The following is a 142370-nucleotide window of genomic DNA, read 5'->3' as shown; positions in this document are numbered from 1 at the left end:
GAAGGTAAATTTGTTCTCTGAACAAAAAAAACATTTGAATAAGAACAAGTCGCTGCCTTCAAGTGCACCATATGCATGCAATACCTTAGGACGCCAGAAGAGGGCGTTGTGTCCTTTAAAACTGGAGTCACAGGCTGTTGAGGGTTCTGGGAAGGAAACCCATGTCCCCAGTAAGGACAATCAGTAGTCTTTACCCCTGAGCCAACTCTGCAGCCCCAACCAAGGTATTTTTAAGAAAAGTGTAAGAACCTGGGAAATCAATAGAAAATAAAAAAGCTGCTCATTATAAAAGAGACGCTTTGCTGAAATACAATGTAATCTTTTCTGGTCTCACAGCTCACATGCCTAATGAAGTCAGGAGCCTACCGCTTCCAGAAATAGTGCCTATTGCTGTCTTAGAATCCAAAGCCTGGTGCTTTGCAGCCCACTGAAGAGTTCACTCGCCTCAGCCGCGTCTTAGCTGTGCTCGCGCAGGTGGTCCGGCTGCGGCTGAGCGCATCAGCCTATCGCCAGAAGGTTTCTATGAGGAGAGTTTGTCAGCCATGACAGGGATGCAACTTTTCAAGGAGATAGTGAGTTTCCAGGGGAATAATTAAGTTTAAGGTCTTCTTTTATTTTTATCTATTTAAACATCTGGAGACTCTGAGGCTTAGCTCTGGCTCGAGATAGTCATTGGTTTGCTCTTTTACAGGAGAAATGTTTCAAGTGTTTAGCTGGACTTGGTGCTGAGGCAGGAATACTGCTGTGAGCTTGAGGTTAGCCTAGGCTACATGCTGAGCCTCAAACCAGCCTGGTTTACCAAGTGAGACCCCATCTTGAAAAACAAATTAAATAGGGGTTGGAGAGATGGCTCTGCAGGTAAGAGGAGCACTGACTGCTCTCCCAGACGCCTGAATTTGATTTCCAGCACCCACACAAGGCAGCTCACAAGCCCCTGTAAACTCCAGTTCCAGGGACTCTGATGCCCTCTTCTGGCCTCCACGGGAGCCTGCACGTAGATGATATGCATACAGTCAAGCAGGTGCACACACACATACACATAAAAACAATTTCAATTCAAATGAATTAAGCTTAAAGTTCTAAATACTTTGGTTATTCTATCTTAAATCTCTTGGCACTTTTCCTATTCTTATTCACATATTTTATTCTTTTCTATCTGCTCTTTATTTAATTCTTAAATAAACATTATAGTCTGACAAATTCACCCATGCACGGTGCTCCTTAACTCTGACTTGGAAATAACGACATAAAGAGGTTGTTCACTGTATTTCTCCAGCCAATTAATTAAGAAATACAGGGACTTGGGAGATGACCCCATAGTAAAGAGCACTCCAGAGGACTGGAGTTCAGTCCCTGGCACTCACATTGGGCCGCTCACAGCTGCCTGTAACTCCCGCTCCAGGACTTACTAGCGCCCTCCTCTGGCCTCTGTGGGCACCGGACTACACATGGTGCACATAAACCCACATAGGCAAATATAAACGTACACGTAATAAATATTTGAAGATGACAGTGATTAAGAACAACGAACAGAATTTACAACTAGAATAAAGCCTGGGCCACTTGTTTAAACGAATTCTACTTGAGAGAGACCACATAGACTCATCTGACTATCCGTCCAGCACACAAAACAGAACTTCTTTTGACTCAGTATAGGCTACTAGATATGACCTTTCAAAACAAAACCACGAAGAGGATTATTTAACCAGTGGGGGTCCAGTTACTCACAGCTTGGTTTTTCTCTTTCCCATGTCAGTTGGTCTCCACAACTTTCCTGAAAGCTCTCCATGTCCAAACTGAGCAACAGAGGCTACGGATATGGCTGAGGCTTAGGAGGAGCCTGGGTCAATAGCATGTGTGCTGTGTAAGGGTTAGGACCAGAGTCTGACCCACCAGAACACATGTAAGCAAGACACACACAGTGGCTCAGTCCTATAGTCCCAGCACCGAAGGGGAGACAGGTCAATCCCTGGGCTCACTGGACAGCCAGGCTTGTCTAATCAGTGAACTCCAGGGCAGTGAGAGACCTTGTCTCTCAGAACATAAGGTGGAGAGCAGCTAAGGAAGATGCAGGATATCAACTTCTGGCTTCATCATATGTACACACACACACACACACACACAGAGAGAGAGAGAGAGAGAGAGAGAGAGAGAGAGCAGCAATCTCCTCACAGCTACTTAATACATTTCAGTTGCCAACTTCACCTTCGGTATGGTTGATTTTTCTCTGTCTGTTTGATTAAATACTCCTCTTCTGAGGACATAGATTCTAAGACACCTCCTACGGTAATTCTACCATCTCTGCCCTGGCACCATCCCCCTAGCCACTCCCTAAAGATCAGAATTCTCCAGGTTTCAGAGCCTGTCCCATTCCAATCTGATGCTCCGTGTATTGGTTGGTACATTATCCTTACTCTCCGGTGGGTCCTACCCAACCTGTTGGGAGCCATGGTTAGAATTACAGTTGGTTGGACATAGACTAGATAGAAAGTTCCTTCAAAAATAGAAGAGGGACAAGAAAGCTACAGGCTAACCAGCTTCCTCCTGCTGCTCTTTGCTGGGGCACAGCACCTCGTCTGTGATGTGCCCCCTCCAGGAAAAAAAATCACCCTAAGGGTTTGGTTCACTGCTCTACACTCGCTCTCTTCTAAAATCCTGTGCTTATTCTTCTCCATCTGTGCTGATTACTTTTCTTTTTTTTCTGGAGCTGGGGACAGAACCCAGGGCCTTGCACTTCCTAGGCAAGCTCTCTACCACTGAGCTAATTCCCCAACCCCTGTGCTGATTACTTTTAACTGTTGAGCTCACACAGCCTGGAGTGAGCTGGGAAGAAAGTCTTGATTAGCAATTATCTACACATAGTGCTGGGTCATGTTCGTAGGAGAATGTCTTGACTGGTAATTGATATAGGGAGACACAGCCCACTGTGGGTGGCACCATTCCCTAGGCAAGAGGGCCTGACCAGTGTAAAGGAGGAGAAGGCCAGCTGAGAGCAAACAAACATTTCTTCTCTCTCTGCTTTGACTATGGAGGTGGTGTGAAGGGCAGAGGAGGGGTGTGAACAGCTGACTCACATGCCTGTGACTTCCCCAACAGACGAACTCTCACCTGGAACTCTAAGCCAATGAACCCTTCCCCTCTCAATTTGTCAGGGTATTTATCACAGATCAGAAACAAAATTAGAACACCTTCTTATTCATCTGCCAATGTCCCCAGGTTCTTGTACACGATTTTTCTGATTTCGATTTTTTTTTTTTAATAAAACTAAAATCTCCCAGAGTTTTTACAAAAAATCTAAAATTCTACAGAGAGGGCCCATGGCTCTAGATACAGATGACCTTGGCTCCTGGTTTTCCAGATTTACCTCTCTCCCCCTCCTCCCTCTCCCCTCCCCACTGCCTGCCTGCGCGCCTCTCTCTCTCTCTCTCTCTCTCTCTCTCTCTCTCTCTGCTGTATTAAAAGCCACCCTGCCCCCTGCCCAGAGTGGAAGCCGGGCTAACTGTCCTCATTCTCCAAAGACAGGAAGCCAGAGCTCAGCCTTGATGTTTCAGAGGGAAATGTGGACCGCACAGGGCTTGGTTTTCTATTGATGCAAATGCTTTGTAGAAGGAAAACTGTGAAACTCGCTGTAACTGGGAAGGGGACTTAAAGAGCAGAAACTAGGTCCAATTAGGGCTTCACTTGCAGAATGTTGAAGACCTTTGACCCCACTTTCCTCAGAAAGAGAACCAGGAGGATCTCCCTTGTTTCTACTGTGTAACAAATGTTTCTTTTAAAGGAAAGGGAGAGCATGGTCTCCCAAGTAAAAACCAGTACCTGGGGTCTAGGGAAAGTTTATGTTTGTGCTAATGGAGTTTGTGCTTTCTCAATTCTTCAGCCCTATGGACCCTTTCCATCCTAGATGTTGGGCGAGGCAAAGGGCATGCTGGGAGTGGAGAACGCAGGTGGTTCCTGTGGAGCATGATGGGAGTGGAGAACACACGTGGCTCCCACATGGTCCTCTCTAAATGACATCATGTATTATATGCATCTCCCAGCATTATTTCCAGTGCCCACTTGTGAAACTTTCTGTGTTAGTCATTGTTGTTGGGCCAAAGAAAGTTAAGGAAAATGACTCAAAAGAAGGAACTGTTTGCTGACACACATTTCAGTGGTGTTGTCCCTTCCTGGCTGGCTCCCTCCTTTCTGGACAGTGAAGAGGCAGACTGTGGCGAAGTAGAGCTGCTCACCTCGTGGCATCCAGGAAGTAGAGAGTGACAGGAAGAGGCTGGACATGAGATGTGACCTACTTCCTCCTTAATGTCCCAGTCAACCATAAAGTCATCAGCAGATTAGTTGATTTTATCTAATGAACATTGAGGTTGTGTGTGTGTGTGTGTGTGTGTGTGTGTGTGTGTGTGTGTGTGTGTCTTCATGCATGCGAGTGCAGTACCCACAGAGGCCAGAGGGGGGTGTCATCCCCTGGAGCTGGAGTTACAGGCATTTGTGAGCCACTAACACAAGCGATAAGAACTGAACTTGGATCCTCTGAAAGAGCAGCAAGCACTGAGCCGTCTCTGAAGCCATTACTGCTTTCTCTAAGCCAAATCTTCCCCCATATCTTTAATTTCAGCCCAGGTTCCTTCCAGCACGCCATGCCAAGCAAGTGTTTCTCCATATACAGAGCTTTTAGAGGTGCTAATAAGGAAATATGTTCAAGACATGGTCTTAAGTAATAAAAATATGTTACATAATAGTGTATAAATACACATACATATATATCCTGCATCTGTTAAATTTTAATTTATGTGTTCACGTAAGTATAGAATGTCTAAAGTCACACTGTAGATCGGTTACTTCTGTGGAGTGGGTTCTGGGCATCCAGTGTAGAGAGAAAGGAGCCTTGTTTCCTGGCTCTCGTTCAGTTATATTTTTGCCGCCGGCATATATAACTTTCCGAACGCTTTCATTGCCGAGCATTTAATGAGAACTGGGGGCCATAAGCTCCAGGAAGGAGAAAGAGCAACCAGCACAGGCAGCCAGAGATTCTCTTCCTGCTCTCCCAAGGGTTTTGGAGATGCTGGTCACTTCTCCGTCTCCTGACAGGAGCGCCTAAAGAATTAAATTATCTGGCTGGAGAATACTTGCCTCCCAACTCTGTCACCCCTAAATCTGTCTGAGGCCCGGAAAGACAGGGGAACAAACTATTACCAAGTAGTCCCCAGTAGGGTCTGGAAACCACATTTCTTTTGATAGGGTCATTGCTTTTGTAGTAATTATTTCAGACTCTGTCAGTGGAGTCAGGGGCTCCGTTCGAGCAGAGAATACAGGGTGTCTCTCCCTAGAAGACAGCGTGCCATCTAGTGTCCCCAACCTATTCCCATGGCCCTGTGGGAGATCTTGCTGCATTACCAAGTTCTCACTGAAGTCTCTACCCATGGTGTCTTCACCAGCCTGGAGTCAGACGAAGAACACGGAGAACTCATTTGCCCTCTGGCCATATCTTTCCGTTTGTACTCTAGAAAGGATGTGCGCTGTGCCAAGTGTGACCTCTACCTGCAGGATTCAGGAGGCTGTTTGATTTTTCTGTTCAAGGATAGCATCGTAACCCTGGCAACCAGACACTGTGGTACAGATGGGAAATCTAATATCCAAAGGCTGTTTGAAGGAGACACATCCTAACACTGCAGGCTCTGGCTACTCTCTCGTATACTCTGAAACAACCGCAAAATAGTCACCTTTTCCTGGAGGCAGAACAGGGCCAGCCATGGTATACCCCTTCAGCAGGTCCACTGCCACTCTGAAACCTACAGCAGTTGAATATTTAAATCCTGCCTGGCCACAAAATACAGAGGATAACATCAATGGGCCATAGACCGGGCCAGTGAGCTGGGGGCCAGTTTGTCAAACGTTCCAGCCTTTGGGATGAGTGGGCTTCCCTCCCTTGTCTGACCTGCAGGCAACCTGGAAATTCAATCCAGTAATGTTGAGGCATAGACCGGAGCATCTGTATCCTGCTAGCTGTGCAGATGTAAGTCACCGGGACTCCGTGTTACCCTATTTCATCAAGTCTGAACCGGAGTGTTAGATGTGGAAATATATGTATTTAATATGGACTAAATGGTAGCAAGGATAGGTAGAGGTTATTCAGATAAACCTCTGAATCACAGTGGTATATCTCAGGGCACTGGTGGTTCTAGTGCTTAGTACATAGTGGTATATCTCAAGGCACTGGTGGTTCTAGTGCCTGGTACATGGCTGTCCTTTTGGTGTAACCTGGTCTGAGTGCCTTTTACAATACAGTCCCATTTGTGCATGCTGCTGGGATTAGAAACTCACGCCATCACACCTAGACCTGGAGATGACAGTAGGGGCCATTTAGAGGTGGAGCTGGGACATTATGGGAACATCTGCCCAGAAAATGAAAACGAGGTTGTCTTAGGGTTTTACTGCTGTGAACAGACACTGTGACCAAGGCAACTCTTATAAGGACCACATTTAATTGGGGCTGCTAGCAAAATACTGGTTTCTAGGGAACTAGGTTAAGGGTCTTAAAGCCCATGCTCACAGTGACACATTTACAACAAGGCCACACCCACTCCAAGACCACGCCCACTCCAACAAGACCACGCCTGTCCCAACAGGCCAGGAAGTGCCATCAGATACCATCTAACAGTGCCACTCCCTGGGCCGGGCATATACAAACCATCACAGAGGTTCCCCAAGATGATCCTCCTCCACCCCTCCACCAGCGTCCATCTGCTAGCAGCCTACAGTCGCACGCGGGACCCAAACGGGACTCTACCCCAGCTTTAGCTCCTTTGTCCTAATTGTCTGTCGTTATGGTCCAAGCAACCATATTTCTAGAAATCTCTTCCAGAATACGTGAAAGAGGGAGAGAGGCAGGGAGGGAGGGAGTGGGGGCAGAGACAGAGAGAGAACCAAGTATCTACACGGTTGATAGCAGAATTCTTAGGAAGAATTAGCATTGCCACAGACTGTGGCAAAGCTCCAAGCCGATTCGCAGCACTCAGAAAGAGCAGCCATGGCTACTGCTGGGTGAGTTCAGGAAGCAGAGACAGTTTGGAAGGAGTCTCTAAGGAAGTGAAGCACCAAAGCTTAAAATCCCCACTGAATCCCCATCTTCCTCCTGTCTCCCCAGAGCTCCTTGGAGCACTCTGATCCTGCTCAGTAGCTAGCACTGTACTTCTAAGCAGCCATATTGATTTTGTGTTTCCATCCCTAGATGAGCAGAGTCCTCCAGGGTCTGTGGCCAGAGCAGAAGGCTTGCATGGCTTTTTCCAAGCTCTCTCCTCATGCAGTGAGGGTTCGTGTTCTGGTTAGAATTGAACCATGAAGGCTGCAGGATGTCTGCAGAGGACTGGTCCCTTCCTAGCTGGATTGGATAGTTGGATCTGACTCTAAGACTGGAGATGTTTGTGGGCTCCTTATGGTGCTGGAGAAAAGCAGACAGATGGCCCCCGGGGCTCTGGTTCATTTGTCTTTGTCCTTCAGACCTGCCTTGTTGGCCACCTGTACTCTGCCTGAAGAGAGCAGGTGGCCTTTGTCATCTCCTGCTGAGACAAAGCCCAGGAACTCAGAGGCTGAGCCTCACCTCAGCGCTTGTGACTCAGCCAGAGTCCAGACATGCTGTGGGGAGTAACACTAGACATCTGACGTGATACCACCCCCCTCATCATGGTTTCTAAAAACGTCTGGCTGTCACTCGATGACCTGCCGGAGTGATGCAACGGGGCCACCCCCAGGTGCCCTTGAAGTGCCATCAGACACTCTCAGAGCCTCTGGTCACAGCCCCTCTGCAAACCAACCCCGCAGTTCCTCAGAGACAGAGGAGCATGCAGAACACCATTTTATCATGGAAAGATATGTGGTAGCCATCTTACTCATCAAAATGTTACAAACCTGCCAGCAACCTCCTTAGTCTCTCCTGGTCCTTGCCTCTCCCTACTCTTCAAAGGTTCTGTGGTAAAGGGTTGTCTGGGTCAGGCTGGTCTGTAGTCACATCTGTGGGGCTTGTCTTGATTGCTAACCACTGTAGGGGTCCCTGAATTTGGGTGCTGGATCACAGAGCTGTTGGTTACAGTGTCAGTGTCGGTCATTCCTCTTATCACCACAGCCAAATACGTGACAGAAGAACGTTTTTATTTTAGTTCATAATTCCCCAGCCTAGAAGGTATGGTGGGGCCCATGGTCGTGGGAAGCTTCTGGCATGGTTTGCTCACATCTCAACAGAGGAGGAAACTGAGACTGTGAACAAAAAAACTGAGGCTGCACTATAACCATGAAAGCTCACTCCCAAAGACCCACCTGAGTCGCTCTTCTCAAAGGTTCCACTGCCTTCATAACCATCCCCACCAGCAGGAGACCAAGTGGGTAAGAACTAAGCCTAGAGTGGGGGCAATTCACATATGAACCACACAGTTCATGTAAACATACAGTTCCTAGTTAACTAACACCGAGTTCATCAAAAGGTTAATCCTTATCTAGGGAACCATTAAAAAGATGGACTGGGGTCCTGCTCTGAGTTCAGAATCTCCTATTTGCTGGGGTGGGATGGGGAAAGGGGGGGATCTGGGACCAGGAGTGGCTCAGATGAAAACATGCCTACCTCATGTGTATAAGGACCTGAGTTCAATTCCCAGGACTCGTGTAGAAAGGGTAGTGTGGCAGCATGTGCTCATACTCTCAGCAGTGGTGAGATGGGAGAGAGAGAGACAGGGAAGGCCCTGAAGCGCACTGGGCAGGTCTCTCATTGATTGGTGATTACAGCACAATGAGAGACCTTGTGTCCTCTCTTGCTTTGTCAACTTGACACAGCCTACAGTCGTCTGACAGGAGAGTCAACCAAAGAACTGCCTAGATCGGACTTGTCTGTCTGTCAGAGATTGCCTGACTAATAGATACAGGAGGGTTCAGCCCACTGTGGGCAGCACCATTCCTAGGCAGGTGGCCCTGGTCTGTATAAGGAAGCTAGCCGAGCATGGGTCTGTGAGGAACCCGGCTAGCAGGGTTCCTCCACGGTTTCTGCTTTAAGCCCCTGTGTGAGTTCCTGCCTTGACTTCTCTCATATCCAACCCATGACCTGGAAGTGTAAGCCAGATAAAGTCCTTCTTGGTCCCAAATCAATTTTAGTCAGATGTCATCATAGCCACAGGGAAGGAACCAGAGTACTTTATTTCAACCAAAAAGTGAGAGGAGAATAAAGAGCACCTATGCTGTCCTCTGACTTCCACATGCAAACACACATGCATGTGCACACATACTTATACACACGCACACTCACACACACTTGTACACACATGTACACACTTGCATGCACACACACATTCACATACATACTCTCCTATATGCACATACTCATACACATACACATGCACACTCACATTCACAAACACACTAACACACACATGCATACACTCACTCTCACACACTCACACACCCACACTCATATTTACAGCCATACTAACACACATGCACATGCATACACATACAAATACACACACACACACACACACACACACACACACACACACAAATGGCACAGTTATATCCACTGCAAATAGCGAGAGTCAGGAGGCCATTACAGCTGCTTGACACAGTTCCAGCAAAGCTGAGTAGATTGCCAAACTCACTGTCCTTCTCTGTCTAACTGCTGGGTTTGGGTCTCTGTGTGCTGCAGTCTTGGGGACTTTCTGCATGATGAATCATTTTCTGTCTGTTCCTAAGAAAATTTTGTCTGAGTCTTTTTAGAAAACCCTAAACCTCACCTTATTTGGGCACTATTTGGAAGTCTTCCTTATGCCCTGGAAATCACTAGGCACAGAGCTAGATGCGGCCGGTCATTACCCCAGGAATCCGCTTGGGGTGTCTGCCCCTGAGCAAACTCAGAGAGTATATATTGGTGCAGGGCAAACTGAGACAACTAACAAACTCTGACTGGCCAGGAGGAAAGGTTACAGACTGGCGGTCTCTTTTTATCACAGGCTTAGAGCTCCCCGACAGTGTAGTTTAAAGATGGGGGCTGTACAGGGTACACCACTGGAGAAATAGAACGCAGTAAAATGCGATGGATTGACTTATAAAAAGACCGGTTTGGATAGTTTCTGTTTGTCTGGAGTGCTTTCAAACAGCGAACACTGCCAGCCTAGAAGCAGGCAGGCTGCCGTATAATAAATGTGCTGGCTTTGGAGGAAACATCCTTTAGATTCTCTAAATTGGAGTTATGGGGCTGATAATAAAAATAAAATCTGTGTGTATTCTAATTGTAACTGAACTTGTAACCCTGAACATACAATGAAAACCAAACACATTCCTCACCACTCGGATAATCATTAGTCTGTCTTGGTTCTGTGAAATTTGCATAAACGAAGAAGTACCTGGTTACCAGAGCTACAGAAGCTGCCTGATTGCTAACAGGACAGATGCAAGATTCCCCTGACCATCGCCTGACTCCTTACCTCCCTGTCAGCAACAACCCTCCTGACCCTCTGCCAATTCTTCTCTCTGTGCTGGGGAAGGTCCCCCAAGCCCCCTGGCACACACATACTCATACACACACACAAACACACACACACACACACACAGAATACACATGCATGTGCAGATGCATGCACATGTATGCACATGGTCTCACACACACTTGTACACACTCACACACTCACACATATAGATTCACATACATGCATGCACACATGTACACATACATACAAACAGACACACATGTGCTCATATACTCACACACTCTTACACATACACACACAAATACACTCACATGCATACACACTCATACACACTCACTCACTTATACACACGTGTATACAGACACACACACAAAAACATTCCACACAAGTATTCCACACACATACACAGACATTGCACACACACAAACACACATGTGTGCATGCACACACAGATATTACATACACAGAGACATTACACACACATACACACAGACATTACATACACACACATGCATATACATGCACACACACACACACACACACACACACACCTGTAAACTGCTGTTTCTTTCTACAGCTATAAGGAAATTAATTTTGCACCTAAACTTGGCAGATGACCTTGATCGATGCCACAGATTACCTCATGGCTTTGCCTGGAATCCTGACCCAGTGAAACTGTGCTTTACTAAATGCATATTGTTTTACTATGCTTGGTTGGTGGTCATTTGTTAAGAGGAAGAAGAAATGAGCGTATGTTCTGGACTCTCAAAGCTTTATTAATCTGCTATAAATTACATTACTTGTGAATAGTATTAGTTTTGCTTAACCATATCTCATCTCCATAACCTTTCTGTGACCTACATCTCTGATTAAGACCTCCAGAACAAGCTGATTGATAAAAGCAGTGGTAATGGGTGTCTGTGCTTTGCCGTGCTCTGTGAGAGAGCTCCTTCCACTGCCCTCAAGTGCTTTGTTTGCCGAAAGCATTGGAGATGCCTTTTACCCCAGCAGGGCACCTATATTCTGTTCCTGGTTCCCACAGGAAAGGCAGAGCGGCTGTGGGGATGGCTCCAGGGCTCAAGTGCCCTGCACGTGAGGGCCTGAGCTTGTCCCCAGCCATGGCTGTGTGTCCCTGTGACCCCAGGGCTCCACATGGGGGAGGAGGAGCAAGACAGAAGGCTGGCTATGGCTGCCGGCTATGGCTGCTGGCTGCCGGTCTATTCAAATGAATGTCATGCCCCATGTTCAGGGATAGAGCCTGCCTATAGCAGATAAGGCAGAGAGTAGGAGAGAAAACCCTGGTCGGTGTCTTCCTTCAGTCTCCATGTGCACCTGCGCGCGCGCACGCGCACACACACACACACACACACACACATACACACACAAACACACACACGTATACACTCACATACACCACACACATATACCACATCCACCACACACACACATCCACCACATTCATATACACTATATATATACATTCACATACCATATACCTCACATACACCACATACATACCCTACACACACATGTATATACCCACATAACCATACATACAACTTATACATGCTCATATACCACATACACCACACACACTCACATATACTACACACAATACATCACACATACACCTCACGCATACATATACCACATACACACACACAAAGCACACATATACCACACATACACTCACATATACTACACATACACCACACACACACATACACCACATACACACACAATATATACATTCACATACACCACATACCTCGCTTTGGGGGCCAGCAAATGGTTCTGGGGGTACAGGTGCTTGCATGCACCTGACAACCTTTGAAACTCAGAGGAGACAGGAGAAAACCAGTTTGAGAGCTGTCCTCTGATATCCACATGCACACCACGAGGGGGGTGAGGGGGATAAATAATTTATTGAGATAGTCATGTGACTTGCTCAGCTACATTTCATTAATGTTGAAGGTTTCATTGTTGGAAATTAAATTAGATTAAATTTTAATTAAATTAGCCATGCTTCTTTAGAGTCACGTGTGGTCATGGATATTACTGTGGGATTTGTTTTGCTGATATTTAGATATTTATGTCTTTATGGAAGAGTGAGTTCTGACCTTTTTTTTCTTTTTTTTAAAAGATTTATTCATTTTATGTATGTAAGTACACTGTCTCTGTCTTCAGACACACCAGAAGAGGGCATCAGATCCTATTACAGATGGTTGTGAGCCACCATGTGGTTGCTGGGAATTGAACTCAGGACCTCTGGAAGAGCAGTCAGTGCTCTTAACTGCTGAGCCATCTCTCCAGCCCCCTGACCTTTCTTATAACATAAGCATTGATCTGCACATCAAAGCTATATTGACCTCATGAAAGGTGTCCAGTGTATCAACCTCTATTCCCCAAGATCCTCTCAGTGCCTTGCTAGCTCCTCTGTCCCTCCGTTATTCAGGTTTCTACTTCTCAACCAAGGGCTGAATTACCAGTCCTCCGTGGTCAAAGGTGTCAGTGACATGGGAACTTGAGAGTCAGCTCGGTGGCCCTAAGACACCTGAGTTTGGTCCTATACCCATATCTGGTGGCTCACAACCTCCTGTAACTCCAGTTCCAGGGAATTGAACCCCCTAATTCCAGCCTCCAAGGGACCTGAACATACCTGCACAGACACATAATTGAAAATAAATCTTTTTTAAAGTGTTAACAATTTACTCTTTGCATCTGTTTCTTAAACATATAGATATGTGGCCTATTCTGTGTGCTTGTCCCTAACGAATTAGCAGTTTTATGGTAAAGGGAGAGAGGGACCCACTGATGGCCGCTGATGGCAGTTGCCCTGTAATGGAGCCCTGGAGAACACTAGTAATTAGCGAGGCAGACGGTGCCTTTGCTACTTTTCTGTTGCTTGATGGAGTATCATGGCAGGAAAGGCAAGGTAGTGGGAACATGGTCATCGGAAAGCAGATTAATCACATTGCATTCATACAAGGGAAACAAAGAGAGGGAAGGGGGAAGGGAGAGACAGAAAGGGAGAGAGGGAGAGAGGGAGGGAAAGAGGAGAGGGGGAAGGGAGGAATGGAAAGAGAAAGGAGAGGGAGAGAGGGGGCAGAGGGAGAGGGAGAGAGGGGTAGGAGGGAGAGGAGGAGGGGGGAGGGGGAGGGGGAAAGAGAGCGCAAGAGCAGAAAGAAGGCCAGGCTATTTCCTCTGATGGACTTCGTCTAGCAAGGTTGTACCCCCTAACCGTTCCATACCACCCTGCATCCCACAAACAGTTTCACCAACCAGGGACCAAGCGGTCAAACGCATGCGTGTAGAGGGGACATCAAGCCACCACAGAGAGAGAACAAGAAAGAGCATCTCAAACAAAGAGGAAGGAATAGACAGATTTCCAGAGGGAACAAGGGGACTGTGTCTGCCCTGACTCCTGCCGGCTGCAGGAGAAGGGTCTGACTGGGAAGTGTTTGACCGCCGTACATTTTCATTTGGACTTTATTCTTAAGGAAGCAGAGCCTGTGGTGGGAGCCGAACCAGAGTGACAGGGATAGCCACACTGCTTCCACCTTCTAGAGTGTCAGCTTGCAGTGTGGAGGAGGGACTGGGTGAGGATACAACACGTGACAATGCTGGAAGGTTGCATTAGAGACTGGGTAAGGGATGGAATGGTCCTTCCCGGTGGAAGTCATCAGGAAGCCATTTCTGAGACTCAGCCTAGGGGACATCCTCACGTTCCCCTGGGGCGGGGAAAGGGTCATTTTGGAAGATAGAATCTCACTAGAGAAAATGCTTTCAGCAGCTTGGCCTGCGGGCAAACTTGTGGGCATTTTCTTGATTCATGATTGATGGCGGAGAGCCCATCCCATTGTGGGTGGAACCAGCTCTGAGCTGATGGTCATGCGTTCTGTAAGAGAGCAAGCTGAGCAAGCCATGGAGAGCAAGCCAGCAAGCAGCATCCCTCCATGGCCTCTGCATCAGCTTCTGCTTCCAGGGTCCTGCCTTGACTTCTCTTAGTGAAGTGAGCTTTAAGGAAAATAAACACCTAATTCCTCGGGTTGCTTTAGATCACGAGCCCCCTCCCCCCTTAGTTCTGCTTCCCCTTCACTTCCGATTCCCTTTCACATCTACTTCCCCTTCACTTCCGCTTTCCTCCTTCACCCCATGACCAGGAAGTGAGACCAGTTTCTCTGTCCTTGTTCCCTCTGCGGCCTGAACCCTATACCATGTGAGCACAGCTCGGCCTCCTGTCATGAGCTGATGGCCGCCTCCTGTGTCTTCTGGTAATGAAACGCAGACCGCAGGGCGTGTCATATGGTTTTTAATAAATGTAGAGTGATATGATGATGCGGTGAGAAAGAGAAGCCTGATGTTCTAGAGGTATTCAGGAGAGAGAGAGTGGAGGGAGGGAGCAGATAAGCCAGCCCCATTCTGTCTGTTACAAGAGGTCCATTTTGCCAGTCTAGTCCAAACTAAAAATAAAATTCACTACTGGCTTTTTTATGAAAATAGAGTTGGATATCTGCCCTATCCACCTCCCTGCTCTCTGGACACAGAATCCCAAGGTCAAGAAAAGGGTTTGTTTTAAATTTCAAACATACTGAGCGCTCACATGGTTCGGGGCGTGCCTGTCAATCATCCACCGCCCGGTAGAGCATCATCACCTGCAGTGAAATGGCTGGCCGCCAGCCCAGCCTGGGTCAATTATCTGGGAGCTCATTTTTCGTAAGTAAATGACTTCCTTTTAATTACCTCTCTCAATTATCTGCTAATCAATCAATGGCGTTTTAACTAAATAATAATTCACTGTAAAAACTTGAGCAAATAAAATGGAGCAAAACTACCTTACTGCAGGAACTCCCACGTGGTGGCAAGCCTCGAGTTGTAAGCATGGAGGGTCCCAAAACAGTATTGCAAATCTGTGTGGGTTTTATTTCAGTTCCTGGGTAAGAGGCCAAGAACCTGGAAATACCCGATACCAACCAAGACCACCAGGGAGGGACATGTGAGGAACATCTGCAGGAACAGCCAGGGCTGGTTCTCTAGCCTGAATGATAAATTAGCTCATAGAACCATTTCTCTCCTGGATATGTCTCTTCCCACAATGCACCTGATTTTAATCATATGCATGACCAATTATCTTACATGCATAGGCATAAAATGATCAATAGGGGATACGCCTAGAAATTCACTTAAGGACAGTTTTGCTTTGCTGCATATCGTCATTGTTTTCTTTTTAATTTTTTAAAGTATTTCTTTTGTGAGAGTGCTTTGCCTGCATGTGTGTATGCGGGCACCACACCGTGTCTGGTACCGACAGAGGTGAAAGAACAGCAGGGACCCCTGGAAGTGGAGCTGTGAACTACTGTGTGGGCACTGGGGATCAAACCCCGGTCCTCTGGAAGAGCAGCTGTTCTCTTAGCCTGCCAGCCCTTGCTCCAGACCCCTGGTTTGCATCTGTTGCTGTGACAAACACCATGGCCAAAAACAACTTGGGAAGTGTGGTCCAGGCTGTTCAATAGAGATACCTTTTCTCCCCAATGCATCTCGTTGACAATAAAAATTAACCAGCACACACAAACACCCTGCATCAATTCAGAACCAATTCAGGCCAGGACGTAGTCATCAGGCATACATTTAATTAAATAGAGACAGTGGGAGCTGGAGAAATGGTGCATTTGTAAATGGGCACAGTACACATTCATAAATGCAGAAAAGACACTCAGATACATACATACATACATACATACATACGTATGTACGTACGTACGTACATACATACATACTCATCTAAAAATGAAATAGAAACTGTCCAAGATTTGGCAGCCATTAGGGGAAAGAGAAACTTCTCACACTGTTCAAAGAGGGTGGGGACTGGAGGTTGCCAGAGGCTGCTAGGTGCACTGTTGGGGCACAGGGGGTAGCACACACATAGGCTACCAATGGAGCGAGGCTGCCAATTCCAGTATTAAAAGAGGACTGTGTGCATAGCCCAAAGAAAGTGGACTCCTAGGTTCAAAACAACTCCTTAGGCTTGCAAAGCTTCTCACCTCCCACACATGTGAACATGTAGCTTCACACCTCCCACTCGTGTGATGATGGTTGTGGTGATAACAATGAAGGAGATGATGATGATGATGGTGGTGGTGGTGGTGGTGGTGGTGGTGATGGTGGTGGTGACCATGGTTGTGGTGATATGCTGTTGCTGTACCCCTTTCACATTTCCAATCTGCAGATGGCCTGAACAGATTTGCATAAGACTGCTGAATTATGGCGGAGCCCATTTGCACTCCCCAAGCTGTGTCTGTGAAGGACAAGAGGAATCTCTTCCTGCTTGGAAGTGGGTCCCCCATTTGTACAGTTCGATGGCACTCTACAGAGCACTAAAGCAGGCAGGATCATCTCCTCAGCTCTTGCTGCCAGCCATTCCCAGGAGTGCTCAAGCGTAAATAGACTGATGTGTGCAGTGCCTACACAGCAAGGGCTTGCTGAACCCTCCCTGGCCTGACTCACTTCTGCCAACTCAGAGTCTTGCGCTATTCTCCTAGGAAATAGTATCTCTGTCTTTCCAAACGTTACATTGTTACTGCTCTCTTATGCCAGTGGCTTTGGTTTCCCCATCCCACATCAGGCCGGTGTGTCTGATGTTGCAGCATTGCTGAGGATCAGTGGTGGAGCGCTGGCCTAACATGAACGAGGTCCTGGGTTCAAGGGTTCAATCCCCAGCTCCTCAAACAACAATAGCAACAACAACAAAAATGTCCAAAAAAAGTGTCTCTAAAGACCTTTCTCACATTCTCTCGTTAAAAGACAACTCCAGGGCGGGATGTGGCTCAGTTGGTAGAGTGCTTGCCTAGCGTGCACGAAAGCCTGCATTTGCTCGACAGCTCCACATAAGCAGGTCCTGGATGCACACACCTGTAATCCCAGCACTCAGAGTCATCCTCAGCTACATGCTGAGTTTGAGACTAGCCTGGGCTGCATGAAATCCTGTATTTGATCAACCAATTAATTAATTAAGTTAATTATTAAACCAAGTGTGGTGGCTTATGGCTGTAGTCCTACCATTTGGGATGTGGAGGCAGAAGGATCAGTTCTAAGCCATTCTTAATTACATGGTACTGGAAGCTACCCCAAGATACAGAAGATCCCGTCTCAGGAAAGAAGAGAGGGAGCGGGGGAGGAAGGAAGGAAGTGATCCCCAAGCCATCCTAATTTTAATTACAAGAACTGGAGGGTGGGGGTGAGCAGGTAGAACCAGGGAATTTAACGATTGTGAACATAACCAACAAACAAGCCTTTTCACGTGACCATGAAGCCACTGTGCCAATTTACAAGTTTTCTGGACTTAGTTCCAAGCAACCCAGAAGCAATGACCTCTAGCAAGACAGTGATCCTCCTGCCTCCACCTCCAGAGTGCTGGGATTGCAGGTGTGAGCCACTGCACCTAGTTCACGTGGTGTCCTGTATCAATCACACAGGGCCTTGTGCTTGCAGACAAGTTCTCTACCAAGCAGGCTCAGCCCCAACAGGTACTTCTGAGAGAGGTGTGAGGTCATCCAGAATCTCTTCCACACCTGCATGTCTCAATGGCTCCCTTGGTGTGCTGGCAGTGTGCAAGTGTGCAAGTGTGTGTGTGTGTGTGTGTGTGTGTGTGTGTGTGTCCAACTTGACACAAGTCAGGGTCATCTAGGAAGAGGGACTCTCAACTGAGAAAACACCTTCATCAGATTGTAGGCAAGTCCAAGGACATTTTCTTGATCGGTGGAAGGGTCCAGCCCACTGTGGGTGCGAGCTCCCAGGGCAGGTAGTCCTGGGTTGTCTAAGAAAGCAGGATGGACCGGCCTGGGGAGCAGGCCAGTAATTCCCTTATGTCTTTAGTTCCCCTCTGCCTGAGTTTCTGCCCTGACCTCCCCTTATGATGGACTACAAGCAGTCAGGTGTAACAAACCCTTCCCTCTTCAAGTTTTGGGTCATGGCGTTATTCAGTAGTAGGGGGGCAAGCTAGGACCCATTTTTACAGCAATGTCTTGGTATCAAGTTTAACCCCCTCAGCTTCACAGTGCACACACATTTCACATAGCACGCACGCACACACACACACACACACACACACACACCCCCCACACACAGATACTGCACACACATACTGCACATACGCACCACACATACACACTACACAATTCACTGCACACATATACTGCATACAGTGCACACAAACATACTCACAAACATGGAAAATATTAAACTATATGCCCTCTCTGTGAGTCATCCCCCAGCACCTCCATGGGCATCAGCAACCCAGAGTCTCGTTAAGCCTTGTTGTGCAAGAGTCTACAAGCTGGGTGTGGGTGCACATACGTAACACTAGCCCTTGAGGTAATGAAAACTCCAATGAAAAATCGTTTACTTCCCTAAGTGACTGTGAGTTGTCCCAGCCATAGTTATAACTCAGCAGAGACTTCCTTCTGGAATGTTCACTGTCATGACTCTCCCCCTATTCTATAATCAGCGTCTCCCAGAGCAGAGGCATGTCTCCCCCCTTGTCACAGTTATGATCACTGTCCAGGGTCCAGCTGACTCACAGGCCACTTGTGACTCAGCCATCTTTCCTCTGTGGGACTAACAAGGAGTCTCTTCAGAGAGGCACACAATTATCTCCAGAGGGAAACCACTCGGGGTCAGTGCCTGAATACACTTTTATTCATTATGGGGAAAGGTCTTATCAAGCCAAAAAGAAAGAAAAGATCACAGTCATTTTGATTGCTGATCTTAGAGGGTGACACAAGCCAACGTGTCCTTTCTGAGTGGAATCAAATTAGTCTCCTCCCCAGTGAGGTCTGACAACTGCCATCATGGCTGAGTTATTGGTCTGGGAATGTGGATGGGTGATGTGGAAGTAATAGAAAGATATTAAAGGTGATTTGAATCTCTGTCACAGTAACAATAATGACTCAAAGGGAAAAAAAAAGCCTAACAGTCTCCTGCTTTAGAAAGTGCTCTGGGGCTGGAGAGATGGCTCAGTGGTTAAGAGCACCGTCTGCTCTTCCAGAGGTCCTGAGTTCAATTCCCAGCAACCACATGGTGACTCACAACCATCTGTAAAAGAGATCTGATGCCCCTGTCTGTACCTCGTATGTATCTGAAGACAGTTACAGTGGACTTATATATAATAAATGAATAAATCTTTAAAAAAAAAAAAGTGCTCCGGTTCCCCATGTGAACGCCTGTGGACCAGCTCTTTTCCTCTTGAATTTCAGGTTCCAGGATATACCAGGGAACATGGTGACACACTGAGGCATAATATGTCACACCAGCTCCTTTGTCCCTGGTTCCTAGTACAGTCCGTAAGACCTACTGGACTTCCAGAGGGATACTCACACCTTTGGGTATTCATAAAGAACCCTCTTTTGTAGAGATGTGTTTTATTTGTAATTATGTGTGTTAGGCGTCTGTGTGAATTTGTACACTAGATCCCTGGCCAAAACTGCAGTTCCAGCGATTGGACAACAGCGCCCCCTTATGTCCACTATAGGTACTGCATGCATATGGTGCGCATGCGTACCGAGAAGCTAAACACTCATACACGCAAAATAAATGGAACATGGGCAGTGAGCAAGCAGAGCAAATGGCTGTGTTTATTTCTCTCTGCTCCTGACTACAGCCATATGACTGACCAGCTGCTTCAGCTCCTGCTGGGACCCAGATGAGCCCTTTTTAAAATGAGGACCATATTCAAGATTGACCTTGGTATTATGATCCCCCTCCAGTGCCTTACCTCAAGGGCTAGTGTTACGTATGTGCACCCACACCCAGCTTGTAGACTCTTGCACAGCAAGGCTTAACGAGACTCTGGGTTGCTGATGCCCATGGAGGTGCTGGGGGATGACTCACAGAGAGGGCATATAGTTTAATATTTTCCATGTTTGTGAGTGTGTGTGTGTGTGTGTGTCTGTATGTGCACTGTGTGCTCTGTGTATGTGCACTGTGTGTATGCAGTGTGAGTGTGCACTGTGTGTGCACTGTGTGTAGTGTATGTGTGCAGTGTGTATATGCAGTGTGTGTGCACTGTGTGCAGTGTATGTGTGCAGTGTGTATATGCAGTGTGTGTGTGCACTGTGTGCGCACTGTGTGCAGTGTATGTGTGCAGTGAATCCTGCAGTGTGTATGTGTTGTGTGTGTGTGCAGTGTGTGTGTTCGGTGTATTGTGGTATGTGAAGTGTGTGTGCACGGTGTATGTGTGATGTGTGTGTACAGTATGTGTGTGTGGTATGTAAAGTGTGTTGTGCACTGTGTGTGTGTGCAGTGTATGTGTACAGTATGCATGTGTAGTATGTGTGCACTACATGTATGCAGTATATGTGTGTGGTATGTGAAGTGTGTGTATGCAGTGTGTGTGTGGTACATGTGGTGTATGTGTGCAGTGTATATGTGTGGTGTGTGTGTGCAGTGTATGTATGTAGTATATGTGTGCAGTATGAATGTGTGGTACATGTGTACAGTGTGTGTGTGCAGTGTGTGTGTGGCATGTGTGGTGTATGTATGCAGTGTGTATGTGTAGTACGTGTGTGCACTGTGTGTGCTATGTGAAGTGCGTGTATGCAGTATATGTATATGCAGTGTATGTATGTAGTATGTGTGCGGTATGCATTGTGATGTGTGTGTGCAGTGTGTGTGTGCAGTGTGTATGTGTGGTATATGTGTGCAGTGTGTGTTTGGTATGTGTGGTATATATGTGCAGTGTGTATGTGTGGGGTGTATGTGCAGTATGTATGTGATAGGTGTGGTGTATATGTGCAGTGTGTATGTGTGGTATATGTGTGCAGTGTGTAGTATGTGTGGTGTATATGTGCAGTGTGTATGTGGGGGGTGCAGTGTGCATGCATGTATACTGGTTTGCATGTATGCAAGCACATGTGAGTATGTAGTTTATTCATTGAGGTCTCACATTCAAACCAGAGCCGATGCATCTTGATAGCTCAGTCCAATGCTGGAGTCACAGACAGGCCCACACCCACCCAACATCACCTGGTTTCTGGGGATCCAAACCCCAGTCTTCAAGTCTGCATGGCAAGCACATGTAGCCCTGAGCCATCTGGACAGCCCAAGGTTAACATTCCTGAAAGCAAGGAGTAAAGTGCGTTGTCTCCAGTGTAGATGAGGCCTGTCAGGGTTGGGTTTAAGTGACTCACAAAAGCCATTTGCTTGGCCCACTGCCAGTGGCACCACCATAAGGCAGTGGGACGTCAGCCAAGCTCAGTGGCAGACACTCGGTCCACTCCATCCCTTTTCTCTGTCTCTGCCTTCAGGGGAGGGTGCACTCCACCCTGGACTGCTCCCATGGTGCAGGGCCTGAACACAGGCCCAAAGCAGTGCAGTCTGGACTCATGGGGCAAAAACTCTGAAACTGAGAGTGGAAAGATGCTCAGAGGTTAAGAACACACACTATTCCCACAGAGGACCTGAATTCAGGTCCCTGAACCCCTGTCAGGCAGCTCACAGGTGCCTGTAACTCTAACTCCAAGAGACCAGCATGCATTGTAGCATCCCCGGGCACACTCGTGCACCTACATGCACACAGACCCACGTAGACACATAAATAAAAAGTAAAAGAAATCCTTTTTTAAAATAGCCGTTCTTAAACCATGAGTCAAAATAGATATTTTTTTCCCTCTTTTCAGGTTGACAGTGTTGGGTGCTTTGTCACGGTAACATAAAGCTAACACCGAGACTCATCCAGCAGTTAAAGTCTGACACAAAAAGAAGCCTTACCCGAGAACTGCATATTGACCTTAGGACTAGAACCCTGGCCTCTTCCTGCCTCTCTGTGGAGACTCCTGCTCTTCCTGAGCCTTCAGCTTCCTCCAGGAACCGCTCCATGTCGTCCTCATCCTCCAAACTCCAGCCACAGCCACATCACCTCTCTTGATGGAGAGCTTGCTGACTTGCCTTCAGTCTGACACTCGTCACAGCCCAGGGTCATGTGAGTCATTTGCTTGTGATAAGTATGTATACAGGAATTACAACACATTATGACAAAATCAGTACTAAAGCGGAGTGGAATCTACCATTGCAGAGAGCTGCGCTGTTCAGCAGACTTCCTGGGATTGTAGAAGTGTATTCCACCTGCATTGACCGGTGGGGTTGAAATGGCCGGTGAAGTTGATCGTCTAAGGTTTTTTAATCATCTCAATTTAAATGTATATTAATTTTTTATTATTTGATTTTACAGGCTTGTGTGTGTGCACGAGTGTAGGTGTGCGCACCATGTGAGTGGAGTGCAGGAGCCAGCAGACGTCAGAAGGGGCCCAGTGTGTGTACGGGAGGAATGAAACCAGGTCCTCTTCCACTGAGTCACGAATGAATATATATATATACCAGCTGCTCTGTGACTAGAGAGTATCGCGGTGAAGAGCCCACAATTAGGATTTCTCTGCTTTATGTAAATCTTCCCTGTCCACTATGTGTGTATGAAATACATATCAGCATCCACAGTTCCATAGTTACAAAGGAAGTGGCAGTCAAACCCGGCAGCTGTTCTCTGTTTCCTGCCTTGCCCACCAAACTGTAAGGTCTTTTGGGGGACAGGGTCTGCCCGTGTCATTCCTCACTCTGTCCCCAGCACCTACAGCAGGACCTGGAAGGAAATCGGAACTTTACTGATTGCATGGTTTTTATCTGCCGACGTTTAATAATGAGCTTGAAGCAAACGCTTTGAGGGATCCAGAGATGTCCACCGGACTCACTGACATAGATTAGTGTCTACGCCGTACATGCGCTTGACACTGATGCCCAACACAGAGAGACTGCGGCTCGCAAAGCTCAGACTTTCCAGGCCCAGAGCGGTTTCTCATATTTGATGATCTCAGGATTTTGCCAAAACGTTACAAGTTCGTGGCCTAGAAGGTCTGAGCTGAGGAAGCGTGCTGAATGGTTCTACGTGCAGACGAATGGATGAATGGATGCGTGCGCCCAAAATAAATGGGTCAGGAAGGAGAGATGGATGTGGGGGAGGGGTGGTAGGGGAAAGGGCAGCGGGCGGGGCGGGGGGAGGGGTGGCAGGGGGCGGGGGGTGGGACTGCCCACCAGGTGAGGGATGAGCCTGCTGGCTCTGGCTCCACCCCCCCAAACCCCCCACCCTGGTTCTCTCCACAGTCCTTTCAGGAAAAGATCACAACCCTTATTTGTCCTTCTCCGGAGCTCCTTCTATTCACAGGACCTCTCTCCTGTCCCCTGATCCTCTGTAAAAGTCAGCCATTACAGAGCCAGAGCGATACCCTGACAGGGTGATCCGAGAAGACCTGACGTCACCAGCACACCGCCCTTCATAAACTCTAAGCAGACAGACATCACCGAAGAGGTGGTTAAACTGTGGTTCACGAGGCTGGTGGGATGGCTCAGTGGGCAGAGGCGCCTGTCCCAGAACCTGATGATCTGAGGTTGATCCTTGGGGTCCTCGTGGTGGAATGAGAGAGCCAAGTCCCACGAGCTGTCCTCTTATTTCCACGGGGCACTGTAGCATACACCCGCACACAGAAAGACGATAAAATCTAATAAAAAAAAAAAAACCTGTGGTTCCCAACCTGTCTCAGTTTGGTTTCTACTGCCGTGATAAACCACCATGGCCAAAAGGAACTTGGTTACACTTACAACTCTCAGGTCATACTCCATCACTGGGGGAAGTCAGGGCAGGATCTCACACCTCAGGGCAGGATCTCACACCTCAGGGCAGGATCTCACACCTCAGGGCAGGATCTCACACCTCAGGGCAGGATCTCACACCTCAGGGCAGGATCTCACACCTCAGGGCAGGATCTCACACCTCAGGGCAGGATCTCACACCTCAGGGCAGGATCTCACACCTCAGGGCAGGATCTCACACCTCAGGGCAGGAACTGAAGCAGAACCCACGGAGGGACGCTGCTTCCCACTTGCTTCCTTTGGCTCTCTCAGCTCAGCCTACTTTCTTATATGACCCAGGACCATCCCCCCAGGAGCCACACCGCCCACAGTGACCTGGGCACTCTGACATCAATCGTTAATTAAGAAAACGCCCACAGACTTGCCCTCCATTCTGATGGAGGCAGTTTCCCAACTGAGGTTCCCTCATCTCAGACGATCCTTGCTTGAGCCACGTTGGCACAAACACACAATATCCAGCACACAGTCCATGACGGGGAGCTCACACAACTGAATATACTGGGGTCGTAAGATTTTGGCAATGCAGTTGGGCCTGGTGGCGCCCGCCTTTAGTCCCAGCCCTAGGGGGGGCAGAGGTAGGCCAATCTCTGAGTCAAGGTCAGCCTGGTCTACAGAGTGAGTTCCAGACCAACCAGGGCTACACAGAGAAACCATGTGTCAAAAAAATAAATAAATAAAATAAACAGACAAGAGACAGACAGACAATGGTAACTTTTCTGAATATTTAACAATCAAACATGAATTCAAAGTCAAAGGCAGGCTGAGCCTGAGGTTTCCTTAGGAGCATCCACCTGTGCTGTGTCACATGACACCACAGCAGCCTTGGTTGGAATACACGACACGTGCACTTTATGCCTGTGTGTGCCATCATGCCGGGCAATGCCAGCAAGTGGTGGCTGAAGTGAGGTGGGTGGCGGGCGTGGCAGTGCACACTGTAACACCCCCATGCCCTGTGCTCCCTCCCATCCCCCTCCCTGCTTGAGCTCACACTCAGGAGACAGAAACAAAATGGTTGAAGACACTGTACTGTTCCCAAGGCAAAGCCCATTGAGTGGTTCTTTAATGAAACTCAAGTCAGCGACTGAAACGACAATTCTTTTTTTTTTTTTTTTTTTTTTTCGGAGCTGGGGACCAAACCCAGGGCCTTGCGCTTCCTAGGTAAGCGCTCTACCACTGAGCTAAATCCCCAGCCCCTGAAACGACAATTCTTGAAAACAAACACTTGGACACGATGCAGTCGGAAGATGCGCTGATCTCATTGGTACTCCCATGCTGAGGAGAGGCAGTAAGGACACCACAGTTTATAATGTATGACACCCTCACACCTGAGTTGAGGCTGGCCAGACGGCTCAGCGGCAAATCAATAGCCTTGCAACCATTAAGACCTCAGTTTGATCTCCAGAGCTTACGTGAAGATGCTGGGTGTGTGGATTTCATGTTCGTAACCCCAGCTCTGAGAGTTAGATACAAGAGAACACCTCGGACTCCCTGGCCAGGCAGCATAGCCTGATTCCTGATCTCTAGGCTGTAGCAGTTTAACTGCAAATGTCCCCCACAGGCTGGGATGCTTGACTGCTTGGTCGCCAGTTGGCGATGCTGTTTGAGGAGGTTTGCAGGGTGCACCCTTCGTGGAGGAAGTAAAGCCTCCAGATGTGGGCTTTGAGGGTTTAAAGATGTCATGCCACCCGCAGATCCCGGCCCGCAGCAGCTCTCTGCTCCCAAACCCCATGGGAGAGAGACCTCACCGCCTGATCAGGTGGGCACTCCTGAGGCTGCAGAGCGGAGGAGACCACCAACACTGCCCACCCCTGCCCACATCCCTGGCCCAAGAGGCAACTGTATAAGGCCTCTGGGTTCCCGTAGGGGAGGGCCCAGGAGCGGCAGGACCCCTGCGCCTGAGACACCGCCGGAACCTGAAGGAAACAGACCGGATAAACAGTTCTCTGCACCCAAATCCCGTGGGAGGGAGAGCTGAACCTTCAGAGAGGCAGACACGCCTGGGAAACCAGAAGAGACTGCACTCTGTGCACATCCAGACGCCAGAGGAAAACACCAAACGTCATCTGGAACCCTGGTGCACGGAGGCTCCCGGAAAGAGCGGCGCAGATCTTCCCAGTTGCTGCCGCCGCGGAGAGGACTTAGGCAGTACCCCATGAGCAAACTTGAGCCTTGGAACCACAGGTGGGACCAACTTTTCCCCTGCAAGAAACCTGCCTGGTGAACTCAAGATACAGGCCCACAGGAACAGCTGAAGACCTGTAGAGAGGAAAAACTACACGCCCGAAAGCAGAACACTCTGTCCCCATAACTGGCTGAAAGAAAACAGGAAAACAGGTCTACAGCACTCCTGACACACAGGCTTATAGGACAGTCTAGCCACGGTCAGAAATAGCAGAACAAAGTAACACTAGAGATAATCTGATGGCGAGAGGCAAGCGCAGGAACCCAAGCAACAGAAACCAAGACTACATGGCATCATCGGAGCCCAATTCTCCCACCAAAGCAAACACGGAATATCCAAACACACCAGAAAAACAAGATCTAGTTTCAAAATCATATTTGATCATGATGCTGGAGGACTTCAAGAAAGACATAAAGAACTCCCTTAGAGAACAAGTAGAAGCCTACAGAGAGGAATCGCAAAAATCCCTGAAAGAATTCCAGGAAAACACAATCAAACAGTTGAAGGAATTAAAAATGGAAATAGAAGCAATCAAGAAAGAACACATGGAAACAACCCTGGACATAGAAAATCAAAAGAAAAGACAAGGAGCTGTAGATACAAGCTTCACCAACAGAATACAAGAGATGGAAGAGAGAATCTCAGGAGCAGAAGATTCCATAGAAATCATTGACTCAACTGTCAAAGATAATGTAAAGCAGAAAAAGCTACTGGTCCAAAACATACAGGAAATCCAGGACTCAATAAGAAGATCAAACCTAAGGATAATAGGTATAGAAGAGAGTGAAGACTCCCAGCTCAAAGGACCAGTAAATATCTTCAACAAAATCATAGAAGAAAACTTCCCTAACCTAAAAAAAGAGATACCCATAGGCATACAAGAAGCCTACAGAACTCCAAATAGATTGGACCAGAAAAGAAACACCTCCCGTCACATAATTGTCAAAACACCAAACGCACAAAATAAAGAAAGAATATTAAAAGCAGTAAGGGAAAAAGGTCAAGTAACATATAAAGGCAGACCTATCAGAATCACACCAGACTTTTCGCCAGAAACTATGAAGGCCAGAAGATCCTGGACAGATGTCATACAGACCCTAAGAGAACACAAATGCCAGCCCAGGTTACTGTATCCTGCAAAACTCTCAATTAACATAGATGGAGAAACAAAGATATTCCATGACAAAACCAAATTTACACAATATCTTTCTACAAATCCAGCACTACAAAGGATAATAAAGGGTAAAGCCCAACATAAGGAGGCAAGCTATACCCTAGAAGAAGCAAGAAACTAATCATCTTGGCAACAAAACAAAGAGAAGAAAAGCACACAAACATAACCTCACATCCAAATATGAATATAACAGGAAGCAATAATCACTATTCCTTAATATCTCTCAACATCAATGGCCTCAACTCCCCAATAAAAAGACATAGATTAACAAACTGGATAGGCAATGAGGACCCTGCATTCTGCTGCCTACAGGAAACACACCTCAGAGACAAAGACAGACACTACCTCAGAGTGAAAGGCTGGAAAACAACTTTCCAAGCAAATGGTCAGAAGAAGCAAGCTGGAGTAGCCATTCTAATATCAAATAAAATCAATTTTCAATTAAAAGCCATCAAAAAAGATAAGGAAGGACACTTCATATTCATCAAAGGAAAAAATCCACCAAGATGAACTCTCAATCCTCATCTTCGGTTGGTTTATATACAAGTGTGCAATTTCTAGGCTTGAAAGCAAAATGATGCTATCTGGTGCTGGATAGAGGAGCCTTATTTTTTATTATGGCAGCTTGCTATTTTTGTAACATGGTGATTTGGTTGAACACAATAAAGTACAGTAGTAACTGATCTCCCCTTCTTCCTGGATGAGTGAGGAGATGATTAAATGTTGATGTCAGCATCCTTGAGCATATTCAGATGAGCTTCTGCTTCTGTTGAAAAGGATGCTGTGTTTGATTGTGGTCCGAAGCTTTGAAGCACTACTTGGCATCTCCTTCCTTGGAGGTCTCACTGTTTAAACATAACAGATTTGATAGCTTGTTGGTAAGGTGAGGTCCAGCTTGTCTCCACTAGGTCATCTTCATGTGAATCCGGTGGTTATACGGTTTTGTTCTAGGGCTATTTCATTTTTTTAATAACGGTTTTAGCTGACATTCATGGAGAGAATGAATCCTTAGAAGTGTGCCACTAGTGAAAGGAAATCCTGTCTAGAGTATGTTTCTTTACAAAGCTGTGTCACACCATCCTTTGGGCCCTCTGCTGGAAAAGTAGAATCAAGTCTCAAATAATGCCTTTTAAATTGTATCCTCTAGTATTATAGATGTAGGACAGTACTGTATCATATCTCTGTGGATGTAAAATAGCTTGTAACTGCTTTATGATACGTAGTAGTGACCATGCTTTATCAGAGCTGTTTTTAATGATGTTGCTCAGAATGTTTTCTTTCCAGATGATGATTGAGAAGCTAATTTTAAAAAAAAAATGGTGCCAGGTACCACAAAAAAAAAAAAAAAAAAAAAAAAGATGTCATGCTAGCTGCAGATTGCTCTCCCTGCTTCGTGCCTGGGTTAAAATGTGAGCTGCTTCAGCCACCAAACCTGTCACTTGTGGCCACACCTCTACCAACAAGGACTCTTGTCTCTCTAGGGCCATGAGCCAAAATAAACTCTTCCTCCCTTAGGTTTTCTTGGACCATGGTGTTTTTATCAGAACAACAAAAAAGTAACTCATGCAAGGCCAAGGAGAGCCCTGCCTCAGGGGACATGGGTGACATTCCTGAGGACGATACTCACGATTGTCCTTGGACCTCCACGTGCACACACTCACATGTGCACACACACATGTGCACATGCCCATGAATGCACACAAGCATTAAAGGAAGGAGAAAGCACATGTGCCGGGCCAGTTAGAACTCTTCCAACCGTGGCCACAACAAATATTCTTTTATCCTCTGACTGGAGATGACTACGTTTGTACTCTTAAAAGACAGAGATGCCCGGGGAGTGGAGAAAGGGTTGGGGTTGGGGGCGGGGGAAGGAAAGAGAACAGTGTGGGGGACAGGGTATCTCTTGGGGGTGAGACTGCAGGAACTCCAGTGTACACAGATACAGTCAGGGGCCATGCTGCCATCTACCTGGATGGGTTCTGGCTGAGTCACAAGCACTGAGGTGAGGCTCAGCACTTTGGATTCCTGGGTTTGTCTCGGCAGGAGATGGCAGAGGCCACCTGCTCTCTCCAAGCAGAACAAGTGCGGCCAACAAGGCAGGTTGCTCTGCGGGCGGGGACATGTGCTCTGCGGGTGTCCTCCAGGCCTTGATTTGTTTCTCCCATCCAAGGTGTGCCAAGCACATGTGGGTGTGTGCACCTGTGAGTGTGTGCATGTGTGAGTGTGTGCACGTGTGAGTTTGTTTCTCCCACCCAATTGTGCCCAGCTGGCTGCGTGCACTGCACGTAAAGAACTCGGAGAAAGGGCAGTGTGAGCTCTCTGCTGTGTCAACAGAGCCGTGAGGACTCCACTGGCTGAGAGACGGAAAGATCAATAGACTATTTAAATGTAATGTTGGCTGCCGAGTGCTGGCAGAAGGGCATTCCAAGGAGGATTGTGGGGGTCTTAAAGGATGTCATGCCCGGCTCCCAGAAGAGCACTCAAGGGAGGAAACATCTAAAACACTCAGGTGTTTCCACATGGTCTTTCCTCTAGGTCTCAGCCACCCTCTCCTCAAACACCATCTAATCCTTGCCCAACCCAACACCAGCAGTAGCTCACAGGTCGTTCCTAGTGACCCTTTGCCAGCTTTTTTCTGTACTGATGACCCCCCACACACATAAGGCACATTAAACACTGTCCACAAAAGTTAGCTGCAACGTCACTGCACCCCATGTGTGTGTGTCTGTTGTGTGCGTATTTATGCATGGTCTTGCATGTGTGCGGCTGCACTCATGTGAGAGCACGGGAGCATGCAGAGACCAAGGTTCAGTCAGGAATCCCCCTCCTTTGCTTTCCACCTTATTCGTCCAGGAGCTCTCAATCAAGCCCAGAGCTCACCAATCAGCTCACAGTCAGCTCTGGATCCGTCTCAGCCACCTGACTCTAGCATTACATGCAGGCCGCCTCTGCAACTCCACAACATGGGCTCTGGGATACAAAGCCCCATCCTTAGCCTTGCTGATCAAGGCAAGGATTTAACCATTGAGCTCCCTCCCAGTCCCACTCTACATTTGAGGAAACTTGTGCTTGACAAAGGGACACGTGACTAGGGAGTAGCCAGTCTAAGGGTCTATTTTTTTTCTTCTTTAAGTTTTTTCTTCCCTTGTATTTAAATAGAAACCCGGTTTATATCTTTATGGATTTTATGTGAATTATATACACTGAATTCTTGTTAGTCTTTCTTGCTTTCTGCTGGGTCGCTGAAACTCTTTTCTACTTTTATCCTTGTTTGTTGCAGATATTTGTCCGTTTTCATTGATATGGGAGATGGTAACGTCCATCCTGAACATCATCCTCAAACAACTAGTTCTACAGCACCTCTGGCATCTCTAGCCAATTACAATCGTTTAATGACATATGGGAGTGGCGCAGTGCCCATGGAGACCAGAAGAGGGCGCTGGCTTCCCCGGGAGCTGGAAACACAGCCACTCAGTGCGGAGGCTGGAACCTAGCTCAGGCATCATCCCTCTGATGGTTATCAGTACCAGTTACCCACTGGCATCACGAAGCTTGAAAATGGGAGAGTGGTGAAGCAGACACAGCAGAGAACTGTGCTCTGCCAATCCCTGGGGTCCATGAGAGGAGCTGTGACCCACAGCAGAGTTAAACGCCCGAGACCACGGACAGCGCCCTCAAAGCCCCCGGGGAACAGGAGTTCCATGGGTCCCAGGGCCTCCCAGGCTTTCACGTCTCTATTAGCATCCTGCATTCTTCTCTTTCCCTTTTTCTTCAAGGAGTTTTCTTTTCCTTCTTCCGTGTAGTCTGAGTATATGTCTTTAACTGAGGTCAAATCTTTCTACAGAGTAAGCTAGTTTCACAAGGTGGCTGATCCTACACTCAGCGTCTTCTAAGCTCACCCTTTCCTATCTTCACAAAGAGACAGCTTGGAGAGTAGGGAGGGACCTGGTTCTAGAACGTTCTGGCACAGGAAGAGTCAGTGAGTGAATCCAGCTCTTTGTACCCTTTGAGGAACTCAGGGGCTTGTCTCCAACCGCTGACCAGGAGGGATCTGCTTTCAAAGGAACATTCAGGATTCTCCTTGGAGTTCCAATGTCAGACTTGTTTCCTTTTTTAACACTTATTTCAGAGGCCCCCGGGGGTTGGCACACGTGGAGTTCTTGGGACAACTTTCCCCTTCTACTGTGTGTCCCAGTAATCAAACCCAGACCATCAAGCTTGGCAGTAGACGTCTTTACCCACTGACCAATCTCATCAGCCCTTGACTGTCCAATTGTCACTGTGTAATCCCAGCAGGAGAACGTCAGAAGGCTGACCATGACTCGAGTGCCTCTGTGGCCACACTGCCACACTTACACGAAGGCAGAAAACACATGGCTGTCTTGTCTGTGTGGACAAAGACAGCTGGCCAGGTCCCCTCTGCCTCTGCCAAAATGTGCTGTCAGAATGGTCTTTGGGCAGAAGAGCGCCTTACGTAGCTGGTGTAGAAATGTAAGATGGCCTAGGCTCTCGGCCAGGATACACTGGAGGTGTTGATAATGGTGCGGGATCTCCTGTGCTGCTCTCTGTAAGCAGGGATCCTGCCAGTTTAGGAACAGGCCACATGCCACATGCCACACCACAATTCACACTGCATTTGGGGCTCTAACCATTGGTCTACAACAGACCATAAGGCTAGTGTCTTATTTACTAACGGCTGCCTTTGGCCATTACTGCTGCCACATTGAGATCGGTTTGCAAAGACATGGTTGACTTAGCTTGTGATACGGTTCACTACAAAAAAAAAAAAAAAAAACCCTGACTTAAAGAGACTCTTAGAGATGGATAGATGGCTCAAGAATTAAGAGCACTATTCTTCCAAAGGTCCTGAGTTGGGCTGAGTTCAGTGGGCAATGCCTGTATCAGGGGACTCACAGACACCTCTGATACCCCTGGACTCATAAATTCACATATACTACACACACACACACACACACAGAGAGAGAGAGAGAGAGAGAGACAGACAGACAGACAGACAGACAGACAGACAGAGACAGACAGACAGAGACAGAGTCAAAGAGACAGAGAGAGAAACAGAGAATTTTAAAAACAAAATAAAAATTTAAAAAAAGAAATCTTTTAATTAAATCTCCACTGATTTTGTTTCTTTGGAGACATGGTCTAGTGTAGTCCAGGCTGACTTTGAATTCCAATCCTCCTGCCTCCACTTCCCCGCTGGAATTTACACTGGTTTTACACTGTGCCTGCTTCATCCTTCTGATCAAGTCCCCACTCCTGCTCACACAGCCATTCACAGCAGCCTCCCACAGTACCTCTCAGTCTATCACACTCTGAATTGGATACTGTGTATCCCTTCAAAGAGCTCTCAAGGATGGGCTAGCCGGCTGGGGTGGCCAAGAGTGGCCTTCGGCGCCTTCCTGCTTCACGGAGAATTTGTCCTAGGAATGTCAGGCCTGTGTGGGACTACACCAAAGAAACGACAGTGTGAGAAGTAGAAATGAAATTAGAGCTATATCCTTCCTTCCGTCTTTATCTTCATGACTGGTCAAGACATGGTGCTGGCCCCCTGCTTAGCTAGATTCCCAAGAAGTCAAATCCCACCCCTTGAGATCACTCGGCAGAGTACTGAACCAAGACCATACAGCATCTTTCAGCCATTCTAATGAGGCACACTATTCCTCTTGACACACTATTCCTGGCCTGGGTAGACCAGTTATCCTTCTCATTGTGGGTGGGGAGCATGACTCCATCCCCAGATCTCTGGACAGCTTGTTCTTGACCGAGCTGACTGAAGATGGACATTAGAACCCAGCATGGAGTTGGGCAGGGTGGAAAGACAATCTGCGTTTGTGATCCTGGAAGGCTTCTCCACTCCAGAAGGTTCCAGAAGCCAGTCATGGTGGTGCTCATATATGAGCCCCAGGGCTCAGAGTTAAAGGTTGTTACAGCCGTGAATTCATGATCAATGTGGGCTACATAGACAGAACCTGGCTCAGAATAAGAGCCTATGCTTACATCCTGGGATATGTAGTCACCTGCAAAAGGACCTCTTTGTCGTCCTGGGGTTATTGAAGGCCTCTTCTGAGGGGAACATGGAGAATCAGAAACAATGCATAAGAGTTAGAGATCTCAGGTCCACCAGATGCCCAGCCAGACTTTCCTTCCTGTGTGATTGCCTGCCAGGCATGACCCTTTTCTTAAGTCTGCACATAACTCATGCTACCTCTTGCTGCACACGGTACCCTGAGGCAGATGCTCCTTGTCCTCAGTGTGAACATGCAAATGTGTCAAGATGGAGAACAGAACAGTTGTAACTCTCCTGAGAACATAAGGCTGCCTGAACAAACACTGTCCAAGGACTTATGCTGCATCTCCGGGACACAGAGACACAGGGGGATGCAGGCACACACAGGGATGCAGGCACACACAGGGATGCGGGCACACACAGGGATGGAGGCACACACAGGGACACAGGGACACACAGGGATGCAGGCACACACAGGGATGGAGGCACACACAGGGACGTGGGCACATACAGGGATGCAGGCGCACACAGGGATGCGGGCACACACAGGGATGCGGGCACACACAGGGATGCGGGCACACACAGGGCTGGGGGCACATACAGGATGCGGGCACACACAGGATGCAGGCACACACAGAGATGCAGGCACACACAGGGATGCGGGCACACACAGGGATGGAGGCACACACAGGGACGCGAGCACACACAGGATGCAGGCACACACAGGATTCAGGCACACACAGGATGCAGGCACACACAGGATTCAGGCACACACAGGATGCGGGCACACACAGGATTCAGGCACACAGGGAGAGGCTGGAGACAAGGCTGTTGTGGTAGGCAGTGCTGCCACAGAATGTGGTCATAAAAGGAAGCAACAGTGGTAAAAAAATGAATCAGTTTATTTCCTTGATTTGAACTCTTTCACAGCTCGACAGTTGTGAAAGTCACAATGTGTGACAGTCACTGTTAGACAAACAAAATTACTAAAGTTTCATTAGGAAACTCAGCCATGGCTGTACATAATGTCATCACTTTGACTAGGCTGTGTGCATCATCACACCTACAGGATATTGAGAATAACTTCAGGGAAGTCTCCATGACTTAGCAATGGGGCAAAAATTCATTGTGTGGAGGCTCAAGAGATGGGTCGGTCCATAAAGCACCTGACATACAGAGTTTGGGTCCCAGGAATCCATGTAAAGGTTGGGAAAGGCAGTATGTATCTGTGCTGTGGGCTGCAGGCATTTAATATGTTCTCTTCCTGTTGTTGCTTGACAGAAATGTAGAGGGAAATCCAAAGGGGCTCAATTATATTCTTCAGGTACTAGGAAAACGCTTCAAGCTTGTTTGAACATAATGGGTTTGCTTCTTATTCCTAGAGTGTTTTCTCCTTTGGGATATGCTGTGCTGTCCCAAAACCATTTACACTCAACATCAGTAAGAAAACCTTAAGTCAATTCTCCTTTTTTTTCTAGAATATATTCTTTTTTATTTTATGTGTGTGTTTCCTCTATGTATGGCGTATGACACATGCATGCAGTACCCACAGAGGCCAGAAAATGGCGGCAGATCCCTAGGACTGAAGTTACAGACTGGGCCACCAGGTCACTGCTGGGAATCAAACCCAGGTCCAGTGCTCTTAACCACTGAGCGACCTTTCCAGACCCAGGCCTCTTCTTTAAGTTGGTCTGTAGTTTATGAATTTGTGTCAGGTAAATTGACTAGATGCCGTTGGTTTTGAGTCTGGATTAATGAAATATTTATATTTGCCATGAGTACATAGTAACACTCAAAGGATGTATAAGCTCTGAGGTGTACATTCGCAACGGAGAGTTGTTAGCCTGTGACAGTCGCCATCTTTAATCAGTCCTGTTTAATTCACAATGTGCTACAAAAGTCTGAGGTCTCTCAAAGGGCTGAGCATAAAGGATTCCTAGAGATTTTGGTAAGTATGGGTAGAAATAATTCTAACAAGGTCTCTAGTCCATTTGTGGTGAAATGGTTAAATTGTGAATTGATTTTAAAAAATACGAAAGAAAATTAACACGTGTGGGTGGACAGACTGTGCTGTACCACCGTGCTGTGCAGAGAGTCACACAGAACTGTGTGTCAGCATTTATTAAAAGTAGCAGAGCCTTTCACTGCTATCCACTCCTCTGAAGAGGAGAAAGTCCTGTTCAGTTCTAGAAAGCCTAACATTCTGCAGGTAAGACACTGTCCTGTGCCATGTGCCCTGTGCCATGCGCCTCCGTTTCCTCAAGGAGGAGCTGTCAGGTGGCTCAGGGGTGAAGGCGCTTGCCCTCAAACCTCACCACTGACTTCAATCCTGAGACTCACAAAGGAGAAAGCCAACTATGAAAGCCTCCACTTGCAAGCCATGGCATGTACACCCAGACAGACAGACAGATATTAATTTAAAATATAATTTAAGAGATCAAATCATAGCCAGAATGGTGTTGAGGGTCAAGTGAAATTAAACGACAGGGTAATAGGTGTGTACATGGAGATTAAAGAGTCACAGTCCATGCGGCTATGGAGATGGATCAATGCATAAGGCACTTGCTGCACAAGCATGGGGGGTGTCCCCAGCACCTACAAAAAATCTGGACAGGACCTAGCACCCCTGGAACCCCAGCACTGGGGATTGGAGACAACAGACCCCAGAACTCAATGGCCAGTTAATATGGCCAATGTATCTCCAGGTACACTGAGGCACCCATCCAGAAATCTAAGATGGGTCCAACAAGATGGCTCTGTGAATAAAGCCACCAAGATGGATGCCTTCAGTTCCACCCCTGGGACCCACAGAGAGGAAGGAAAAAACCAAGCAACACTCACAATTGTCCTTTACAGGACAGGTAAATGCTTCAACCTGTACAAGACACTTAATGCCTGCTGTCTCTTTACCAAACCGGAAAATGTTTGAAAGACACCAACACTGGATATCAATGGTCAACTGTCCTCTCACAAAGACACTTCTTATGCTGGGGATCTCGAGTCAACTACAAATGCATTCCGGAGAGAGATACGAAGTCAAAGACTGAAGCATTTCACGTAGAATGTGAGGCAGGATGAAAGCAGACGGAGATTTTGAAAGAGAATAAACATTTGCTGACAGTTTTCTTATGTTAAGCCCTCAGTCCCGCATCACCACAAATGTCTTCACAGTAAACAACTTGAAGTCAAAGAGAAGGAAAATCAGTTTGCCAGCCTCCCAGGACTGGATCCCAGCAGGTCTAAACCATTCCTTCCCAAGCCATTCCTTCCCTGGCGTCTCTCAAACTGAAGCACCGAGAGAGCCCGGAGGACAAAACCCACCCAAGCTGTCCATAGGGGCTGTCAGCAAACATTCGCCTTTAATATTTTGTTCTTTGCTTCCTGTGGGAAAGCTTGACTTAGAATTACTAATATCAAACAACTACTTCTGGGATTACAAGAGTTAACTCGACAGTCAGCAAATATTCGAAAGTCACCAGTACAACTGCCATCTCAAGTGTCCTTTTTGTGACATGGTCTCAAACAACCGGGGCTGTGTGTCTGGACTTCGCTTGCCTGAGTCATGTGAAGAGAAGCCAGAACACGGTGTGTTCTGTGGTCCTTGGGTTGTCTGTGGCAGCTGCAGCTGAGAACGCGTTATTGGCCTGGTATTTCCATTTGTGAAGAAATCTAGTTATAAGCACTCAGGAGTTTCCCAACTTGTCAATAGTCCCCAATCTCAGAAACACAACTGCAGAGAGACCAGAATTTGACAAGCAATCAATTCAGATAAACAGGTTTACTCGGTAATGAGGCAAATCTATGAGAAGAAATGTCAGTAAGAAGTGACACTTCAGATCATGAGGGGCTCTGCCTCAAACATTTCTCTCAAAAAGCAAGTTTTTCTCCTCTTCCACTGTGTATGTATAAGTGTGTATATGTGAGTGTATGAAGTATGTATACATGTGTGGCCATGTGTTTACATGTGTGTATGTGTGCATTGTGAGTGTGTGCATGTGTGTGCAATGTATATGTGTGTGCATGTATGAGAGGTGTGTGTGTATGCATGTGTGTGATGTATGTGTGTGCATATGTTTGTATGTTTGTAAGGTGTATGTGTGTGTGAATGTGTGTGAGGTATGTTTATGTACATGTGTATGCATGTGTGTGAGGTGTGCTATGCATGTGTGTGAGGTGTGCTGTGCATGTGTGTGATGTATGTGTGCATGTGTTTGCATGTTTGTAAGGTGTATTATGTATGCATGTGTGTGAGATGTATAAGTGTGTACATGTGCGTGAGGTGTGTGTACATGTTTGTGAGGTATGTGTATATACATGTGAGTGTGTGCATGTGTGTGAGGTGTAAATGTGTGTGCACTGTGTGAGGTGTATGTGTGTACATGTGTTTGTACGTGTGTGTGAAGTGTGCATGTATGTGCATGTGTGTGAAGTATGTGTATGTACATGTGTGTGTGTGTGTGTGTGTGTAAGGTGTGTGTGTGTAGAGGCCTGAACTCTGGTATTGCTCCTCAGTGTACAATCACCTTGTTTGTTTGTTTGTTGGTTTTTAAGTGAGCTCTCTCTCTGGCCTAGAACTCATCAAGGCTGGTCTGTGAGCATCAGGGACATGCCTGCCTCTGCCTCCCAGAGCCGGGATTACAAGCATACAGCACTACTCTTAGATTTTGTACATGAGTTCTATGCTCTCTCTGGCCCCTCTGAGTGACTTTTTCCTGTCTGTTTACTCCAAACAGCCATGTGGAGGTTTGAATGAGGACAGTTTCCATGGGCTCATTCATATATTTGAATATTTAGTCCCCCAGTTGGTGAAACAAGCAGGAATTTATTTTGCACAGTCCCAAAAGGCAAGGAGTCTAAAACGCTTGCCACCGGCCTCCTGCAAAGGCCGTTCTGCTTTGCCACACAGAGTGGAGAGTATCATTCAGCAGACTTATTACTGTGCCCCCACGCACACCCTGAAGGGCTAGGTGTGGCCTTGTTGGAGGAGGTGTGTCTTAAGGGGTGGCCTTTTGAGGTTTTAAAAGAATAGCATCCTTCCCAGTTAGTTCTCTCTGCCTCATGCCTGTGTCTCAGCTCCTGCTCCGGCGCCATGCCAGCCTGCCTACTGCCATGCTTCTGCTATGACGGTGATGGACTCACCCTCTAGAATCGTACGCCTCAAATAAACTCTCCATTGTATAAGTTGCCTTGGTCATGGCGCGTTATCCCAGCAATAGAACAGGAGTGACAATATGAGGGGTCGCTTACAGGAGCATGCGCTACTCACAGAGAGCTACATCGCTGAACACCCACCCCAGCATGGGTGATGACTCCGGAAAGCTGAACCCCGGAGCTCACTGCCTGACTTGAAGGCAGCTAAGTAGACTGGGAGACCCGAGCTGGACCGCTGTTCTCTCCAGCAGGTGTTTGCTGCTGCCCTAATTCTGTGGGCAGGGCGCTAGAGAATTTTACTTCACCTTCCTTCAACTCAGGTAGCTTCTCAGTTCTCAAAGGACCCCGTCGTTCCCCTGGGAGCAACTTTCCAGTTTCAAGGAAATGGCTACACAGCCATCCCCTTGTTCTTTATAAAATATCCAATCTCAGGTATTCTCTTACAGACAGAGAAGGCTATAGGCGAGGAGAGCCTCCCTGTCCTTCCTCAGAGCTGGTACTCAAGGTTAACGGAAGGAGGGTGAGTCTAGAGCTGGTGCTCAGGTCACGTGGTCCCATCCACTCATCCCGCTGTGCGTGCGCATTCTCAGCCCCATTTCCCAGCATCAGTGCTGGCCGCAGCAATTCTTCCTCTGCTTCCGGTAATTGCTCATAATTCTAAATTTTCTGCCGTGGCCAAGTGGTTCTTGGCAACTGTGTTTCTGCATCCCTAGCAGTTCGCACTCGCAAAAAACTAGGAACCCAGCACCGATGACTTCTCATTCCCCACAGCACTCTGGAAGAAGCAGCCATGACTACAGAGAGCCAAGAGGCCAGGAGGAGTCCCGGGCTCCTCCGCCTCTGAGGATGGATCTTAGAGGCTGGCATTCAGCTCGGAAGGCCTGCAGTGCCCTTAGCCAAAGTTCCTTTCAGAAGGGTGAGCTTCCCACTGGGCAACTGAACAAGCCACTCCATTGGCTGTGGAGCCAAAGTTAGCCAACTCAGCTGGGTTTAAGACAAGCTGTGCCTCCCTCCCTTAGCACCTCGTAACCCTGGGAAAACCACAGACCCTGCTCTATTATTTCTCCCTTTGTGATGACTAACTACCCGGCTACAGGGACTCAAGGAAGGGATCACAGCTTGAGGGTGCAGGGAGGGAGGGACAGGTGACACAGCATCAGGAGCAGGAGCCAGCTGCTCACATCCCTTCAGGCAGGGAGCAGAGACGACGCTGGAGCCCAGCTTGCTTCCTCCTTCACATTCAGGCCAAGACCCTCATCCATGGGACAGGGCCACATACATGCAGGTTTGCCCAAAAGAAAGTCATTAAAACTGCCTGTTTTGGGCTGGAGAGATGTCTCAGCGGTTAAGAGCACTGACTGCTCTTCCAGAGGCCCCGAGTTCAAATCCCAGCAACCACATGGTAGCTCACAACCATCTGTAATGGGATCTGATGCCCTCTTCTGGTGCGTCTGAAGACAGCTACAGTGTATCTATATATAATAAGTAAATAAATCTTTTAAAAAAGAGAGAAAGAAACACGGGAGATGATGCCTAAGGAACAACACCTGAGGCTGGCCTGTAACCTCCAGCCAAGCACACATGTCCACCTGCACTTGAGTTTGCACACATAGACACACAAGAACTGACAGATATTTCCCACCCTTATAGATTTCCAGTACAAATTCTTCAGCTGAGGGCAATGAACCCAACCCCAGCAACACAAGTAGACACTGTAGAGATGGAAGGCCTAACTCCATGGATAAAATACTCACGTGGCATGTATGAATCCTACAACACTTAAAAATTTGATTCTTTTTTTCTTCTAGTCAATGTGTAAAGTTAGGTAAATTAAACCAGAGTTATAGATATTGATCAGTGAATTCATGCATAAGTAGTCATCATCCCTAGGAAATTAAAAATAGATATTACACACACATACACACACACATACGCATATACGTTTGAGTAGCGAGAACTCTAATAGAAAAGGGAGGCTTTTGTTTTACTCTGTTTTGTTTCGTTTGTGGTTTTGTGGTGCTGGGGATTGAACCTCTGCCCCCTTGTGTGCTAGGACAACTGTTCTGCCACTGAGCCGTCTTCCTAGCCCCTTTGTTTGTGTTTGTTTTGAGACACGGTTCATGTAACCCAGGCTTACTTTGAACTCTCAGTGTGGCCAAGGATAACCACGAACTCTGAATCTTCCTGCCTTCACCTCCTGAGCCCTGGGCTCATAGGCCAGGGCCACCACCCTGCACGTGGGGGATTCGTGCCCTTGGAGGAAGCTCTGAGCTGAATCTTTTGCAGGAGCCGTGCTCAGCGCACACAAACAAACATAAAGCCAGCAGGTAAAGTCAAGCCTCAGAAACATCCCAAGTGGGCTGTGCTTCCACTCAGGGTAATCACTGCTGATTTCTTCCATGTCGGAAGGCTGGGAGCTCCCTACGTCCCCAGTGTGAGCCTGAGGAGTTGCTCATGGCTGAGTACCACTGACTGGGGAATCAGACTTCATCTGACGGTAACCATGCAACAGAGCGTGCCCAACCCTGTGTATGCCTCTGTGGGAAATTAAGACAGGAACCACACATGATTCTCGCTCTCCTCTCCAACCTCAGTCTAAATGGAGAGAAGAGGACACACAAAAATCTTTGATTTACTTGACAAGGGGGTCTGCCACCATCCAAACAAAACTCTAGAAGCCCAAGGAGAACCACTATTTCAGACTCAAAACAGTGAAAGAATGACTCCCCCAAGTTATCCTCAGACGCCCACACCTCCACACATGAACTGCTGCCTCCAAGTGCATGCATACCTGCCTACATACATATCTACATGCGTGCATACCTGCATACATACATGCATGTCTATATGCATGCATACCTGCCACATATATATCTACATGCGTGCATACCTGCATACATACATACATATATGTCTACATGCATGCACACCTGCCACATACATATAGACATGCATGCATACCTTCCACATACATATCTACATGCATGCATACCTGCCTACATACATATCTACATGCATGCATACCTGCCTACATACATATCTATATGCATGCATACCTGCCACATACATATCTACATGCATGCACACCTGCATACATACATATCTATATCTACATGCATACATACCTGCCTACATACATATAGACATGCATGCATACCTGCCACATACATATCTACATGCATGCATACCTGCCTACATATATATCTACATGCATGCATACCTGCCACATACATATCTCCATGCATACATATCTGCTTACATACATATCTAATGCATGCATACATATTTACATACACGTATATCTGCATCTGTACGTATAGGCATGTATGCATGGAATATTTTTTAATGGGAAAAAATAAAAGTAGTGGAGACAGAGAGGCTCTTTCTTCCTAAAATGGCCACTTGCAGGGAGTCTCTGGAAGCTGTAGTCCTACTGTGCTCCCTCTCCCTTTGACTCTCCAGGCAGGAAATCTCACTCTTTCCACAAGGTTTGCATAACACCTCCTGGCATATCCTCTCCTTCATATCTTCCTGCAAATCAAGACCTCCTGGAGTCAGAGCCAAGCTCGTGAAAGAGCTCAAAGCTATAGTTGCCTGCAAAACACGCTCATCTGCAGTCCTGGGCTTTGGCAAGAAATAGCGGAGTTAGCACAGCACCAGCTGTCCACGTGTTCTGAAAGTGGATTAACCACACTGCAGGCCTGTTCTGCTGACCTCAGGATTTCCTTTTGTCTTTCTGCCCAGCAGGTTCCAGGGCTCACAAAGATGCTGGCAGGATGCTGAGCGCACAGAGTGAGGCCTGGGAAGCCAAGTGGATTCTGGGTGGGCTACAAAGAGACTTAGGCTTGGAGACATTGGGTGGCCCCCTCACCTCCCCTTGGTAATCGTGCGCTGTCCAACCCCAGGCAGGAGGGAACCTGCCGCAGAAGGGAACACACCCAATGTAATAATGACACTGCCTGTGAGTTTCTGGGGATTCACCGGCATCTGCCTCCCATCTATAGGAGCAGAGGAATTACTGGATTATTTTACCATGCCGGGCTTTACATGATTTCCTGGGATCCAAACTGAGGTCCTCGCACTTGCCCACAGCCCTACGGCATCAACACTGGCTTCATAACGAGGAGGTGTATTTGTTTGTTCTATTTGCCTGTTGGCCACATTCAATATTTTACAACATGCTGAGTCACTGGTATCACAAATATTTTCTTCTTTTATCGAGTCTGTTGTTACCAGGCACCAAACAATGAGAATTCAAGGTCCAAATTAACGTGAACATCCTGATCAGCAGCCCAGCTCCGGCCGCTATTTAGAGCTGGCATCACAAATGCAAGATTTGCCTGAGCCTTGGCTTCGCCTGGCTGTGTTTCTGTGCGCGGTGACCTCAGCCTTTGAGTTCAGCGTGTCTATCCTGTAGATTACAGCTCCATATTACTCTGGCATGAGAACTCTCCTGGTCTGGGGCTCTGGTCACATCTACATTGGCATGAAGCATACTTTTGCAAGCTATGCACAGCTGCTCTGTCTCATCAGCCCAAGAAAGGAAAGCAGTAAGCGCCTCCATCCCCCGTTCTGCAGGCATTTTCATCAAATCAAAGTCAAGGCGAATTCTGACTCAAAAGCGGCCTCTATGACAAAGCTCTCAAATGCCTACTGTTCCTGAAGAGGGAAAAAATCTCTCTGTATAACACGAGTATAGTGGTGGTAATTAGAAGTCAACCTTTGTCAGCCTCGGCTAAACTGAAGCCCCAGCAACACACCTAAAGTTCAGAGGGTTCGCGAGAAACGGCAACCGGCGCTGCCCTCTAGTGGCCGTTTATTTAGATGTCTTTGGAAAATAGGCTTGAAATTGAGAAAGGCTATGGAGGGTGGGGGAATGGAGATGAGGTGGGGAGGAGGGGGCAATGCAAAATGTCACAGTACTAAACCAGCTCCTAATGACTTATACCCACAGATCAGTGCGACTGTCAACCCTCATCAGAGAAGCTTCTTTTACAGTAGACGGCGGCGATTAACACCGAGGCCCATAGAACCTCCAGGTGAGGAGAGCAAGAGAGTGTTCAGCGGTATGTGTGACATCTCTGGAGCCGCTGGCTGCTGGAGAAAGGGCAGAAAGATTGTAAGAGCTGGAGGCAGGGCATAGCGACAGGGAAACAGACTCACCCGAACACAACAGGACAGCTGCACTTATGAGCCCACCACGGCTGCGGCCGTGTTCTCAAGTGTTGCACAAACCCAAGCTGACCGAACGCCAGCACGGAAAGGGGATAAGCATGAACCCCACCTCGAGGAAGGAGCTATCAGTGAATAATGGCTGCTGGGAGCGGAAGAGTCCGTTTTCTTTAAGGGTGTGGGCCCTGCTAAGTAAAAGAACCACGCTCCGGTGGGCGCACACCAGAGTATGTGAGTAGTAGCAACTGTACTTGGTGGACTAAAGGGGGGCAAAATTTGGGGTGGGGGGAAGAAGGGAAGAGGGGATGGAGAAAATGGGAGATGCTGGGGGAACAGACAGATAGAAGGGAAGTACTTCGCACAAAATTCTCAAAAACCTAAGAAGATACGAGGGAAAAAGAGAAAGTCCTACTTTTATTATTGCTTAACGAGCCATTGTTTGTGTAACTAGACAATTTTTATTCCCCTTATTGTGTGAGCTTTAGAAATCCTGAAGTCCCACTTTTCAGTTTAAATGGGAACAAAACTTGTTTGGGGCCATGCTGGATGGGCGGCAGTTTGCCTGGGTCTGTTTGGTTCTGGGTAATGTGGAAATCTAAATAGACTGATGTGGTAGAGTAGGGAGTTAAAGGAGTAGGCACAACATGGGCCTCATCCAGTCAGTGTAAAAGCTGTGACACTGTGACCATTGGACTTGAACCTGTTTATGTTCACAAGTTCACAACCTTTGTCTTAGTCAGGGTTTCCACTCCTGCACAAATGCCATGACCAAGAAGCAAGTCGGGGAGGAAAGGGTTTATTCAGCTTACACTTCCACATCGCTGTTCATCACCAAAGGAAGTCAGGACTGGAACTCAAGCAGGTCAGGAAGCAGGAGCTGATGCAGAGGCCATGGAGGGATGTTACTTACTGGCTTGCTTCCCCTGGCTTGCTCAGCTTGCTTTCTTATAGAACCCAAGATCACCAGCCCAGGGGTGGCATCACCCACAGTGGGCTGGGCCCTCCCACCCTTGATCACTAATTGAGAAAATGCCTTACAGCTGGATCTCATGGAGGCATTTCCTCAAGGAAGGCTCCTTTCTCTGTGGTAACTCCAGTCTGTGTCAAGTTGATACACAAAACCAGCCAGTACAGAGGCCAAAAGCCTCAAAAGAATTCAGGGGATGACCAGACAAGTAAAAAGCTTATAGAATAAAAATCTAAGGGGTTGGGGATTTAGCTCAGTGGTAGAGCGCTTGCCTAGGAAGCGCAAGGCCCTGGGTTCGGTCCCCAGCTCCGGGAAAAAAAAATCTAAAGATTTCAAAGAAAGAAACTGAAGAAGACATCAGAAGACGGAAAGATCTCCCACGCTCATGGGTCATAGGACTAAAATTGTGAAAACGGCCATCCCATCAAAAGCAACCCATGAATTAAATGCAATCCCCATCAAAACTGCAACATAATTCTTCACAGAACCTGAAAGGACAATTTTAAGGCTCATCTGGAAACACAAAACACCCACAATTGCTAAAACAATCCTGAATAATAGAAGAACCAGTTGAGGTACCCCTGTCTTCCATTTCAAGTTGCACTGAGAGAGCCAGGGTTGGGGCCAATCTGGGGCCAGCGGGAAAATTCCCACCACAAAACTCCAAGCACAAGGACTTTTTTTCTTCTTCCAGGAAGAAAAAAGCTGGTTTAGTTCCTGGAACAGCTACAAGTCAAACTGTCACACAAAGCTACCTGTGGCTTCCAACCCAACCCCACCTTGGGAAAGTCTTGAATGGTACACTGAGTCCCATCTGAAAGTTGTTTCCCTCCATCAAATGTGCACAGTATCCTGCCTAGTTACCATGGTGCAGATTCTGCCCCAATTGTTTGAATTCTGCCCCAATTGTCTGCAAGGTATATAACTCCCTGTTAGAGTCTGCTCAGGCTCATCTCCCCTTGAAGTGGGGGAGGGGGACCCTAATGTGTCGGAATTAAACTCCTCTTGCTTTTGCATCGATCACTGCCTCCGTGAGTCTCATTCAAGAGGTCCTGGAAGAGGTTCAACTCGGACCTCACAGCGCTATAGAGCAATAGTAATAACAGCATTGGCATAAAAACAGACACATTGATTGATGATAGCAAGTTGAAGACTCAGGTATCATCCTACATATCTATAGACACCTGGGTTTAAAAAAAAAAACCAAAAATATACACTGGAGAAAATACAGAATCTTCAACAAATTGTGCTGGTCAACCTAGATAGCTACACTCGTAGAAGAACACAGATCTTCCATATCTACAACCCTGCACAGAATTCAACTCCAAATGGACAAGGACCTGGACATAAGACCAGATGCCCTGAACCTGATTAAAGAGAAAGCTGGGATAGACTTGAACTCACTGACACAGGAGAAGACTTTCTGAATGGAACATCAGTAATAGGCACTAAGACAACAGTTAATAAATGAGACCTTATGAAGATGAACGGCTCTCGTATGGCAAAGGACACCATCATTTTGAAGAGTCTGAATGATTTAGATCAACACAACAAATGACAATGTGTGGAGGCTAGGGTGTAGGTAAGGGGACACCCATTCATTGCTGGAAGAACTGCACCTTGTATAGCCGATATGGAAAGCAGTGTGGTAGTTCCTCAGGAAACTAAAATAGATCTACGTCAAGATCCAGCTAAACCAGTCTTGGGCATCTACCCAAAGGACCTATGGCATCTTCCAGAGATAGTCACCCAACGATGTTTATAGCTCTCTATTCATAATTGCCAGAAACTGGAAACAGCCAAGATGGACATTAACTGATAAATGGATCATGAATTTATAATAAAATATAATATTATTTAGGTGTTAAAAATGAAATTATGAAGGAACCAGAAGAGAAGGCATCCTGAGTGAGGTAATCTACTGCATGTTTTCCCTTACATTTAGATTTTTCCCTTTTCCAGTGGAGATCGATCGCTGATAGCTTCTTGGTTAGGGGTGGGACTCCATGTCCACTTCCCTCTCTCCGTACTGGGTCCCATCAGTCTTGAACCTGTGCGGGTCTTAGGCACACTGCCGCAGCCTCAGTGAGTTTATCTCAGCCCTGTTATGTTTGGAAGTCACAGTTTCCTTGGAATCATCCTCACCTCTGGTTCCAACACTCTCTACGCCCTGTCTCTGTACAGCTCCCTGAGCCTGGTGGGGAGAGGTCTGATGGAGACGTCCCATCTGGGACTGAAGGTTCCGAAGCCTCTCCCTCTGCACAGTGTCCAGTTGTGGGTCTCCGTGTTAATTCCCATCTATTTTAAGAAGAAGCTTGTCTGGTGTGGGTTGGGCTTTTTGATCTATGAGCATGGCAGTATGTAATTAAGAGTCAGTTCATGCTAGAGAGATGGCTCAGTGGTAAAGAGCATGAACTGCTCTTCCTGAGGTCCTGAGTTCAAGCCCCAGCAACCACATGGTGACTCACAGCCATCTGTAATGGGATCGGATGCACTCTTATAGTGTGTGTCTGAAGACAGCTGCAGGGTACTCATATAAATAAAAATAAGTAAATCTTTTTTTAAAAGAGTCAATGTACTGCTTTCCTTTAGCAGAGTAATAGTAGATCACAGACCTAGGGAAAGTATCCTCTCGGGCTCTTGGGCACTTTAGCAGTGTCAGGAATGGGTTCCTTCTCATGGAGTGGGCCTTAAAGCCAATCAAAAAAGCTATTGGTTATTTCCGTAATGTTTGCATCACCATTGAGCCAGTATATCCTACAGGCTGGTCACAGCCCAGTGACAGGGATGACCACCTTTCTTCTCTGGTAGTCTGCAGCGCCATGAATGTCAGCTACTCTGCAGGGGTGAGGCTCCTACAGTTGGGCACCAGCTCGACTTCTCTGTGTTCAGTGACATAAATGAGTGGCATCTTCAGTTACAGAGCCTTACCATCAGGTCATGAAAAGCAGCCAATAGTCTCGGCAGTAGTGTGTGATGTTTGGGGATCTCCGTGGGACACTTTTGGGTCTAGGTTACCTCATTCAGGGTGCTTTCTTTTCTAGCTCCATCATAATTTTTATTGTTTTTAAAGATCTATTTATTTTATTTATACGAGCATACTGTAGCTGTCTTCAGACACACCAGAAGAGGGCATCGGATCCCATTACAGATGGTTGTGAGCCACCATGTGGTTGCTGGGAATTGAACTCAGGACCTCTGGAAGAACAGTCAGTGCTGTTAACCACGGAGCCATCTCTCCAGCCCCAAGTTTGCTTTTCTTAACAGCTAAATAATATTCCATTCTGTAAATGTACCCCATTTTCATTTTCCACCCACCAGCTTAGTCTGTGAGTGTTACTGGCTTCTCCACTACACCCCAGAGGAGGCCCCTTGCCCGGGAGAGAGTTGGTCAGCATAGAGAGAGCTCAGCGGTGTTCGTGATGCTCTTGTTTTTATTGGTTTTTGCTTGTTGGTTTTGATTTTCATTTTGTGAATTGATTTTAAGGAAGAGAGAACCCCCCGAGAGCTTTCAGACACTGGATCACCAACCAGGCAGCACACAGCAGCTGAGATGAGGCCCCCAACACATATACAACCGAAGACTCTGGGTCTGGGTTCAGTCAGAGACAATGCACCTACCCCTCAAGAGACTGGCGGCCCCAGGGAGTTTAGAGGTCTGGTGGGATGGGTGAGGTGGGATGGGTGGGGTGGGGACATCCTCGTGGAGATGGGGTGGGCAGGGAGGAGGTGGGATGTGGAACAGTAGGAGGGTGTACTGGGAGGGGAATAAAATCTGGACTGTCAAAATAAATAATTAATTAATTAATTAATTAAAAAAGAAAAAAAGAGAGAGGAAGTTAGGTGGGTGGGGAGGTGGGGAGGATCAGCAAGGACTTGGTGGGGAGGAAGACATGATCAAAATATATTGTATAAAAAAATATTAAAGGGCGGGAAAGAAAAGAAGCAGGGCAGAGACACTCAGTCCTCCTAAACCGTAAATGCTGGGAAGCCCCAGAAGGGGGCAGCCTTCAGCTCTTGATAAAGGTTGGGGGTTCAGCCTGCTTATCACTGAGCGGGAGGCCTATCTCTTCACTCCGCTGCCTGGAGGCCATCTTTCCGCGCACGGCCCGCCCACCCCAGCAGTCTCTGGCATTATTTTAACTACTTTGACAGCTCTTCATATCGGGTTGGGCTTGTTTTATTTTATTTTGTTTGGAAGACTGGATCCCTATCTGTCTTTTGTTTCCCTAAAATGTCATTTAATAGATTTCCCTCATGCATTTATTATGACATACCGAGTGAGAGAATATTTTTTGTCTCAGAAAAACATTTTTTGTCTTATAATGTTCTAGATGTGCTCTTTCCCAGAAACCCTTGGTTTGAAATGCAATTACAAGGTTCTCGTAAAAGAGATGGCTTTATCTCTGAAAGGTGTTAAAACGGTACACATCTGCCACCCGTAGCACTTCCCATCATTAGAAAATGGCTGGGCGTCGTTATCTCCTTTAAACTAGAATTCCATTCCCTGGGCCATGCTTCCCTCGCCCATGAAAATCATTCAGTATCAACAACGTTTCCATTTGCTTCTTCAGACACCAGGTATTTTTTACCCATTGGAGCGATTACCAGTAATTCCTCCAGTTTTATTCATGAACTTGCAGGCAAAATTCCTTCTTCGAGTCTGAAGACAGCGCGGACTACATTCACTGGTGACGAATGACATTTAAAAGTAAATCCAAGACCCTGCACTTAATTTTTAATTATCTGACATGTTTGTAAATGCCTTGGGTTTCTTTTGTTCTGTCTCCAGGAAAAGCCACGCAGGCCCGAGCCCCAGCACGCGTGCATATTAATACCCCGCAGATAGAGACATCTGCAGGTGCCTAAAGGCCACAAGGATGTCACTTCACTCCCAAAGGGACACTCAAACAACAGTGAACAGTATCCAGGGGAGACTTATGGCCTTTACGTTGTTGGCAAATGTCGCTCCAATGTGTGTCCTTTCTTAAAGGCAAAACAGCCTGGTGCTCTTCTTCTACCCGCGTTGAAGAGATGGCAGCCATTTTACATTCTATCGCGTTGTGACTTCTCCTCCATCTGCCTTCCTTCTCTCCCGCTGCCTTCCTTCGAAGAACTGAGACTGGAGCCAGGGCTCAGTGGTGAAGAACGCCGGCTTCCCTTCCAGGGGACGTGGGTTTGATTCCCAGCACCCACGTGGTGGCTCACAACCATCTGTAACCCCAGATGCAGGCCATCTAGTGCCCCCTTCTGACCTCCATGGGCACTGCACACAAGTGAAGCACAGGCGGGCGCGCCCACACAAACACACACACACGCACACGCGGGCACATACACGCCGGCAAGCTCTCATATGCATAAAATAAAATAATCTCTAAAAAAAAACTTAAAGGAATTAATCACGCCTAAATAAGACAACATGTTACCGTATGAAATCGTGATAGGGCGGACCACAGTAAACCTTGGACTTAAGTCAGTGGGGGAGGGAAATGACATCAGTACGGTCTGTGCTGATGGGCTTTGTAGCTGGGCTGAACAACATGGAAAATATTCAATTTATTCTATGGAAGCGTTCTTGGTTTTAATGAAGCACCAAATGATGCCCTGTGGGGGAAGAGAGCAGATGGTTCCCTATGTAAAGTACTTTTAAAAAAAGATTTATTTATTATATATAAGTACACTGCAACTGTCTTCAGACACACCAGAAGAGGGCATCAGATCCCATTGCAGATGGTCGTGAGCCACCATGTGGTTGCTGGGATTTGAACTCAGGACCTCTGGAAGAGCAGTCAGCGCTCTTAACCACTGAGCCATCTCTCCAGCCTGTAATGTACTTTTAAGAGCCCATGCAGATGTTCTCCATTCTTCTGTCCTCAGGGCCCTTGTGCCCTAGCACTTCTTTTAGGAACCCACATCCTACACCATTGTTCCTGCGGTCCCAAGAGAGACACCCTCCGCCGTGGCGTGCCTCATCCTCCACCCCAGATGTCTGCTTGTGGTCACGCCCTAAATTCCCATTGCCTGCCTTAGGAATCCAGGGTCACAAGAACCAATGGCAGGCTGTGCTTCCTGAAAGTAGGTATTCAGTCCCTCTGTGTGGGAGCCATGGGCTGGGGTCTTAGACTATACAAGGAAATCCTAATACCACTGGTAAAACTCATCCTGGCACCTAGGGTGGGGGACTCAGGAAGGGCTTGGCCAACTGTGGAGAGAAGAGAAGCTACTCTTCCAGAGTATCTCCAGGATGCTGAAGAACCCGTTTCCTTCAATCCGTTCTCCTGTTCTTTTCCAGCAAGTAAGCCACATCCCACAGCCATCTCTGGGGCCAAGCCAAGATCCTGTGATGCCCACTTCTGACCCTGCTAGGCTTGTTGGTTTATCAGAACAGTAAGATTCTGCGTTTGTAAACAGTTGACTATTGAAAAAAAATCTTCAGTGTAAACCTCGCCTGGTAGGGTTCAGGGCTATGCTGGTTTCTCAGAAAGCAATCTAGGGGTGCGCGAGCGCTTTCTGGGCAGCCCTGCTGGGTTGTCATCACGAACTTCCCACTCTGGCGCTCTAACCAGTCTTGCCTTCTTCCAGCATCTAGGATCACAGGTTGATTCCGATGCCAGAATATCCCCGAGATGTGGCAACTGTCCCCCATGGGGCCCTGGTCCTTCTTGTTGGAGAATCACTTTAGAATCCAGAGGAGCAAACATCCTTGGTCCGTGTTCCAAATAGACTTGTGCAAAAATACACGGTGGTCAGAGGTAACTATAGGGACAAAGTAGATAAAACCTCTAAAAACGTGTCCATGGCGGCGCTGAGTCAGGAGTGTGGGCCTGTCATCCCAGCACTCAGGAGGAGGAGACAGGAAGATCATGAGTTCAAAGCCAGCCTAGACTGTTTATCGAGATCTTGGTTCACAGATTCTTCTGGGAATTCCCACTTCATCTCCGTTTTAGTCCCTTGGACTTGACTTTAGTAAAGAACTTTATTAATCTAATTTTTCAACTTCTGAGAAACATTTTTATCTCATTTTTCAATTGTTAAGGACCACAAAAAGCTGCTGTCATCCCCCCCAGACCACAGGGCTACATCTCAGCGCTGACCACTGCCCTATCCCCTCCAGACCACAGTGCTACATCTCAGCGCTGACCACTGCCCCACCCCACCCACAGATCATAACACTTTCATGCTCAGACATCCCTAACTTTGCTCCACAACATCCAGGTTCTACAAGTCTCAGGTCCCCATCATTTCAACACCAATTTCTGAAAGGAAAGAAGCCCCAGTTTCTTAGGGAATCCCCCAAAAGCAAAGAGCTCAGAGCTGAGGAGATGGCTCTGTGGGTTAAGTACTTGCTGCCAAGTCAAATGACCTGAGGTCAATGCCCAGGACTCACAGGGGAGAAGGAATCAGCTCCCGCAGGTTGTCCTCTGACTGCTACATGCTCTGACACACACACTCACACACACTAACACACACACACAAATACACAAACACAATATTCACACACAGATACACAAACATACTAACACTCACATACATTCACACATGCAGAAACACATTCACACACAAACACACTTACACATACAAACATTCACACTCTCACATACAAACATGTACCAAAACACACACAAACACACTAATACCCATATACACAGATGCACAAACATATTAACACTGACATACATTCACACATAAACATGCACACTCACAAACACAAACACACAAACACATACACAAACACATTCACACTCAAACACACTAATACACACTCATACACATGAAACACACATAAACACACTAATGCTCACCCAAACACAAACATGCTAACACATACAAGCACACTAACATGCACACTCACAAGTGTACACATAAACACACTAACATTCACACACAAACACACTATCTCACACACACACACATTCACACACTCACACACAAACACAGTAAACAAATAAACCAACGTGTTTAATAACTTTATGACTGAGCGCTAGAGCCTGGAGCAGTGTGATCAGATAGCTTCTTGACTAATGATAAAGATAGTGACAAGGGGTAGTGAGCTGTGTGTGACCGTCGTGTGATGGCTGGAGCGGGAGAGTCCGCAGAGGGAAGGAACCAGCACGGTGTGGGGCAGCGGGGATAAGAACAAAGTGTCGGGATACCTGGTGTATTTCGTATGTACATGAAAAAAATCACTAGCAAATTCATTACTTTGTGTGCGACTTTAAACACAATTTAAAAAACACAAAAGAATAACGGTGGTCAAATGTAAAATAGAAAACAAATAGGTTGCAGGCCAACCTAGTCTATAACTGGGAATTCTGGGCTAGCCAGGGCTACATAGTGAGACTCTGTCAATAAAAATAGTTTTTTAATCCTGTCAGATTTCTCCATTGAAGCTCTGTAAACTGAATTTATCTTATATATTCTACATAGCTCTTCTTTGGTAGTGACGCCAGGTATTAGAAACACATTTTTTATTTTGTTTATTTTATGTGCATGAGTGTTTTGTCTACATATATGTATGTGTACCATGTCTATACAGTGCTCATGGAAGTCAGAAGGGGGCATCCAATGCCCAGGACCTGGCTTTATGGACGGTTGTGAGCCACCATGGGGGTGCTGGAAACTGAACCCAGATCCTTTGGAAGAGCAGCCAGTGCTCTAACCACTGAACCAGCTCTCCAGCCCATGACTTTACTTGCATAGAGGCCCACAGGTAAGTAACTATCTGCCTTGCACCAGCCGGTGCATGCGGATGATGATAGTGAAGGGTAGAACACGAGAGAGCAATTAACCATGTGTGCGAGCCAGTGCGGCCATCTTTTCCCATTCATATCGTGAGTATCTTCGCGGTGGGAATATTTACACTACGGGAATTAGTAAATGCTAGGACGCTTTCTCTCTGGAGACCCCCAACAACTCTGGGCACATGCCTCAGTTTCTCCCAAAACGTAAGGATAATTAACATTCAGAATAATGTCCCGCATTGTGGCTTTGAATTCCTACTCAGCAAATTTACGGAGAACGGCTTTTGGAGTTGTACGAAATTTCCCCAGCATTTACTGGGGAATGTCCCTCAGAACCAATGTTAGGTAGAAAAACAGCACCGAACGACCACGACGCGACTTAGTGACGGATCCCAAGATGCATTATGTTTAGTGACCCACCAGCGTCAAGCAAGCTCCGGATAGGCTTGATCCATCCCCAGGTTTTATTTCTACAACAAACAAAATTTAGTAGTTTCTGGTTATTCCCATTAATAGGCTAATGTCCAACGCTGTGCATGTGTTAGCGCGCTCTGGGTTAATGCGCATGCTCTGTGTCTCGGGGGTGGCGTGGAGGGCGGAGACAAGCAAGCACTCAGGATGGCTTTGCTTTGCCAAAATGAAAACTAGATGAAAAGGCGTGAAGTTTCCTTAGTGGGTTGGTTGAGGCTCGCCCGTGGATTTGTCTCACCAGTGGGCTACTGTGTGCTCCTATCCGGTTCCCATTCTTCTCAGCTCAGTTACCATCGCGAAGATAACGGCCCTGGGCCGCTCACTGGAACCTGGTCCTCAGAAAGGTTGTCACGTAGATGTTCATTTAGCACCTTAGTTTCTGCATGTAGTTTGTGTGCGGTTAAATTCCTCTGCCTCTGCCTTGGCACTTCCACAGGGCCACAGTGTCCTCGGGAGAGGAAGCCATGGCTGCCTTGGGATGATATTTGGACTGCTTCTTCTTGCTGCCATGCAACACTCTAAGCCATCTCTTGCTTCCTTCTGACTGTCTTCCTCACCCCCTGCTCCATGCTCCGGACAGTTTCCACTGACGTGACCCCCATTTATGCACTTGATCTGAACTTTGCTGGGTCTGGTTGTGAGGCAATGGTGGCCTTTGGGGTCTTTGTGCATCTGCCTGGGCTTGGCCACCCTGGCTCCCAGCACGAGGCCATTCTGGTGTCCTTACCGTTCCTTCCTGAGTTCCCCCCATCATAATACTGTCTGTTTTACATCCCTCCACATTCCCCAACATTCTAGTGTCCTTTCCTACCTGCCTGTTCCTCAAAGGAAAATCCCAGAGCCTTATATTAACTTATCCCCTTTTCTCCCGTGTCAGGAGCCATCACAAGCCGGACTCTGTAGACCAGACCCAAAGTTAATTCAAAACACACATTTTTGGTGTTTAAGATTTATGCAGCCTCGGAAACAGCCCAGGCTGTTCACAAACTTCGAATTGACCCTCTCCTAACAAAGGTATGCCCTGCTGGTATGGTTAAGCCAGGCCTGTGTAGCTTTTAGCCTGGGTTATTTCCTCAAGCCAGAAATTATTTCTTATACTTTTATTTCTGAGAGGATAATTTCTAGTGTCCTTTTGTTCTGCTGTCATTTTTAAATTCTATTGCATTCTAGAAGAAAGAATGAGATCTGTGGCTTCTCCTTATGTAAGCAATAACCAGTACAGGATTGTGGGCTGTCAATATGTATGCATAGGCTCTTATTCTGGATTTACTGCCTGGTGCTTGACTTTTATAGTCCTTGGTTTGCTTTCTAGATTTACCTGCTCGGCATGGGTCTGTCTGACAGATTGGCTTTTAACTGCTCTTAGGACTTTGTGGACATACCAAGATTGACTCTCTTGCTCTCCCGTGGACCGACATTTTGGTTAATCTCATTCTACCTCTCTTAACTACAAACCACGATCTTTTAAACAAATTTGGGCATTTCTCCTTTCTCTAAAAGGGTGTGAGTTTTCCCCAGGATGGATGCCTAAAATTACAGTCGCTTGATTAGAGGTTTTAAGATACTTTGCCTTGATAGTGTCCCCAGAGTACATCTCAACGGTGTTGCGACAGTGTATAAATCCCCATCTGTGGCTTCTAGGATTTTTCTTGCGTCACCGCCAACACTTGACAATTTCTTTTTTATATTTGCCATTTGGATGGTCGCACACCATGACCTTGTTTTGCACATCCCTGAAGACACAGGAATCTTCAGACTGAACAACCTGAGCGGGCAGAATAGATACAGATGATCTATGCTTAGGGACCTTACAGCCAACGTTCAGAATGACAGTGACAAAGAGGAAAAGTCTTGTCAAAATAACTGAAGGTAAAAAGGAATCTTACCATGGAGGGTCAGAAGGTGGACAGAGATGCCTCTTCGGCGGTTATAGAGGGAGGTGATGGAGTGGCATCGTCCAAGTGCTGAGGGGAGAGAGAAACGATCAGAACTAAACGGGGACGTTCGATCCCCAGTTCTCCTGGCAGCTGCACCCCTGCATTTCCCGTTGGCCTCCTACATTCTTCAGAAGTGGGTACTCCTCTCTCATAGAGAGGACAGGCATATCTGTGAAGGGAGGCAAACCCCCGAGCTCGATAGCCTTTGGTCATACAATTGACCCGTGGATAGGGAGGTCAGCAAGGGGCAAGACCGGTGGAATGGCATAGCTCTGAAACCAGCTCAACCCTGCTCCCTCCGCCCTGGGGATGTAGCTTGTTGCTTCCTGAGAAGGAGCCTATTCCAAATATAAACAAAAGAAGAGGCACCAAATAGGACTCGGAAAATAAGAGAAAAACCGTGCGACTTAAGCAGTTATGGATAAAACTGGCAAATGAATCAGGGGGTAAAATGTTTGCCACCACATCTGTCAGCCTGAGCTTGATTTTGGGTCCCATGTGATAGAAGGAGAGAACTGGCTCCCAAAAATTGCTCTCTGACCTACACCCGTTCCTGCTCGTGTGCGTATGCACGCTTGTGTGCACGCCAAACACACCTGTGCACACATGCATGCATGTGTGTACATACATGCACACACACACACACACACACACACACACACACACACACACACACACATGCACACACAGCGTTCAGCCAGCTTCCTCCACTCTGATAGATTCCAGAAACCCAGATCCAGGACTGATGCCAGCCACTTTCAGGTTGGCTCTTCCCTCATCAAGTAAGGAATCAAGGCACGCTCTCACAGACATGCCCGCAGCCCAATCTGACCTAGACAACCCCTCACTGAGACTCTCTTGTGTCAAGTTGACAACCATCGATATATTTAAATTACCATGTTATCAACCAATGTGGGCACCATTGATCAGCGACACGGAAACGAGTAGACTTGTGTCTGAACCTGAGGGTCAGTGCTTCTATTATCGTGTGACAGTGTTTAGCACTCTAGGTTCTATGACAGATGGGCTCCTGTCAACCATGAGTGGGCAGCAGAAATTGGTTCACCCCTAAAGGGCTTTAAATAAGGGACTGACATCTTGAGAGACAATGAATTGTGTATTTATTAAGGTATTTATGAATATATATACATTTACACAAACATGACTTTTTCTTTTACTCATTTACAAATACTGCCCTGGGCTAAACAAGCTAGCTACTTACCTTCCCTGAGTGAGGAAGTCACTCAGTGAGATTCTCCTGTACAGTATCCCCTGGGGGCTTGAGCCATCAACAGTGCCTTAGCCGCTAGCCACCTGAGACGCACTGTCAGTCGATAAATGTACAGGAAAAGTATCTTTCATTTCACAGAGACCTGAGTTTGGCCAGTCAGAATGGGGGTGGGAGGGAGTGGGGAATGAAGTGAACTGTTGGATACATAGCCTCCTTTCTGTCCCCTGAACCTACATGGGAGGAGACTGACTGAGTTCTCCTCTGACCTCCACAAGTGCATGTGGCATGTGCACACATCGTAAATAAACAAATCATTTTTAAAAAAGAAAATTCAAATTCATTCAAAAATGGGGGGAAGGGGGCAGTACACTTCACAGAGATGATTTGGAGTGATTCCTCCTCTCTGCCTTCGTCCACCCTGTGCTCGACACCACCCCAGAGTGAACTGTACACCTTGTTTCCTATGTAAGGTAAACAGGAAATCTCGGCTTTGGGCAAGAGCTGCCCCACACCCCACTGTTGAACGTGAAAACTCACTGTAACCTACAGTTCTCCCTTCTGCTTTCCCTGACCAGTGAGAAACCCCCTTGAGTCATGGATATGTCTCCCACATTTTTGTCCCCAAGCTGGCCTCATAAATTCTTAGCTCCATCAGCTAATTGTCCCGTGTCTTTTCATCAGACATCCTGCCATCTTTGTCCCCAGAGCATTGCAGTACACTCAAAAGCCCCTGAGTTGAGCGGGAACCCATCCTCTGCTTCCTTGGAGGCATTTACATTCATGAATTCCCGCTGGTCACTTCCATTTCTCGAGGGGGTCACCAGCAATCCCCTGAGAGCAACAATAGATGCCACTCAGTCCTCAAAAGGATTCTTCCTTTCAAAAACTATTTTAAAAACTATTCTTAAAAACAAATAAGCATCTTTCTTTCAGTCGGCAAGAATTTATTGACGTCTTGTTAGTGCCAGACAAGGGAAGACAGGAGAAATCAAAGGGGCAGCCATGGGATTTACATTAAGCAAAGCATTGGAGCGAGAATTAAACAATAATTAAACAAGTGAGTGATGATTCCTGAAGACAAACTAGAATGACGGAGTCGGTGACCGTGGAAGAATCTCGGGTGATATTTGAGCCGAGGGCATCCATGTAGGACAGGGAGGTCAGAGCACAAGAGGCCCTAGGAGTGCGCACACAGCCCCATGGTGGATGACACATCCCGTTTGTTCACACGTACAAGAGAGAGAACAGGCAGAAGAAATGGTGTGGTCCTGCTAGGTGTGGAAAGGGCTTCTAAGTCCTGGGCAGGGTGGGCCCATCCTAGAGGAACCATGAGCCGGGTACTCTCTCGTTTCTCTTACCCCCATTTCCATGTGGATGTATGAAGTGTGTGTGCTCATGTTTGCAAGTGTATGTGCAGGAGCATGCAGGGGTGTGTGTGCATGGAGTCCCTGAGTTTGACACTGGGAGTCAGCCTATGTCTTCTAATCATATTCACTGAGGAAGGAAGGGTTTCTCCATCAGTCCCAGAGTTCATGGATATGGCCTCTTGCTTGCTCTGGCATCTCCTGTCTCCAGTTTCTGAGTTTGGATTTAGAGGTCCACTGCCAGGCCTACCCAGCATTCACGTGGGTCACGGGGATCCGAACTCTATCCCCCATGCCTGCAAGGCAGTCATCTCCCGGGCCGTGAGCCGGACTTCCTTGTAAATAGAAACGGCTTCCTTCCCTTCTACTAGCCTCCTAAGGAGAAAATGTTAGGAGGGATGAGGAGTGACGAGGGTGTGTGTGTGTGTGTGTGTGTGTGTGTGTGTGTGTGTGTGTATGCATGTGTATGTGTGTTATGTATGTGTGTATATGTGTGTATGTGTGTATGCGTATATATATGGTATATGTGTGTATGTGTATATATGAGTGTGTGTATGCATGTGTATGTGTGTTATGTATGTGTGTATATGTGTGTATGTGTGTATGCATGTGTATGTGTGTATGTGTATATATGAGTGTGTGTATGCATGTGTATGTGTGTTATGTATGTGTGTATATGTGTGTATGTGTGTATGCATGTGTATGTGTATATATGAGTGTGTGTATGCATGTGTATGTGTGTTATGTATGTGTGTATATGTGTGTATGTGTGTATGCATGTGTATGTGTATATATGAGTGTGTGTATGCATGTGTATGTGTGTTATGTATGTGTGTATATGTGTGTATGTGTGTATGCATGTGTATGTGTATATATGAGTGTGTGTATGCATGTGTATGTGTGTTATGTATGTGTGTATATGTGTGTATGTGTGTATGCATGTGTATGTGTGTATGTGTATATGTGTGTATATGTGTGTATGTGTATATATGAGTGTGTGTGTGTGTGTGTGTGTGTGTGTATGTCTGTGTGTCCTTCTCTCTTTCTCTAGTTCCAGCTTTGTGATTATAACTTATGTAAGTTTGGGCTCAAAACAAGCTGAAGTTGTTGTGCAGCAGACCCAGACGGAGCCTGAATAGACATGGATTTTCTCCAACTCCTCTCCTTCCACCCTCCACCCTCCACCCCCACCCATCTGGGCTGAGTGGGGAAAGAGGCCCAAGTGGATCACCTCTGTGGCCCCTGCTGGGAAGGCATGTGGACTCTGAGTTTAGGCCAGGACTCTGAAGTGGTGGCCTTTTCATGATGACCTTCTACGGTTGAGGTCTTCAGGGAGGCAAGAATTAACTTGGGACTTGGAGGGGCTCTCTAGCATCTGCACTTGGGCAAGAAAACCGAGAGCTGGCGAATATCTCCCCAAGCTAATCTCAACGCCGACACCCACACGCCAGTCCACACGAGTACAAGGCAGTACAAGGCGCTTCCACCTGGCCCAATCTCTGTCCTCACAGCAAGAGTGCAGATGAGGTACAAGCAAGTGCCATGGGGGAGGGTTGGCTCCTATGGTCTAGAACAAGTGTCCATACCGAAGCTCATTCTTTCCCAAGAGTCTGAGCTACAGATGGTGGAGGCAAACTAGAGCAAGGAGACAGAAACTCAGCCCAACCCTGCTCCACATAGACAGTTGAGCACAAACTCCTTCATACCATGGATTGGCCTCCTAGTCTGGGAAGGACTCTTGGATTGCTAGCTCTCTAACACACACATGTGCACACGTACACACACACACACACACACACACACACACACACACACACACAACCTTCCTTTATAGAAAGTCAAGTTCCTTTCCCCTTTTTCTTGACTTCTCCCTTACCACAGACCCAGATGTGGAGGGTCAGCCACGGAAAACACTGGAGCATCAAGCCTCTGCCCTTCCCAGGAATTTGAGGAATTTTGACCTGGAGACAGAAACTCTCCAAGCATTCTTTCTAGACCTATACAAGTGCACATGGGACTTGTCCAGGATGCCTCAAGGGAGGTGATGGGGAATGGGGGACAGGGCTGAAGCCACATGACCTTCCTAAATTATATAATTTGAGAGCAGTCAGAGCTGCACTGAGAGTCTGTGAGGCTGAGTGCCAACTGCACTGGGGACAAGTCAAAGTCAGTGTTTAGAGGGTTGTTCTCCCCCAGACTGGGGCAGGAGCTGGTGCTCACAAAGCCCTGTGTAACGCTGGAGACTGGGCCTGCAGAGGGGGAGGGAGGAAGATGCCCCCTTTCCTCTGTTTCTGACACAAGTTACCTACAGTTGACGTGAAGATTTAACGGGATCCCATTCTTATGAGAACATTGCTGCATTTAAGGATCATACAGCAACTCTGTATCTTACTCCAAAAATAACCTGAGCCTTCACCAGTGTGGACGTTGGCTCTGACCACTCCTGATTAAGAAGGTCAATGGGAGGCAGATGTCACGTGATCAAGAGAGGCCAGGCAGAGAATTAGGAAGGAAAGGAAAAAGAGCCAGGTTGTCAACCTGACCCAGGGAGAGAGGGGAATTGGAAGGAGGAGGAATGTGTGTGGATTGACTCTGTAATCACCTTTGCCAAAGACCCTGAGGAACTGTGCACCTGCCAGAGAGAAAAGGGCTCCAGATGAAACCAAAAGACCCATTCCCTGAGCTCTGGAGCCCGAGGGGTCCTTCCAGGACTCTGTGGCTAGAGTAAGGCATGAAGAGCTCCCTCCTCACCTCCAGGCAGGCTGCCCTAAGGCTCCCACACCATGGGGACTGAGGGCATCTGTAGTTGTTATATCAGCAGGTGTCCACCCCTGCGTCATACTCGAGGCCAGATAAGTCTGAGGGCAGATGGGTTGCGGTGAAGCAGTAAATCCACAAGCAGAGGCTGTCCATTCACGAGAAGTCCCTTCTCGGTCACTTTTTTCTTGGGGTTGACCTGCTCCTCCTTCTCAATCTGATTTACGGAGAGAAAAAGAAAAATTCACAAATTGGTAAGTGGTGTCCACTTCCTGCAGAATATTTAATACAACGGTGACTTCATGGACCTTTTTAAAAGATGTGTTTGTTTTTAGTGTGTGTGTGTGTGTGTGTGTGTGAGAGAGAGAGAGAGAGAGAGAGAGAGAGAGAGAGAGAGAGAGAGAGAGAGAAAACCATGAACATGCAGTTCTTGCAGATTCCAGAAGAGGGCGCTAAAACTGAAGTTATGGAGAGTTGTGAGCCACCATGTGGATGCTGGGAACTAAACTCAGGTCCTACAAGGGCAGGAAGGGCTGAGCCCTGAATGAACCACTTGTGACGTTATTTTTCTCCTCAGAAATCCAGCTTTGGAATCCCTCTTTGCTTTCTCAACTCTGGTAATCTCTGGTCAAAACTGAAATGTTGACTTCTTTTTTTTTTTCTCCTGAACTGAGTCTAGAAAAGGTATTTATATATATGTTGTCTCCCTGTTTCTATAATATTTGGTTTCCTGACTGGTGGTAAGGGACCCAGAAGAACACAAAGATAGCATAAGTACATCCTGCTCCTAGAACAGAAACAAAAACATTTTATTATTTGTGCAAGAACCTGCCATCGCGGGTCACATGGCATCCACAGCTAGGAAACAGAGAGGCGAACGCTGGTACCCAGCCTGCTCTCTTTGACTCTTTGTTGCCAACTTGCCTGGATTTAGGGTCACCAAGGAGACGCACCACTGTGTTTGTGGACAAGCACCCAGAAAGGTTTACGTGAGAAGACAAGACTCAGCTGGAATGTGTTGGGTGACAGCCCATGGTCTGGGGACCAGGGACTGAATAGGGAGGAGAAAGCAAACTAAGTACCAGAGTTCACCTCTGCTTCCTGGCTGTGGATATCACCTGACCTGCCACCTCGGATCCTCATTCACCATGGTCAACTGTGTCCCTTCCAACTGTGAGTCAAAATGAACCTTCCTACCATGCTTGTTCAGATATCCTGTCACATCAGCGAGAGCCATGGTGACTGATTCCGCGGGGAAAACGTAACCGCGCGCACATCCGTGTATATGAACCCTGTTATAAAATTCTGACCAGGTTTACAGGTCTCTAATTTGATGGGGAACGAGCTTGGGGAACGAGCTACATTCAAAAGAGATACATAACATCTAAAAAATTTGTTACAAATATGTGGGCCCAGACACAAGCACTGGTCACAAGTTTATATCAAAAAGCTTGGACTCAAACCTGACTTTCTTGCTGGGTCAGACTGTGAGGTAAATTATCTGGTCTCATTCAGTCGCCGCCGTCAGCCAAACCCTGAGCTGGGCTCTAGAGAGATGAGTGTAAGATTGCCTGAGCCTGATTCACACAGTCCTGGAAGGGAGACACACAGGTAAATAAATCCATGCCCAGCAGAGGGCAGCGTCTGCTCAGCAAGAAGTTTCAGTTCATGAGGCAGAGGGCTATAGCACAGATCCGTAAACTGTTAATGGAAGCTCCCTAGATGCAAGAGAAGAATGCTTTGCTTCTGGGAGACGTCTGACACTGTTGGTCCTGACCAAGCAAAACAGGAAGGTTGGAGGATGGTAACCCACAAGGATCAATCGTCTGTAAAACACCCGATGTCACTCTACGTAGCTTTGAACCTTTGAAGTCACAAAGATTTCCCTTGTAGCAGAACAAACAGCCCAGGAGTTTGTGAGGCTGGAGAGGCAAGTGCCCCAAATCCATTCCCAGATCACTGTGGGAGTGCAGGCTCCCTCCAAGAACAGACCGGCTCTACGTGCTCATCAGAGTTGAACGTATCCCATCAACTGACTCCAGGGCATATTTCTCAGTGAGCACCAAGGTGATGCCAGCATCTAACAATACCCAGCCGCTGCCATAGAGGTTCCAGAAGTGACTGGAACTTCTGTGAGTCTTCTAAAACACATCTGGGGCCACCCTCCAGCTTGACAATAAACCCTGAAGACACCAAGTCGTATCTCAAAACGTGTTTCCAGCAAGGTGGCAGTTCACGACATACCCACGTGGGTAAGCAGACTGAAACAGAAATGCACAGCTGTCTCTGCTGAAAGATACGGGTATAATCTATAGAATCCCAGACTCTACCAAAAAGCTAAGGTAAAACCACGATAGGCAGGATCCAGGCACAGAAGTAAACTATCCTTGTGTTTTTACGAGTCCTAATGAATGGCGGAAACTGAAACTGAGAAAAGGTACGTTTTAGTTTACGTGGCATAATTTCTCCAGGCTGCAGACCTGACCTCTAAGGTGACCTCCCACAGTGGCAGCTCCCCAACCTTAGGATCCTGACGTTAAATCCCAAATCTTAAGGACACAGGAAGGAATAAACTCAGAGGGGCAAGCCATGACCACCTCCCATCAAAAAAAGAGACGCTTCTGCCTTCCACAGGGATGCTGAAAACCAAGCCCATTCATTTCTAAGTCGGAGATATTCTCCAGTCCAGGGAGAGCACCGTCTCTAAAGAGTTATTATAGATTCCAAAAAGACCTTTGTCTGAATTCTGACCTAGCTGCCCTGATTGAGTGTAAATTGCTCCCATTAATGGGCCTCCTGCGCCCCTGATTTGAAAGTCAGATCAACAAATGAAATAAAAGATGTGGTGGTTAAATATCTATTCTAGAATATTACCTTGGGACCTCTGAGATGCTGGGAAGGGAGCTTTAGTATTGGGTTGGGCTCAGGGGGTGCATGAGAGGCACAGGCTGTTAGGAAGCTGGTCCTGTGTTCTTAGCGCCTTAGCAGATACCCAAAGAGGGACGGAGGCTGGGTCAAACCAGCCAGCCTGGGAGGTGTTTACTCTCAACTTCTACATTGTTTCCGCTCACAGACTGAACTCCAACCACCCACAAAGGCATTGCTTAGCTTTCTATGAAGCACTGCCTCTTCTGTACAAAGCGAACGTTCTCAGCCTCCTCCATTTCCTGTCCACTTTTGCATATCAGAAGTTAGCCAACTGAACCAAGCTTTTGACCCCAGTCCCTCGGAGGGACTTAGTCAATGACCGACTGGATTCACTGCTCTACTAAGGTCTAGTGAGCAACAGCCAGTAGACCCTTTGTTCTTGTATCTCACCAACGCTTTCATTTAGGGGTGTCAGAAATGCGGCAGCTGCCACAGAGGATGGGCGTGGTCGCTTATTTAGGGATATTGCAGTTAGAGTTGTTTGCTGTGTCTGAAGACACCACAGAATCATGCGTGAGATTCTCAGGAGGGTTCTCTAAAGCTGCGCAGGGGCTGAGTGAAAAGGATCAATGGATCAGTGCTCGACACAGACCCACCACACAGATCAACCTCCAGATAGTAAACAGCTGCCCACAGTGTGTGTGTGGGGGGGGGCAGGGAATAGAGGAGAAGTTTCTGTCTTTCCTTCAGTTTTGCTGTGGGCCTAAAACTGTACCAAAAAATAAAGTCTATAAAGAAGAGAGGAGGAGGAAGAGAAGGAGGAAGAAGTCACTGCCAAGCATGGCAGTTCACACCGTTAATGCAAGCACTTGGGAGTTTAGAGCAATAGGGTTTGTATAAGTTTGAAGTCAACCTTAGGGACAGAATAAGATCTGGGCTAACCTGAACTACAGTGTGAGTCTCTAAAAGAAGAAAGGAAACTGGTCTACCTAAGGCAGAGCAGATTGGTAAGTGCCTCTCTGTCTATCCTTCTCCTGTACGCCGCTCCAACCTAATTTTCTCTGTGAAGCCTCAGGCTCCCATGGCAGAGCTGGACAATCGCCATTCAGGGCTCCTTTGGTCATACATCCTGGCACGGCAGTATTGGAGTGATTACTGTGTACACCAGGGCCAGCTTCTCTCTTCTTGGTCCTCGGGAATCACAAATCATATTCCTCTCCCCAGTACAGTGAATAGAACCTTATTATCTACAAGGCAGGGCAGTTTTTACTGAGTGGCTGAGTGAACAAATGGATATCTGATGAAATGTGTCGGGAGGGTGAACAAGTAGAGCATCGGGTCCTCTCAGTTCACACACGCCCACACACAGTTCATCCGAGTTAACACTACTCCTCTCTGAGGCACAAGGGGGTTTAAGAAAGCTCAGACACGCAGCCTGCCACTGTAGTCAACACCATGCTGGTAAATTAGTGACTTCCAGTCCTGTGGTTTGACACAGACACGGCCATCTGAAGGGAGGACCAGTAACATCTGGAAAAACAGAAGCCACGCCAGGTCTTTCAAACAGAGGGGGTTTAATGCAGGGAGTAGATTACACAGGCTTGGTACTGTGGAGAGATCCCCCATGTTAGTACTTGCAGAGAGCAGCTACTGACCTTAGGCTAGGGGGGACAAAAGGCAAGAGATGGTGTTACCAGAACCTAGGAGCTCTGGTGGGAGACCCCCCGCGGCTGGTGCCTGGCCCTCTGAGGGGGCTGCTTCGTGCTGGCTGTTTAGACTTCTGAGGGGGCTTCTGCTTGGCTGGTGGTGGTCGGACCTCTGGGCGGGGACGCGGCTGGCGCTCAGTCCTTGAAGGGGACCTTGGCTTGGCTGGAATCGGAGGGGACCTTGGCTTGGCTGGCCTCGGAGGGGACTTTGGCTTGGCTGGCGGCGCTCTGACCACCACAGGGGATGCAGCTGGCTGGTGCTTGGGCTTCTGAGGGGATGTGGCACGGCGGCTGGTGCAGAGAGGGCCAAAAGAAGCTGGAGGCTGCAGCCCGGGCTCTCCACTGTCATCGCTTAAGGGATGCTGGCAGGAACTGGAAACAGCTGGAAAGCCCTCCCTCCCTCCCACCTTCTGTTCGCCCTCCAGAACTTTCTTCACAGGGAGGTGACATGGATGGAGCAGGGGGAATATGGTGTAGACCTGGCCCAGAGCCTGCACTCACCTGGTCTTCTGGCAGGCACAGCAGATCCAGTCCTCCTCCTTCTTCTGGTAAAAGCAACCGCTCTTGCAGATGCTGTACTTGCGGTCCACGATCTCACGCTTGGAGTTGAGGAAGGTGAAGGGTGGGCAGCAGTGGATGCTGAAGTGCTCTGAGAACTTCTGGTTCTTGGAGAGCCTGGGGCCCTCCTTGGCCACTTTTTGACTCATCTTACTGTAAACCATTGATGAAGAGAGGAGAGGGGAGACACAAAACAGCATGTGAGAGAGGGTCCCTTCTGCTCAGCAGCCACAGGTGATGCTGCTCTGCAGAACAAAGATGCACAGCTAGGGTGAGGGCGCTTAATAATGCGCTCTCTCTCTCTCTCTCTCTCTCTCTCTCTCTCTCTCTCTCTCTCTCTCTCTCTCTGTGTGTGTGTGTGTGTGTGTGTGTGTGTGTGTGTGTGTGTGTGTGTGTTGTGCATAGTTTTATGACAAGAGCGATGTAGGAAAGGCTATGGCAAGCAAGTGAGTTTCCTGGAGACTGGAGATAGCCCACCGTTTTTGCATGGCTGCGATGGGTGCATTCTGAGAGGCACAGCCTAGAGACTTCATTCCAGGATTCCTTCCTGCTGCTGATATGCCTTTCCTGTCACTATTACATAGCCTAAGGATTCCTGGGCATCAGTCCACCCTATTGGGCAGATGTCCTGCAGAATCAATATGAAGATGAACTTTCAAGTAATAATGCAGTTTAGATGAATTGATGACTTCATAATTCCTGATAATGATTTTGTAGAACTCCTGAATTAAGACAAGGGGGCAAGACAAATTCATGCCCCCTGTAGAATAAAAACTGCAAATAGAGCTCTGTAAACCTCCATGTGTCACTAGCTAATTGCACTAGGAAAAGAAAACAGGCTTGGAACAAATTTATGATCAAGGAAAACATTCCTTCTAGGTTAGGAATGAGGCCACTATCTCAGTAACTAAAGGCCATAAACTGGGATTGGGCAGTTTATTGTAGGTACAAGGATGGAAAATAAATTATTGACTAATCTATACAAGACTTCAAAATAATAAGATGCAAGGCAGATGATTTGTCTCCTGAAAAAACCTTGGTAACTTGTGATGTAAAAACTATTGCTTTAAACTTATAATTAACTTGTGGAGCTAGAAAATGGATGGTAAGTGTTTAGCCAGGTACTAGCCTTAGTGGAAAGAATATAAATGATTCTGCTGTTATTCCTTAAACCTTATCAATCCGTGACATGAACCGTCACCTTAAACTTGCTATGAACTTATGAACGTAAAAGTGTTTAGAAAGCCATATGATCAATTATCCTGTTATGAGCATTCTACCTGATAGTTGCCATGAGGTATACCTTGTTTGACGAGGTATAAGAACTAAGAACAAGATCTTCAAGATCATTCAGCCAAACCAAGAACCTGCAGGTGATGGTTGGTGTTGCTAGACAGCTTGATCTAAGATCTCCTGCCACTGCCTTCCAGAGATGCATTACAGGGTGCTCCACACCCACCTATGGGTTCTTGGGTCTTGAACCCTGGTCCCTGTCATAGGAATCAAGCACCCACCCCTGAGCATCTCCAAGCCTCCAAGGGACCTTGTCAAGTTACACATCTACCTTTTCTCTTCATCAGTGAGCTCTTTGCTTTCATGCCTGTGTTTAGCTTTTCCTAGTCCATCAATTTGCGCACGGACTTGCTGTGTGCTTTGATTTTTCTTTAGGCTTATGTTTGACTAGGAGGCATCCCGTGTCAACCTTCCTACAGAGTACAACTCCAGATATACACCACAAAGGTCAATGTCATCTTTTCAGCTTCACTTCCTTTTCTGTATGGGTGAGTTCTTGAGCTCATCAATAATTTCCAATCTGTTGTCAATATCCAAATGAATGAACTGTTTTTAAAGTTGATGTCTCATTTCAATGCATCAGCTATGGAGAATAACCATGTGATCAACTCTATGAAGTCAGCCTAGTGTGTATTTAGTATCTGTTAGAGTTCCATGTTTGATTTAAAGTACTGCATGTTTCTGGAAACCGTTTGCAATTGTCTAGTGTTCTAGTTAGCCTCAACTGTCAACTGCCAACCTGACACAGCCTAGAGGAAAGGAATCTCAACTGATGGACTGCCCAGATTAGGTTGCCTGTGGCATGTCTGTCGGGGATTGTGCTAATTGATGCTATATAGGAAAGCCACTATGGGTAGCACCATTCCCTAGGCACATGCTCCTGGGCTATGTAAGAAAACTAGCCTAGCATGAGCTTGAGAGCGAGCCAACAATCAGCATCCTCCACAGTGTCTGCTTCACGCTTGAGCTCTTTCACATGGCTTCCTTCAATGACACAGTGTGACTTGGAAACTGAAAATAAGCCCTTTCTTCCCTTAAGTTGCTTTTGGTCAGCGTGTTTTATCACAGCAAGAGAAGGAAAGTATTACACACTGTTTTCATTTTGTGCATCAGCTGTAATCACGATTTAATCCAATTTAATCCACCTGTCCCTAGATCCCGAGAAATAAGATTATTTCCAACCTTTGAACCTCACCAGATAGCTTCTGCCTGATCCCTTCCCACCCAACAACTTCCCAGTTCACCTCCCAGTGAGACCCTGCTCAAAAGGAAGCCTCCTTAGGGAGTCTTTCCAGAACCTTCCCTTCCCCTAATGCATAAGGATTCTTCCTCCCTCTTTGTGAACTGACTTGTGATCTAATTCAAGAAAATATAAAGACAGAAGAAGTGTGCAAACACCCAGAGGGATGAAGTATTAGTGGGAAAATAACTGGGAAAAATTATATTCACAATAGCAACAAAATGCTGAAAAACCCAGAAATAAAGAGAAAAACTAAAATGTCTAAATTTAAAGCTGCACAGATAATAACATGAGTAAATTTTAAAAACTGTAATTGAAAAGATCTAGGCCATAAAGAAACAAAAGTTTTTGGAAGTAAAGAAGTGCCATGCACTTCTTACTAAATCAGCAAGGATCTTAAACAAAGACCTTCAGTCTGAACCAACAGAGCAGATGAGACTCTGGCAGTGCAAGAGCCACGTGGAACTCACAAAGGAGCAAATGCCCTGAAATCCCAAATCACAGAATGGAGAACTGGAAGACGCTTATGCAGTTCCTCTTCCAGACAAGAAGCTGTTTGCAATTGGTGACTTCAAGAGAGGGTAGCATGAAGTGGCATTGGGTATACTGGGCATTCTCAAGGGCAGACCTCACGCTCAGAGCAGCGGGCCAACACAAATCAGACTCCATGTTTCTGGTGGCTGCGGGGAGGAGGAGTTGGGAGAGGTAAAAGATTATTATTGGAATACATTGTGTGAACTTCTCAAAAAAATGAGTAAAAGCATCAAAAATGAAGTAAAAATGTTTTAAAATCTAAAAACAGTAACAACTGTTCTCATACCATATATGGAAATGCATTCCTGAGGGCCAGAGTTTAAAATAATCTGACATGCTGTAATGCCAACACTCAGGGCAGGCAAGCAGGGGGTCATAAATTTAAGGCCGTCCTTGGCTACTTAACGAGTTCAGTACAGCTAGGTCCACATGAGACCCAATATTTTATAATGAATTAATTAATTAAAACAAATTAACATAGTGTAGCGATGGCCCAAAGCGAAACAAATGGCACCACAGAGTAGAAAACAAGAATTCAGAAGCAGATGCACACACGCAAGAAAACTCGATGCCTATCAAAGATGTCCGAGATCAATGTCAGAGGGGGATTCTTCATAAAGAAAGCTTGTTATGTAATTAGTATGAGTTGACATGACTGAAACAATCAAAACCTACCCCACATCTAAAGACACAATACCTGCAGGCAAGAGAAGCAATATCGGAATACAACATATATAAAATACAAAGAATTCTTTCTTTACAATTTTACATGAATGTTTTGCCTGCATGTATGTAAGTGCACCATATACATGCCTGGTGCCCCAAAAGGATAGGAGAGGGCATCCGATTCCCTGAAACTGGAGTTACAGAGGGTTGTGGCCCACAATGCTAAGACTCCAACTGGAGCCCTGCAGTAGAACAGCAGATGCTCTTAACCATCTCTCTAGCCGGGAGTCTCTCAAGTTTTTGTCAGTCTGGTAGGTGAAGTGTTTTGTGATACATGTTAGCTAAGGTAAATTAAGTTTCTGAACAGTTTCAATTTGAAACCCTGCAAGTATAATTTACTGTATCAGCAGATGAAAGGGAAGAAGTAGCCAGTGGTAAAGAAGGAGGCACCCGCTGGGTACCCGGTGATGGCTCAGCAGGGAAAACACCAGCTGTAGAGCCTGAGCACCTGCCTTCAATCCTTGAGCCCACAGAGCTGGCCACACCCAGCAGGGCTACAGCAAAACGGGAAATGGACACAGGAGAGTCCCTGGAGGCTCTGGGTCAGCTAGCCTGGGGTACACGACAGGGAACAGGAAAGAGATCCTGTCTCAAAAAAGGGTGGGGGGCTGGGGATTTAGCTCAGTGGTAGAGCGCTTACCTAGGAAGCGCAAGGCCCTGGGTTCGGTCCCCAGCTCCGAAAAAAAGAACCAAAAAAAAGGGTGGAAGGTGAGAATCGCCACCTGAGAAGTTGCCCTCTGACCCTACATATGCCCACACTCACACACATATCATATATACAGAGATTAGTTATTAATAAATTAGTTAATAAGTTAAATTAAAAAGAAATTGCTCAGTGAAACTCAGTATCCACTCATGGCCACCTCTCATTGTAGTGGGAATGGAATGTGGTGTTTTGAAAGCCTGGCCCCTAGTTGGACACCTGAGGAAGGAGCAGTGACCAGGACCATCACCCAGCGTTGTTTGAAATCCTGTACAAATGTTTTAGTTGAAAAACTGTGCTGGGGAGTTAGCTCAGTCAGAAAAGTGCTGGCCTCTCGAACTGAAGACCTAAGGTTAGTGCCCTAGAACCCACATTTTTTTTTTGGTTCTTTTTTTCCGGAGCTGGGGACCGAACCCAGGGCCTTGCGCTTCCTAGGCAAGCGCTCTACCACTGAGCTAAATCCCCAACCCCTTTAGAACCCACATTTTTAAAAGATAAATGGACAACAGCCAGTGTAGCGAGGTGTCTGTCATCCCAACAGTGGGGACCCTGGGGCTTGCTAGCCAGTCAATCTAACTCGATTAGTGAGTTCCATGCAAACAGGAAAAACTCCATCACAAACAACAATGTGAACACTGTCCTGAGAAATGAGATTCCAGGTTGGCCTCAGGTCTCCACACACATAAACAACTACACACACACACACACACACACACACACACAAATATGTACATATATATATATATATATATACACAAAATATTCTGAGGCTGTCAAAGTCGACAAGCAAACATTAGAGACAGGGAGAGAGAAAGAGAAAGACAGAGAGTCCAACAAGGTTCCTGACACAGTCTGGAGAGATGACTCAGGGGTTAAGGGCATGGTTGCCCTTCCAGAGGACCCAGGCTCGATTCCCAGCACACACATGGCAGCTCACAGTCATCTCTTGATAACTCCAGCTCTGTGGAATCTGGTGGCCTCTTCTGACCTCTGCAGGCACCAGGCATGTACATGGTGCAACTAACATACGTGCAGACAAAATGCCCATATACATAAAAATAACAAATAAATAACAAACGAATTGAGTATTTTTAGAAAGAGATTCCTGACACAGGCCAATTTACAAACTTCAAACATTTACAACTCACGGATGTAATATATACAATAAAAGAAGCAATTCACACTGACCACAAGACCACCGAACATCTATAGGTAGAAACATACCAGATGAATAAATGACAACCTTAAGAAACATAATCAGGGGTGGAGAGATGGCTCAGCGACTGAAGACAAAGGACCGGGGTTCAATTCCCAGCACCCACTTCAGACAGTTTGCAACATGTAACTCCAGCGTCAAAGAGCACAACATTCTTCTCCAATGTCCAGACACACACACAGTGCACACACACGTGCAAGTACTCACACAGACACACAAAATAATTTTTAAAAAGTTTTAATCTACAAAACTTTTGAAAACTTAAAGAGAAATATTTAATACCATAGCATGCTTAATGTCGCAGAGTACATCTAAAGGGTTAATGTAATTCTCATCAGTATCAGATTTGCATGTAACTGACAAGGCCATACCATAGTTCCGGTGAAACCATGAAGACCCAAGAACAACTAAGATAGTTTCCAATACGAGATCCGTGTCCTTCTAAATATTAGCACTCACTATGAACTACACCAAAGACATATCCCCACGCAGACAAACATGAATAAGACATCCCCATCATTCAGACTATTGACACTCACTATGAAGTACACTAGCAGCGTGTAAGCTTGGGAAGAGACATAGGTCAAGGAAACAGGGCCGAGAGTTCAGAAGTAGATCCACATATGTGTAGTGGCATGATCTATAACTGAGGGATAATTTAAAATGATCAGTGGTTGCCATGGTGATTAGTTTTAATCATCAGTTTAATTAGAACCCTGGAGAGAGATCTACATGAGGGATTTTCTAGATCGTGTTCAGCATATGAGCTTGTCTGTGGCAGGATTGTCTTGATTAAGTTAAGCAATGTGGAAAGACCCGCCCACTGTAGGCAGCACACTCCCTAGGAAGGAGATCACAGACTGTATAAGAAATGAAAAAGTGGGGCTGGGGATTTAGCTCAGTGGTAGAGCGCTTACCTAGGAAGCGCAAGGCCCTGGGTTCGGTCCCCAGCTCCGAAAAAAAGAACCAAAAAAAAAAAAGAAATGAAAAAGTATCTGGCAGTGGTGCTGTAGGCCTTTAATCCCAGGACTTGGGAAGTAGAGGTAGTGGTCTATATAGAAAGTTCCAGGACAGCCAGAGCTATATATAGTAAGACCCTATCTCAAAAAGGAGAAAGAGAAAGAGAGAGAGAGAGAGAGAGAGAGAGAGAGAGAGAGAGAGAGAGAGAGAGGAAGAGAGGGTTAAAAAATGCAAAGTGCACTGGGCACAAGCAGGCATGCATTAATTTATTGCTCTGTGCTCTTGACTGTGAACATGATGTGACCAAATGTCCCAAGCACCTGCCATTATGACTTCCCCACTATGATGGACTGTAACTTGAAATTTGGGGGCTAAAGTAAGTAATTCCCCCCCAATTCACTTTTTCCAGCAACAGGAAACAAAACTAGGAAAGATGAATACTTAAGTAAAATCAAGGCAAACATCCTAGCAAGCACGTGGTGGGAAGTGTGAGCCAGGCAGAGGCACGTGCTTCGTGTACTGAACTCTTTTGGACTCGTGATTTCAAATGAGAGATACAGATGCGGTGGTTTGAACATGCTTGGCTGAAGACGCGGCACTGTTTGGGGGCGTGGCCTTGTTGGAGTGGGTGTGGTCTTGTCGGAGTGGTGTGGCCTTGTTGGAGTGGGTGTGGCCTTATTGGAGGAAGTGTGCCACTGTGGCATGGACTTTAAGACCCTCCTCAGTCAGTCTTCTAGCAGTCTTTGGATGAAGATGTAGAGCTCTTAGCTCCTCCTGCATCATGCCTGCCTGGATGCTGCCACGCTCCCACTTTGATGATAATACACTGAACCTTTGAACCAGTAAGCCAGCCCCAATTAAATGTTGTCCTTATAAGAGTTGCCTTGGTGTCTGTTCATAGCAGTAAAACCCTAAGAGAACAGGGAAGTCAAGCCACCTTGAGGGCTGAGAAGTAGGAAATGGGGTGTCAGGACCCCTGACCAAGGTAGACTAGAATATGTTCTTAACTCTGAGACAATATTCTTTCTAACACAGAAAACAGGAAAAGGGGAAGGAGAAGGGGGAGGAGAAGGAAGAAAACAGATCATAAAGACTACTGCTTCATGAGACAAAGAATTCACTGGAAGGTGTTGTCACCCTAAGGAAGGCAGGCACCCAAGCAGTGACTCCTATATGGGCACCTTCAAAGCAACCATCGCTTGTTTTAAGCTAAAACATTATGGTGCATGGTGCATGGTGCATGCAGGTCATTCCCAAAGGTGTTCCTGTCCACCCCTTTAATCTTTTAAACAGTGTTTCATGACTTCAACATGAGCATGCTCAAGAGTGAACTCCTTGGGGGGGGGGGGGTAAGAGTGAACTCCTTAACTCAAAACGTTCATGAACGTGTTCCTTAACTGAGCGTGCTGCAGATGCCCTGAATAAAATCCCCATGCTTCCTTTGTCTAAGGACAGCGTGACTTTGGATGTGACTCCAGAGCTCTCCTTGCCTGTGGCTTCCTCTGTTCTTCCATGCCTTGGCTGTGCTTGTTATAGAAGTGAGCTCTCTGAGACGTGAACCCCCCCACCTTTATTTATGTAATGCCTTACAGCTACAAGTTCAACATCCTGTTCTGGTGTAGAAGAAAATGTTCTAATGTAAAAGTATCCTAGTTTAGTAATCAGGATTTTTAAATCCAAAATACTCTATGAGTAAAAAAAATTTTAAAGCAGGCAAATCGTGGAGAAGGAATAGTCTTTTAAATAGACTGTATCAATTTGTTTGGGGTGTACGCCTCAGTGTTAGGCGGTCAGAGGTGTACACATCGCTGTGTACGTGGAGGTCAGAGGACAATTTACCAGAGTTGGTTCTCTGCCTCCCAATTACATGCATCCCACGGATCACACTCAGGCTGCTAGGCTTAGCGACAATCCCCTTCACCCACTAACCCATGTTCCCTGCCCAGCGGGCAGTTATCTCCAGATTCGCTTGATTGTAGTACTCAAAAAGAAATAACAGCAAGGGAATAGCAGGTCACAACCATTCTGATGGGCCCACAGATAAGGAAAAAGTGACGTCAGAAAAGAGAGATGCGGATAGCTAATAAGAGGTAAAGAGCAGGGCCCAGAGCAGTACAGGGGCGGGACACAGGCCGTGCAGGGGCGGGGCACGGGGGCGGGGCAGGGGAGGGGCACAGGCTGTACAGGGGCGGGACACAGGCCTGCAGGGGCGGGACACAGGCCTGCAGGGGCGGGCACGGGGCGGGAAGGGGCGGGGCAGGGGAGGGCCACAGGCTATGTAGGGATGGGGCACAGGTTTGCAGGGGCGGGGCAGGGAGGGGCACAGGGCAGTGCAGGGGAGGGGCATGAGCTCAATACTGCCTGCTGTTTACAATTATGCCAGTAACTATCATAAGACAGGGAACCCTGGGCTGTCAAAGAACCCCTGTCACCCAGCAAGGAAGGAGTGGGCGGATGCAGATGCTGATATGGAGCCAGTGTCTCTCTCCACTGTGAAATCAAAGATCAACAGGGCAGAATAAATCCACCTGCTCCCTGAGGGACCATCCTAACTCTCGCTAATCTCTTGGGCCAGAAACTGATGCCTCTCTCTGAGAACAGATTTACACAATAAACACAACAGCTTCTGTGCTGAGCAATCCACTGCAGCAGAAATAGAAGAGAGAAGGGTGTCACCACTGGCCGGATGACTAGTAATTCATGCCCGAGAGGGATGCTCTCCCCAGGGACGTGTGTCCTTGATGATGAGTGTGTTTACACATTAATGCAATGGAAATTCGGCAGTTGATCATTGTGACAAACCAATGTCAGGTAATGAACTATACCATACAAATATTTATTTTGAATTAGGAAGCCTTCGTGCAGACAGCCACAAGATGCCAAAAATCCAACAGAAATTTGGAGACTATGTGAGACACAACAGAATAAGAGTTCCGTATCCAGTATCCTCAGGCAGTCGCCCATTTGGGAACACAAAGCCACGTTAAATGCCTTACTGTATCTCTTTGTTTTAGCCAACAAAGACAAACGAGTGTGGGCTACCCCCACAACTGTCTCACAAGCTATGCCGGAGCCCTTGGTGAGCGTCTCTAAGGAGAGGAATTTATATAACATAAGATTGGCGACTCAAGCACACCGATAAACACACTAGACAAATGTTTAGGTGTGAAAACGTTAGTTACTACAACAGAGCAAGAAAAACACACAAGAAGTATGGTAATCTAAACATTACATAAACAACACACCATTTTAAAGCTAAATTTATACATGTCGTAGTCTATGGACGTGTGTGTGTGTGTGTGTGTGTGTGTGTGTGTGTGTGTGTGTTCACGTGTGCATGCAGTGCCTGTGGAGACCGGAAGAGAGTGTTGGATCCCTAGAACTGGAATTACAGGTGGTTGTGAGCTGCCATATGGGTACTGAGAACCAAAGGTAGGTCCTCTACAAGAGCAGCCGGTGCTGTTAACTGTTGAGCTGACTCCAGCCCCTGGACACTGGAATCTCCTTGGGGACCTAGGGTGAGTAGATAATCATGTCCTGGGTCCACGGCCAGCTGAGGCACCTGCTGGACGTGTCTCTAGTTCAACAAAGTAAGTCTGGAGATAAAGTGTTTGAACGTGGTGACGAAGGCCACGTGGGCGGCTAAATGTGGAAAGAGAAGAGACAGTGTGACGGTTACTCTGGGTTCGAAACTTCCTGGGAGACCTCTCACCGGCATGTCCAGCAGGGCATTTCCATGAGGTTTAAGGAAGGAGAGGAGCTCCACCCTGTCTGTGGGCAGCAGCATCCCCCAGACTGGCTCGAGATTAATAAAAAGAAGAAAGCAAGCTGACCAGCAACAGTCACCTCTCTGTGCTTCCTGCTGCCAATGTGATGGGACCAGCTGCCTCACGCTCCTGCTGCCAGTGCCTTCTCTGCCGTGACAGTCTGACCGCATGCTCAAACTGTGAGCCAAGATAAACTGTCTTTCCTTAAATTGCTTTTGTTGGGTGTTGTGAAAAACATCTCTACCTGAGCCTATGGTTTTCAGGTTCCGTGGAGGAGTGGGAGGGAGTCTCAGAGCTGTGAGAGCCTATGAGCCAGAGGCAAGGAGAGCTTCAAAATGGTCACCTGACTTGGATTATGCCAGGGGAAGCTTAGTAGAAGCACAGGGGTGACTGGTGACCACGGCAAGAGTTCTTCCTTACATTGTTGAGGGAATTTCAACTAAGGATTCAGACAGGAAAAAAAAAATAAGCAACAGGAACCAAACGTTGGAGAATGGAGGGTCAGAGAGGGTCCTGGGAGGGTGTGTGGTTCACAGAGGCCTTTGGGGAGAGGTGCTGATGTTTGGTGATTGTTGATCTGTCCTTTGTTTAGTTGGTGTAATGAAAGAGATGTGAATATGTAAATGCATTTGTGGAAAGATCTACGGAGGGGGAGATGGAACACAGTCAGAAGAAAGTCAGTAACATTCCTGAGGGAAAATGACACTGGGATGCCGAACACATGAGAAGGGGGCTGCTGAACACCTGCCTGCCCTCGTCAGAAGAGGGGAGACAGAAGGAGAGCAATGTTCGGAGGTTAAAAGCTCTTCAGGAGAGTGAAGCTAGAAGCTCTCATCCACTTGCTTCCATGAAGTCAGAGCATCAGCTGAGAACCAGAAAGGGAAAGATCTGAGGTAAAGTGGGGAGAGAGCAGCAGTGTGGACAGCACGCTCTCTGGGTCTAGAGGAAACCCTTAACCATTAGCCTTGATATGGTAAAGTATGGACAAGGTCCACAGCGTGGCAATGGGCGTAGGGGACAGAACAGCTAATACACTGGAGTGTTAGGTCCCTTGTTCCTGTAACTGCCGGAAGTCGAGTTGATGGATGGAGTTGTGGTGGAAAGAGAGCGGGGAGTCCTGCTTAAAATCCCTCAGTGGAGAAGGGTGAGCGAGAGAGACCAGCTGCAGAGCCCACAGGGACACAGCACAAGCTTCAAATGCTGGTTTAACTGGAGAGTAAAGGAGCTGTGAAGGAAAAGATTGCACTGACCTCACTCTGGAGGGATGTGAAGCACAAAATAATGCCACAGAGAGACAGACAGATGAAGCTAAGACAAAGACACAGATGATCCTCTGACTGAAGTCTGGGGGTCTGAGAGAGAGTCTTTTCACAGGAGGGCTATTGTGCATGGTACAGGGGGTTGTAAGCAGACAAATGGTGGCTTGGGTCATGGTCTCTCCAGCACAAAGAGTTTATTTCCAGACTGAGAATACCAGGAAATAACTGGCACGATCTAAGAAGCATTTAAGCTGCTGGGCATGGTGGTGCACACCTTTAATCCCAGTGCCCAGGAGACAGAGGCAGGAGGATCTCTGTGAGTTTGAGGCCAGCCTGGTCTACATAGTGAGTTCCAGGCTAGTAAGAGTTTTGTAGTGAGACCCATTCTCAAAAGATAAAGAAGAAAAGAAAGGGAGGAGGGAGCGAGAGAGGGACAGAGAGAGGGAAAGACCAGTAAGAGAGCACACCTTAAGGGAAGTTATTTCACTCAGTCTCTTGCTGATTTCCCATTCTTCTGTGACGTTCTGAATACCTGTAATCATTCATGCAACAACTTAGATGCAGAGCGGTACCTGTATTTTCAAGCTCCCATCTGGCAACCAGGACTTCATTCCCAGCTTGTCTCGCTCTCATTTGATTCTTTGTTGCCCTGGAAGTGAGGTGATAGGGCACAGACTGGTCAGTTAGCGAACTAGCTACACGGTTGCAACACTCGGAGGCTCACTCTCACAGCCAAGATGGATCTAGAAAGACGCTGTCTGCTAGTCTGGGAATGAGGAAGGACGCACTGGTAAAATTTCATGCTAATTTGTAGGCTGCCTCATCACTATGGGGAAAAATGACACCCAGCTCATTAATTTAAGTAGAAAACCTTAATTCAGAGTTGGGAGACAGCTTAGTAAAGCAGTTGCAAACCTGCAGGCCTGAATTTGATCAGAGGGTTCTATCAGGGAAGAACTTCCTGGTAGCTGTTTAGAGGAAGGAAGTTCGATTTTACGGGGCACCTTTTCTCCCATGAGATTCTTATATTGTTATCACTAAAATGTAAGGTCTGAGCTGCGTGCACACACTGATCAGCAGGTGCTGACTCAGCGCAGGCCACTGGTACTCAACAAGTATTTGTTGATTGGGTGGATGAATGGATAAAAATGAAATGTGGTGCAAGCTGTTAAAAAAAAAAAGAAGAAGAAGAAGAAGTCAGGCGGTGGTGGTGCGCAGCACTGCAGAGACAGAGTCTGGCGGATCTCTGAGATCAAGACTAGCCTGATCTACAGAACAAGTTCCAGGACAGCCAGGACTATACAAGGAATCCCTGTCTCAAAAACAAAACAAAACAAAACAACCAACCAAAAAAAAAAAACAAAAAAAAGATCTTTAAATTATTTCTTCGTGTTTTATTAATTTGTTTTGTATGTGGCCATAGTCTCAGCATCCTTTAGTTTCCTCCTGATAACACTGAGTGTTGCCACCGAGTTAACTACACAGCCGTAAGTGGCTAGCACCAGCTAATCAGCAACATTGCTGAGCACCAAGACCTTTCCCGGAGTGGAGTGGGGACTGGGAACCTGAATCTTCACGGAACACTGCGTGTGGGAACAGGTAAACAGAGGCATGAGGAGGAACCACTTCTCCATAGTCTCGGCACTGGGGAAAGCACGGTTGGAGAAAGCACCGTGGTCTGACGTCCCCACCGCAGTCAGAATCTGTAATTTAGTGGGTTATTCACTCGTGAGACCCTAGTCGCCTTATGCGGGAACTAAGTCTTCTTGAAGGGACTCAGATCCTAAGGGGAACGGATGTAGTCTTTTCAGTGAACTTGGGTCACAATATAGGTCAATAATTAATAGGACCATGGTTCCCTTCTCCTGGGACCTGTTGTAACCCTGTCTCATTATCCCATAGCATCCTTCTAGTGGAATAAAAACAGAATCCAGGTTGGTTTTAAGGAGACTGGTGCCTGAGTTGCTGCACGGAAAAAAAAAGCTGCACCATTTTTACCAAATACTGAGGAATTTTAATCAAATGTTTCTGGGTCACCAGAAGAGCAGGAACCAGGATAAACTGCTCAGCCAGCAGAAGGCAGTCCCTCCCGGAACCCAAGGGATCAGTCTAATCCCAGGAGCCCAGCCACCTTCTAGATGGTCAGAGCAGGTTAACTCAACCACAAAACTCCCCTGACCACCCAGACTTCACATGTCCTGAGCCAAAATTCTTTTGACTGAGAAAAAAGAGACTTTGTGTCTCCATTTTCCACAACAAGATGGTTCATCATGGGGTATATAATTAATTATTATAAAGCACTTTATCAGGTAATTAGATATCAGCTGCAGAAATAGCTCATCAATTAAGAATACTGTTTGCTCTAGCAGAGGATAAGGGTTTGGTCCCCAGCAACAACCTTATTAGTCACAACCATCCTTAACTTCATATCTAGGGAACCCAAGGTTCTCTCCTGACTTCCTTGGACCTCAGGCAGATCCGTGGTACACATACACACGTGCAGGCTAAACACCATACATATAAAAATAAAATAAAATAAAAGCCTTTGTCAAGCCATGCAGTAACTTCTATGTCCCAAATACAACAATCAGGATACCTAAGGCTAGTACCCGACCTGAACCCTGGCAGCTCAAACAGTCTGGGCATGGCTTTCTGTCTTCACAAGCTGGTCAAAGAGACTAGTGAGTGAAAAGCAGGAACAGATTTATTCACTGTGGCCAGGTGTGGTCCCAGGGTGGTGTGGCCAGGTGTGTTCACAGGGTGGTGTGGCCAGGTCATTGAGTGTCATGGTCATGTGTGGTCATAGGGTGATGATGTGTCCAGCTGTGGTCATAGGGTAGCCTCTTTCTACACCCTCACCTAGAATATAGGAGTATTTCATAGCTCACAGATTTTGAGAATAAGAAGTCTTGACACATCTTAGGAACATCTTGAAGCTCTAATTTTTCCCGCCTAGTAGAGGTCTGGGGAGGGTGTGGCATTGGAACACAGAGGAGATCCTTGGTCATGAACCTGCTGAACTTATGAAGCTCAAGGGCGCACAGCTGTGATGTTCGTTCATAGCAAGAGAAGGCTCAGCTGTGCACGTTTATAAGTTTCTGTAATTTCCATGAATAGATCTTAGGCGCTCCCTTAAAATCCTACTCATTCTTCCACAGAGCCCGAATTAAAAGCTTCCATGATCAGATTTGAGTATAAACTTCCATAGGTACAGTCAACCTAGTCCCAGCCCAGCCCAGCAGGATTCCAGGCTGTGAGAGGCAGGTGTCAGGTGTTATCCACACATTCTCCTGCCTCCTGAGCCTTCTATACCCTGACACCCAATGGTTTTGACTGAGAAAAAGGAGGGATTTAATACCATCCCTTTCTACCCCTGAACGATTCATCACAGGAATGCATATCTGTTTCTTGTTGGAAATAGGATCTTTAACCCAGACTGGTCTCCACCTCCCTGTGTGGCTGAGGAGGAACTTGAACTTCTGATCCTCCTGGCTTCGCCTCCGGAGTGCTGGGATCAAGGGTAGGTGCCACAGGCTTAGACAGTATATGCAGTGTTAGTGATTGAGCCTGGGCCTCTGCACACACTGAACGGGCACTGCTGACCCAGCTATGCTCCCAGCCCCGTAATCCTATAAGCACAGAATGCACCATCAAACTATAGGCAACTCTTTGGATACAGCAGTTTTCCCAGCAAGGGTGAGGTCTATGCTGAATACAAATGCTGGGACCATGGGAGGAAGTATCTTGGTCAAGAGTTTGTTGGGACCTGATCTAACCATTATTCCAACCCAACCCCATCACTCAGACCAAACACACACCGAAAGAGATTCGACAGTGTAACAGCTCAAAGCTGCCAGTGTAGCTCAGTGGGTCAATTACGTGCTGTGCAAAGTGTAGGATCTGAGTTCAGATCCCACCAAGCATCTGTGTCCACTGGATGGAGACAGGCAGATCCCAGCAAACAAGTCTAGGTCAAATAACAGGAACCCTGTCTCAAAAACCAAGGTGAAATCATGTGCATTGACTTCTAACCTCTACACATGTACTCAGAAACCTACTCATGTATATATATTCATAATGTGTATGCCTGAACACACACACACACACACACACACACACACACACACACACACACACACACACTCTCACATGCATGCACACAAACCAACAAGCTCATCAGAGAATGGTTGTCCTGGGCACATCCATAGGCTAAAGGAATCTAAAGAGACAAGATAGCCAAAAGCGATGTGTAAGCCTGGACTGGCTGCTGAGAGCACTAATGAACTCGGGGACCTCCAGCTTAGATGACAGACCAGCACGCACAGTGTTAGCGTTCTGACGTTATTGGTGTGTGCCTGTCTTGGATGGCTGAGGAGGGTGTGAGTGGCATGTGCTTGCACATTAGAGAGAATGACCAGGCCAATGTGGTAACGTGTCACCAGCATTTGCATAAACTAGGTCCAGCCGGAATGCCTTATTCTGCTTGCAACTTTTCTATAAATCTGAAGCAATTTTGAGAGCCACTTGCCAGCAATCCCCTGCGTCCTAAATACTCCCCAAACGGCAGATCTGTTCACCTGGCTGCCGCCCTGCTTTGTTCACAGCTTTTGAAACCTTTTCTCCACTCTCTTCCTAATACTTTAGCCAAGTGCATTGCCTCATTCCCCTGACACATGATCTTCCTTTTACTTTTTCTCTCACCCGCAGACTGAAGATTGCCAAGATTTCTGAGAGATTCTGTATGAGGTGAAGCATTAACACAGCTCCACTCAGGGTGAAGATTTGGTCTTCCTGGCCACGCACCCCCACAAACAAGTCCAGCTGTGTGTCTAAGGGAAGCAACTGTTCCCAGATGAGAAGAAAACTCACTTTATTTCTTTTTAACTTTACTCCTTTTAAAATGTTTTTTGTTGGGGCTGGGGATTTAGCTCAGTGGTAGAGCGCTTACCTAGGAAGCGCAAGGCCCTGTGTTCGGTCCCCAGCTCTGAAAAAAAGAACCAAAAAAAAAAATGTTTTTTGTTGGCATATAATCTTTGGGTTTTGTTGCAACATTTTTTTTTCTTTTTTTCAGAGCTGGGGACCAAACCCAGGGCCTTGGGCTTGGTAGGCAAGCGCTCTACCACTGAACTAAAACCCCAACCCCTTGTTGCAACATTTTTGCACACACATATAATGTATTCCAGTCACATCCCTTCTCTCTGTCTATTCCTGCTCCTGAAGACCCCCCTGCCGCCCCACACTTCCCAACTAGCCTCCCCTCTACTTCCGTGGGGTTTTCTTTTTTTAGGGGGAAGAGTTAAAATCCAGTGAGCTTCATTAGGGTTGCTTACAGAAGCATGCACCCATTCTGCTGCCAGGAGTGTGGGCAACTTTGCAGTGCTACATGGTTACATTAACTAAAGGCAACCTCTCTCTTCCCCATTAACCAGTAACTGTTTGGAAATCCTCAGAGAGGAGGGAAACCCCACAAAAACTCATTTTTAAGTCATGATAATCAATAAAAGAAGAAATCGGGACTAGGGAAAACACCAATAACACCATTGATCTTTCTCCAACAACAAAGGTATCCAAGCATGAAACTCCAAGGCCTTTCCAGGAGCAGATAAATCCGGGATGTTAAGAGGAATGTTCCTGAGGTTTCCTTTGCCCAGATCAGAATAAACCACTGTTCTCTTTTCTTCGGTCTCCATTGTCCTCCCTCCCCAAACTGTCATCATGACAGGCTTCCCCTGTGACACACAGGAGTGTGCACCCTTCCCATGTGAGGTATAGCGTGAACCAGAGCCTCTGGGATCCTCTTACCTGCAGGTATTGGCTGCTGTGAAAGGTTCCTGTGGATAGCGGGCCCTGGTGGAGCTGGGCAACCTCAGTACATGTGGAATATATAGGGAGAGGTTCTACGTCTGGGTTTTCAATACAGAAGGTGTTTTTGATGGGTCCTCAGCCAAGATGTACTTTACAACAAAAGCTACACAAAGGCCGCACAAAGGCCACACAAAGTTTAACAAAAGGCTAAAGAAAGACCAAACAAAAGCTAAAGAAAGTTGAAACAAAGAGTGAAACAAAGAGAGAACAAAGGCCAACAAAGACGGGAACAAAGGCCAAGACAAAGAGTAAAAGAAACATCTGAACAAAAGCTAAAGGCACGTCACACAGGCACGCACCCACCCAGCATCCACACCATAACCAACCTGCTCACTCCAGCATCCCACCACCACATAATCAACACCCCACGCAAAGCCTCACCCTTCTCCAAGGCCCATTCCCCCCACCACTCTACACCACTCTACTCGTGCCAAGTCCTCCATATCAATGCCGGCTCATCCCACAGAATGGCCTTGAGCCCGCTGTGCTAGAGACATGGTGGGATACACTTACATCTTTCCACAATGCATTAACTATATGCTTTCAAGTATTATTACACCAGCTTCCTTGGCTGCCATTTACTTGGTAATCCTGACTTCCTTTGATAGCAGGCCACTGGCAAACACGGGTTTTATATGCCAAATTTATAATGACTAGTATTAACTCTCAGATCAAACACTACAATGTCATGCTACAATGTATCTCCAGCTATGCGGGTTATAAACTAAATTCAAAGGATTAAGGAAGCCACAGGGCTAGAGAGGCTCTGCTGTAGACAAAGCTGTAAGAGGGGAAAAAAAGAAAGAAAGAAACCGGAAAAAAGAAAAAGGAGAGAATCCGGCAGCGGTGGAGAGGTCATCTTGTGTGCTCTATGGATGCTTCATAAAGGCGATTAAAAAGGCAAGAAACAGACATGGGTATGAGTATATTTAGAAGATATGTTTATAATTTTTATGTTATAATTTTAATTGAACAATAATGCTTTTTTGTTGCCCCCCCCCAAAAAAACAACATTTTGCCCTAGGAAAGGTAAGTTTTATTAGCCAATTCAAGGACCTAGAGTTGGGGACAGGGCAAAATTGTTTTTCTTTTATGCAAAAACAACAACAACAAAAGGCTATGCTCATGACAGCTAAAATGGGGTAGGGTTTTGTGTTACGCTGAGCAACCAGCCTGTCTCCTTGGAATGTGGGGTTTTCACAGGAAAACTATGGCAACTCATGAGAGCTAACTTTAAAATGGGTGTCACGCGGGTATGGGCAACTGGTCTCTATAAACATGGGCTTCCATGGGAGAATTGGCAAAAGTATATTTAACCACAGAGATATTAATCTCCAAAGATGGGGAAAAGAAATAGAAATTGATGTTTTCAAGGATACATGTAGATAAATAAATAAATCTAGGCCTTCGACCTCAATAGTTGGGAGACAAAGGCAAAGACAGGTAGGTTTCTTGTGAGTCTGAGGCCAGGCTAATCTACAGAGCAAATCCAAATTAGCCCAGCTAGCTCAGTTGATAAAACATAAAAATCATAATCTCAGGGCACTGGGTTCAGGCTCCAGTGTTGATTAAGGCCTATTGTAAATAATAAAAGTGTTTTACCCAGGAACCAAATGGTCAAAGATGGGGTAGAGACCCTGGATTGAGATTAAAATTTTCTATAGGTGTGTTCCTGGGACAGAACACTCTGACCAAAAGGGACTTGGGGAAGGAAGTCCTTAAACACCCAGCTCACAATTTATCATGGAAGGAAATCATGGCAGGAACTCAAAAACCTGAAACAGAGACCAGAGAGAAATATTGCTTCTTCCCAGGTTCATGCTCAGTTAGCTCTCATACAGAGCCCAGGACCACCTACCTAGGGAATGGTGCTGCCCATAGTGGCTAGGCCCTCCTATATCAATAATAGTCAAAGACACACACACACACACACACACACACACACACACACACACACACACAACATAAAAATGTAGTAAAAAAAATAAAGAATAGGGGCTGGGGATTTAGCTCAGTGGTAGAGCGCTTACCTAGGAAGCGCAAGGCCCTGGGTTCGGTCCCCAGCTCTGAAAAAAAAAAAAAAAGAACCAGAAAAAAAAATAAAAAAATAAAGAATAACCAGGCCCGAGGACACAGGTAAAATATGCTGTAGATGCAGTACCCTTCCCTGGTTCCCATAGAGGATTCATAATACAGCAGTAATGACAGTCAGGTGGAATTGCATCCCCTATATGTGTATGTGCCCCCTGCTCCCAAATCCCCATACTGAGGACCCAAACCCAGAACCTCTATGGCTGACTTTATCTAATGGGGCCTTACGGAGAAAACCAGGATAAAATGGGCCATTGAGATGGGACACCATCCAATAGGACAGCTTTCAATATGACATGTGACAGGAAAGACCGTGGGAGGGGCCAGGGAGAAGATGATGACCTCTGTGAGCTGTGGGAGAGGCCGTCAACAAAGTCTTCCTCACAAGCTTTGGAGCCAGCCCTGCTGATACCCTGACCTCAGCTTCCAACTTGGGAGAGACGTGAAGGCAGAGTCACCTGCTGTCTTGGCCACTATCATAGACCTTGCATGTTTGGCTACAGCAGCCCTTGAACAAGCCTGTGTGCCCCAAGGGCCGGCAAGATCTACTGCTACGGTATTGATTTATCTGAATAGCTCTGTGTCATGACAAAAGGCTCCCATAGATCGCTGATTAAGTAAAACACCAGAGCACCTTACAACCAGACGCCAACTTTCTTTGGACTACTTAATTTTCCTTACTTTTGTTTTCCTTTGTTCATTTGTATAGAACATTTGGGATTGGGGGAGGGTATTTCTTTTATTAATTATTTAAATTGGAGACCATAGACACTCTTACCAGCTCATGCTCAGCTAGTTTTCTTATAAAGCTCAGGACCACCTACCTAGGGAATGGTGCTGCCCACCGTGGCTAGGCCCTCCTACATCACTAACAGTTTAGGAAATCCCCCACAGACATTCCCACAGGCCAATCCCTCAATTGAGATTCCCTTCTCAGATGGTTCTAGACGGTCTAAAGTGGATAATTAAAGCTAACTAGGGTGCTCGCTTCGGCAGCACATATACTAAAAAAAAAAAGCTAACTAGGACAAGCTGGGGTTGCCATGTGTGTGGAGGTCAGAGGCCCATGGACCTCCCACATACATACATACATACATACATACATACATACATACATACATACATAATGTACTGGTGGGTTTGTTATTTTCAACTTTGTGTGTCTCTATTTATTTTCACTGTTTGAGACAGGGTCTATGCAGCACTGGCTGCCTTGGAACTTGCTATGTAGACCAGGCTAGACTGAAACTCACAGAGATCTACCTGCCTCTGCCTCCTGAGTGCTGGGATTTTACCCAGCTTGTCATTTAAATTTGTAAGAGTTGTCTTATGATTTGAAGCAAGTCAACTACTGCGTGGCCCTGACTGTGTCCTAACTCATCGGATGGAAGCAGATGCAAGGGGGCTGGGGATTTAGCTTGGTGGTAGAGCGCTTGCCTAGCAAGCACAAGACCCTGGGTTCAGTCCCCAGCTCCGAAAAAAAAAAGAAAGAAAAAATAAAAAAGAAAGCAGATGCAAGACGGTGACATCCATACATTCGTTTTGCTGTATAAATATGAATGTGAATGTTTATCAGAGGATAAGCGACAATAATAAATTGATTGCTCAGACCTGAGAAAAGCAAGGTTATGATGTTCCTCATTTGCTGTCAGTCTGCTTTGGGCCTAGGTCTGTCCCCATCTACAGTGCTGACCTCGGCCTCACAGATTTCCAGCTTCTTGAGTAAACAGGGGACTGTTATGCCAGCCACTCAGACAAAGCTCCTGTGTGTCCCCAAGCTCCACACCCAGCCTCGCTGTCTGCCTCCCTCACACTCTGCAAGGGCCCAGTCACAATTGTTTCTGGTCAGCAAGGGCCTATGTGGGAATGGACATCATGTTCCCTAAGCAAGGGACCGTGTTTTCCCGTTCTGCTGTGTTAGAAGTCCCTCGACTATATGTCTGTTATAACGAATCCCCTATTACACTGGAGAAAGAGCCCGTGGGGTGGAGTGGCACTGTCTGGGTCTACCTCCAGGCGAGCCCAGACGAAGGCTGTGCCTGCAGGACATCAGCAAGGATTCCAACTGCCAATGTCAGCTGTCCAGAGATGACGTGCAGTGGGGCAGGACCCCTGCAAATGGAAAAAGGAAGAAAGCAAATTCTCTGTGTTCTAATCCTGTGCTTACCAAGAAGCAGTGTCTGCTGGGTGTTTTAAGTGTTCCTAGAGAAGTAGCCATACAGCCTGTGGGTAAAGATGCTTTGGCAAGCCCAACCCCAACCCACGTGGTCAAGGAGAGAGGGAAATCCCACACACTGTCCTCCTACCTCTACACATGCGCGCGCGCACACACACACATACACACATGCACACACATGCACACACATGCACACATATGCACAAGTGCACACACAGAACACATAGACCACATATACTCAGCGCAGAGACATACAGCGCGCACACACACACATGCACATGAAATAGAATGGGGAGCAGTTGGGCAGAGCCTGAGGAGAGTTGCAGGAATGGGAAGAGACTGGGAGGAGGCAACAGGGACTAGGATGGCAACACACTGCACACAGATAAGAACTGCCAAATGGAATTTAACAGCGGAGGCCTCTTCTCTTGTGCCACACGTGGCTGCTGGTGTTGGGCTCACACAAGCATATTTTCCTTCAGGAAAGCTGTTTGAATGCAGGGTGACTGCATGCTCACACTAAAAGACAGAGGAGGGGAGAGGGGAGTTTCGCCATCTTTGCTTTGTTAACCTTGGACAAAGGACCCTATTTGTAAGTAGAGAAATTCTTTATGTGCCTCTGGAATCCTGTTTGCTAGTCCCCCAAACCAACCAAATAAGTATATGTTTTAGTTATCACTTCACAGCTGCTGAAACCAAAACTTTTTAAAAGACCTTATTTTATAGTGAGGTGCATGTGTACATGTGAACACCGTACCCACAAAAGCCAGAGGACGGCATCAAACCCCTGGGGGTGGTGTTGCCCCAGCCAAAACCTCTTCAGATCACAAAGTAAGGGGGTGGAGATGCACTTGTCTCTTTGTTACTTGCTCTGTTTTGTGGGGAGCTTAGGGGTTATTTTGGTTTGAGTTTGGGAGGGGTTGTGTTTACAGGGTCTCACTATGTAGCCCTGGCTGTCCTGGAACTCACTCTGTAGACCAGGCTGGCTTTGAACTCATGGAGATTTTCCTACCTCTCCTCCCAACTGTTGGAGTTAGAGGTGTGTGTCTTGTGTGACACAACCAGTCTCGTTTTTATTTTTTTTTCATCTTTATTAACTTGGGTATTTCTTATTTACATTTTGATTGTTATTCCCTTTCCCGGTTTCCGAGCCAACATCCCCCTAACCCCTCGTTTTTATTTTTAAGACTGAGTCTTGTTGTGTTTCTCATGCTGACCTCGAATTCACCACCCTTGCTTGTACAGGTTGGTTTGGGATGTCAAGTTGATACAAATTAGAATCAGCTGAGAAGGGAGTTTCATCTCGGGGATTGGTTGTTAATTGAGCCCACTTTGTGGGCAGTCCTAAGTCCCTGGATAGGGGGTTCTGGGCTGCAGAATTATGCAGAGTCTGGGAGTGTGACCAAGGGAAGAGGTAGCAGGCAGCGTGGGCACGCTCATTTCTCCCTAACTTGACTGAGGCAAACTGTCTCCGCCTCTGCGATTTCCCTGCGATATGGGTCAGTAACCTGGAATCATAAAACTCTTTCTCCCGTGTTGCTTTTAGTCGGCTTTTCTTTGATTTGTTTGATTAGAAATTCTTCCTGCCTCAACTGTGATTATAGGCTTGTGCCACAGGAAACAGAACGAATTCCGGTTAGAAGGGGTCTGTGCGGGCAACCACGGTACTGCACTGCCCTCTGGTGGCTAAAGTAAGTCAGTACCAACGGTTAAAGGGCATAGAACGATGACTATTCAACTAGGCTGGTTCTTCCCGGATTGCCCCTGACCTTATGGCCACTTAAAGCTGTGATATTAACCAAAACAGTTCCCAAACCTCATCAGGTACCACAGCAGGTGACTGACATGCTGACAGAGATCAGGAACTAGTCAGAATCTGGGCCAAGTTCACTGACTGTTCAAGAGTTTCCATGCTGTGGCAGTATTGTTCCTAATCACTGTATTAAATATCCAGGATGACCTAGGCATGAGTTTACCTATCATCCCAGCACGCAGGAGGCTGAGACAGGAGGTCTCTGTGAGTTCAGGGCTGGGGATGTAACTCTGTTGGTACAGTGCTTGTCTAGGATACAGAAAACCCTGGGTTTGAACCACTGAATAAAACCCAGCAGGGTGGCTGTTGTGTGACTTTTCCCTGGGAAACATGTATTCGTTTAGATAAAGCATTAATAAAAAGAGAACAATTCCACCTACCCAAGTCTAGTTCAGTGAGCTAACAAGTTTATGAATGTTATTTACAAGAGTTTGGGTGAAGAGTTACAAGAACATGGATAACTCCAGGGAAGGTGGATCACCACTCCAACTTAACAACTCACAAAACCAGCATCCCTAAAGCCCCAAGCAGTTTGCAGCTTGTCTGAGAGTATATTTGTCCAGTAATTATGGCTGACTTTATAACCTTGGGGAGGGGAATCTCGTGAACCTTGTAAATTTCAGGAGCCTCCTGAGACTTGTGTGTTTACTTCCTGGGTCTTAAGGAGTCCCCTCCTCCCACTCCAGGAGCAATGCAGTTTCTCACAACAGAACCTGTGTCTGTAACACCAAAGCCCTCTTTTTTTTTTTTTTTTTTTTTTGGTTCTTTTTTTCGGAGCTGGGGACCGAACCCAGGGCCTTGCGCTTCCTAGGTAAGCGCTCTACCACTGAGCTAAATCCCCAGCCCCCACCAAAGCCCTCTTAATCTTGATATTCAGACCAGACCCTTTCACAGGTACTTCTGTATTTCTTGTGGTGGTCGATGTGTCTTTCTGGTTCAGGTTTCCAACCTGGCTGACTATGGATAATTACTGGTGGGTAATTCCCAGGTACACTAGACCTTGGGAGCAGTGGGAAAACAGCTGATGCTCCTCTACCTAAGTAGTTCCAGAAACTAAAGTCACCCTCCAAGTAGGTTTAAATTTGCATCTCAGTTTCCTATTTGCTGTGAAGATCTCTTTATTTTTATGTATGGGTACTTTTGTGTGTAGGGATTCATGTGCACCAAGTGTGTGCAGGTAGGTCCCCAGGAGGCCAGAAGTGGGCACTGGATATCAAACACACACACACACACACACACACACACACACACACACACACACACACACACTCCTTTTTTTTTAGATCTAGACACAGTAGTGCACACTTGTACACTTGTAATCCTTACACTGGGGAGGCAGAGACAGGAGGATCCCTAGGGAATTGATGGCCAGCCAGTCCAGCCGACCTATTTGGAAAAACCTAGACCACCTAGAGCAGAGGATCTCAACCTTCCTAATGCTGTGACCCCTTACTATATACAGTTCCTCATGCTGTGGTGACCCCAACCATAAAGTTATTTTCTTTTTTTTTAAAGATTTATATTTATATATACTTATATTTATATTTATATTTATAAGTATATTTATATATACTTATATTTATATATACTGTGTACACTGTAGCTGTCTTCAGACACACCAGAAGAGGGCATTAGGTCTCATTACAGATGGTTGTGAGCCACCATGTGGTTGCTGGGATTTGAACTCAGGACCTCAGGAAGAGCAGTCAGTGCTCTTAACCACTGAGCCATCTCTCCAGCCCCATAAAGTTATTTTCATTGCTACTGTATAACTGTTGTTTTGCTACTGTTTCGAATCATAATGTAAATATCTATATTTTGATGGTCTTAGGGGACCCCTGTGAAAGGACTTTAACCCCCAAAGGGGTCATGACCCACAGGTTGAAAATCACTGGCCTAGAGACTCTGTCAAAAAAAGTGATGACATCAGAGCCATGATACTGGGGACATCATCTGACTTGTGCACACACAATCAGCTCATGATACTAGGGCTGTAGTCTGACTTGTGTACACTCACACACAATCAGTTCATATAATTTTTAAGCCACACCAGCACTTGGGAGGCAGAGGCAGAGGCAGGTGGATGTCTGTGAATTTGTGGCCAGCCTGGTCTACATAGTGAAGTGATTCCCAGGCCAGCTAGGGTTACATAGTGAGACCCTATTCTTTAAAAAAGAAAGGAAAGGGTAACATATGCTTTTTAAATTAAGTGGAAAGGAAGCATCACACATATTAATCCCCACCCCACTCCCAAAGCTGCGATGGAGTTAAAGAGGCAAAAGATGAGGCAACGGGACAACTCAACCTCAGCCCAACCCCAGCACTCAGGAGGCTGAGACACCACTTCTGCAAGTTCAAAGCCAGCCTGAGCTACATAGTAACTTTCAGACCAGCACGGGCCGTGTCAGTGTGAAACTCATCTGAAATATAATTTGAAAATTTAAAATATATGTGTATATATTTACGTGATGGTCTGAATATGCTTGGTCCAGGGAGTGGCACTATTAGGAGGTATGACCTTGTTGGAGTGGTTGTGTCACTGTGGGTGTGGGGTTTCATCCTAGCTGCTTGGAAGCCAGTCTTCTGCTAGCAGCCTTCAGATGAAGATGTAGAACTCTCAGCTCTGCCTGCACCATGCCCACCTGTGTGCTGCCATGTTCCCACCTTGATGATAGTGGACCCAACCTCTGAATCTGTAAGCCAGCCCCAATTAAATGTTGTTTTTATAAGAGTTGCCTTGGTCATGGTGTCTGTTCACAGCAGTAAAACCCTAACTAAGACAATTTACATAGTGTACAATATTTTACATATATACATATGTAAAGTATAATATATATTATATAATTTGGGGCTAAGATGGCTTAGTGGTTAAGAGCACTGGCTGTTCTTATAGAGGGCCCAGACTTGGTTCCCAACACTTATGTGGGAGGCAGGCCCACAACGATTCTATACCTTCAGTTCCAGGAGACCCAGTGTCCTCCTCTGCCTTCTGCCAGCCCTAGGCATGCACAAACATACATGAGGCAAAACTCTTACATAAAGCACAAGTAAACACTAGCGTTATATCTAATTGAAAAATTTAAAATGCTACCCATTATTTTGTACAACTAATTGACATTTCCAAAAAGAGTTCTGGCCTTTGGAAGGAGCTCTAGAACTCATCTCTTAAGCCTGTAGCATTTATGCCTTGCCCATTAATGTCTTTGATCTGGAGACTTAAGCCACACCAGATCACCTAATGACAGGAGGCTGCACCATGGCTGTACCCAGAGGAGCAGGACTGTCATCTGTGTGCCTGTCAACCATGGTCAGAAGCTAATTGTAACTCTCCATGCCAAGGCTCAGATACACCTGGGAGAGGCTCCCCAGATACAATGTTCATGTCCATATCCTGGCCTAGGAGACTTCAACCACATTGCTGAGTCGGCTGCAGGGAGCGGAGGGTGGAAGCTTGCAGGTAGACTCCTCTGACCATGCCTCAGGACTTCTCAGGGGATGAACAAACCTGAAAGTGGCCACAACTGCCTCTTAAGCTTGCATTAAAAAAAATACATACATACATACATACATACATACATACATGTGTGTGTACATATGTATATATTTTTATATATTTAATAGAATAAAATTGAAATATAAATAGAATTATAAACATGTAAATATATTATAATTTTTTTAGTTAAATAAAATTTCACTTTATTTTAAAAAATTAAAATAATAGAGTCAGGTGTGGTGGCACACACCTGTAATCCCAGCACTTGGGAGGCAGAGGCAGGTGGATCTCTGAGTTCTAGGCCAGCCTGGACTACAAATTGAGTTCCAGGACAGCCAGGACAATGCAGAGAAACCCTGTCTCAAAAAACCAAACTAAGGGGCTGGGGATTTAGCTCAGTGGTAGAGTGCTTACCTAGGAAGCGCAAGGCCCTGGGTTCGGTCCCCAGCTCCGAAAAAAAGAACCAAAAAACAAAAAAAACAAAAACAAAAACAAACTAAACAAATAGATAAAATAAAATGAAGATGGTAGTCGAACTACTTGAATGAATGTAAAGAGAGATTAAGGCCGGTGCCTCAAAGCCGCAGGTGTTTCTAAGGTGTACGTTGTCAAAGTCCCATTTCTTTGTAGTGTGCGTCGTGAATCTGTAAGTTCTCTCCTGCTTCCGCAGAGGTGTGAGTGTTGCTTCCGGGCACAGGATCCTTAAAGGAGGCAGCGCTAGTACAACTCACCCTCCCTCCTGCCTAGGTCATCTAGACACTCCTTGGAAAACCCGTCCTCCATTGTCTGGATTTGTTTCCTTGATCCGTACAACAGAGGGTCACACATCTGCTGGTCTCCTGGTGGCTTCTGCCTCTACTTTCCTCCCAGCCGTGTCAGAACCTCAGCTCCAAATTCCTTCCCAGACTCTGCAGCTCCTTCAGGGACCTTCACACCACCAGTGACTCCTGACCCAACCCAGGACTTCACTGGCCACACCCTCAACTCGTCCAGGAAGGCTTCTGGACCCAAGGGTCAGCCCAGACCCATAAGGTAGGAAGGCTAAAGTCTAGCTGGCACCTTGGGGAGACTGTTGAGGACCCTTGGTGGGGAAGGATGGTCAGGAGCACTGCAGGGAAACCTGTGGGCCCTTGAAGCCCACCGAGGCCACTGTGAACTGGCTGGGAGTGGGAGGTGACGTATGGTGGGTGTGCATTTGTTAGAGGACACGAGGGACAGGGCGGAGGCTGTTGGAGTTGACTGCGGTCTGAGTTGACTGAGAACGTTGGTGATAGGCTGGCGACCGTTAGGGAGAGAAGGGTGTGGCTGGGAACTGATGGCAACTGGGGATAGGCTGAAGGCTGTCAGAAGCTGACCAGTGAACCTTGGGGACAGTCTGGGAGCTCTTGGGGGTGGGAGAGGCTTGGCAGGTGACCGTTGGGGACAGGTCAGGAACTCTCAGGACCAAACTGTAGACATTGGGAGCTGGCTCGGTTGGGGCTACTAGGAATGCATGGAACCCTGAGGTAGGCCAAGGGTGTGTGGATCATCTAGGACAACGGAAGCCAGAAGGTGGGAGCCAAGGAGCAGGCGCAGTGGAGACACATACCCACCGGAAAGTACTGCCCCTGTGGCCTTCACCCAATCTGGAACCTCGCAGGGTGAGGACCCATCAACTTCCCACCCAGCTGTGGAACCAGGACTCATGGGCGAGAGCATCTGGGGCGCAGAGTGCCAGGCCTGGGACTCAGCAAAGCTCAACCAGCATGGGGCTCAGATAGTTTCCAAGTCCCTGAACACGACTGACAGATCCAGGAGGCCCCTGCGAGTGGACTGCTGCATCCACAGAAGCATGAAGCCTTGGGTTGGACTCAGATTCCCGTCATACTGTGATGTTTCCAGACCTTTCTGAACACAGGCTACAGTACTAGAGGTCGCTGACAGGCCAAATATCTGACTGCTGATGCATTGTGTAAACGGCAATCCAGGTAGCTTTGCACCCTGTTCCCCGGAAGTACTGGCCTAGGCCAGTGGTGCTCAGGTCAGGTAGGGGTGTGTGCGTATATAAACATTGTGCTAGTGCTCACTGAGGCCAGTAGAGGCCATCAGATTCCCTGGAGGTGGAGCTCTGGCCCTCCGCAAGAACCAGTGCTCTAGACATTGAGCTAGCACCCAGCCAGGAACTTCCCTCACGGCCACTCACCACTTTTCTTTAGTCTTCCTACATTCTCACTCTTCTCCTTCCCCTCCACAGGCACTGCTCCAAGCCCTTGCCTAAGATCTCCGTGGGAGCCCAGAGGACAGCAGAACCAACCTTCTCTGACCCTCACACCCAGGGCCTATATCTGAGGAGTTGCTGCAGAATGAAATTCAGGAATTAAGGAGAGGGATGGTCAAGTTTACAAGAATTCACTCTGCAGCGCAGTTCCTGGCACCTGACCTGCTTTCTACAGAGAAAACACTCGGAATTCATGCCCTGAAGAGCATAGATCCAGGCCCCGATCCCAGCACCTTCGCCAGTCTTCAGAAAGTGAATCCTAGAGGATGGTGACTCGGCCAGGGGCTCCCCTTCTTCCTCTCCCCTTACAGGCTCTTCTCCATTCTGGCTAAGCATGGAACAAAAACTTTGTTCTAGATCTACCAGTTCCATGTCTACGACCAGTGCACAAGAACCAAACTATTCTGCTTCTGCTAACTCCTCCATCTTTAGTCTACCAATGACTTGGTTCTTAGGATTCCCTGACACTTGGAATCTCCCAGTTCCATTTAAGTGTTACTTGACAGTCTCAAGTTCAGAGAAGGGACAACAGATAGTGGTTCTGTTGTGTCTGAGAAATAAGGCCAGCAACTGTGTGCCCTTGCACTGAACTGTGCCTCTTGACTGGCATGCTAAAGTGATGTCCTTTGTAAATCCTAGGGCAGAAGCTGAGTCAAACTCAGGAGCTCTTCTTAGTTCTCTCCATTTTTTTTAAGTTTGCCAATTTCACAAGTGTTATTTCCTCTCTGATTACAGCACTGTTGACAGCTGCCGTTTGTCCAACTGACGTGCAAAGCCTGGGAAAACATGGCAGTGGGGTGTAGCTTTGGCTCATCCTGGATGGGCCTCAGACTCCAGTTGCCCTGTTGAGCTCGTCTAAGGTCTACCCTGGGCTAGAAGTGTCAAGGGCAGGAAGTGCAGCCCTAGGGATTTCCTCTTTGTAGCCATCAGCTTCAAGGGCCTTGTTCTCTTCCCACTACCTTTTACCTTCATTTTTTTCACATCCTCCCCTCAGGGTTTGTGTGCTCCCCATGGAGAGGCTTGGCCATTATGAACATAGCCTATCAAATTTAGAATGAGTTAGAGACAAAACTTCTACCTGGCTGGGACCTCTCACTGGGAACTTCCTCTGGGGACATTTAGATGATCTAAGAGCCACCTCTCCTAGAGCCCCTTTGTTTTAAACCGGATATAAAGTGCTTGGTGCACACACATGCACCACCTTCACAACAGAGGCCTGTCTCGGAACTGGAGCACTTCCTGGAGGTGGTTCCTAACTGTCCAATCCTACCTTGTGGCTGTGCAGATGGGGTCGGCCCTTATCATGTACTACTAAATAGCAAAAGAATAAAGCTGCCTGTTTATAATACCCAAGAATATTGAATATTCAAGGGATGGACCAAAAAAAAAAAAAGGCAAAATTCCCAAAAAATGTCATTGTCCCATGCCGAAAAACTTGGTATTCCTGCAGGGACTGCAGTGCTCTCAACTCCAGCCTAGCCACAGCAGATATACAACACACATGTCTAAATCAGAGTTCCGCCTGTCAGTCTGAGGCAGATCACCAGGCCAGCAGCAGAAGCAATTTCAGTACACAAAATGTTCAAGAGCTCCAGCAGGTGGAAGGCAGGGCCAGTTCCTGAAGGAATCACCTTTGATTTGCTATTTGTTGTACAATGCACTTGCCACCTAACATACCAGACTAGACAATACTGAGACCCATGACTGTGGACTCAGGCATCATCTAGAGAATTAACCCCACTACCATTTAATGTCTTAAACTGTTCATTTTAATGCCACAAACACAAGAATGCTATTTTTGCCATGTTCTAACAAACTTTATAAAAGCTAGGAAAGCACTTCATAGCCAGTTAGTCCTTATGTACCCGTAATACCACAAATACTTGTGAATTCCACAGGCAGCAGGAGGAAGTGCGCAGGATACAGAATTATCTACCCTCTTTCCCCATGCATTCTCAGACTTTCCACAAACCTGTCTTAAGAACTATGGTTCCCAGTCTTGAGTTATCGGCCCATTCTTCATTCTTCCCTCCCAGCGCCCCCCCCCCCAGCAGCATGGCAGGCTAAGGACCACCCTTCCAGACCAGATCCTCTCCACAGGCAGCTCAGTAGGGGATGGACACACACACCCCTTACTGGGTAAATTTAGGCTCCTTCTAAACTCCTGAATACTTAACCCTTGCAATGCCACCTCACTGCAGCTCATGGAATGTCATGCCTACACCACAGCCTCGGTAGACTGTCTATCCTTACCTCAGGACCACTGGACAGTCCTGTCTAGGAGTGCCAGCCAGTATTAACTTTGTTCTGGGACATATCTCAATCTGGTCATGTTCAGTGGCACAAGCCTTCCCTCAGTGTGAAGGCAGAAGGATCTATGAGTCATGACAGAACAGAGACCCTGTGTTAAAAGAACACCCCACCTAGATCACATGTATGAAACTTCCAGAGGCACCAAGCAGCTCATGACCGTGAAGCTAAGGCCCACAGTAGAACATTAAACATACATACTGTTACTGCAGTTTAGTATTCCCAAGCTTAAGTAGTCAACACAAACAGGTCAGTAGAACCTGGAGAGAAATGCCCCCTTCCCTAGCTCATGCCTGTTCTATAGCCCAACACCAACCCAGGTGTATTCTGCAGTAAAGAGCACAGAGGCAGCTTTCAGGAACTTTATTTTCCTTCCACCTTTTTTCCCTTCGCTCAGGCACCTGCAGAGGAGCTCAGGACCACTCAGTGGTGGCTCCAACCCACTCAGTAGCCTGTGCTGTGGGAGCTGCTGACCAGTCCTCAGTGGCCGGCTGTGCACTCCAGTCTTCTGTTAATAAAGTACAAAAAAGGTCATCAGCTCTAGGAACAGAGTAACTTTTCCCAAGTCATCCCAAAAGCAATGTGTCAAGACACACTGCGCCCACCGGCACACACATCAAAGCACACCCAGAGTCAGAACAGTAACGCTCTCGTGGCCACTGAAGGCTTCACCATTACTCAGTCTACACTGCTCAGCTCCCTGCAGCCTGATGCCCTGGCCTTGATACACACCTGTGGGGAACTGCTGAATGGGCACAGAGGGCACCTGCACACCCTCAGACCAGTCGGCCACCTCAGGCTGAGCAGCAGTGAACTCAGGCGCTGGTGCCGTCCATTCACCCTGGAATTCCTCCTTGGTCACAGCCTTCTCAGCGGCAGCCTGCTCCTCCTTCTCAATCTAGTTTTTTAAAAGCACAGAATGGACAAATTTAGCTTCACTGAACCACACCAAGGTGTCCCATCTACTTAGTGGCCACCAGCATTTAATAGCGCCTTACCTCCTCTGGGTCCCTGTAGAAGTAAAGATCAGGCATAACCTCCCATGGGTGCTCCCGGGAGATGGTTCCTCGCATGCGGAGTACTTCCCTGGCCAGCATCCACCACATGAGACCCACTGAGTGAGCTCCCTGCAAGAAAGGGGGAGTCACTAAACATAAGGCCACCCCCTTACCTCACAGGCCCTGTACAGAACACCCCTTGGAACCACGTCTCACATTCCACACACCCAGATGGCAGCACACTGCCCCAGGTACAGGAGCACTGGGCACACCTCATAAATTGACTCCTCCCCCCAAAAACTAACATTCACTTAGGAGAATACACAGGCCCATAGTTCATACATCAAACTTGTAGCAAAGGTTACTATCAGACCCCACTCACTGGACCAGAGTGGGGTGTTAGCGAAAACCTTGCCGCTCGTTTAGCACACTACCTACACTTAGGAGTTCATCGACCAGCGTGTGACCTCAACTCCAAGCTCTAACAATGTGCAGGGGAGCCCAAAGGCTTCCCCAGTGCTGTCATCAACTCTAAATCCAAGTTACCTTGTTGTTGCATGGGATGGCAATGTCCACATAGCGCAGGGGAGAATCTGTGTTACAAAGAGCAATGGTGGGCAGGTTGACGTAAGAGGCCTCTGTGAGGGGCTGGTGGTCAGCCCGGGGATCAGTCACCACTAGAAGCCGGGGCTCCCTGAAGGCTGCTTGGATCTGGTTAGTGAAGGTCCCAGGTGTGAAGCGGCCAGCAATTGGAGTGGCTCCTGTGGCAGCGGCAAACTTCAGCACAGCTCGCTTTGAAGGGAGATTGAGTCAGCGTTATCACGAATGCTTTCATAGGGAAACTGTAGATACTCACTTCAAGTTACCTATCAACACCAAAGCAGCACTTTATTGAAGCACATTCTTAGGCTAATTGTAACACTTGCATGTCCATATGCTTAGTCTGAGGCACCTGATTCATCTATGAAGCAGATGATGTTGGTGATTTCAAGCTTTTCACATGCCCCATGCCCCTCAAAGGACCACCAGCAAACACCTCTGACTTCTGGACAAATTTATCAGGACACAGAGCAAGCATATCATCCCTCGTTTCCCTGTAGTGGACAGTTCCTTTTTATTTAATGTAGGGGTGGCTTGCTTTCAGTGTATGTAAGTGTATCACACACCCACACCCACACGGAGGTCTGGTACTGGACTGAAACAAACTGAACTGTGGATGGCTGTAAGCCACCTCAGTAAGGTACAGAACTGACTAGGGGACTCTTGAATCGACTCTTTACCAACTCAGCCACCAGTGTACCAAAAACTGTCTTAACACTCCATCTCATTTTTTTTTTTACAACCGATATACTCAAGCTAGCAAAGACTCTTCTTGGCTGGCTATTTTGTGGCTGACATTGCTTTACCCTTAAAGTCAGCAACAGTTTCCTCCTAAACACACAGCACTGCCTGCCACTGAGTGACATAGGACTGTTTCCTGCATGGTTTGCCTCCTCAGTCATCGTCCACAGGACTCTGAGAAGTTGTAGGAATATGCAGGTGCGAGCACGAAGCCCAGCTTCATCTCCAACGTTGTGGAAAGGGACTGTACATCACTGGGCAATGCCTCTGCTCCCTGACGCCACTAGGACAGAGCCCGGGGAGAGTGACCTCCCGGGTTATCCACGTTGGAAACTCTTGTGTACTCACTCCCAACGTATTCTGCACATTTTTGCCCCCAAATAAAACAGCCTCTCCCACACACCTGGCCAGTGTTCCTGGAGGAGATGACGCTGACATCAGCAGGGTTCTCAATGGCAACAATAGCTCGAGCGGCTAACAACAGCTTCTCCCAAGTCCTCTTCAGGTTGATGATGTAGATACCTAGGCCAGCAAACGGGATTCTTGTGGGGGCCTTTCCAAGACAGGGTCTGTGGAACCCTGGCTGTCTGCAGAACAAGCTGATCAGAGATTTGCCTGTCTGCCTCTTGAGCACTAAGATTAAAGGCACCACCACACCTAGCCACAAGTGGATCTTTAAAGTGGGTGGCCCAGATTTGCTAACCTCATTGCTCTGTAAAGGGACACTGCAGGAAAGCAGAGTATGTGTATGTGGCAGTGACCACTACCAAACTCCAGTCATAGAGGCAAGCTCTACTGGTGTTAGCGAAAATCCTGCCGTATGTTCAATGTAGCACACTTCCGACACTCAGAAGTTCACTGGCCAAATCTGGCCTCCACCCTGAGCTTTAATAGTGTGCAGGTTCAGCCTGTCTCTTCCCTTCTGTCAATCCTCCATGACCCCTGGCCCTTCCTACAAAACTCTCTTTAATACAACTCACAAGCCAGGGCAGTATTTCTCCAAGCATTCAGCACCAGCACTACCCACTAGGACAACTTATCAGGACTATCAAGAGCAACAGCTGACCGTCACTTTTCCTTTTGTAGATGTACTGCTCCATCTGAAAGTCAAGGTTGGTGCCACCTAAGTGGGTTCCTGCAGCAAGGAATTTGAGGACATCCTCCTCCTTCATCTGCAGGACGTCAAGGCCTCCGGACATTGTGTAAGTTTCCCTTTTAAGTTACGATGGGAACCTAAAAAAGGAATGTCGTCCATTTTTCTCTTAGATTAGAACCCACAAGATTACCCTGCCTCCGGAGAGAGGGATTAAAGGTTTTTGTATGCCACATGGCTCGGTACGTCTTAGTGAAGCTGACTGTATTCTTATTCCTCCGTCGCTTGTAACTTTTCTGGCCACCTAATCACTAAGAAAAGTGGCTTAGGCAGCAAATCACAAGCATTAAAACTGGCCAGTAGGAAGTTAGCGCTTACGTTGGCACACTGGTCAAAGGGTACTTACTAAAGAAGTTTCGTCTATGCACAGAGAAGGCAGCCATATTTGGTGTGCTTCGGGTTTTGTATTTTGAAAGTGATCGAAAGTTTCCGCCCCATCTCTACGCGCCCCACGAACACTTTTCCCAGCATCTTGCCGACAGGCCTCTCGAGCCTGGCACGAGCCGCAGAAGGGCCTCGGAGTAGCGCCCGCCCCACCTCACCACGGGCCACCACGTGGCGCCGCCGCCAGTAATCAAGCAGCTCCGACACACGCAGCCTCGGGACCCTCCCCGCACATCCATGTGGCAGGAAGCTCGAGAGCAGGGCGTCGAGAGGCGCCGAGGACCCCCACATGAGACTCACCAAGAACAACGCCGTACGGACCCGTTCCAGGGTAGCGCGGAAAGGACGGGCGGCCGGAAATGACGTCCTTAAATAAGCCACAGAGAGCCAATAGCAACACACGTTAAACAGAAAGAGGGCAGAGCTTCCGTTACGGAAAGGGAGTGTGGCGCACGCGCAGATTCAGCGAGCGGGTCCGCTGCTGCGCACGCGCGGAGCGGAAGTTAAAGTGGCCGGCGCCTGCTCGGTTCCAATCGTGGTGTAAATCGTGGGGTTGGAAGCCTGAAGCTTATTTTGATGGAAGATTTCTAGAAATCAGGCCTGTGTACAGCAAGCACAGCCTGAAGGACTGCTGTGTGGTCTATGGAGGACGGTTTACCGACGGGAAATTCAGACTTTATCGCAGAGATGTTTTCTTGAAAGTATAAAGTACAGGACTGTACGCATAAAATTAGTTTTTGGTCAAAGAGAAAATGCAGTTCGTAAGTTTATTCTATCTAATGGAATACTATGCGGCCATTTAAAGATAGATAGGTCCTGTGACACAAAAGAATTGGAACGAGAGGACAACTACGAACAAAAATGACACCCTGTGTGTGAAAGAGGTCGGTCAGTGAAAACAAAGTATTTTCCCTCACGGCTGGCCTAGGGCATGGACGGTATTTTCTCCCCCATTTCTTTGACACTATCAGCACCACAGCTGAGTGAAGAACAGACTTCAAGCCTGGGCCACCTGTGTCAGAACTAATTAGAGGAGCACATACCCACCAGGCCCTCTGCTCCTTGAAGAAAGCACTGGCTCCTTCCTACATTTGGGGGACAACAAAATGGTGGTTACCCAGTAAGCTATTACAAAAGTATTGAAGGGGATGGGGAGGAATTTGAATGAGTCATTTATTTACAGTGCATTTATACTGTATTCCGTGTCTCAGGTAATCTAGAGATGATTTGGAGTCAACGGGAGAGTTGTGGTTATTAGAAAATACCAGTTTATATTAGTGACTTGAGCACCTTTGGGTTTGGCATCCATAGAAGGTTCTGGAACAAATTCCACAGATCCTGAAGGATAACCATATAGGCAGACAACAAAAATAATAAATCAAAAACCCAGAGGGCTGTGGGTTCAGTTCCGTGGTAGAGTGCTAACATCATAAGGCTCTGGGTTTGTTCAGCTCCCAGTACTTCAGAGGGATAAATGCTCTGGCCTGAGTGTGGTAATACATGCCTGCTCATTCTAATACTCTGGAGGCTGGGGCAAGAGGACCAAAGTTTGAAGCTGTAGTAATGCCCTGTCTTAAAAATAAATATAAAAAAGTAAAACTAAAAAGAACAAAGTATTGGGGTTGGGGATTTAGCTCAGTGGTAGAGCGCTTGCCTAGGAAGCACAAGGCCCTGAGTTCGGTCCCCAGCTCCGGAAAAAAAGAACCAAAAAAAAAAAAAAAAAAAAAAAGAACAAAGTATTTAACTTGCCATATCACGAATGTGCATCAAGATATTTTGACAAGGAAAGCAGAATATTCTAAAATCTATTAAGTGATGTGTTCAGGCCAGGTAGTGGTAGCATATGCCTGTAGTCCTAGCCAGCACTTGGGAGGCAGAGGCAGGAGGATCTCTCTAAGTTGGAAGCCAGCCTGGTCTACAGAGTTCCAGGACAGTCAAAGCTACAGAGAGAAACCCTGTCTTAAAGAAATAATAATAGAAAGTGAGTGGTGGGTCTGGGATTATAAGGGGTGGATGAGGATATTGGGGTGTGTGTGGAAATGTTCTAAAACTAGTTTAGGGTCATGGCTGTACTTTCAGACAGGGTCCAACAAATGGAGGATGACTGAGCTCCAGTTCTGTGTCTGGCTCCCATTTTGGGAATGACAAGCCTGCATCCCACACTGAACCAGTGTTCTGTTTGCTCTGTTGATGCAGATGAACCCAGAACCTTGCATGTATAAGCACTACACTCAGCCACACATCCACCCCAAACCACCAAACTGTGGGCTTCAAACAAGTATGCAGCCTCTTTAAATACGTAATCTAAAGGCACATTTGTTTTTCCTTTGGTTTTTGAGTCAGGGTTTCTCTGTGTAGCCCTGGCTGTCTAAAACTTGCTCTGTATTACAGGCTGGCCTTGAATTCTGAGATCTTCCTACCTCCTGCCTGCTTAGTGCTGTGATTAAAGGCGTGAGCCACCATGCTCAGCTCCAAAGCTGTTTTTTAAAATTAAGTTTTAGGAGCTGAAGAGATGGCTCAGTAGTTAAGAGCACTGACTGCTCTTACAGAGGTCCTGAGTTCAAGTCCCAGCAACCACATGGTGGCTCACGACCATCTTCTGGTGTCTCTGAAGATGGCTACAGTGTACTCACATATAATGAATGTCTTTAAGTTTTAGGGACTTACATGGCAGGTCAAAAATTAAGTCACCCCTAGAACTACTTTGCTATTCTGAGGGAGACATACTATTTAGGTTTGCTAATTAGAACTTTTATATAGAGAGAGATAAATACAGGGTTTGATCGTGTAGCCCTGGCTGACCCAGAACTCGGGAGTCCTACCTGTCTCTACCTCAAGTGCTAACAGTGTGTTCCTTATATGAGCACACTGTCACTGTCTTCAGACACACCAGGAGAGGGCATCAGATCCCATTACAGATGGGTGTGAGCCACCATGTGGTTGTTAGGATTTGAACTTAGGACCTCTGGAGGAACAGTCAGTGCTCTTAACTGCTAAGCCATTTCTCCAGCCCCCCTGCTATGGTTTTTGTTTTTCTGTTTTTCAAATGCTGTCCATCAGAGTACTCTACTGTGCTCATTTGAACTTTAACTATGGAGAGTGTGGGATAGCACAGATTGCCAATAGTACATCTGAGCCTAGGAAGGGCAGTCCTGGTCTCTGGGCTACAGGGGCTCCCTAGGAACAAAACTAACGTACATCTTGCTTTTTGTTCTGTTTTTGTCACAGACAAAACACATCTCCACCCTGCTGAAGTCTTTATTTTAAAAGTATTACATCTGTTTGTTCATTGGGTATGGGTGCTTGCCACAGTGCTCGTTTGGAAGTCAGAGGACAACTTGCAGCAATTCTTTCCCGTACCTCGTGGGTCCAGGGCCAGTGCAGCCTCTGTCAAGCACCTCTCCTTGCTGAGCCATCTCTCTGGTTCACCGCACTCTCTTAGGCCAAGTCTTCCCTAACTTGAGACTCCTGCCCTCAGACATGGCAGGAGGCCCACACCTCTCTACTGTGGGATTCCTTCATTACCAACATTCTAAGTTGCCCTGTAATGTAGGCAGGTAGCTGAAACAGAGCGACCTAGCAGAGGCCTCCTCTCAAGTAGCATTGTGGGGCAGCCAAGCTTCCAGCCCCGCGTACAGCACTGATGGGGAGTGTGCATGGAGCCATGGGCACTGACAACTCCAGCCTGTGGCTCCAGCTACCTATCTGCTCTCTTTGAATGCAGCACTTGTGCCTGGCTCTTGAGATGTTGTGTTCTTCCCCTGACTCCAGGAGAGTGAGCTGCAGCAGCCATGGCAGGAACCAGCCGGACAGCAGATCTTCCTTTCCAGCCCTCTCTCGTCAGGACTTGAGGCCCATCTTGGCCATCATCTCTTCATAGACAGTCCATGCCATAGCAGCCATCAGAGTTCTACGGAGGGCCCGGGGAACACTGCCATGAAAGAAGCCACGCAGCCCATGGGTCTGTGATGGAAACAAGTGAGAAATCGTCAGAAGCAAAGGGCAACACCAGCACCAGACGGGGTTACTCCATTTTAGAACCTTGTTGTTTAAATGTCATGCCAAACCTATGAATTGTGAGCCTAAGGAGATAACCAAGGAACCTCTACTTTTACTGTAATGTTGAGGTCCACTCCTTTAGATCTGCACTCCCTACAGAGACTTCTTAGTTTAAAAATCAATAGTTAGAGCTGGAAGTTATGGAACACACCTTTAATCCTGGCACTCGGGACTCAAACGTAAATTCTGAGTTCAAGGCCAACCTGGTTTATATAACAAGTTCCAGGACAGTCAGAGCTGTGCAATTTAGGAACCAGGAAGATCAGGAGCTAAGAGCACTTGCTGCTTTCCATCGTGAGCACCCACAAGGCAGCTCACAACTGTCTATAACTCCAGTATCAGGTGATGCAATACCCCTAGCTTCCACAGGCACACACACTTGCTCATATAGACATACATACACATATGCACACACACACACACACAAACACGCACGCACGCACGCACACACGCACGCATGCACCTAAATAAAACAAAGAAATTTTAAGAGAACAGCAGTTAAAATCAGACCCAGACAGCTAAAAAGCTCTCTGTACTGGGAACTCTTAGCTGGAAATCTTTACACAGGGTTGTGTGTATAGTGTTTTTGGAACACCATTACTGCTGAGCCATTGCTGCAGCCCCTGGGAAGCACAATTCTAATGCTCCCCAATGTTGCTAACACACTGGGAGAGGGATGTCCAGCTGCCTGAGAGACAGCCCCAACCCAAGAGCAGCACACACTTTGCAGCCTTACCTTGAGAATGAGGGTGGCCACTTGGCCAATGCACTGACACTTCACTGTGGAGAGCTGCATATGGGTTTTGATTACGTCTGCAGGTTGAGTCACCAGTGAAGCCAGAATGCCAGCAAATACCCCACAGCTGAAATTAACAAGGGGCATCAGAGCAGCATCCAGCTCGTCTGAAACAGAACAAGAGCAGTCTGAGGTCAGTAAACGTAGGTTCTTCAGATACACGGTGAAGAGGCAGGATTACCCAGTGTGCTCAAAGCAGATCTGACAAAGGTCTGTGATGTGTCTGGATAATGGTATCTGTCGCTGACAGCTATGGAGCACCTGACTAGAACAATGCAGGTGTAAACACCCCCTGACTGGACAGTGCAGGTGTGGACACCCCCTGACTGGACAGTGGAGGTGTGGACACCCCCTGACTGGACAGTGGAGGTGTGGACACCCCCTGACTGGACAGTGCAGATGTAAACACCCCCTGACTGGACAGTGCAGGTGTGAACACCCCCTGACTGGACAGTGCAGGTGTGGACACCCCCTGACTGGACAGTGCAGATGTAAACACCCCCTGACTGGACAGTGCAGGTGTGGACACCCCCTGACTGGACAGTGCAGGTGTGGACACCCCCTGACTGGACAGTGCAGGTGTGAACACCCCCTGACTAGAACAATGCAGGTGTGGACACCCCCTGACTGGACAGTGCAGGTGTGGACACCCCCTGACTGGACAGTGGAGGTGTGGACAACCCCTGACTGGACAGTGGAGGTGTGAACACCCCATGACTGGACAGTGCAGGTGTGGACACCCCCTGACTGGACAGTGCAGGTGTGGACACCCCCTGACTGGACAGTGGAGGTGTGGACAACCCCTGACTGGACAGTGGAGGTGTGGACAACCCCTGACTGGACAGTGCAGGTGTGGACACCCCCTGACTGGACAGTGCAGGTGTGGACAACCCCTGACTGGACAGTGGAGGTGTGGACACCCCCTGACTGGACAGTGGAGGTGTGGACACCCCATGACTGGACAGTGCAGGTGTGGACACCCCCTGACTGGACAGTGGAGGTGTGGACAACCCCTGACTGGACAGTGGAGGTGTGAACACCCCATGACTGGACAGTGCAGGTGTGGACACCCCCTGACTGGACAGTGCAGGTGTGGACACCCCCTGACTGGACAGTGGAGGTGTGGACAACCCCTGACTGGACAGTGGAGGTGTGGACAACCCCTGACTGGACAGTGGAGGTGTGAACACCCCATGACTGGACAGTGCAGGTGTGGACACCCCCTGACTGGACAGTGGAGGTGTGGACAACCCCTGACTGGACAGTGGAGGTGTGAACACCCCATGACTGGACAGTGCAGGTGTGGACACCCCCTGACTGGACAGTGCAGGTGTGGACACCCCCTGACTGGACAGTGGAGGTGTGGACAACCCCTGACTGGACAGTGGAGGTGTGGACAACCCCTGACTGGACAGTGGAGGTGTGAACACCCCCTGACTGGACAGTGCAGGTGTGGACAACCCCTGACTGGACAGTGCAGGTGTGGACACCCTCTGACTGGACAGTGCAGGTGTGGACACCCCCTGACTGGACAGTGCAGGTGTGGACAACCCCTGACTGGACAGTGGAGGTGTGGACAACCCCTGACTGGACAGTGCAGGTGTGGACACCCCCTGACTGGACAGTGCAGGTGTGGACAACCCCTGACTGGACAGTGGAGGTGTGGACAACCCCTGACTGGACAGTGCAGGTGTGGACACCCCCTGACTGGACAGTGCAGGTGTGGACACCCCCTGACTGGACAGTGCAGGTGTGAACACACCTTTTACTAACTTGATAGGAAAACTTGAGTTTTTATTCATCAAGAAGATTAATATATTTCCAATATTTAAAAATTACCGATTAATTCCAACTTTAAGAGACTTTTATAACTAATGGGTGAGAAATTTTTTTTTACTTAATGTATATTAATTGTACAAGATGGGTCAAGCCTGGTGATTCATCTTAATTCCAGTGCTCTGGAGGGGGAGACAGGCTGATCTCTGAAAGTCTGAGGCTAGCCTGGTTTACAACAGTGAATTCTAGGCCAGCCAGGATTATGTAATAAGGCTGGGTGTCAAAACAAAAACAAAATACCACCTGTTTGTTTCCTTCCTGTCTTAAATTTCCATTGTAAATGAGGTTATAACCTGCAGGCTCACAGTTGGTCCCTGGGGAAAGGAGCCAGTCTCCGCACACACTAACTGCAGCTGGTGAGCAGTCACCAGGTAACATGTTCACTTCTGCAGCTGTCCCCACACTTTACTAAGTTCAGGTCATCCTGCAGAACGGGTTTCAGGCAACTCTGCTGTGTTTGGAGAGAGAGCATTTACCACCCACAGATGTGGCCCATGTGTGGTCCACAAGCTCACTGGTGAGAAAAGTCTGCAGCAAACACCTCAAGTTCACAGTTCTACCTCCACCCAAATGAAGGGCTCAAAGAACAGGGAATACAGAAAGGGAAGGAAGTGAAAATATTTTCCTCAGGTCCACAGCTATCAGTGTTCCCAAACTGGTCTGACAGGGACTCATACCAAGTATACACTGACAAACAGACTTGCAGGCTGTTCCCCAAAGCTGCTGTCCTAGAATCCCTCAGGTTGTGTCTGTGGCGTGCTGTTGCAGAACCTTGATAAAACACACTTGTCTCTCACCTAGCCTTCCCTCTTCCCTTAGAAGACACAAGGCTTCTGTTGGGGCAGAGTCTGACACCCTACCTCTGCATCCCAGCTCCAAAGTGGCTCCATTCCTAAAGTGCTAATACCACCCCAGAGAAAAAGGCAAAACCCCAGTGGCTCTGCTACTCCTCTGCCCACCTCGTTTACCTGCGCCATGGAGCACTGTGGCCCTGGTCTGGCTGTAAAACATCAGGTAGAGCCCCGAGAAGGGGGCGTCACGAAGCAGAGTTGCTGTCAGGCCCCTGAAGAGGCCACGGCTGCCCTCGCTACAGTAGATGCTCCGCAGGGCTGCATAGACGCTCTCGTAGCTGTAAGCCCCACTCTGCAAAGGGAGGGCAGCTTTAGTGACAGCACAGGCTGGTGGCATCTGAGCAGTGGCCTAAGCAGACTTCCTGTCACATACCAGCTTTGGTGCACATGGCTTGCCCTGCCTACAAAGGTGAGTTATCTTTTATTTTTTAAGAATTATTTATTTATTATGAGAACACTGTCGCTGTCTTCAGACACACCAGAAGAGGGCATCGGATCCCATTACAGATGGCTGTGAGCCACCATGTGGTTGCTTGGAATTGAACTCAGGACCTCGGGAAGAGCAGTCAGTGCTCTTAACCACTGAGCCATCTCTCCAGCCTCCAAAAGTGAGTTATCTGAACATATCTGACTCTAAGTCAGACTATGCACCCAGGGCTGACAGCAGTGCTCATTACCCAGAACCCCCAAGGTTCTACAACTATGAGACTCACCTCATAGCGTGTCTTGACCACTGTGATGGGTGACATGCAAACTCCTGCCACAGAGCGAGATCCCATGCCCAGGATGACCGATTCCAGGGCAGTGGGAGGATGGCCTCGCAAGAAATACTGCTTAGAAGAATACAGGGTGCCAAAGTAGATTCCAACGCCAGGGACACATCTCACAATGGACTGCAGGGACAGGCAGAGGGAAGAAGGAGGGAATCAAAGACTCAAAACTGCAAGATGCCTCTGGAGGTCCCAGGGTGATCCACATGCAAAGTGTTTATGGTGTGAAGGGAGCCAGTGAGAAGGGCAGGGACAGGACAGGCAGCAGCCAATAAAGAGTGGATTAAAGCAGTTACAGCTGTAGTTAGTCCCCACCCCACCCAACACCCCCACTCCCGAAAGCTCTAGCAATCAGGGAACACCCCACCCTCTGTGATCTTTCGGCTGAGGGGAAGGGTGTAGTTTAACATCACTTTCCATCTTCTAGTGGCTGGAGGCTGCTGTGGGGAGGGCGGAAACCAAAGCCTGGGTACTTCCGGCAAGGTGGGTCCTTAGGGCCACAAAAAGCCTTTGGGCAAAGAAATAAAGGTGTGGGTACCCCAGCCCATGTTCACAGTGGTGGCAGAGGGAAGGCTACACTGACGGGCAGTGGACGCCAACTTTGGGGCTGGTGCTGTGCCAACAGTCGTACTTTAGGAGGAATGAACACTCTCCTCATACCTGCTGGGGTGGCCAGACCAGTGGATGACATTGACCCCTATGCACACTACTGTCTCCACTGTCCAAGCACACGTGATAAGCCTCATTTACAAACAAGGCACAGTAACTAATAAAACATGCATGACTGCAGCCTCCCTCACCTTACATCCCACTGCCCGCTTCTCCCTCTTCCTGTGGTATTGGGAGCTAATGAAGGGCCTGGGTGAGAGGAGACAAGGTGAACAACACGGGCACTTGGTAGGTCAGGCTCCTGCTGACCCTGACCTGCCATGGGGACCGAGCCATGTGACCCCATGGCTGGGCTGAGGAGCAGGTGATGCTGACAGATGAAAAGTTGACTTATTTCTGAAACTGCTCAGTACACCGCCATGTCGGGTGTCTTTCCTTCAACTCATCAGAGCTGCTGCAGGAGCCACAGCCTTCAGGGCTCACCCAAGGGCGCTCTGATCCCACAAATTTCGATAATATCCACATGGCTGGATCTGACCCGTTCTCCACCTTCTGATGTGTGACTTGACAAACTCTTCCCATCCCTTGCTTTGTTTCAGACAGGGTCTTACTCCACAGCCTTGGCTGGCTGCTACCTCAGATCTCCCTGCCCCTGCCTCCTGAGTGCTGGAATTATGCCCAACAGTTACTTTTTAATTATATGTATACGGATGTGTCTGTACTTGGGTTTGCATGTGTGTATGATAGAACAGTCCAGAAAAGGGGGTTGGATCTCCTGGACCTGGAGTTACAGGCAGTTGTGAGCTGCCTGACCTGGGTTTTGGGCGAGAACTCAGGTCTCCTGCAAGAGCAGTGCATGCTGTGGCTGCAGGCCCCACTGGTTGGGCCTCTGAGAAGAGCTCACGGCTTCACGTCTGATGACTTGCAGTCTCCTTTCTGCACAATCAGGTCAATGTGCCTGAAATGTGGCAGCAACTCCAGCTGCACACGTGGCCTTTTCCTGCCCAAGCCCGCTTCCAAATACAAGAAACTATCTCTCACTTGTGCTGAATTCCAGATGATCTCTTCAACAACTTCCAGATGTTGAAGTCTTTGAGCTCAATTAGACCATATTTTCTGCTCTTGTTCTGCTCACAGGTGCAGTGCACTGTGGTGACCTAGCACCAGCCACACACTGAGGCTGTGACTGATCTGAACTATGACAACAAAACAAGTGTGGGTTTCTTCTTCCTTCTCCACAATGTCCTGGCCACAGTATTCCTTCCTCCTGAAGGGAGGGTTTTCTTTCCTTCTTAAGATCTTCCACCTTTTCCCAGAAAGCCCTGCCCAGCTTCTTGTTGGCAAGCACACTGCAAGCCTCTTGTGCACCGAGAACCTCAGTAAGTAAAATATGGGCTGCCTAAGCACAAGCCTCGTGCTCCCCAGCAGGTGATCTGTTCACTCAGCAGCTACAGGGAATGAAGACAAGTGGACCGTGGCTAGGACATGCCGCAGGGACAACAGGGCTTGATTAAAAACCTATCAACTCTTCACTGCAGAATTGGACAGGACCGACTGGAGAGCAAAACCACAGAACACTTTGAAAGGGAACTGCCCCTCACACGCCACTTGTCTAGACACCCTGTCCCCACTTGGCGGTGCCCTTTAGAGAGGCTGCAGAACAGGAGGTGGGAGGTGTGGTTGCTGGCATGGTCACCAGAGTGAGCTATGTCATAGGGCCATCTAGCCAAGGCTCTCTGCTTCCTGCTTGCTGAGGTGTGACCAGTTGCCTCATGCCCCTCCCACAAGGCTGCTGAGAGCTACTCCAAGGTCTTTCCCACCATGATGGACTACATCCTCACACAAGCCCAGAACAGTGTCTTCTCTCTTAAGCTGCTTCTATCAAGGAGCTGGTCACAGCAGTGTAAAGTAACCGATCCACACAGATGGGGAGGGCTCCTGACTCCCATGCCATGGGAAGCCTGAGTGCCTGGTGAGGAGGGTGAGGAGGGTGAGGAGGAGGAAGAGGAGGAAGAAGAGGGGGAGGAGGAAGAGGAGGAAGAGGAAGAGGAAGAGGAAGAAGAGGAGGAGGAGGAGGAGGAGGAGGAGGAGGAGGAGGAGGAGGAGGAGGAGGAGGAGGAGGAGGAGTGGTGCCATAAGAGAGCCCAGATCTGAAAGGCAGCTTACAGGAGACATCCCTTTCCAAAGGCCCAGAAGACTTTCTGTGCGAACCACCTTCAAGAACACAGACAGCATCCCAACACGCCTGGGCCTGAAGGAAACAAACGGGACAGGACAAGAAAAGAAATCTATTAGGCATCCTCATCCCAGACTTCCCCACTCACAGAGCACACAGCAATCTCTATGCTGCGTCTTAGACTTGCTTTTAGAATTTTATTACGCACAGTGTGTGTATACATGCATACGCGTGTGGAGGTCAGAGGACAACTTGCAGGAGTCAGTTCTTTCCTACCAAGTGGGTCCTAGGGATCCAACTTAGGTTGTCAGGCTTGGCAGCAAACACTTTTACCAGCTGGACCATCTCACCAGCCCTAGAATTATTCTTGACTTCTATGACTTCATGGTTTGGCAATACATATTTACCTATTTATTCACACCACAAACAGTGGGATAGATTCCACTTTCAGACACTTTGTGCAGTTCCCATATTGCTGAGAGACACAAAACACACATTTAAAATGGATGTCACTTCCACACAACCCAGTTCCAGGCATCATAGCTATAACAGAGCAAGCTGGCACAAGGAAAAAGTGAACTTCACCCAGGGAGGCCCTCTGGGGCTGCTCAGAAAGATCCCATCTAATCAGCAAGATTAAATTATAATATGTATGTATAGAAAACCACACTAACTTTTGTCTTCAGAAAACAGTATCCGCAAAGCACATGGCCCAGTACTCAGGAAACACAGGCAGAAGGATTGCAAGTTCACAGTCAGCATGGGATACACAGAAGAAAACTCTTGACTCAAGCAAACACAACAACAAAAGGAATTCGAGCCTAGCTTGTGTTTCTCTAATGTAAGGAAGTAATTTAATCCTGGCTCCTCCACGAAGCAGGGCAATGCCTACCCTACGTCTGAGGGCTGCAGGGTCTGCAGGCGGGTTTTGAGGAGGTCCAGAGGCTGGAAGAGGAGCGTGGAACAGGTTCCGCTGATGGAGCCGCAGAGGAAAGCCTTAATCACTGGATGTAACTGCAAGACAGACAACACGGCATCAGCAAACCTACCCACCATGCCCAGCTCCCTTCTCCACATAGGCATCTGTGGTTTCTCTTCTGAAACCCTTCAGGCACCACCTATCACAGCCCTGTTCTATCTCTCCGTCTCTGAAAAGTGCACAGAAGAAAGGGCCCTCTGGTCTCATTATTCACTTTAATAATGTTGGTTCCCCTATTTCCTTACCACACTTCCTTATCCGGCACGCCTGAAAGACTACTGACCGTCTCCTTATGCAACATGGAGTTTTAGCTGCCAGCGCCCAGGCTACCTGGTTATAGGATCTGTGGATAGTTATAGAAGCACGTCAGAGCCATGAAGCACAAGCTTGGCCACGTGTGCAGCACTCCATGTAATTTTGTGCTTAACACTCTGCCTTTCAAGCTGTCAAGGAGGCATGTGGTGGGTGGGAGAGGGGGGAGAGGCAGGTGGGTCTCTGAGCTCCAGGTCAGCCTGGGGTACATAGGGAAGGAACTCTGTCTGGAAAAAACAAAAGTACTCTGCCTCCCTTCTATACCCCCCATCTCGCTGGGCCAGAGTAGACCACCAACAACCCTGCACAGCAGTCACTTCTGGCTTATGAGCCACCCTCCCTCAGCCTCCAAAGACTGGCTTATCTTCCGACTCCATACAGATGGGCGGCTCTCTTTCAGATACCACCCTCAGGCACACCCAGGAGCCTCAGTGCAGGGTGTAGGAGCTTCCTTAACAATGTCCCCTTTCCAGAACACAGCAGAATCCCAAGAACAACAAATAGGCACTTGGAAACTCCTTCTCCTCCGAACAGGACACTTGGCAAGCCCATCTGGAGACCAGCTCTTCCCTCATTTAGTGGCATCTGCACACTCCCCCACCCCCACTCCTGAGATCAGACAGGGTGCATCCCGGGAGGTATGGTCATAGTCTACTGCTTAAATAACTGGCCCACCGTAGCCCTGATGGCTCATACAATGACTGTGAAGTCTGCTGCGTCAGATTACCAGGAACCAAACTGTCATCTACAGTGTCCATCTCAGGGAAGAGAACACCTTTACTTCTATCAATCACATCTGGAGTGAGTGTTAAGACCACCGGGACTAAGTAAGTGCTGAGGGGTGAATACTGGACCTGACGACAGCCTAGGGTACCAGCAGGGGCTCTCAGAAGACAGCAGGCAAACCCAGGCAGTGTGTATTTCAACACATCTGCTGTACTGGCAGCCAATGCCCCATCCCCAGAGATGCCTGGTTCTTCCACTAATGAACACTCCCAAAACTGCACCTCAGCCTCACCTGAGCCTTTACAGCATCGGGGAGTTCAACCTCCTCACACACCAGGTTCCTCTCTTCCTGAGACATCTCTCCTTTGCCTGGAAACCAGTCCCAGAGCCTCTGTTTCCAGCGCCACACTGTGTTTCCATTCCCTCCTGCCAGTCACCCTTCAGGCCCTGGGCTTGCCATCTAGTCAGAACCTCCTGTAGTAAGGCTCCTGGAGACTCAGTCTAGGCCCCACCTTCTGCCCTGTCCTTAACTTACTTCAACTCTTAGGTATATTTGATATCAGTGACTACCTCTCTAAGTACTGGTTTCTTCCACTAGCACCCCACCCTACCACCCCACCCCAACTGGCTACAGGTCTCTGTTCCCTCTGCCTGCTCCTCAGAACTGCTGCATCTCAAGTCTCATCAGTCTGCAGCCCTCTCAGAGCAGCCTCACCCATGACCAGACTTCACAACGTTCCATTCTATCCTCCCTCCTATCCACTCTGCCACCCCGTGTCCCCTCCTGCCCATGGCGATCTCAAAGTCAACAGTCCAGACTGGAAACTTGGGCAACAACCCTCCACACCTACTTCTTCCCCAGCCCCAGGAGACTCGCTCTGCCTGCTGCTTCCTGACCTCTCCTGATGATGCCCTCAGTCTGCCCTATTTGCCCCTTCAGCCCCAACAGCAGGAAGACACTCTAAAGACGGAATCTGTTCGGGAACGAGCAGGGGTTACAAACGTGGTGGTGTGCGAGGAGAAATCAGACATATCGGTGAGTCCTCCTCCCTGGCCAGCCCCAGCGATGGACCCATCCTCTCATCTCTCTGGCCACTGCTCACTCTCTTCCTCCAGTGAACTATCCTGTCACATCCCTCCGCCAGCTCCAGTTTCTATCCTTCCATCCACACCGAACCGCTCCAGACAAACCCAAACTGCCCTTGCTCAGATGCCCCACAGGCACCTGAGTGACATTTACAAACGTGCTTATCTCTCTCTCCCTCACTTCAACCTGCTCCTCAGCAAGCCCCTCCCAAGGGAACGCCCATTCTGGGCTGGGCCTCTACAAACTTGCTCATTCTGCTTCTTCACCTCCTTCAGCAGCCCTGGTTCAAAGGTCCACAGTTTCCTTCCCTACTGACTGATACAACCTTTTTACCTCAATCTTTGACCCCTCCAATCTACTTCCTACCCTACAGCCAGGTCATCTTTAAAAACTGCAAACTGGAGCCTCAATTCCAATGAGACGGCCCAAAACAAACAAACAAAAAACCAGGTAAGTTTAACAGCCTTGTGACCTTTGTATGCTTACAGCGCATCCTTTGAGAGTGGATTTTGTGGGTCTGTTGTACTTGTTTTGAGACAGTCTCATGCTCACACAGCCTGCCTCTTCATGAGCCACCGTGCTGGCCCTGGGCTTAGTTTTCTTATAATGATGGAAAAGAAGGTGCTTTCCTGAAAGCCTACACCTCTGACTTCAAGACAGATTTGATTTATTTTAGTAGCTCAACCTTACTCGTAGCTTAAAAAAAGTTGAATATTCCAATTTTTTTAAAGTGTGAGAACAGATTAAAACAATCAGAAAGGGCTGGAGAACAGTCAAACGTGAACAGTATTCTTCCAGAGGGACCATAAGGTTCCCAGCATCCATACGGAAAGGGGAGTTCACAAGCACCGCTAACTCCAACTCCAGGAGATACCAACGCCCTCTTTTGGCCTTCTTGGGCATCTGCACTCTTGTGCACCTACCCCCACACACAACATAAATAAGAGTAAAAACCAAAAGCACAGTGAATAACTAGGACTACGCCAAACACGATGCCAAATAGTTCCACAATTTCTACCACCCCGCAGCAAAACGAAAAACAACAAAATCTCTACGTCCGACACACATCAGAAGGGGGAAGATGGCCAACCAGAGAAAAGGTATGCAGTTTTGAAAGACATGGTCCTGGAGCCACAGAGCCAGACATAGGGGCGCACACTCCTTTAGTATTAGCAGTCTGGAGTTCGAAGCTAGCCTGGTTTAAACAGCGAGTTCCAGCATGAGCCACACAGTTAGACCCCACTCAAAAAATCAAGAATTGTTACAAAAGGCATCCCCCAAAGCTGCGCGTCCACGCCCCACTGAAGCGCATCCTGGCCCAGGCCCACCCTGAACAGCCCCACCTCCGTCTATGATTGGCTGTGAAAGACTCCGCCCCACCCCGCCCCCGTCTCCACCAATGGCAGCCCGGCAGCGCAGCCAACCCGACGGAAGGGGCGTGACCTTGGCGAACCTGGAAAGCTGAAGCAGCCACCTGCAGGGAAGCGGGCAGTCGAAGGGAGGCCCGAGGTGCCCGGAGGCGCTTTTATCAGTTACCGTTAGAGAGTTTTAGAAGTAGAACGTTCTAGAAGCACTGTCCTGCCCCACAATGCCCGTGTTCCCACGAGCTCACCATGAGCGTCTCCACTGTGTCCTCTACATCCTGCGACGGCAGCAGCGCCGAGCGCGCCTTCTCGATCACGGGGGACGCGAGCCCGGCCCGGGCGACTGAGAGGCTCCGAGGCTCCGCGCTCACGCCCATCCCTCCCCACCCTGCCGCCCGGCCGCCCGGCCGCCCGGCCTCGGGTCTCAGTACCCGAGACAAGCCGCCCTATATTTCCGGGGGAGGGGAAAGGAGGAGAAACCAGTCAAAAAGGTGAGATCCCGCTTCCGGTGACGTATACATCCGGCGACGAAATCTCATCGCCACCTGGTGGCTCCACCCAGAACTACAGGGTCCGGGGTTCATATTTGCGGAGTTAGAAAGACTTGTCTCCTGCTCGTCGCTTTTCTTTTGGTAGCTAAAGCTCTTTTAGAGATGGGTGTCTGGCTGAGTTTTCATTGTATTTAATTTATACTTAAGACCTGAAGCATGGTGGAATGCCTTCTTTTTAGACACGAATTTTTAAAAATACCATTCACATTTCTCCTTTTTTTGTTTTATTTTTGCTTTTCAAGACAGGGTTTCTCTGTGTAGCCCTGGCTACCCTGGAGCTAACTAACTGTGTATCTGTTTATAGACCAGGCTGACCTTGAAGTCATAGAACTCCACCTGCCTCTTTAATCCCAAGTGCTGGGGTTAAAGGCATGTGCACCATGCCTGGCTTTTATTTTTACTTATATGTGTGGGTATGTACGTATGAGTGTAGTACTTGCAGAGGCCAAGAGCTCATAGGCAGTTGTGAACGGCCCTACCTGGGCGCTGGAAACCAACCTCAGGTCCTCCGCAAAACAGCAAGTGCTTTTCCAACCGCTGGCTCTCTAGCCTCGTCTTTATGCTTTTTGTTCGTTTGTTTTGTTTTGATTTTCGAGGCAAGGTTTCTCTGTGTAGCCCTGGCTATCCTGGAACTCGCTCTATATGCTCACTGGAGCATGGTCAAACTCCTGGTAGCCACGCCCCAAGGGCCACCCGCCACGTCCCCCAGAAGCCATCAGCTGTAGAGAGATACACTTTGACATCCGCATCACTTTTTTACTTCTTGATGACTTCCTCTCTAGGCTGTCACTTTTGGGGAGTGGGGTCACAGAAGGCTTTTTTATTCTGCCTTCTCAACTGTGCTTGGACTCATCTTGGATATTCTGCTGTCTCCCAGAATCATGGAGGTCCCGAGGCTATAAGGAGGCAGTGTTAGAATCCAGCTGCTGCTGAGGCCACAGGGAACAGGGGCTCCCACAGAGACACTCCGAGTCCTAGCTAAAGGACTTCTGGGTGCCAGGATCTTCCATCGGGGGAAGTGAGTCTCCATCAAAGGGATATCGATGGCCAGGCATCCTGCCTCCGACCTTTGCTTCCTACCTGGAAATCAGAGAGCCTTGCCACAGCTTGTCCTGTTGACCTGGCTAGTTTAATGTCAGCTCGACACAAGCTAGAGTCATGTGGAATCACAGTTCAGAAATGTGGCGTTAGTTAGATGACAGCTTCAGCGTCCTTTCTCCCTGTAAGAACCTGGTCAGCAAGCACCTCCGATTCCTGGAGCGCCCCCCCCCCATGTTAATAAGGCATCTCAGTACCTTAGCCTTCAACTGATGACCTTTGCTCACTCTGTGCTGGGACCAGACCCATAGGGTCAGGTACTGAGGTGGGCAGCATAGGATGACCAAAGGCTGATGACCCCTGGCCTTTAATTCTCTCTTACTGTTCTGGGGGCCAGAAGCTGATGACTCCTGGCAATTAGCTCCTACTAATAGCAGCAGGGGATTAAGAACAGACACTTAGTTACTTGGGATCTTTACTCCTTAACTCTTCATGAGCCAGAGACAAAGAAAAAAGACAAAGTCATGAGCACACACGCACGCACGCACGCACGCACGCACGCACGCACACGCACACACACGCACACACATCCACACTCGACTGGGCCTGACCACCTGTTTCACCAATTTCACAAGTGAACATGCATACTTATCTACATACACATATACCTACATACATATGTATGTACATACATACACATTGTACATACATGTAGACAGGCATATACACACACATATATATATACACATTTGGTGAATGGAGCAGAGCCCAACAGCCACACTTTTTTTCTCTCAGCATTTTGTACCTTCTTAGACAAAAGTTCTTTAGAAAATTACCTCATAGTTGAAATGTTACACAAAGGGGGAGTCACAGAAGGATGTTGATGGTAAGTTCAAAAGCGGTGTTTCATTCTGTAGCTCATAAGTTCAGAGCAACAGTTCACGTGGCCTTGCTTATCACAGTGCACACCTGTGGCCTCATCCTTGGACCTGACCTAGAATGAAAGTATTTGTTTGATCACGAATCTACCCTAAGCCTATTTTTCTTCTTAGTGTAACTTATAAAAGCTCATTGAATTCTTTATTATTCCGTCTTTACTCACAATTCTAATGAGGAGCAGGCACATTCTATTCTTTTTTTAAAGATTTACTTATTTTATGTAGGTGAACACACTGTCGCTGTCTTCACACACACCAGAAGAGGGCATCAGGTCCCCATTACAGATGGTTGTGAGCCACCGTGTGGTTGCTGGGAATTGAATTCTCGACCTCTGGAATTTCAGTCAGTGCTCTTAACCACTGAGCTATCTCTCCAGCCCGGCACATTCTATTCTTAATTCTAACTTTATTACATCTTTCTGGCAAAACAACAAAAACCATCTCCTTAAACTTTCTTCTTAAAATTATTTGAATTAAACCAAGAATTCTATAAAGTCAATAATTCATCTAAATAGCATTAATTCAGGAAAGTTCATCTCCATATTGATTCTACAGGAGATCTGCCTAATAGGGTGGGCTGATGCCCAGGAGTCGTTAGCCTATGTAACAGGGACAGGAAAAGCATAGAGAAGCAATCCTGGGATGAAGTCTCTGGGATCCATGCATCTCAGAGTGCACCCATTGCAGCCATGTAAAATGGTGGGCCATCTCCAGGAAACTCACTTGCTTGTCATAACCTTTACACATGGCTTGCGCTAACCCTGGGTATTCCACCTCCTTCAGCAAAACTATATAGCCCTGAGTTCACCTCAAATAAAGTTGATCTGTCTCCCTGAAGCTGATTCCAGAGTGTCATCATTTCTGTTCATACTCATGGGCCATCTGAAACCCTGTTCCTTGATTCTGTTCCCTTCATCCTCACGGGCTGGTGGCCAATGACCCTGGGAAGAAGGGAGACCCACAGTTACCCTTGGAGCTGGAGTTACAGGTGAACTGACAGGTAGGTGCTGGGAACTGAACCTGGGTCTTCCAACGAGAGTGGTAAGCATCTTAACTGCTGAGCCGCCTCTCCATCCACAGCTCTCCCTGATTCTTAATGATCCTCAAGAGCTAGCTCCTCAATTCGCCCAGCAAATAAATAAAGCCTGGATCTGGGATGTGGCAATGAACAAGACAGGCAGATGATCTGACCGTACCCCAGACACTGTTGGAAGTGTCTGCCCGCTTGCTTGTTAATATGTATTCAATTGCGTAGTCCAAATGCGGGTTTGCCAGATGAACCCAAAGCATCCAGCATGTGTTTCATAGGTCGCACATTCCAATGAGCCATCCTGGAGTCTAGAACAGCTCTTCAGCCTTCCCCTGACAACAGGCTCTTACCCGGAACCACTCTAGTGGGAGAGAACTTGTGCTCCTCCTGTTGACTCTGAGTTTATGAAGCTAATGAACCCTAAAGGATTTAAGCTTCCCCAGGGATCTCACGCGGGAGGTGGGGTTGGGGGGGACGACCAGAGATCTCATACTGGGGAAGGGAAAGACAGCCCTGAGAGCAATAAGAAGACTTGAACCCACGTCCAGCAAGATATCACACACAGTTCAGCCACTTGTTGGACCACCAGGCAGGAGAGACAGAGCCCAGACAGTGATGAGGTGTGAGACCACACCTGACAAGGATGGCTTAGCTCTGCATACAGCTTTCCGTCTATTTAAACCCAGGACCCTGAAGATGGACGTGGAGTCTCTAAATCACATTTTTTTGTTTCTCTCCCCAGTATCACCACACTGAATAAGCCTCTGACTTTTCTCTGTTTTATAAAACCGGAGAGGGTGGAGGCATGGAGCGTGTGTAACTCCACTACGACTGGAGTTACAGGCAGTTACGAGGTGCCAAACCAACCTGCCAAACTCCGCCCCTCTTGCAGGAGCAGTCCGTGCCTTTAGCCACTAAACCGTCTCTCCAACTCCATGACTTGCCTTGTTTAATCGGCGTGCTTGGGGAGAGTGACTGAGTGGAGCTTTCTGGGACCCCAGGAACAACATGACATGTGGGCGGGCACACAGATGCACACTGTGGGAAATTCTTTGCAACTGTGGGCAGCTGGTGGTACCGCTAGTCAGTGAACAGCAGGGGGCGATAGAGCACAACTTCTTTGTTCTAACCAATTCCTCGGCCAGCTAGCTCTCCAGCTTCGCTCCCTTTAACGGGTAAGGAATTGGAAGTGGCAAACAGTTAAATCAGTTATCCCAAGTTTGACTAAAAAAAAATAAAAATAAAAAGCCCTATTGTTTATTTTATTACGTAAAGATTTATCGTTTAAATGTGCGATGGGAGTTGACGGGTTACATGATATCAGGCAGCTGAGTGGGCAGGCAGGACTGATGGCCCCCCTGTCTCCACTCTCACCATCCCCATCTTAGCTGTGGCCCACTGACCTTCAGAGCTTATCTGAGGCTGGCTGTAAGTGATGCACCAGGACCAAGTCATGTCCTTCCTTGCCCCATCAGAAAATTTGGTGTGATTCAGGATGCCAGAGTGACTCTTGATATAGAAGCGTCTGAACAGGACACAAAAAAGAGAATCCTGGAAGCTTACAGTCTGGTAAAATGTCCAGTGGACCCCCTCTGCACTCCCCGAGTCTCTCACACACCGCACGGTTGCCTCTCCCACCCCACACAGCATGTTGCCATCACACAGGGCTGGCTGCTTGCAAGGTTCTATCAGAGAAGCACGCAGACTGTGAAGAAGACGGTGGCCTTGCTGGCTGATACAACTAATGAGCTACGAGTCTGTGGCTTTGGTAGCATCCTACTCTAAGATTCCAAACTCTTGCTGTAGAATAGTGTTATCTTTCCTTAAACTTTTTTTTTTTTTTTTTTTTTTTGGAGACAGGGTCTTCTGTATTCTAGACTGACCTCACACTTGCTTTGTAGAAATATTATTGAGGACCGGAGAGATGGCTAAGTGGTTAAGAGCACTGACTGCTCTTCCAAAGGTTGTGAGTTCAATTCCCAGCAACCACATGGTGGCTCACAACCATCTGTAATGTGATCTGATGCCCTCTTCTGGTGTGTCTGAAGACAGCTGCAGTGTACTCATAGACATAAATACATAATTTAAAAAATATTATTGGGCCAGACATGGTGACTGGTACCTTTAATCTTAGCACTCTTAGGTAAGAGGTATGTGGCTCTCTGTAAGTTCAAGGCTAGCCTGGGCTACACAGTGAGTTTCAGGATAACTAGGGCTATGTAGAGAGATCCTGCCTCAAATCCACCCACCTACCTCTTAGAAAAGAAGCATTGTTGGGCACAAAGGGGATTTCTTAGTAACAAGAGAGGCTATTTGATTTTTTAAAACATGCAGAACAATTATTTGTTTACATCCAATAACAGCTTCAAAATATACAGTAAAAATAAACAGAATTGAAATGGAAAATAAATAAGCCATAATCAAAGTCGGGTGTTTTGATGTGGCTCTCCTATCAACTCATGGAGTAAACAGCAGGAAAAAAACCATCAAGGATTCAGCCTGCGCAGTCGCTCAAAGGCGAAGGTGCCTGAATTCCACCCCTGAAACCCCCGTGCAGGGAAGAGAGTGCCAACTCTTGCAAGTCATCTTCTGACCTGACCTCCACACTCACAATAAATAATTTTTTAAAATAAAAAATGTTTTAAACAAAGTACACAAAAGTCTTGGTGGGCAGACACTTTCTTCATCGATGTGGCCACTGGTAGTTGATCGTGCTCCTGCAAAAAGCTCTTCAGCCATAGACCTCTGGAAGCAACCCTCAGTAGACTCATTGGTTCACAAACGCCCCAAGAAGAAGTAGAGAAAGAGCAAGAACACAGAAGCCCTGAACAGTGTGACTAACTACCTGCAGAAGCAACCTGTCACCGTCACGGGTGAATGGAAGCCGCATTCGCGTCATAAGATAACTCTTGATACATCCTAAAGAAATAAAATCCTATGTGCATGCTCTCTGAGAAGGGTTCTGTAGATACTGTAAGAGCGTTGTGGTGGTTTGAATAAGAATGGGCCCGTAGGCTCATGTATTTGCATGCTTAGTCCCCAGTTGGTGAACTGTTTGAGAAGGATTAGAAGGTGTGGCCTAGTTGCTGAAGGTATGTCACTGGGGGTGGGCTCTGAGGTTTCAAAAGCTCACTCCGGGCCCACCCAGTTCTCTGTCTCTCTGTCTCTCTCTCTGTCTCTCTCTGTCTCTGTCTCTCTCTCTCTGTCTCTCTGTTTGTCTGCCTCCCTCTCTCTCTCCCTCTCCCCTCCCTCTTCCCCTCCCTCTCCCTCTCCCTCTCCCCTTCCCCCTCCTTCTCTCCCTCTCCCTCTCCCTCTCCCTCTCCCTCTCCTCTCTCTCCCTGCTGCCTGCCTGTGGATCAGATTGTAAAGCTCTCAGCTGCTTCTCTAGCGCCATGCCTCCCTGCCTGCCTCCCTGCTCCCCACCATGATGATAAAGGACTAACCCTCTGAAACTTCAAACAAGCCCCCAGCTAATTTCTTCCTTTTATAAGTTGCTTTGGCCATGATGTCTCCTCACAGTAATAGAACAGTGGCTAAAACAGGGGTAGAAGACTACATAGATCAAACTTAAAATGTGTAAAATGCACCCCAAAACCAAAGTGCTCAGACAGAACTCTGTAGCATTGAGTGAACGCTTAGTGAATAGAAGATTCCAGGAGCCCATAGAAATACTAAGCCCAAAGCAAATAGGTGAAATGAAAATAAAAACAGAAATCAAAGAGCAGAGGAGGCAGGAAGTCAGTGAGGCCAAAGGCTGGTCCCTGTAAAGATTTAAGCATCAGATAAGTCCCACAAAACTGAACTAGGAGAGAAGAGGGAGGGGGAAGGGAGGGGAGGGGGAGGAAAGGGGGAGAAGGAAAGGGAGAGACAGAGAGAGACACAGAGTGACACAGAGACAGAGAGAAAGACACAGAGAGAGAGAGAGAGAGAGAGAGAGAGAGAGAGAGAGAGAGAGAAAGAGCGCCACAAATGATTAGTATCAGGACCGGAAAGGGACATCCCCATACTAAAAAAAGATTGTTCAACAAAATTAATTGTCAAGACTTCATGCTCAAGTATTTGTGAGCTTAAAGGGAACAGCAGAATTTCTTACAAATCAAGAACAGATAAAAAGGCTGAACGTTTCTGTCTGGTAAATTAAATCGTACAGTAGTACCCCGGATTGCTTTATTAATAAGTTGTATCAAACCTTCAAAGAGAAAGTAATGCCATTTTTTACACAAACCATCTCAGAGGATAGACTTTATTTTATTCTGTTCCATGTGTATAAGTGTTTTACCTGCAGTTATGTACACTGGCTCTATGTGTTCCTAGTGTCCACCGAACCAGACAGGGACACCAGATCCCCTGAAACTGGACTACAGACGTTTTGAGCCACCATGTGGGTGCTGAGAGCTGGGCCCAGTTCTCAGAGTGCCCTTAGCTGCAGTGCCATCTCTTCAGTCCTGGGAATAGAAGTATTTGTCAATACATATTAGGGAACCAAACCTGGCCAGAACAATATAAGAGAAAAACTACAAAACATTATCTATCATAGACAGAGGCACAAAATTCCCAAAACTAAGAGGTCACTTTTTTTCAAGGAATTAAAAAAAAATTTATTCTATCTCTTTTAAAGAAGGGTGGCACTGGTCCAGCTGAGGCTGAGGCCAAAGGGCAAGAGTTCAAAGCCAGACTGGGCTACATAGTGAGATTCTGTCTCTGCAAGCCAGAAGTGGGAGGAGGGGAAGGGAGAAGTGAGCGGGGTGGGGAGGTGGGGGGAGAAGATTGGGAGCAGGAAGGGCAATGTAGGTGGAGGCTGCCTGTCGTGCACACCACCCCCCTTACAAGATGTAGTCCAGTGTGGAAGAGTGGGAAGATCGCTGGTTCGAGGACAGTTGCCTTTCCAACGCCCCCACTGGCATCTGTCTCCCGACGTAGAGGAAGATGTGGCTGCAGCTCTTTTGAAACACATCCACGAGGTGCTTCTTGAACTTCTCTCCGATGAAAGCATAGATGACAGGGTTCACGCAGCAATGCATGAAAGAGATGACCTCCGTGACGTGGGTGGCCAGGGCCAGCCTCTGCCTGGTGGCACATCCCTCCAAGATGTGCATGTCGTGCAGGGACGTGAGGAAGAGGACCACGTTGAATGGGACCCAGAAGAGTAAAGACACGACGACTATGGTGAGCACCAGTTTGATGGCTCTGGTCCTGTTGTGGTTCAGGCAACCCCGCAGCTGCTGCAGGATCCTGACGTAGCAGAACAGGAGGATGGCAAAGGGGAGCAGCAGACCCAAGGCGTTGACTTCAAAGTGGGTGAAGAGCTTCCACCTCAGAGACTGCTCGTCGTAAAGTTGGAAGCACTGTAGCATGCCGTCTTCAGAGGACACCTGGTAAAAAACCATCAGTGGGACGGTGGCCGCGATGGCAGCCAGCCACACTGCCAGGCTCAGGGCTGTGCCCACTCTGGCCGTCCTCACTTTGATGGCATGGACAGGGTGGACGACAGCCAGGTACCTGTCCACACTCATGAGGGTGATGAAGAGCATGCTGCTGAAGAAGCCAATGTAGTAGAGGCCAGAGACCACCTTACACATCACGGTCCCAAACACCCACTGGTCCAGCAGGTTGTGGGTCTGAAAGGGAATGGAGAGGACGAAGAGCAGGTCAGAAGCGGCCAGGTTCAGGAGGTAGACGTCCGTGATACTCCTCAGTTTCTTGCAGGCCACAAGGACCAAGATGACCAGGCTGTTTCCCAGAAGGCCCAGCACAAACAAGATGCAGTATAAGACGGCCAGATACAACGTGCCACCCCTGAGGAGGAGCTCTGTGTCACAGGGGGTGGTGAAGAAGTCAGGGTAGTAGTCAGTCATCGTGACATTGGGCTCCAACGTGTAATCCATCGAGGCGGGAAAACCTGGTCAGACAGGCATAGGAGAGGTGCTGAGGACTATACTTGCATACTGAAGCCTGTAAACACCTCCCCTCTCTCCCTCAGGCTCAATACCAGGGTGTTGGTGTGAGGCAAATGCTCTACCACCTAGCTATCCTCCTAGACCTTGCTTCGTTTATACAGGGTCTCACTAAGTGGTTTGGGCTGGTCTGGAACTTGCTTCATAGCCCAGGATGGCACTCATGATCCTCCTGCCTCAGCCTCCTAAGTGGAGGTTTAACAGATCTGTACCACCTTGCTTCTCTGTCTCTGTCTCTGTCTCTGTCTCTCTGTCTCTGTCTCTCTGTCTCTCTGTCTCTCTGTCTCTCTGTCTCTCTCTCTCTCTCTCTCTCCCTGTCTCTCTCTGTCTCTCTTTCTCTCTCATTTTAATTAGTTAATCCATTTTGTTATTTTTGAGATAGGTCTCACTATATAGCCCTAGTTGTCCTGGAACTTACTATGTAGACCAAGTTGACCTCAAACTCACAGAGATCCACCTGCTTCAGCTTCTCAGGTGCTGGGATTAAAAGCATGTGCCACTGTGCTTGGCTTCTCTTTCATTTTATGGATTCACAAACAAAATACAGGGCAGGCATGTTGATACACTTCTTTAGTCCCAGCACTTGGAAGGCAGAAAAGGATGGGTCTCCAAGTTCAAGGCTAGCTTGGTCTACAGTGTGAGTTCCAGGACAGACAGAGCTACACAGAGAAACCCTGTCTCAAACAAGCAAAGTACATACATATGTAATAGACAATATTTATCTTTTTTTTTTCCGGAGCTGGGGACCGAACCCAGGGCCTTGTGCTTGCTAGGCAAGCGCTCTACCACTGAGCTAAATCCCCAACCCCTAATATTTATATGCACATTTCTAGGCGACATACATGAAGTCTCATTTTGTATTTTACTTTAGATGTATCCCATGATATTCATAAATTTAGTTCATTCATTCATTCATTCATTCATTCATTCATTCTTTGCTTCCATAACCCCCAAAATGATTTAAAATGCAATAGAAAAAAAAAGTATGATCCCAATTACTCTCAAAATGAAAAGCACCAAGCTCACCAGAAGTAAGCTTAGCGGCGAAGGCTGAAATTCAGTCATGTCTAACACTGGGTCGGAGGAGATATCTCATCGAGGGAGGTGTCTGCTGAGCCAACATGGACACCTCAGTCCAACCCCCAAACCCATGTGTGGTGGTGAGACAGGCTTATCTCCATGGCTCTGGCCAGCCTGGCCTGCTTAGTGAGCACAGAGCCAGAAGACAGCTCCTGAAGGGCTGCACCAAGGCTGACCTCTGACCTCCCGTGCATACATGCACACATACACCAAACTAACACGAAATAGAGCGTTACAGGGCCTGGGGGCACAACTCACTGGTAGAACACATGCTTAACCTGCACAAAGCCCTAGGTTCCATTCCCAACACCCTCCACACGCAGAAACTCCGCTGGAAGACACACAAGCAGGTGTGATTGAATGGAAGTTTTCTGTGTAGAAAGGTTGCCCCCCTCCCCCCCGCAGAAGATTCCCATCTTGCCTAATCTCTCCACTCTCGTGAGAGCTTTCAGCCCTTTCTGTGTCCTGGAGGGCAAGGGACACGCTCCTGTCTGCCACCAAGAGGCACACGCGCTGGTGGGCTCAGACTTTGGAGACACTCAACTGTCAGTCTTCTCCCCATCTCTCTGTAAGGAGATGAAAGTGGCCCCTGTCACTGCCTCTGAGCCTAACCCCACGGAGGCGTCCTACCAGGTAGGTGAGCGAGCCTTCCTTCTGAGGTTTCAGAGCTGCCCACTCCTCTGCCGCATGTCTGCTGCTGACTCCTCTTCCTGGGTGCTTCAGCTCTATGTATATATACCGTGCTCAGCCAATCCAAAGGAAGGAAGGGAGACAGTCGGACCTACCTACCTCCAACTTACAGTCCCAACCCCTCTGGTGTATGGGACAGTCCCGCCCTGCCTCCAGAGCAGTGGAGCAGAATGCTACACAATGGGGGCTCCTTGACACTTGAGCCTCAGTCTCTTCTTCCTGTCTCAGGTCTGGGGGCAGAGAAGCAGGGGTCATCATCTCTCCTCAGGACTGTGGTATGGGGGTGGGGAGATCTGTTTATTTACTCTTGGTTCCTGTTTGTTTGTTTGTTTGTTTTGCTGTTCAAGACAAGGTTTCTCCATGTAGCCCTGGCTGTCCTAGAACTCACTCTGTAGACCAGGCTGGCCTCGAACTCAGAGATCCACCTGCTTCTGCCTCTGGAGTGCTGGAATTACAGGTGTGAACCACTGCTGCTCAGCACAACGCTTGCTCTTAATACGTCTCTTACCGATTGCTTCTGTTGTTTTCATGTTGTCTCTCACTGACTTGGAACTCCCGAATCGGGCTAGGCTGGCTATCCAGAGAGCCCCAGGATCCATGTAATGCTGCCTCCCTGAGAACTAGAATTGCAAGCATGGGCTACCCTGCCTGGTTTTTGTTTCTGAACGTGGGTTCTGGGCATCAATGCAGCTCCTCGAACTTGTAAGGTGTTTCTCTCTCTCTCTCTCTCTCTCTCTCTCTCTCTCTCTCTGTGTGTGTGTGTGTGTGTGTGTGTGTGTGTGTGTCTCCTCCTCTTCTCCTCCTCTCCTCCCTCTCCTCTCCTCTCCCCCTCCCTCTCCCCTTCTCCCCTCTCCCCTCTCCCCTCCCTCCTCCTCCTCTTCCTCCTCCTCTCCCTCCTTCTCTCTCTCTCTCTCTCTCTCTCTCTCTCTCTCTCTCTCTCTCTTTCTCTCTCTCCTCCATACTTGGACCTTGGATGCTATGCTATTCAGTGTATCCCTCTTGGCTTCTGTTCTGTGACCCATAAATCTAACTGCCTTCTGACTAGTGAGTTTATCGTTTAGAAGCATCTTCTGACACCTCAGTTCATCACCAAGAGGTTTTAGGTGAGCTTGGGGGAAGCCCCAGCCTTTAAGACAGTATAGAGATAAGAAAATGTCAGTGTCGAGCTGACTGCGAACACTGGACTCTCGGGTACTGCTGATGCTTGTTGTGACGGTGGAAAGTATGAATCCAACTCCATCGGTGAGGTGCCAGGTCAGAAACAGCTGGCTCCCATCCCTGCCCAGCAGGACCACTTGTGCATCTGCCCTCATCCTGTGTGTTAGTCCCCTCCAGAGACTGTGACCCAGTGCCAGTGACTTAAAGCAATACTTGTTCTCCTACAGTCCTAGAGACAAGATGATTGTCATTTACCAGTATGGCCTTCCCCGGGAAGCTCAAAGGACAACCCTTCCTTGTGGCTTCCAAGTGCTACCCAGCAACCTTGGTCTTTCAGCCACATCCCTCCATCTTGGTCTCTATCTCCTTCTCAGTGTGTCTGTGGCCAGTCTTTCTGCTTCTCATCTGTACGCTCTGACCACCCAGATAATCCACAGTAAACCCCTCACTTCAAGACCACTGACTGAATTACACCGCAGAAGACCTTCTCCCCAAATAATGTAACAAGTACAAATTCCAGAGGTTGGGAATCTGGAACAGGAGGTTACTCAGTCTGTGGCATTCTGGTCTGCAGACAGGCAGGCAGCAGCTTAACAGAGAGGCCTCTCTGGGTGTGGTGGTACACAAATACGGTCCCAGAACTTGGGAAGTGGAGGCAGGGAAATTGGGAGTTCAAGGCCATCCTCAGATACATAGTACGATCAAGGCCAGCCTGGGCTATATGAAACCTTGTCTCAAAAGAAGGAAGGAAAGAAAAGTAAAAGAGAGGAGAGAAAAGGGAGAAGAAGGGTCCTTGAATACCTGTTGAAAGCATCAGTGATTATGAAGACTTATTTGTGACAGGTTCTTACTTTGTAGCCCTGGATGGCCTGGAGCTCCCTGTGTAGACTAGGCTAGTCCAGAACTCCCTATGTACACTAGGCTGGCCTGGACATCCCTATGTAGACTAAGCTGGCCTAGTACTCAGAGATCTGCCTCACTCTGCCTCCTGGATTCTGGGATTAAAATGATCACACCCGGCAATTTGTTTTATTCTTACTTCATGTGTCTGTGTATATGCACACATGCACCCAAGTGGCCTTGGAGGAGAACAGATTCCCCAGAGCTGAAGATAAAGGCTTTTTGAGCCTCTGAACTTAGTCCCCTGCAAGAGCAGGGCACACTTGTAACCACTGAGCCATCTCTCCAGCACCTTCCCCTTTTAAAAAACTTTCTTTATTTTTAAGGAATTGATTATAAAAGTGAAGCCATGGATGTTCCCACTTCAATGGCCTCTCGAAGGCACACTCTGTCACCCAGAGACTCAGTTGAGCTATAGGGCTGGAATAGCTCTGCCAGGGGTGGCCTCGCTTGTCACCGTGCTAGGTTTCCAGGGTCCCCAGCAGATGCAAGGGAGTACATTGTCCTCTTCTCTCCCAAACGATGAGACTGCGAAGGTGACCTTCAACCTCAAGTGGGGATGGAACGACTGCCATTTCAGACGCGTCTCACAGTGTATAGGGAAGATGACCTCAGCCTCCAGTCTGTCTTTCTCTTCTCACACTCGAGCTCTTTCATTATGAATGTTTAATTCCACAGAAGTGAGACAAATTGCCTGTATCACAGCGTGATGGGGAGAGATTGGGTAGGCAAAGTGCACACTGAGCGAGGCTAAGGACTCATAGTCCACATTAAAGGCGCGCTCAGAGCTTCTGCCTGTGATCCCAGTCGGTGGAGGAGACTGAAGGATCTATGGAGTTCCACGGCAGCCATTCTGACAGAACCAAGCCCTGGGACCAGTGAAAGCCTCTTTCTTAAAGGGTGGAGGGGGAATTGACTGAGAACTATGCCTAGGATCAACTTCTGGCCTCCACATGCATGTGCACACGTGTGCACACCCATGCACATGCACAAAATATAGGGGCAAGGGCATGCATGCACTCATGTGAGCATGTACATGCACACACATGCACACGCGCGCGCACACGCGCGCGCACACACACACACACACACACACACACACACACACACAGCTATTTGGTTGTAGGACCAGAGCCTGCACTGAAACTTCCTAAAGCACAGGTCAGGGGGAACCCTCTAATTAACCTGCATTAAAGCTTGTCATATGATAAATATCAAGAAAAGACAGGTGACACTAGGAAAAAAAATCTTTTAGAATTATCTGTTCGGAAAATTCTCAGAACTGAAATGGAGTGGGTTATGCCGGCTCTAGTAAGAAATAAAGGAGTCGAGAGTGGCTCAACATGTAAGACCATCAGAGGCTGCTCTTCCAAAGGACCTGGGTTCACTCCCAGCACCCACAACTGGCTTTAAATCAAGTCCGGGTGATGCCATGCCCTCTTCTGGCTTTCGCAGTATCAGGCACGCATGTGATGATGCACAGACAGACATGCAGGCAAAAGACCAGTTCATATGAAATAAATCTTCAAATCTTTAAAAACAAAGCATGTTGGGACCATCTGAGGAAGAAAGATGGGCAAAAAATGAATGAATGAATAAATGAATGAATGAATGAATGAATGAATGAATGAACCAACCAACCAACGAACCATGAGGTTGCGGAGGAAGGGGTCCCACATACCGCCGGAAGCCACTGACACAGAACTTCCGCCACAGGTTGAAAGAATGGCTCAGCAGTGAAGGGTACTAACTCCCTTGGAAATCAGGAGGACCAGGATTTGGTTCCCAGAACCTGTGTAACAAGTTGTGTTCCTGCAAAGCTTGTAACCCCAGCTCTAAGAGCAAAGATGAGAGGGTAGCTAGACTTGCTGGCGTCCACCCACCACAGAAATCAGGAAGTCCCAAAGAGCCTCGGCTTCAGGAGGAGGCAGAGGATGGTGCCTCCTGCCTCTACTCACCTCTACAGGACCACTCAAATGAGCAGCACACACAACTAACATCTTTTATAAAGGGATGTAGTTTTATTTTTATCTCTACATTTGTGTGTGAGAGTGAATGTCATGCTTGTGCAGTGCCCACAGAAGCCAGTAGAGGGCATAAGATCCCCTGGAACTGGAGTTACGAGCCACCGTGTGAGTGCTAGGAACTGAACTTGGGGCCTCTGCAAGAGCAGCGGCCTTCTTAATCTCCGACTTGTCCCTGTAGCCTTAAATAAAAGAAACCTTAGCAACAAACCACTGCCCAAAACACACCCCACACAACTCCCCCACAACCTTACACAGAAAGCATCAGCCGGTATGTCTGTCAGTCAACTGTGGGTTCAGCCTCAGACTGGCGCCATTAGTATTAGTCTTTGGGGCCAGGGATTACTGTTTCAAAGTATCTTACACAATCTCATTTTTGTGTTTCTGGACTTTCCATGCTTCAACCTGGTTGTTGAACCTGGGGTTACTGTGAATCTTGCTGCACGTTGTAACATTGTACTCTTTCCAAATCAGCATTGTTTTTCTTCAGAGTGTGCCTCTCTGTTCTTTACAGTAACACCCTCCCTCCTATCTACAAATCCATTAGCATTTGCTTCCAAGAGTTTGCAGACAGCAACCTGTATTTAACAAAAGCTCACAGGGAGAAAAAAAAATTAACTAAAAGCCCATATGTTATTGATAGTAAATGAACGTATCAGAAAAGTCTTTGGCATCTGATTAATTTAATTTCCACAGAAGATCTGATGTAACAGCCTGGGGAAACTGCTGTTTACAGGGGCATTGCCACAGACCATTGAAGAGACAACCACAAAACAACAAGGCTGAGTGTGAAAAACCATGGTCAATGGTTTATAGTTTAGGCACTTTTTTTTTTCAAGACATTTATAGCACATGGTATACAAGAAAAACTGATTACCTCTCTCACCATTGAGGTGGGACATAATGGCTTTCCTGGGGTACCTGGTGCCCCTACTTCATGGGAATTAGATAGGAACTGAGGAAGGGAGCTTTTGACACTCACTTATTCCCAAGATTCGTTTTCTAACACTTTTACTTCTGTCACCATGGTATAACATACTGACAAAAGGCATCCTAGGAAACTGTCATAATTACTATTCTATTGCTGTGAAGAGACACCCTTATTTCTTACCTAGATGCCCTCCCACTCCCTATAGGAAATGTCTTCCTTATGTTTCTGGAATGGTACAGAAAGGGACACTGGATGGTGTATACAGAAAGCTGTGATTTCTCCTTCCAGATGGACCAAGTATTAACATTCTCACGACCTACCTTCGTCATTTTCTCCATGTAGATTTTTCTGAATCATTTGAGAAACATAATGGCTTCTTCCGTGTTCCTTCTTCCCTAAATGAATTCTGTAAAAGCAAGGAGGCATTGCTCTTCTGAAGTGGTGGTACCATTATCAACACCAAGAAATTTATCATCAGGAGCTGGCAACATGGCAAGGTGGTTAGGGGCCCTGGCTGCCTTCCTAGAGGACTTGCGCTCCCCTCCCTGCACTGTCATGGTGGCCATAACTCCAGCTCCTGGAGATCGTGTGCCCTCTTCTGACCTCCTCATTTACCAGGCAGACACATGCAGGCAAAATACCCATCCATGTACAGGGAAATAAAATACTTTTTAAGCTTAACACTAGCACAGTAAACGCTATTCTGAAGAAAGTATATAATCTAACTTCACCAATGGTTTCAGTAATGTTTTTCTTTCTCTCAGCATTCAGTTTGGAGTCACTAACTGCATAGAGTGAAATACCTTTGTTGGATTTTGGCTAGAAATGATGCTCTTGCCCAAGTCACCATAGGAATATCACACAGCCAGGTAGAACGACATCGTCTCAGTTGGAGGAACTGAATGGAAGGGGCAAGATATCACATTCTAAAACTTAAGCCAGACACAGAACTACACGTAGTGTGCATTTCCCGTCACATACAGAAACTTTAAAGTAAAAAAGGGCCAAAAATGGTGGCACACTCCAGAGGCAGAGGCAGGAGGATCTCTGTGAGTTGGAGGCCAGCCTGGTCTACAGAATGGGTTCCAGGACAGCCAGGGCTGCATAGTGAGGCCTTGTCTCAATAAAACAAACAAACAAAAAAATAAGTAAATAAAATAAAAATGAATAAGATAAAATGTAAAGCGCCAAGAAGGAGGAGAGGGGGTTACCAACGGACAGAGATGAGACTTGGGCAGGAAGCCTGTTATCTTGTGCAATTAATATGCATTAATAATTATAATTTGGAACTGGCAGGGGATTGGTTTCAAGCTCTCACAATTATTGATTGTATCAAAGGGAAGAAGCTTCAAGACTTAAGGGGATTTGGTCTCACTGTCCGTGAGTGTGTCAGGAAGCTGTGTCCACCCTGGCTCTCCATCTCAGTGCACAGCTGACTTCCTGTGCATGGACCTTGCACACAAACCTTCCCCTCATCTGCACAGAAACTTCAAAGCAGCCCCAATCTCATCCCCTAAGGCCTGCCCTGGCTTTAAGTTAGTTCAGTGGTCTCACACACAGCTGGATAGTGGTTAGGGCGGAAGGATGCCTTTTATCAGCAGGCATCTTGTGCGCTGGTGTAAGGTACAGGGCTGCTGGTGGGCTGCTGGCTTATCTTCCCTGCATGAATAGAGGCTCTGATGGCTTTGATCGAGATGTATATTCTACAAGTAAATAACAATTGTGGTTCATATGCATTCTCAAGGGTTCTCAATTTTATCTATTTCTAGGAAGGTGGAGAATGATAAAAACATTAGTGCCGAGGTCCTGTGTTCCAGATGGGTGGAGTCTCAGTCTCTGAGTTGTTCTGAAATCTCCTGTGTGTGTGTGTGTGTGTGTGTGTGTGTGTGTGTGTGTGTGTGTGTGGCCAGAGGTTGATGTCGTGTGTCTTCTCCAAACTCTACCTTATTTCTTGAGACAGGTATCTCACTGAGCCTAGAGCCATCAGTGAACCCCAGAGTGCCTTCTTTCTCAAGCCTCCCCAGTGCTGGGTTGCCACTCTGAGTTACCGCACCCAGTTTAGGCAGCAGGTGGAAGAGCTGTGCAGAAGAAGAATTTATAATAACCCTCAATAAACTCATTTCTAGATCTGTATCCACTCTCCACGGCAGGTGCTACTGAGGCCAGACACCCTCTGAGCTCAGCCTCTGAACTTCCCCATACCGCTGGTAGACGGTTTCTGTGGGGCTCATAGCTTCTCTCTCCTGCATGGCCTAAGTCTAGAAGAGCCAGAATAAAAAACAAGAGGCTCAGTTCAGTCCCCAGGGCCAGGAATCTGTAATTTGACCTCCAGCATCCTTCTCGCTCTGTGGGAGGAGAGTGAAGTGAGTTCGAGTCTCTCAGAACAGGTAAGGTAAGAAACACACCCAAGGACCTGCTCAGTCAGTATGGTGTGAGAGCAGTACCTGAGTAGGAGCGCATGTCCTTCGGTGTGGACCTGAATCGGAGTGCACGTCCTTCAGTATGGTCCTGAGCCGGAGCTTATCTCCTTCATTGTAGACCTGAATCGGAGTGCACGTCCTTCAGTATGGTCCTGAGCCGGAGCGCACATCCTTCAGTGTGGACCTGAGCCGGAGCGCACATCCTTCAGTGTAGACCTGAGCCGGAGCGCACGTCCTTCAGTATGGTTCTGAGCCGGAGCTTACCTCCTTCAGTGTGGACCTGAGCCGGAGCACACGTCCTTCAGTGTGGACCTGAGCCGGAGCACACGTCCTTCAGTGTGGACCTGAGCCGGAGAGCACGTCCTTCAGTGTGGACCTGAGCCGGAGAGCACGTCCTTCAGTGTGGACCTGAACACGAGCGCACGTCCTTCAGTGTGGACCTGAGCCGGAGAGCACGTACTTCAGTGTGGACCTGAGCCGGAGAGCACGTCCTTCAGTGTGGACTTGAGCCGGAGCACACGTCCTTCAGTGTGGACCTGAGCCGGAGCGCATGTCCTTCAGTATTGACCTGAGCCGGAGAGCACGTCCTTCAGTGTGGACCTGAACACGAGCGCACGTCCTTCAGTGTGGACCTGAGCCGGAGCGCACATCCTTCAGTGTAGACCTGAGCCAGAGCGCACGTCCTTCAGTGTGGACCTGAGCCGGAGCGCACATCCTTCAGTGTGGACCTGAGCCAGAGAGCACGTCCTTCTGTGTGGCACCTGTGGGACAGCAAGGAGTGGAGACCTGTGGGCACAGAAGAGCCTTGCTGTGGTGGGCACAAATGAGTCACACTGTGGTATTCTCAGTGCGATTCTCGGCTCTCATGACAGGGAACTCTGGCTCTGAGATGTCTCCTGGATGGAAAGAGGAAGCCAGATGCTCACACCTAAGTGCTGAGCTGCCAGCAGATACTAGAAGCTTCAAGAGGGGGCTTGACCTTTGACTAGGTGTCTTTCTTCAGTCAAGGCAATGACACAGAGGCCTGACCACAGGTGGCCATCTGCCAGCAGCACTAGGAGTCTTTTTTTTTTTTTTTTTTTTTTTGGTTCTTTTTTTCGGAGCTGGGGACCGAACCCAGGGCCTTGCGCTTCCTAGGCAAGCGCTCTACCACTGAGCTAAATCCCCAACCCCAGCACTAGGAGTCTTTAGCATGAAGGTGCCAGGGGCTTAGCTCAAATGGTTACCATGTTTTTATCTCTGGGGCCATCTCTCTCCTCTATCACACAGTGGGAGGAATGGCTCAGAAATTTCTCCAGCCCTCACGATAGCCCTAACAAACACATTTGTTCACGGGTAGACTTGATGCTGATGAGACCTTTGACTTCCATGAGCCTGCATCTCAAGAAAGCCGTCACAAACCTCGCCACACGGGCAGAATCATCGTCAGACAGAGAAAGCCACAAAGACAGTATCTTTTGAGGTTCCAGTTCTAGCTCTGTCTGTCTGTTCTTGTAGGCAAGATGATAGCCTGGAGGAGGAGGCGGAAGGAAAAGAGGAGGAGGGAGTCTCAATGAGCTGGGTAAGATGGGGAGATGGAGAGACCCAAGAAAGAGACCCAAGAAATAGAGAAGGCCTGCTGCAGTGAGAGCCATCCACCACAAAAGGACCCAGGTCTGGGACAGCAGGGAAAGGACACAGGTTCAGGAAGCCCCACACTTCCTACCATCCCCTCCCTTCCTTCCCTCCTAATCCCAACCTCGGTGTCCCCCCACCTCCAGTCTCAATGTCACCGCGTGAGTCACTGGATGAGCTCTCCAGATTAGCTCCTGTGATAAAGCAAGGAAGGCAGGCAGGGTTTATTTTGGCTCCCTGTTCAAGAGCAGAGTTCATCACAGTGGGAGTGGTTTTCAGTGTGAATTGTCAGATCGACAGGATCTGCGGTCACCCGGAAGGTAAGCCCCAAACACGATTAGGGGTTAATAATGTTGATTGTGCTCATTGAAATGGGAAGACAACCTCACCATGGGCAGCGCCATTCCCTGGCTGGGATCCTGGATGGTGAGAGCACAGAAGGGGAGCTGGGCTGTGTGCTCATTGATCCTGGTTGTAGATATGATGTGACCAAGGACTGCTCAACTTCCTTGCTACAGTGGGCCACGCCCAGGAGCTACAGGTAAACCACGCCCAGGAGTCTTGGGTAGACCACGCCCAGGAGCCACAGGTAAACCACGCCCAGGAGTCTTGGGTAGACCACGCCCAGGAGCCTCGGATGGACAACGCCCAGAAGCCTCAAGCCAGGATCACCCCTTTCTCTTTGCAATTATCATAATATTTATCACAGCAACAGGAAAAGATGATAAGTTGGCAGGAGTATGAGGCAGTTGGTCACAGAGCACAGAGCGATGGATGCTGGTACTCCACTTATGTGGGGTTTTGTCTGTTTGCTTTTTTATTTTGTGTTTTGTTTTATTGAGGTTACATTCTATTTTGCCTGTGTCCTAGAAAAAAAAAACTGAAGAAACTTCGAGAGCCAAGGCAGAAGAGAGAGTTCAGTGGTCAGGAGCACTGGCTGCAGAGGATGAGTCAGCTCCCAGCACCCACACAGCGGCTCACAACCATCTATAACTCCACTCCAGGGGGATCTGGCGCCCTCTTCTGGCCGCTGCAGGCACTCCACACACATGGCACATATACATACATGCAGACAAAGCACCTATGCACATAAAATGAAACTTGAAAAAGAAAGGTGAAGCAAACTGGGACCACAGAAAATGTGCCTTCAGTGCATTAAGAAATGTATAGCTCCCCCACCTATCACAGGCTCCACGGCGTAAAGCTGCATATGCCGTTGAAAGACTTTTATTTTAAAGGATTTCCACAAGGGGTGTGCTGCTTGAGCAAGGTTTTCTGGGGAAATACTTTCTCAGGCCCTGCCATGCAGACATTAGTGGCTGGTACAGTTCTCTCTGCCCAAGGGCCCAACTCCTGCACAAGCTAGTGGCTGAGCTTGCGCTGGGCTCTGCTCCCATGTGACAGGTTTTTTTTTTTTTTCTCCTTTTTTTTTTCGGGGCTGGGGACCGAACCCAGGACCTTGCGCTTCCTAGGCAAGCGCTCTACCACTGAGCCAAATCTCCAACCCCTTCATGGACAGTTTTTACAGCCATGCAGAATACATGAGTTCCAGGGTTGTGAGGGGGTTGCATTCAGACTTCCAAAAAAAATTTTTTTATTTGTGTATGGGTTTGTGTGTCACACGTGTGTATGTGCCCTGAGAGGCCAGAAGGGGATGCCAGATGCCCTGCAGCTGGAGTTAAGAGTGGCTGTAAGCCGCTGATTTACTGGGTGCTAGGTATGAAAGTTGGGTCCTCTGGAAGAGAAGCGAGTGTTCTCGTCTGCTGAGCCATTTCTTCAGCCACTGCATCCTGATTTTTAAGGAAAGCCTGTGGTGCCTGCCAGTGTGAAATGGGGTTATGTAGGGAGCCTCGGAGAAGCCAGTGCATGAAGCCGTGAGGACAACTCCAGGTGCAATGGGGACTTCCATTCACCTTTGCTACCCAGAAGCTTTGGGCTAGAGGCAATCCCATCCGTTGGTTCTCAACACTGGGATCCCGAGTTCCTGGCTCTAGTCGAAGCACGATGTTTGAATCTTCTCCCTAGTTCTTTCTACTTGTTCCTGGTTTTTTGGTTTTGGTGTTTTGTTTTTTGAAACAGAGACCATCTCCATAGCCACCTAACAGCTACCCTCCAACAGCAAGCCAGGCTCCCAAGTTATAACAATCTCCCCCCCCCTCTAAGTTTAAACACATACACACTGTACTCTAACAAATTTCAGCCCCAATTACTTTCTCTTTGCTTGCATCGAGGCCACTGCAAGACTGTCTTCCTACTTCTTTCTTAGCATAGCTGTCCCTGGTACACAGAGAAGCTACTGGGTTTGCATGTTGATTTCGAACCTGATTTGTTGCTAAAAGTGGTTTTTTATCAGATTTACGGGTTTACTTCCTTCCTTCCTCCCTGCTTCCTCCCGAAGTTCATGATCAAGAAAGCTAGCAAGTGACAAAATCCGTTGATGTTTAAAACCACTCGTGGTTCTGTGATAGAATTCTGGTATTAAGTGTACTAGGCAGCCTGTTGCAGATGAAGACACTCAGCTCAAATAGCCTTTTATAGCTGGTTCCACCCCAACAAAAATGCTAACTCCATCCTGGTGCTGAAGGGGCATTCCTCTAGCTGGTGATAACTGGCATATATGTGTGTGTGCTTACATGTTTGTATGTGTGCCATGTGAATTCAATACCTGTGGAGGCCAGAAGAAGGCATTGGACCCCCTGGAACTGGAGTTATAGACAGATGTGAGCCACCATGCAGGTGCTGGGGGCTGAATCCAGGTCCTCTGGAAGAGCAGTCAGTGTTCTTAGCTGCTGAATCATCTCTCCAGTCCCAAGTTGTCTATTTGTAATTTTAGAGTAATCAGGTTAGTATCAAGTATGACTTTTAAGTCCAATAACACATAATGCCAAGATCCCTTAAAACTCATAATATCGTATTCATATTTTGCACAAAATATACTTTAATGTCATTTGACACACCAGCTAAAATCACTCTTTGTAAGAGTCCAAATGCAGTTAGTAAGAAAAATGTGAAGAAAGATTGAAGAAAGAGGTTTTCTAGCTAACGTAAAAGATGTAACAGAACCTTCCAGAAAACAAGCTGTTTAGTATGGAGTGATTTGCTCTACTGTGCTGTACAGTCAGCTTATGCTATAGTGTGAGACCCTGCCTCAAGAAAAAGACCCACAAAAAAACAACAAAAAGCAAAAACAAAACAAACAAAAAACCCCGAGCTTCTTGGTTACCCACAAGAACAGGATCATAAGACCCCATTGCTGGAGCTGGAGAGGTGGCTCAGCGGTTAAGAGCACTGATCGCTCTTCCAGAGGTCCTGAGTTCAAATCCCAGCAACCACACGGTGACCCACGACCATCTGTAATGAGATCTGATACCCTCTCCTGGTGTGTCTGAAGACAGCAACAGTGTACTCATAAAATAAATAAATAAATAAATCTATCTTTAAAAAAAATAAAACCCCATTGCTGAAGACAAAACACACGTTGGTTGCAGAATACAGAGAAGTCATGCTAAACCTGGAAGATCTGTCCCTATGGTATAGCCCTCATGGAAGCTACTTTGCAGGCAAGTGGGAGAGCAAGATCAACAATGGTCTTCCTCAGTTTCGGACTTTACATGCTACAATAGCAACTTGCCAGACAAGACAAGTCTGCCGGTACAGTAGCGATACAATAGCGCACATTGGTTATAGGGATAGCCTACTGATGTACACTTGGATCTGACGCCCGCTCTGCCGAAGAAAGTTCATGCTTGGTGTTGTGTACCTGGTCAAAGGCCCATGACTGGGGAGGTCAAAAGCAAAAGAAAGCACACAACTTTTGCATTGCTAAACAGACACTGTCAAACTGCCTTCCTAATATTTATGTTTCTATCCACAGCCTAGAGCAGTTCTCGGCCTCATCAAAGAAGCGTTTCTTTGCTGCAAAGGCATGATGTAGAGACCACAGACGGTCAGAGTAATGTAGAGACTCACAGAGGATCAGGGTACTGAGAACGAGAGACTCTTGAGTGTTCAGTCCTAAACAGGACATGTATATCCCCTCCCTCCAGAAACATGGAAAAAGGGTATAAAAGTAAGAGTTGTGGGGCTGGGGATTTAGCTCAGTGGTAGAGCGCTTGCCTAGGAAGCGCAAGGCCCTGGGTTCGGTCCCCAGCTCCGGAAAAAAAGAACCAAAAAAAAAAAGTAAGAGTTGTAGGGCCTCAGTGGTTCATGCCTTTAATCCCAGCACTCAGGAGGCTGAGGCAGGGAGATCTCTGTGAGTCTGAGGTCAGCCTGATCAACCAGTTAGTTCCAGGACAGTCAGCTGCACAGAGAAACCCTGTCTCAAAAAAACAAAAAAAGCACAAACAAACAAAAAGAATGTTAGAGTCAGAGATGGCTGGAAGGAGGATGGTAAAATACGGTTAGGGTACGGAATAGCCCTTGTACTCACGAGCTCACAGGAG

The 142370-nt window shown here is 47.6% G+C and overlaps 4 protein-coding genes, 2 long non-coding RNA genes and 3 other non-coding genes across 30 annotated transcripts; 1 reads left to right on the top strand and 8 right to left on the bottom strand.

Annotated features, from left to right (window-relative positions):
* Positions 1-36873: 36873 nt before the first annotated feature.
* LOC102549288 (uncharacterized) lies at positions 36874-39653 on the bottom strand. Of its 2 annotated transcripts, none has more exons than XR_594210.4 (2): positions 38800-39653; positions 36874-37263 (listed from the first exon to the last, which is right to left on the bottom strand). It is a non-coding gene; the product is annotated as an uncharacterized LOC102549288 (long non-coding RNA). The 2 variants fall into 2 exon arrangements; XR_005488562.2 differs by having other exon boundaries at positions 38826-39653.
* A 14352-nt stretch (positions 39654-54005) lies between these two features.
* Positions 54006-84127, bottom strand: Mobp (myelin-associated oligodendrocyte basic protein). Of its 15 annotated transcripts, none has more exons than XM_039080855.2 (8): positions 83957-84127; positions 78727-78803; positions 66400-66609; positions 65848-66189; positions 62788-62916; positions 61319-61541; positions 55922-55999; positions 54006-55800 (listed from the first exon to the last, which is right to left on the bottom strand). In XM_039080855.2, the coding sequence occupies exons 3-4, from the start codon at positions 66603-66605 to the stop codon at positions 65883-65885; spliced, it is 513 nt and encodes a 170-aa protein (XP_038936783.1). In that variant the 5' UTR covers positions 66606-66609; positions 78727-78803; positions 83957-84127; the 3' UTR covers positions 54006-55800; positions 55922-55999; positions 61319-61541; positions 62788-62916; positions 65848-65882. The 15 variants fall into 15 exon arrangements, with proteins under 15 accessions (XP_038936783.1, XP_038936785.1, XP_038936789.1 ...); XM_039080857.2 differs by adding an exon at positions 83103-83138 and having other exon boundaries at positions 62788-66189; positions 83957-84070; XM_039080861.1 differs by lacking the exon at positions 62788-62916 and adding an exon at positions 83103-83138 and having other exon boundaries at positions 65887-66189; positions 83957-84070.
* A 10511-nt stretch (positions 84128-94638) lies between these two features.
* On the top strand, positions 94639-97197 carry LOC134480248 (uncharacterized). The gene is made up of 2 exons (XR_010054517.1): positions 94639-95559; positions 95826-97197. It is a non-coding gene; the product is annotated as an uncharacterized LOC134480248 (long non-coding RNA).
* A 1310-nt stretch (positions 97198-98507) lies between these two features.
* Rpsa (ribosomal protein SA) lies at positions 98508-102483 on the bottom strand. Of its 2 annotated transcripts, NM_017138.2 has the most exons (7): positions 102336-102365; positions 101565-101731; positions 100902-101020; positions 99704-99949; positions 99158-99286; positions 98892-99057; positions 98508-98667 (listed from the first exon to the last, which is right to left on the bottom strand). In NM_017138.2, exons 2-7 carry the CDS (start codon positions 101695-101697, stop codon positions 98573-98575), a joined length of 888 nt encoding a protein of 295 aa, NP_058834.1. In that variant the 5' UTR covers positions 101698-101731; positions 102336-102365; the 3' UTR covers positions 98508-98572. The 2 variants fall into 2 exon arrangements, with proteins under 2 accessions (NP_058834.1, XP_063121079.1); XM_063265009.1 differs by having other exon boundaries at positions 98508-99057; positions 102336-102483.
* Snora62l1 (small nucleolar RNA, H/ACA box 62 like 1) lies at positions 99505-99653 on the bottom strand. The gene has a single exon (XR_005488751.1). It is a non-coding gene; the product is annotated as a small nucleolar RNA SNORA62/SNORA6 family (small nucleolar RNA).
* On the bottom strand, positions 100626-100828 carry Snora73bl1 (small nucleolar RNA, H/ACA box 73B like 1). The gene has a single exon (XR_005488744.1). It is a non-coding gene; the product is annotated as a small nucleolar RNA SNORA73 family (small nucleolar RNA).
* On the bottom strand, positions 101245-101400 carry Snora6l1 (small nucleolar RNA, H/ACA box 6 like 1). Its single transcript, XR_005488750.1, has one exon. It is a non-coding gene; the product is annotated as a small nucleolar RNA SNORA62/SNORA6 family (small nucleolar RNA).
* Positions 102484-105275: 2792 nt separating the features above from the next.
* Slc25a38 (solute carrier family 25, member 38) lies at positions 105276-118064 on the bottom strand. Of its 6 annotated transcripts, XM_039081304.2 has the most exons (9): positions 115442-115751; positions 114357-114454; positions 114025-114146; positions 113123-113207; positions 110715-110855; positions 110291-110470; positions 109695-109869; positions 106831-106997; positions 105276-105998 (listed from the first exon to the last, which is right to left on the bottom strand). In XM_039081304.2, the coding sequence occupies exons 6-9, from the start codon at positions 110354-110356 to the stop codon at positions 105876-105878; spliced, it is 531 nt and encodes a 176-aa protein (XP_038937232.1). In that variant the 5' UTR covers positions 110357-110470; positions 110715-110855; positions 113123-113207; positions 114025-114146; positions 114357-114454; positions 115442-115751; the 3' UTR covers positions 105276-105875. The 6 variants fall into 6 exon arrangements, with proteins under 6 accessions (XP_038937232.1, XP_038937230.1, XP_038937229.1 ...); XM_039081302.2 differs by lacking the exons at positions 110715-110855; positions 115442-115751 and adding an exon at positions 117849-117977; XM_039081301.2 differs by lacking the exon at positions 110715-110855 and having other exon boundaries at positions 115442-115753.
* A 7253-nt stretch (positions 118065-125317) lies between these two features.
* Positions 125318-127278, bottom strand: Ccr8 (C-C motif chemokine receptor 8). Its single transcript, NM_001427325.1, has one exon. The coding sequence runs from the start codon at positions 127040-127042 to the stop codon at positions 125981-125983; it is 1062 nt and encodes a 353-aa protein (NP_001414254.1). The 5' UTR covers positions 127043-127278; the 3' UTR covers positions 125318-125980.
* Between the last annotated feature and the right edge of the window lie 15092 nt (positions 127279-142370).

This window comes from Rattus norvegicus, chromosome 8 (genome assembly GCF_036323735.1).
Source record: "Rattus norvegicus strain BN/NHsdMcwi chromosome 8, GRCr8, whole genome shotgun sequence".
NCBI lineage: Eukaryota > Metazoa > Chordata > Mammalia > Rodentia > Muridae > Rattus > Rattus norvegicus.
This window is presented reverse-complemented; position numbering and strand designations above follow the sequence as displayed.

Bases quoted from the DNA above. Each gene is read 5' to 3' on its own strand.
- Mobp (XM_039080858.2), bottom strand. From the start codon at position 66,605: ATGAGTCAAAAAGTGGCCAAGGAGGGCCCCAGGCTCTCCAAGAACCAG. The intron at 66,190-66,399 runs GTGAGTGCAGGC...TCTCTGCACCAG, and splicing joins TGTGCCTGCCAGAAGACCAG to CCGCCGTGCCACATCCCCTC.
- Rpsa (XM_063265009.1), bottom strand. From the start codon at position 101,697: ATGTCCGGAGGCCTTGACGTCCTGCAGATGAAGGAGGAGGATGTCCTC. The intron at 99,287-99,703 runs GTAACTTGGATT...CCTTTCTTGCAG, and splicing joins CCATCCCATGCAACAACAAG to GGAGCTCACTCAGTGGGTCT. The intron at 99,058-99,157 runs GTAAGGCGCTAT...TTAAAAAACTAG, and splicing joins TCTACAGGGACCCAGAGGAG to ATTGAGAAGGAGGAGCAGGC.
- Slc25a38 (NM_001030032.2), bottom strand. From the start codon at position 117,977: ATGGGCGTGAGCGCGGAGCCTCGGAGCCTCTCAGTCGCCCGGGCCGGG. The intron at 114,147-117,848 runs GTGAGCTCGTGG...TCTGTCTTGCAG, and splicing joins ACACAGTGGAGACGCTCATG to TTACATCCAGTGATTAAGGC. The intron at 110,471-113,122 runs GTAAGCTGCCTT...CTGTCCCTGCAG, and splicing joins TTTGGAAAGGGATGTCTCCT to TCCATTGTGAGATGTGTCCC.
- Ccr8 (NM_001427325.1), bottom strand. From the start codon at position 127,042: ATGGATTACACGTTGGAGCCCAATGTCACGATGACTGACTACTACCCT.